This window comes from Triturus cristatus, chromosome 4_2, assembly GCF_964204655.1.
Source record: "Triturus cristatus chromosome 4_2, aTriCri1.1, whole genome shotgun sequence".
NCBI classification, from domain to species: domain Eukaryota; kingdom Metazoa; phylum Chordata; class Amphibia; order Caudata; family Salamandridae; genus Triturus; species Triturus cristatus.
In genome coordinates this window covers 947316464-947460642 of record NC_140586.1, presented here as the reverse complement: position 1 = coordinate 947460642, position 144179 = coordinate 947316464, and the positions used below count along the sequence as shown (strand labels likewise).

Below are 144179 nucleotides of genomic sequence, written 5' to 3'. Positions count from 1 at the left end.
AAAGCACTTTTTTCACACATTTTTGTGTGGAAAGTTGTGGCATCACCGGGCTGATACAAATTTCCTACCACCCAGCGTTCCCCCGGGTCTCCCGATAAAAATTGTGCCTCACTCGTGTGGGGAAAAAAACCCAAAAATTAACAGGAGTACAGCCCGTTAACTAAGGGTGGGCGGAATTTGCAGAAGTGCCTTTCGCAAAATATCGAGAAACAGCAAAAAATCTCCGCGATCACGCTAAATTTCGCGTCATCGCGGAGATTTTTGTGTGCTGATTAATGCGTTACTGAATTTGACCTTCAACTCAGGCACCTGCTTTATTTATATCTGTAAGACTTACAGATATAAATAAAGCAGGTGCCCGAGTTGAAGGTCAAATACTATAAGTGCTTCCTGTTGGGGTTTAATTTTTGTGACAGGAGCATCGTGCCAGAATGAATCCTGCCCTGCATATTTATTCAAGAAGATGCTACCGTTTTCTGCAATACCTCTACTCAACTGTAAGGGTGGGCGACAATTTCCATTCCCTCACGGAAGTTTCGACATCTTCGCGTTCCGCGCGGAACGCGAAAATGACGAATTTTCGCAATTTCCACGAGCGGAACGGAAATTGTCGCCCACCCTTACCGTTAACCCAAGTGAGACCGGGCGAAGTATGCAACAAAAAACAATGTCTCAACTGGATAGTTTTTTAGAGAGGACAATTTACAGGCAGTGAATTCAATCACGTGTGGGGAGGGGAACAAAGGAGGGGAGACCAAAGCATTGGGGTGAGGAAAAGAAAGTCAAATGTATATAATATGTAAGTAGTTGAGAAGCACTACAGTACATATATTTATACAATAACCATAACACACAAGGTGGGCACTGGGCGTGCTAGTGAGAAGTGGACGGCGCAGTGACACAAGGGTGCAAAAAACAGCGTGAACGGCGAATTAGAAGAAAATTTAAAGTGGTCAAAAGAACAATGCAGGTATATATATGTAACGCCCTGAACGTCTCAGGATCGTCTAACAGACACGATAATGAGAACGCAACCACTTGTGAAGGTTTAGTTATTTTAATGAAGGCAAAAATAATACAAGGAATAAACAAAGGTTATAGTCACTGGAATCCTCCAGGCTAAGTACGTTACCAGCCCACAGCACGGATGGTCCTAACCGTCCTCTGCATATACGCCGATCCCGGCGTATGCCAACAGAGGGCAGAAATGAAATGGCCGACAATGCCAATCGGTAGGCTGTGAGGGGCACGAAGAGTGTTGGGGAGAATCGAGGAGTCAGGGAAACACCCAGCCGGGGTCTCTACCTGAAGGGAGCAGCCGCTCAACCTCTTCCTCAGACTGCACCGGGACGCGGAGTCACCTCCTGGTGATGCGTCACCGATACCCCAATCACAAGCAAAGAAGACTGAACCGAGAGCAGCCGCTCAATCGATCCCGTGGACTTCCGAGTCTGTAACGCGGCAAACACCTCCTGGTGTGCGTTACAGCTGGCAGTCCCTGTATCTCTGGTCGGGCTGGGAGTTACGACTCCAACCAGCAAAAGCGCCACTGCGCTTTGACTCAGCCGAGTCAAAAAGCGAAGCTCAATGGTTATCCGGTAGAGCTTCCGGGTCCTTCACAGGTGACGATGGGGCAAGACACGGCCCAGGGAGTAACGACTCGACCTACCTCCGTTCTTGCCTTACTGGAGCACCACTCCGGAACACTGCTCTTCACTAAGCAGGTACGTCGGTGTAAACACAATATCCGACAGCGTTGTACCTCCCGGTTCCTCCCTTTATAGGGCGTGTTTTCCTTGAGTTATGTAACAGCTCTCCTGTTTACATAAGGGCGTGTTTTCCTTGAGTTATGTAACAGCTCTCCTGTTTACATAAGGGCGTGTTTTCTTTGAGTTATGTAACAGCTCTCCTGTTTACATAACCTCTCAACCGCTAAGCATCCTGGGAGATGTAGTCCGTTTTCGCTGGTTACCGTTTTCCTCCCCTCGCATGACAGGAATTCTTGACAATATACAAATTGTCTGTACAAGAATATTCAAGTAATTGAATTGACCACAAAAGCACCTGAGTTCTAGGCTGTGTAGTCGACGGCATTTCAACCTGGATGATTTCAGGTCATCATCAGGACAATAGGTCATTAATTTGAGGTAGTGCTTCTATGGAGAAAAGGGGAGAAGGGGTCGGTCAGAAAAAGAGAAAGAGAGGGGTCCCGGGGGACAAGTACAGTAAAAAATTAATTATTGAGAAAGAAGTTACCTAATAGAGAAACAATTGGTAGGGCATCATGTATGGTTGTAGCTCTTAATTGCGTAGAAGGCGCTGTAAGAATCTGTGGGTGAAGAGGAATGTGAGAGGAAGAAGAGGAGTAGTAATTTTGGCAATGGGTAATTGGAGTGGAGGAATAATTACACAGTGAAGAATCCGAGAGGTCGTGCGCGTTGGCGGAAGACCAGTAGCACGGGAATAATTTGGGGGCGTCAGTCCGGTGGGCCGGGAACTGGGCGTGTGGGGGACGAGAAATAATTCTGAAAAGACAATGAACAATGATAGTAAATATCACCGCAGCGCATGAGGGGATGACATCCAAGGGTCGGCGAGGGCAGGGAGTGAGAGGCACTTACTATGAAAAGGCGTCCCAGGAGGAAGAAGTGAATCAGTTAATCGGCTTGTGGAGAGTAAATCAATCCGCCGGGAAGGAACAAAACCTCTGTGTGAGCCAGGCGATCAGGGAGGCGTCCGATGCAGCCGCTTACGAGACGCATGGGAAGAAAACCCGGAAGTGGGGCATGTGACGACGGTCACGAGGGAGGGAAAGAACTAGACAGGGGAAAGAATAGTATGAGTTAGGTACCCCGGGGGGCCCGCAGGTAAAAGCGGTAGAGTGCATTCAGAGTTCGAGGATGCATTCAGGGGGTAAGAAATGGAGAGAAAAGAAGGGAGGGGTAGAGGGGGTAGATCGCAAGTGTGTGAACCACAAGTGAAAGATTAAAACATAACATTGAATTACAAATTGAGGCAGTCAATTTAGAAGGTAGTGGAAGAAAACAAATACAGTGGGTATCTTACTCGATTTGCGGTGGATATTAGAAAATGTCAGTATATACATTCCTGAGTACAATAATGGATATAAATAACTGGCAGCAATAAAGCGGTATGCAAAACAGAATTCCTTTGAATCAGACCCGTTTAGCATGAAGTCATACGAGGGGGGAAAGGAAGGGTACATAGGGAATGAAGTGAAATTTAAGGCGATAAATGCAAAACATGGATAACAAAGGGTACATACAAGTAAGTAACACATCAATTATTGGCAATAGTATTGCATGCAACAAAGGCAAAACAATGCAATTATGCAGGGTTAAACAATGTTTAAAAAGGACAATTAGGCATCTAGGGTAGTCGGTGGAGAGAAGTAGGGGGGAGGGAGAAAGGAAAATCGTGATAGGGCTAGCTCAAGGAAGTTACAGCAATAGGGGAAAAATAACTCATGTAGCTGTAATGACTGTATTCCATTCAGCAAGAGTGTTGAGCCCTTTTTCCACAGAATTGCAGCGTGCAATCCATCTGCATTCGCATTTATTAAGTAGCAGCTGTAGATTCCCACCCCTGAGTGGCAATTTGGGGGAGTCAATCACCTGCCAGATAAGATCTGTTTCTGCGTGATTTTTTTCTTTGTAGTGACTGACCAAGGGTGCTGTGTCTACATTACACCTAATGCGACTTTGGTGTTGGAGAATGTGTGTCTTTACCATCTGTGTAGTTTGGCCAATTTATAGTAAATCAGTTTGTAAGTATGTCCATCGTTAACAAATTCCTTTGTGTTGTGTGTAAAATTACACGCTATACAAGACTGGCATTTGTAGTGACCAACAATTGGTGGTAGTCCCCAGAGTGAGGTTACTGTTTGATTTCTCTTGTCAGTTTGTGGCCACAAAAACATTTTGTGATTGGCAATTTTGATGTTGCCTCAATAAGTTTTGGGCCCTTGCCTGTCGCGGGTACTTGGGCCTCCCACATGAGTGAGGCACCGTTTTTATCGGGAGACCCGGGGGAACGCTAGGTGGTAGGAAATTTGTGTCAGCCCGGTGATGCCACAACTTTCCCACACAAAAATGTGTGAACAAAATGATTTGTTCAGCTAAAATGGATTTTTGCAGGGGATTCTCAATAAGGAAATGTTGGGGGATCCACGCAAGCCATACCTCCCTGACAGCCCCCGGGTGTCTAGTTTTCAGAAATGTGTGGGTTTGGTAGGTTTCCCTAGGTACCGGCAGAGCTAGGGTTAAAAAACTACAGCTAGGCACTTTGCCAAAAAAGGGTAATTTTTCACTGCGAAATTGAGGTGTGTCCACATTGCGTAATGCGCCATTTCCTTTCGCGGGCACTAGGCCAACCCACACAAGTGAGGTACTATTTTTCTCAGAAGACTTTGGGGAACACGGGGTGGGTGGGAATTTGTGGATCCATGCAGTTTTCAAAAATGTATAGGTTTGCTAGGTTTCCCTAGGTGCCAGCAGAGCTATGGTTCAAAAACTACAGCTAGGCACTTTGCCAAAAAAGGGTCATTTTTCACTGCGAAATTGAAGTGTGTCCACGTTGCGTTTTGCGCCGTTTCCTGTCTCGGGCACTAGGCCGACCCACACAAGTGAGGTACCATTTTTGTCAGAAGACTTTGGGGAACGCGGGGTGTGTGGAAATTTGTGGATCCACCCGGATTCCAGAACTTTCCACCACAGAAATGTGAGACTTAGGGTAATTCAGATTTATAAAAGCAACTGTTATTACCTATTGACTTTCTATGCATTTCTGCCTTCCAAATGAAAGACATTGTGCAAAAAAGAAATCATTTTGAAAAATGACCGATAATTCTCAAGCTAGTATGATTATTTCCAATTTCTAAACTCTATGTTGTGTTCCCATTTCAGAAATACATAAGTGTGTTTCATACCGATTTTTCCATGTATACATTTTCCCACAATAATTGCTATATACCCGGTACATAATAAAAAGCCATTGCAAAATTGCTGCTCAGTTTTTGACTCTGGGTTTGTCGGGTTCTTGGTGAACCTACAAGTCCTATATATCCCCACAACCAGAAAGGTCCAGTGGATGTAACGGTATATTGTTTTCAAAGAGCTGTCATAATTAGAAGAAGAAGTAGAACCGAGGCACAAGAAACCTAAGAAAAAAACGCAAAAAGGGGGCAGGGTAGAAACACAGTGGCCCCCTAGGCCTACTCAGGGGGTCCCACAAGGACCTGCAGGGCCCAAAAAAGATTTTTATTTTTTTTAATGGGCGAGATTCGTGCAGTCAGCGTGAATTTCGGCCGAATTTTTTTTTTTAAAGCGTGGGCTCCCGCGCTTTGTTGTTAATTAGCCCCCGGGGGGGGGGGCTTAAAAATTATGTGCGGGGGCGCTCACAGCCCCATCCAGCCCCGGGGACCGCCACCCCCCGGGGCTTCAATATACGTGGTTTGGGAGCTCAAAGGCCCCCCCAAGCCCCGGGGACTGCCACCCCCGGGGCTTCTTTAAAGTATGTGCGGGGGGCTCTCAGGCCCCCCCTGCCCCGGGGACCACCACCCGCCGGGGCTTTGTAGAGTGTGGGAGGGGGGCCGCGCGGACCCCCTACTGGAGCCTTGTTGTGGCCCTGGGGACCGCCACCCCCCAGGCCCGTCTCCTGCAGTGTCCCGGGGTGCCCACCGCACTGTAGTTTGCTATGGCAGGGCGGGAGCCTCGCGGCTCCCGCCCTGCCATAGCAAACTTGGTTTGCATTTTGAAAGAGAGAGCAGGGAAACCTGCTCTCTCTTTCAAAATGCAAACCAAATTGCTTTTCCACACGGGAAGCTGCATCTTAGCAGCTCCCCATGTGAAAAAGCAATGCCGGCTCCCGCAGGAGGGGGGAGCCGGCTGGGACGGTGGGGGGATTGGGGACCCCCCCACGGTCCCCAACGAGAGGCCAGGCCCCGGGGGATGGGGTCCCTGAGGCCATAAGTAGCCCGGGAGGGTGGGCAACGCAGCCCCCTCCAAAATATAAAAAAATAAAAATAAAGGCCATGCCCCGGGGGATGGGGTCCCCTGGGCCGATTAAGGCCTTGGGAGGGGGACCACACGGTCCCCTTCCAAATTATTTTTGTAAAAAAAAGGGGTCAGGTCCTGGGGGATGGGGTCCACAGGGCCAAAAAAATTAGAAAAGAAGGGGGGCCACACAGCCCCCCTTCTGAAAAAAAACAATGGAAAAAAAGGCATCCCGCGGAGGCCCCGCCCGCACGCTGCAGCACTATGCAAACGCATCCCCTGGCGCGTTTGAAGAGGGGGAACTAATTCCCCTTCAATACTGGGAGTCCCTGGGGGCCAACTAGCCCACCAGGAACCTCCAGTATGCGCCAGAGGGCTGCGTTGCAGAGAGGTGTTCTGTGGCCACGCCCCTTTTTACACCTCTCTGTAACGCAGCTCTGTGGCGCTTAACGGAGGTAGCTGGTGGGCTAGTTGCACCCCAGGGACCCTCAGGATTCAAGGGGAGTTAATCCCCCAACTTAAAACGCGCCACGGGGCTAGTTTGCACAGTGGTGAAAGGAGGGGGGCGGGGCCTGATGTGATGTGTGCAAACACGCCCTGTGGCGCGTTTCAAGTTCAGGAATTAACCCCTCTTCAATCCGGAGGGTCCCTGGGGGCCAACTAGCCCACCAGGTACCTCCAGTAAGCGCCACGGAGCTGCGTTGCAGAGTGTTGTAAAAAGGGGCATGGCCTCTGAACACCTCTCTGCAACGCAGCTCTCTGGGGCATACTGGAGGTACCTGGTGGGCTAGTGGGCCCCCAGGGGCCCTCAGGATTGAGGAGGAATTAATTTTCCAACTTAAAACGCGCCACAGGGCGTGTTCGCAGACATGTCACCTCAGGCCCGCCCCCTTCCTTCACCATTGTGCTAACGCGCCCTTGGTGCGTTTTAAGTTGAGGAATTAATTCCTCTTCAATCTTGAGGTCCCTGGGGGCCAACTAGCCCACCAGGTACCTCCAGTATGCGCCAGGGAGCTGCGTTGTAGAGAGGTGTTCAGAGGCCACGCCGCTTTTCACACCTCTCTGCAATGCAGCTCTGTGGTGCTTTCTGGAGGTACCTAGTGGAATAGTTTGACCCTAGGGACCCTCAGGAGTCAAGGGGACTTAATCTCTTAACTTAGAACGTCCACAGGGCGTATTTACACAGTGGTGAAGGGACGGGACGGGGCCTGAGGTGACGTGTGCAAACACGCCCTGCGGCGCCTTTTAAGTAGGGGAAATAATTCCCCTTCAATCCTAAGGGACCTTGGGGGCCAACTAGCCCACCAGGTGCTTCCAGTAAGCGCCACTGTGCTGTGTTGCAGAGAGGTGGCCCATATACACCTCTCTGCAACGCAGCTCTGTGGCGCTTACTGGAGGTACCTAGTGGGCTACTTGGACCCTAGGGACACTCAGGATTCAAGGGGACTTATCTCCCAAATTAAAACTGACACAGGTCACGTTTACACAGTGGTGAAGGAAGGAGATGGTGTAGGAAAGTGGCTCTATATATACTGGACCAAAGTAAAATCAGCCGAACTACGAATTCTGATTTACTCACCTGTTATCAGGAGAGACCTCAGTGCTGCATCTTTGAGCACAGTACTGATCCTGAAAAGTAATTCTAACCGTAGTTACCAGTAACGTGAATTTCCTTCCATAGGCTAACATTGACTGGTTTCACTTGGAAATTCTTCTAAGTGTGGAGTTTTGGAACTTTATTAATCTAAAATCAGCCGAATTACGAATTCCGATTTACTCACCTGTTATCAGGAGAGACCTCAGTGCTGCATCTTTGAGCCCAGTACTGATCCTGAAAAGTATTTCTAACCGTACTTACCTGTAACTTGAATTTCCTTCCATACGGTATCATTGCCTGCTTTTTGCTGAAAAAGTTTCTAAGTATCAATTTTTGAAACTTACATATATTCCTCTAAAATCAGCCGAACTACGAATTCCGATTTACTCACCTGTTATCAGGAGAGACCTCAGTGCTGCATCTTTGAGCCCAGTACTGACACTGAAAAGTAATTCTAACCATACTTACCAGTAACTTGAATTTCCTACCATAGGATATCATTGCCTGATTTTTGCTGAAAAAGTTTCTAAGTGTCGATCTTTGAAACTTACAAATATTCCTCTAAAATCAGCTGAACTGCAAATTCCGATTTACTCACCTGTTATCAGGAGAGAACTCAGTGCTTCATCTTTGAGCCCAGTACTGATCCTGAAAAGTAATTCTAACCATACTTTTTTTTTTTAATTCTTTTTTATTGGTATTTGTATAAACATTACATACAGAGGCACATTTGGATTTACTATTGATGCTGAACTACACAAGGCAGGAACGCCCAGCCGTATCCCGGGCGGACCCCCGGGCTCGGGGACCCGCAGGGATGCGCGCCATTACTCTTTTTAAGCTGCAGACAGACGCCCAGGGTCTGCGTCTGGGCTTGCCCCACCAATGCGCACGGTGGTCACTGCGCCGCATAAGAGCCATGTAGTGTGTCCATTCCCCTGTGAGGTGTATCATCAAGCTATGGGGTTGCAGCCATAAGCTAACCTTCAACCAACTGGGGATATAGAAACTGGGGGGGGGGGGTTGCACCATGCCGCGGATAGTGATCAACAGTAGTCTTGTGCCTGAGAGCTGGACCATCGCAAAGTAATTCTAACCGTACTTACCAGTAACTTGAATTTCCTTCCATAGGCTAATATTGACTGGTTTCACTTGGAACTTCTTCTAAGTGTGGAGTTTTGGAACTTTAAAATATTCCTCTAAAATTAGCCGTACTACGAATTCTGATTTACTCACCTGTTATCAGGAGAGACCTCAGTGCTGCATCTTTGAGCCCAGTACTGATCCTGAAAAGTAATTCTAACACTTATAAATTCACCCAGGCACTCTCCTTCCAGTACTCTAATCATTCAGTCAGTATCCAAGTACTCATGCAGCGAGCCAGGCATTAGCACATGGAATGACTCAAACGCCTATCCACTATGCATGCAGTCCTCTAAACACCTACACACTTGTCTTTTACACCTTCAATTCCCCAGTCAGTATCCATACACTTCCAGCAAACACCCTGTCACTCTCCTTGCACTCCTCTAGTGACACATTCAGCACCATGTACTAATCCATTCACTGCGCCAAAACCCAACCACTTATAAATTCACCCAGGCACTCTCTTTGCAGTACTCTACTCATCCAGTCAGTACCCAAGTACTCATGCACTGAGCCAGGCCTTAGCACATGGACTGCTTCAAACCCCTATCCACTATGCATGCAGTCTCCTAACTAACCAACACACTTATAGTTCTGCACTTATAAATTCAACAAAAAAAACAATATTTCAGTTTCAATATTTAAAAAAACATTTTTATTTCCATTTATATTAAAAATATATAATGTAATTTAAAAAATAAAATATGTATAAAAAAATGTAGAAAATCAGTATAAAAAATACATATATATATATATGTCGCGCTGCCGTGGAGGTGCGGAGAGTTCGTTTTGCCATATATATATATTTATTCAATCGATGAAAAATATGATCATTCACATTTCAAATACAGTACATTATCATTAAGAACAGTAATAAAATGTGCACCAATATAAAAACCGTTAAAAATGTTTACAATACAGTAAAATAAGCTACTAGATTTTTGTTTTTTTAAATCAATGTACATGCGTCTGAGAAATACCACTTAACCTAATTAAAGTTATGGCACAAGAACATGTTTGCTCTTTTTTAGCCTTTTCCACCATGCGAACATTAAAAACCTCGAGACAGCAAATACTAGCTAGCTTGTAGTATCTGATTTAAATATACGTATTGCTTCCAGTGGACAATTAAAAGATAAAATACGACATGCAGGGGCCAGCCAAGTTTTCCTAAGTTCAGCATAAAAGGAACAACAGAAAAAAAAAGTGCTCAATGGTTTCGGGGGAAATATGGCATAGAGGACACAAAGGATTTACAGACGTTTCCCCAAGAGCTCGTCAATGCATTCAAAGGAAGAGTTCGAGATCTGAACTGAACATACAGGGCTCGTGCCTGGGGGGGTTCAATATCATCCAAAAACCCTTCAAAAGCAAATACTCCTTTAACATTCAAGAACACCGCAGTCAAAGTGCCATGTGCAAACTGGTCAACCCTTTCTGAGATCATTAGATTCCAAAACCTTTTTTTAACAAGGCGACCGTGAGTTTGGTCATAGATCCTGGATCCTCCCAGAGTTGCACCATCCCAATTTTTGAAAACCAGAGCTTGATCTTACTAAACCACTTGATGCGGCCTGTTTGATTATGCAAGGCAATCAGCTCTACCATTGCCTCCCTCAGGGGCACCCGAGTTTTACTTATCCACACCCTGATCCAAAATAAGATTGACCTCAAAGTGGCATAATGATCTATAGGTTTTAAGCCAAGATCAAGTCTAAGTGGCAAGAGTGGTGTATTCACTGGGAGGTTCAAAATGGCACAAATTAAGTCTGTCAGGTTTTCAAGCCCCCACAGTTCGGCCCCGTACAGGGCCGCACCTAGGCCCTTAGCCCTATGGATTTCAATAATGGGGGATATTGGCCGAAAGGGGGAAGCTCTAGCCCTTTGAACTATAGCACAGTCAACATGCTGGAGAGTCGCGATGCTCTTTTCTATCTGCGGAGTCCATGCCAGCCTATCGTTAATACGGATACCCAGGTAGTCAAAAGAACTAACCCGCTCCAAATTGTGCATGCCCAGGGTAAGTTTTCTCTTATTTGATTTATACGGGTTAAAAATCATATATTTAGTTTCTAGACCATTTATTTTGAAACCCTTATCTTTACAAACTAAGGCAAATTTATTTAGGAGATTTTGAATACCACTGGGTGTTCTGGCAATAAGCAGTGTGTCATCTGCAAAAAGCAGGCAAGGCACTACCTTGCCAGCCAGTTTTGGAGGGTCGCCACGCAGTTAGAAAGTTCTCCTATTAAGCCATTGATATAAAGGATAAACAGTGTGGGAGCAAGAACGCATCCTTGACGAACGCCCTTCTGAACAGCTATGGCGTTTGTCAGAGTGCCTTCAGCATTCCACCTGACCCTGGCAAACGTGTCTTGATGTAGCCTGACAAGAATTCTGAGCAAATAAGGTGGTAATCCCAATGTGCTCAGCGCTTGCCAAAGTTGGAACCGATCAATGGAATCGAAGGCAGTCTTTAAGTCCACGAACACTACATATAGGTGACCTCCTCTGATTGTGACTTCTTTCCAAATTAACAGGAGGAACCTAAAAACGTGGTCCGTGGTACTGGTTGCAGCCCTAAATCCTGCCTGTAGGTTTGACAAAACACTGTTTTCCTCTATCCAGTTTTGGATTCTGGTTAGAATAATTTTGCAAACATTTTTTGCGATACATCGATAAGACTGATGGACCTATAATTCCCCGGCGATCTTTTATCACCCTTCTTATGAATGGGAATGATTTCGGCACCCCGCCAAGTCTCTGGAATAGCACCCCCTTCAGGATACTATTGTAAACCCTTTGAAGGAGCGGGCCACAAACAGTCGGTTCAGCCCTAAAGAGGTCTCCTGGAAGTTTGTCAAGACCCGGTGCTTTACCGCTATGCAGGAGCCGTAATTGTTTCCGCAAGAGTGATGTTTTCAGCATCAACTACTACCTGTTCACAAGGATTCATGCTTAAGGCTGGAGCGAACGACGGGCCTTGGTCTGCAAACAAAGCCCCAAAATATTCTTTCCATACGTGGGGCTGAATATAGAAATCAGTTTGTGCTACCAGTTTTGGTGATCCCTTTGCCAATAGATGCCAAAAATATTTGCTGTTCTTATGTTTAGCGGCATTTAAGACCAATTTCCAATTTTCACACTCCCAGTCCCTTTTTGCTTTGTTTTGGGCTAGTTTGTATTACCTCCTACTGTTCGCAATTTCTGCAGGGGATTTCGATTTTACCATCACCATTAGCTCGTTCCTAGCCCTTTTGCATGCATCGTTAACCCAGGGACTGTTTGCTGCTTGACTCTATTGCTTTGTCTATAAAAGACTGGTTTTAATTTTGCACTTAGTTCCTGGAAGATACTCATGACAGCCTCCAACCCAGTGGTAGGCATACTCAGCCATAGGTTTCACACATGTTATAGTTAGGAATTAGCATTTAAAAAACCTTAGAAATTCACAGAAAAAAACATAGGTTTCAGGGCTGTTATAGTTAGCTGGACATTACACTCATACAAAACCATTGAAATTCCTCTGTAATAGTTAGTTCTGCTAACTATAACTCGCGTGCCCGAAATCCACTACTGATGATGTCACATATTACATCATTCATGACATGGTCAGTGAGATCACTGATGACATCACTGATGACATCTCAAATTACATCACTGATGACATCATCCACGTGACAATCAGATACACCACATCATACAGTAGTATAACCTTTCATCACACTGTAAAATACAGAGTACCATATTTGAGTCCATTGACACACCAACACAAGTTTCTAAAAACTCACTCAGTGATTCCTAGATGTACACACACATCTAATCACTTACCTATAGATTCACTCATACATGCTGTCAATGATCAATAGAACACTATCAAATATACTTATACACCTATATCGACATTACACACCGGCACACATCCTATTCACTTATGCAGTCATCCTACTCACTTATGCAAACAATGGATTGGATCATACTTACATTTACTCAGCTACACACTTATACAAACACACTTCATTTATTCATATAGATCAGGGTTCTCCAACCTTTTCTGTAGTGAGAGCTACTTCTGGTCAATCAAATTCATCGTGAGCTACTAAAGGCCCAGCAACTCGTGCATTTTTCCAAGAGACCCCCCACGCCCAGCTGTAAGGATACTACAGTGTTTGAACTACAGTTGGCTGCGCAACTGCTGAGTGTAGTTTGTGTATTGATGAGGGCAGGAGGTTTATATTTGTACTGACATTAATATAATAATATCCGGCCTAGCCAAGTGACTTCATATCGGTTGTAACACTTTCAGACAGTTCTTCTGGCTTTTAGATAACATTTTGCATGGCGAAATTTAGAGCCCAAAATTCCAATCCTAAAAGCACATACACAAGGCCCACAATGCAATGTTCTATTGAGCAGAAAGCCAAGATTGGTTGAGAGTTGCATGTGATGTGTTCACTGGCATCTCTGGAATGGAAGATGGACATTTATTTTTATTAAGACCCATTTACACGTTGCTCTTCCAGCTTTCCTTTGTATTAGTCAGTGTGTTACTTAAATTACATTATTTGTGATTCAAAACTTTCCTAATTTTAAAAAAACAGTATCCCTCTTCAAAACTGCGTTTTGTGCTTTGTGCATTATCACACTTGGCCAGCTACCCTCACTGCAAAGAATGGGCACGTTTTTGTGAACTTGACAGGACAAACTGCCACCATGTGTAACCCACCTTGACAGTCATCTGTTTTGACAGCCGAGAACACTGTTTATCTGCTGTGTCAAGATGTTTTATTTGTAAGATAATAGTGGGGCAGAGTGCGCCTTTGGACCTCATGCTTACATTAAGGGTGTAGGACAGGTAATGCATATGATGTGCATTGTATACCCTGTCAGCACACACACTTGGTCATAATAGATGGAGAGAGAACACCCACCGGCATCAAGAACACTTGGTACATAATGGAGCATGATGCTACTTCCCTCCACGTGATGGACACTTTTTGACGTTCTGACAAGCATCGCATCACCAAATTATCTGCCATGGGACGGAATACCAACACGGCAGCAAGCATGCCTAATGTTTTATTTAAGTGAGCCTTAGAAAGTGACTCATATGAGAAACACTGTTTTATAACATTTCAGGTAAACCTGGTAATTTGAGCACGTATCCTCTTTTATGCAATTGAAGTATTTCTCTGCAAATTAAGAATTGTATGTATATGATTTTAATGGTTTGCACTTAACATTGTTAAGCTCTTGAAGCAGTTTCATTTCATTGCAGAGTGCAAACATAAAGCTTAATTGAAACACGAGACCCTGGTGGGTCACTGGGGGGACCTGCAGGTGGAACCGGAGCAACATTTAGTACTGCAGTATCTCCATGTTATGGGCCGAGGAGGACACCTGATCAAGTGGTTCGCTGGGGCCTTGTGGATTCACGCGGCGCCGAGTCTGGGGACACTGCGCGAGAAGTGGGAGGGGGACCTTGCCCGCCCTATGGTAGACAGGGAATGGGAGGGAGCGCTGAGGGGGCCGCGGAGGGTGCCCCGAAATATGAGATTCCGTCAAATACAGTTTTTTGTCCTACACAGGGCCTACCTCACACCGGGTGCCATCAATAAGTATTTTTGCAGAACAGACGCGGGCTGCCCCCGTTGCGCGGCGCTTGGCGCCGACCTGATCCACATGCTGTGGGGTTGCCCCACACTGCAGATATACTGGCAGGCGATACATGGGGAGCTCCGCAGGTGTACGGGCCGGGAGATTCCACCGGAGTGGCCCACATACCTGCTGCATCTCTTTCCCCGACCGCCACCGGCTAAGATGGCCTGTCGTTTCCTTGACCTGGGGATAATAGTGGCTAAGCGGCTCATCACGAAGCGCTGGAAGGCAGATACCGCACTGCATGTGCGAGCGTGGCGTAGCACTTTTATGGTGTGGGCAAAAGCAGAAGAGGTGGCGCTTCGGCGGGAAGAGACACTGGGCCATAGGACGACGCCCGTCGCTGCCCAGTGGGGGGAAATGAGGCAGCTCCTGTCACAACCGGAGGGGGTGGCCCCGGGGGAGGACACTGCTGCGCTGTGGGAGCCGCGTTAGGCGATGGAGCATTGTTCCTTGACTGGGACTCCGCGCTGGTGGGTGCGACTGGCTGGCTGGCGACGATAGTGCAAGGATATCAGTGCCTACCCCCCCCCCCTTTTTTTTGAGTGGTGGGGGCCAGGGAGGGTGGAGCCTGACGGGAGAGGGGTTAGCGAAGTGGGGGCCGGCTAGACTAGAAGACACAAGCTGCTGTTGTACATTGTTTTAGTTGTTAGATTGTTGGAAGGGCGGCTGCCCAGCTACAGAATGGGGAGTTTAGCACTGTTTGTATAATTATTCGGGGATGCACTGAGAATAGCGATTTACTTATGACCCGACAGGACACAGCCGGTTACGGCACACCTAATGTAACGCACCATGTTTGTATCAGTTATACATTGATGCCTGACTACAAGATTTATGTAACAATGCTATTTGATGAAGTATGATGTATTGTGTGGTTTTACCTGCAACGAAAACTCTAATAAACAGATTACTAAATAAAAATAAAGCTTAATTGAAACACGAGAAAGATCATGAGTCATAGATAGGATCTATATTACAAGGCAGCGTTTTAATCTGTTTTTTTATGGTTTCATGTGCCCTGGACTGCAAGGAGTATCCAAGGGGGCACGCATCTGCGCACCCCTCTGATGCACTGCTAGATCAGAAAATATCCTTAATCTTTTAACACATTCTTCTTTTCTTTATGCAATCATCCTTAAACATTCCTAAAATGCAAAAACGAATCCCATCCCTCCAGTTTAATCTCGCATGTGCTTAAAAGGAAACCCAAAACCTGTTCTCTCAGCTATTACTGCGTCCCGCTTTAAACCAGCTACTAAATCACTCTTTTGCAGATAACAGTCACTTTTCTTGCCTCCTAATCTCTGAACAAATGGATAAACACATAAATCACTTACAAAGCCGCAACCGGCAACTTCATCATCATGTGCACTTCCATTCCCTGCTGCCAGCATTACGCTTTGTTCAAACCACTACTGTGCGTTATTTTAAAGCACGTACACGCCATAAAAACAGGTGTAATTCTAACCCCGTGACCTGATCAGCTAGAAGTTTAAACATTTAAGAGACAGCTTTGAAAATGTTTTATGTGCAATACTTCAAGAAAGAGCTTCATAATCATTGCATGAAAACGAAAAATCTATCATCCCCAGTTTTCACCCATAATTCACGTAAGCACTAAGCGCACGCTCCTTTACCCATCTCAAAGACTATTTCCTCCCAAATCATACCATCCTACAAATGCGACCAAAAATGACATGAAAAAACAAAATAATGCTGCTTAAATTAAGTAAAATAAAAACAAAAAACTCTAAAACGTGCAAAAATTGAAACGTCCCTGGACTGCAATAAGCCACCTCGCCTATACAACTAACAGGCCAGGGTAGGGGCTCGCTACGGGTGTGTAGCTGATCAGGCCTTCGCAGGGCTCATGAAGCTTACCTGTTGCTCCGGTCGAGCTGGTGGCAGGCTGAACAAGGCAGGTGGCACAGGGCCCGGTAGAAGTTTAATACTGCTTGCGCCACCTGCACGCTTTCCAGCATCGGCCGCTCCGCTCTGCCATGCCATGCCTTCTGCTGTGCACTGGCACGCGACACACAGGCTGAAAAACGTGATACCAGGGTTTGAAAGGCAGGTGGCGGCGGCGCAGAGACTACTGGAGGAACAACGTAATCCCCTTTGTCCGGCCCCTCCCCATCGAAACTCAATTTGAGCAGCTGGTTTGGGTGAGGGCGGACAACGTCGCCATAAAAAAAGGCTGAAATATTATAACAATGTTAATGGGCTACTAAACTGTGACACTACCAACGCGAGCTACTTACGGGGACTTGGCGAGCTACCAGTAGCTCACGATCGACCGGTTGGAGACCGCTGATATGGATAGTAACTCATACTTAGTGTGCTATAAAATCACTATTACAAGTATAGTTATCCATACAGTCACTCATACAATCACTGAGTCTTATGTATACTTATTTATATACAACTGTCACATACACTGCCTTTTATTTTTCTAGTTTGTTGGACATGTATCACTGAGAGATATATTTGCTCATCACCACACCCATAAAGATATTCACTCATCCAAACAACTGTTATAACATGTAGTCTTAACCTCATATACCTACTGAATCAACTATTAACACATCTTTGGGCAGTCACACACCCCCCACCGAACCACACACACATTCACTCTCCCATACAAATACTCAGTTAACTAATCAATAACTAATATAGACTTTCACATAGCTAGTAACCAACTGGTGCAGCAGTTTACACAACAACTGACAAAGTGGTACAGATATTCACACAGTTTAGTCACTATCCAATATATTTAGTGAGACACTATAAATTAGTCAAGTAAACAGTCAATCACACTGCTACTAAATCCTACATCCAGATATTTATATTTATATATCCACTCATTCTTCAATGCAGATTGCTATATATATATATATATATATAATACATATTTAAATAACGAACCAAACCACATTCACTGGATGATGTCATCAGTGATGTCACTGACCATTTCATAAATGATGTAATATGTGACATCATTAGCAGTGGATTGCGGGCGCGCAAGTTATAGTTAGCAGAACTAACTATAACGGAGGAATTTCAATGGTTTTGTACGAGTGAAATGTCCAGCTAACTACAACAGCCCTGAAACCTATGGTTTATTCAGTGAATATATATAAATATATATATGTCCAAGCAATTTTGCGAGCTCTCCTGCCTCAGACGTCAGCGAGCTCACGGCGAGGTAGCGAACCGCCAATATCAACTCCTTAGTTTCTTTGTACAAAAAACAATTCCGAGCCCAAATTCCTTTAGGCGTGGATGTATTTTATTTTATACTGCGAAAACGCCAAACTCGTTTCGGAGCTGCCGCTCCTTGGTCACGGGTCACACATTGTTTGCTACCACCATTTACATATAGTGCACATAATTACCAACATTGAAGTAGGACTACAAAATCATCCACATCATAATGCAAACTGGCATCCATTTTGAAAGGGTCATTCTACCTTTAAAATATCAGGCAATATCATGTTGGTACTTAGTATCGAGTACATTTATCAACATTAGATCATTATTTATATACATAGTTCAAATATACAGCTCTTCAGCCTGATGTAAATTCAAATAATCTCAATATTATTAATTCAGCAGAATTAATATTTGGTCCATATATTCCAATTCTGCCCTAGTGGGCTAATGAATTATCAGCATTACACCATTAATTCTATGCACGTTTCAAATATACCACTTGTTCCGCCTATTTTTAATTCATGGACATGATTTCATCACAGTCACACCCAAGTGGGTTAATCTTTACATCAATAATTCTAACCAAATTGATATTCATGTCCAATGCGTCAGCTGTTTTCGCTGTATAAAATAAAAATACATCCACGCTTAAAGGAATTGGGCTCAGCATTGGTTTTTGAACAAAGAAACTACGGAGTGGATATTGGATGTTCACTACCTCGCCATGAGCCCGTCGCCGTCAGAGGCAGGAGAACTCGCAAAATTGCTTGGACACATGTTAATAAAGTATCCTGCCCGCCACTGCGACATTTGAAATAACACCAGGATTATAAAGGAACCATGAAGCGCTAACGGCTGTGAGGCGAGCGGCGGAGTCGGAGGACATCAGTCGATCAGCTGATTCACCGGAGCGGTAAGAGGAGTCCCTAGTCCGTGTTTTGCAAAAGTACGCAGAGAGGATGGTGGAATCAGCACGGCTGAATGAGTTCAGCTACAGCCGAATAAAGCGTGTTACGTGCTTGTGTATAGGAGCAGAGGGTTGTGTTTGGGATAACAAACCCCGAATTGGAAAATCATTTTGGCCTTGAATAGAGATGCAAAGAGATGATACGCGGCTGAGATGCTGTTTGTCCCCATGTCTAAGGATACAACCAAGGGTGAGAAGACAAGTGGCAGTGTTGGAAGTGAGTTCCAAACAAAACAAGCATTTACAATGCAATAGGTCTATCAATTACATTGTTTTGAGCTATTGGCATTGAAAATGTTATTGGTTTTTTTGCCCCCTCAGTGAAGTATCCAGTAATAGCGTTGTAAATGACAATTCCTTTTTATTTAGGTTTTAAAAACGAAAACAAAAATAAAAGGCATTGTTAGTTGCAATGTCAATAGCTCAAACTTGTTTAAATGCAAGACCTATTGCATTGTAAATGCTTGTTTCTTTGAGTAATTTACTCTTGCTCCAGAGACAAACGTCACTTACTCTGGGATTTTCGGATCAAGAAATACTTTTCAAAATAAATTTTAAAATTCAGAGCTAGTGTTAACTGAGTATTTTGGTGTAAACTGCCTTGTAAAGTCAGAGCTCAAGTAACAACTTCACTGAAACTGTTGTGTGGTAACAGAATTTAGTGGAAACGCTCACTGCCCCTTAATTCTGCAAATCTTTACAACACCTACACTAACTAACATCACAGCATTAAACATGGACAAAAATTGTCCTCACTCCATCTGACTATGAAATCAGATCACAAGGTCAGATCACTAATGCACTTCACAATATCAAGCCATCTGCTGTTACAGTCTAATGATTGTTACCTGTGCTGAAGGGAGGAAGGAAAAGAGAGCACAGCAACACTGGATTAAAGGTGGAGTGAGGGGGGCTTAATAACTACGCGATTGCCCTTGCACGCTGGTGGAGACGTTAAGCCTCTGGCACACCTTGACACAACAGACCACTCAGCCCACGTGCCATTCCAACCGAAGCAGCTTTGGACCCCCAGAAGGGAATCTCGGTGCATCGAACTGTGACGTCAGGCCAGTAGATAACAAACAGTGCAAGTTCACATGCACCTACTAATGTGGTTAGTAAGATCATACAGCATGTTCTCAATGCACCTGCGCCGTGGATGGCTGAAGAGAGAAATATATATATATATATCCAACACACAGCAGCCCTTGTACACATGTGTCACCCCAGGCCGAGCACTGTCCTATAAGAGGCCAGTCCCTTTAACACTGCCTAATGAAGTGGTACATGAAAACAGTTTGACGTGACGTCACAACTGGACTTTATCTCACTTGTCCTAGTTGGCCTTTTAAGTAAATGTGTTTTTTGTTGCCAGTTTTCTCTGAATTGTGTGTACAGACCAGCCCTTTTGGCTGTGTAAATGTGAACTACTGGCGCGCATGGGTGAGGGGGTAAACAGCCATTGGGGAGACCCTAAGGACCTTTTTTATTCATTGTATGCCTTGGGTGGTGGGGCAAGTAAGGGAAATGCAAGACGAGCTGGGAAGAGATAAGGTCAGCCACTTGGGAGGGACATATGGAAAGAGAGAGGAAGTGTTGCGATCTGGGCTGAACACAAACAAATCAAGCATTTGCAATGCAATAGGTCTCGCAATTGCGAGATTTTGAGCTATTGGCATTGTAAATGGCAATGCCTTTTATAATAGTAAAAGGCATTGTTATTTAGAATTTCAGTATGCGCAGAAGTTGGTAAATGAGTAAATCAGAGTAACAGACATTGGATAGGAGAACGGATTGGTAAAAAGGGAAGGATATATGGATGCGATATAGATGATACATCGATCGGACTAATCAAGACAGATATGCATAGGATTAGACCTATAGAAAACAGTCAGCTTTCTGAGCCCAGTGCGAAAACAAGTATTCATGTACATCTCTTAAGGGGTTCTCTTAAGCCTGCGGCAGTTTTGTCATGTTAACCAGGGAGGTTTGCACCTGAAAGAGTCAGATACCCGACGACCAGTGTTGTGCACACCAAGGGATGCATTGATATAGAGGGCAAAGGGCTGACTGTGGGAGAAAAAGAGGCCACAGGAATGCGTCTGGTAAATGTGCTGGGGGTGGCCCAGTTGGAGACTGGATCCCTCCCTGTGGAGAGAAGTTAATCTGTCCTTGAAGGAAAGTGCATGGCTGAAACATGGTGCATGGAGAGGGTCGGCGGCTGAATTACAAGGTATTGTTTGGGAAGGGCTGTCAAGCAGGCACAGGTGAGAGCTTCATGGATCTAAGTAAGCCACCCCCTCTGTCCACGGCCTGCCTGTCCCATCAAAATGGCCCCTCTACAGCAGCAGCGTTTCCGGAGGGGGGAGGGGGGCTTCTCTGAAATGGCCCTTTAACCTTAGCTTTGATCCACATTCATATTCGGAAAATCTAGCGTAATGTCCTCCATGTTGGTAACGCTAAAGCTGGGCCAATTCAAAGAAAGGGATTTTGCACTCTAACTAAAGGGAAGTCACCACATTTGCTTTTAGGGATGATGTGGCACCCCTGACAGAGCCCTAGTGCATCACAGCACAGCCTTGCCCTACAATACCAGGGGGGGGTGGTGTGGCCTAACCGGATAGAGCTGCAGAATTTGGAAATGGGGAACCAGATTCGAGCCCGGCATCAGCTCAACAATACTGTAACCCTGGGCATCTGACTTCACCCTCATCTCCCCGTACCTTTAAAAAATACAATCTAGCGTAAGGCATTCATACAGAATGCCTGGTTCTCGTATTTAGCGCTCTGCTGCCTCGGGCCAAGTTTGCGCTGTATAAACTACAATTATAAATACAAATAATGAAATGCCCCTACCAATAGTCTTGGCACCTGGAAGTTTCCATCTGCGTATAGTTTCCATCTGCCAAGCCGGGGACAGAAGCTGCAATACCGAGTTCTGAGACAGAACAACGAACCCTTAAGGTGCGGTACATGGCAGGCCAATAGCGCAGGCTTCCTCTGTGTATTTGGACATGACGTTCGGGATAGTGCGGGGTGTCCTTGAATGGCCTGAAACGCCACGGAAAATGGCACTAAAAGTAACTTTCTTAACTTTTCAGAAACTAGAAACAACGCTGGGCTCACTATCAATCATAAGCATTTTGGGGTTGTGCATTCTCTATACAACGGTTACAGGCGCGCAACACCCATTGGACTCACAGGGCTTCAGCCCCCCCCCCCCCCCCTGTCGGGTGTGGCAGCCCGGGATGAGACAGCTTCCCGGGCGCACACACAGCCGCACCCGAGCACTTCACAAGTCTTTAAAAGACCATTTGCATGTTAATGAGGCCTCGCTGTTGTTTCACCCCTTCTAAGAGCCCCTGCAGCTCCACTCTGCCTATGGCTTAAAAGATTCAGCCCCCCCGAAATTTTTTCTTAGCCCCCCCCCCCGAAATTTGGCTCTAGTTGCGCCTTCTGAACGGTTACCACTCACTCCATATGCCCCGTCGGTGTGAGGCGGCCTAGAGGCTGCATTAAGCGATTTTCAAGGAATTGACATGTTGTAACAGTGGAGTAGACTTTACACACTCCGGCCCTGGCCAGGCCAGGCCAGGCCCCCAGATCTCTATATTGCAAGAATATGGAATTCCCAAAATAAATCTCCAGAGTGTGCACCGGGAACGCTGCACAAAGAGCACGCTCTCAATCAGCCCTGGGACCTATCGTCGGGGAGCAGTAGGCGCTGTGAGCGGGTGTCTGGCACAGCTAATCGCAAGTGTAGGAGGGGTGATCTTTAGGTCTTTAGGTCTTCTATGAAGTTAGTCTCTTCCGCTTCCTGCCCGCCCATCCCTGGCTGGCTCGAATTCTGCAATAAGCGGATGCGCAAGAATTGCATGACGTAACGGAGAATGTTGTTAGGGTTCAAATGTTAGTTGACCTAAAACGGGTTTACCATTCGATAAACCGGGAACTTTTGCCACGGCCCTCTGGTGTCAGTTTCCAAGCACAATTTCGAAACATGGTTTCAGGTGACGCCACGTCTTAAGGGGCACCACTTCAAAGCCAGCGCTTCTTTTTTAACACCCTAATGTATTCTGTGAGTTGTAGTCTGTGTTAAGTTCAGGACCAGCACACAGCGTCACTGATGACGAGTCACCTGGTAATCTTTCACAGACATGCGCACGCGGACTTCAGCTCCAAGGGTAAACATACAGGCTTCAGCTCTAAGGGAGTAGAGGCACACACTTCAGCCCAAAGGGTGTGTACACACACACGCCCCCCTCGTGGCCAAGGTAGGAGCCTTTTTTTGGTTTTCTCGGAAATTAAGGGTGTATACACACACACACGCCCCCCCTCTTGGCCAAGGTAGGAGCCCTTTTTTTGCTTTTCTCAGAAATTAGCGATAGCCCACCGGGTCACTGCTTTACATCCTGTTGCATGGAGTCCTGCTAATTCAATGATAAAATCAGGACTACAGGTACCAGCGTCCAGAGCACACCCTGGACTGGATGAGCTTCCCTGGCTTTTTTACACAGAAAACACCAGTGCTCTGCAGGGGAGTTACCCCGTGCACCTCTGAGCTGCGTGCCTGCTTAGCTGGCCTGGCTGCTGCAGCTCTGTCGCTCCCTGTGCGCCCATGGGCTGTCCCTGCCTCGTGGCAATACATGGCAGGCAGAAATCAGAGGACCACAAAAGTAAAAGCGACCTGCGCGCAAATCATTAATTAAAAAATAAACAAGCTGAGACAGGAGGGCACCGACACGCACTGCCCCCTGTCCCCGGGAGTCCCCCTCGTATGGCACTGCCTCCCGGCTGCTGCAGCGGAGAGGAGAGACAGTAACGTTGGCGTGAAGGCTGCGTGATTGTAATAGAGGCCCAATCAGAGAGCCGACTGGCGCATGTAAACAGCGTGACTGATAAGAAATGTAGTCACATGCAGAGACACCGTAGACTCAGTGTCTCAAGGGCGTGTCCAAAAAAGCTATAGGGCAGTAACGAAAACCCCTGCACAGCAATAAGAAGCCAGGGTTTAACATAAATATTGACGTTGCCCAATAGAAAGCATGGGCGGGAGCAAAAGTCCTTCTCCTAAAATCCCTCGACCCCAATAAATCTACCGCTGCGCGAACAGTGCTACGCACTGCAACGCTAGGCGCAAGACCGAAAAACAATAATGGGATAAACTGTGGAAAGCAGCCAAATTGGAACAGGCAAAGTGGTGGGAAGCAACAGCTTTACAAAAGTATGCGGACTGTGAGAGAGTCCCAAGGGGTTTAAGGATCTTCAGCACCCCCAACCTTTAATAATCCTGATTTAATTGATGAATGGGCTACCAATAACCACAACTGTTCCACTGTTAAATTGAAATTATTGATAAAATATGCACTAAAGGACACACAGAGACAATCATTGGAGATTGAAAAAATAACGAATACGTTGAAAGAAAAATGAACGGCTAATGAATTAGACATGGAGATGAATAAATTAACTTCGAGATTAGACAAAGCAGATGATGAAATTGAAATGAAGAAAGAACTAAAATTTCATAGAGATCCAATTGACTATGAAAGGGGACAGATTTTCACGTTTGGAAGAAATTTTGATCATTTAAGCGAAGCAAGCCAGGACAAATCTGGAGGAAATCAACAGGTGGAGATAAACAAGGAGACCACAGGTGGATCCGATGCTGGAAATGAGGGAAACAAAGATCAAAGAGAAAGCATGGAAAGCGAAGCAAGTGAAAGTGAGACCTCTATGCAATCAGAAGAATCTGGAGTAAAATCCAAAATTTTTAAAGAATTCGACCTAATGGCAAAGGGAACACAAGGTGGAGTGGGGAATCAGGAACCCCAGGAACACAAAGGTCGAGAACGAGGCGCCAGAGGAGGCAACAAGCGAGGCGCATAAAAGCAAGGAAATTTAGATAGCTACATGGGAATGACCACAAGAGGCCAATCCGCAACAAAATGAAGGATACACTCACTGTGGTAAATGTATCTGATATTACACTTTCAGATTCTCAGATTGATGTTCTATCTTTGGGTTCCTTTTGTCCAACAAGTAGATTTGACTACACTGATAGTAGGATTTATTTATTTCAATTCACTAGAAAATTAAAATTGAAAAAATGGTATGTAAATAAAAAAGAGGGTGCACCGTCAATAAGCAGTTATACATGCATCCAATCTTACAATTTGTGATATAGAAATTTGACATACAATGAGAGAATTGGAAGGCTGTGAGGGATGGCTTGATGTTGAGTCTAGCAAGAGAGGATCTTGAGATAGATCGAGCCAGTGTAAGTGGTTTCAGACCTAAATCCATTTTTTTTCACCCAAATACACATTGATGCAATAGAAGCGTTTGAAAGAGGTGTAAAAAATGAATTTAAAAAACTGTTATTAAGGAACTACATGACAACAAATCAGTAGTAATTAAACAAATCTGAAAAGGGAGGGAATGTAGTTGTCTGGCCCTTAGAAATGTATTTGAGGGATGGCAAGAGACAATTAGATGATGTGAACAATTATGAAAAAACAGACAACGTGAGCTATAAAAGAAGCAATAAGAAATACAGAGCCAATCTAATGAAATGGAAATGTGATTGTTTTATAACAATGGATGAGTATGAATTCTGAAGCTGTGATTTCCCGAAACTATCTGCAATGTATGTTGCCTAAAATCCACAAGGATAAGGATAATCTTCTGGGAGACCAATAGTCTCGTCCATGGGTAGCCTAAATGAAAATATTTCAAAGAATATTGACTACTTTTTGAGACCCTTTGTGCAACTGCTTCCGTCCTATGTAAGAGATACAGGCAACTTCTTACGGTTGATCAACAATATACTTTGGGAAGAGAGCCTGTTGTTGATGGTATTGGATGTAAATAGCCTATACACATGCACGGTTTAGGCATGAATGTGTGTCGCCATTTGTTAAAAGCACGGTCCATGTCATACTTCCTGCATACTGAGATGTTGTTAGACATGATGTACACGTTTGACAAATAATTTCTTCATTTTATATCATGTAATATACAGACAAACCCAGGGAACGGCAATGGGGACCTAATTCGCCCCTAGCTATGCAGGGTTGTACCTAGGCTGGTGGGAGGAGCAGGTGGCCATAAACATCAAGGCCTTTGACCAACATTTCGTCCTCTGGGTAAGGTATATTGATGATATATTTTGTATTTGGAGAGGAACAGAAATGGATGCTAATCATTTTGTGGAAACCCTGAATAGGAATGAATTTAATCTTAGATTTTCTAGTGAAGTACATGCAAATGAAATTGAATTTCTAGATGTAAAAATACGGGTTGTTAACAACAAATTGGAAAACACATTATTTCACAAAACAGCTGGTAACAGTTTCCTGCATGCTGATGGCTGTGACCCCAGAATTTAATTAACAGCATACCATACGGAGAACTTCTTAGGGCAAGAAGGAACTGTTGCTCCAAGGAAGCCTTCTATGATGAAATGAATAAGATGAAAGTGAGATTCAGAGAAAGAGGCTACTCTCAGAAAGTGATAGTACAGGCCAGTAATAAAAGTAAGAACTGTGAAAAGGGATGACTTACTGTGGTTTTGACAAAATAAACTGAAACATGGTTTGCTAATAATCCTCGATTTAGATGCCAACTATTGGCTTGGATACAAGATATAAATATTCTTATTTGTCAAAATTGTACCAGAGTACCCCTAAAGCTACAACTTTAGTATTCAAACAAATGTATGTAACTTCACTTGTTGTCCATCTTTAGTGTTGATATGACCTGTGGGGTTTAAAAACAGATCAACTGATCACATCACATGATGCATATGAATAAAGCCTAGAGGAGGCTGAAACGCGTTATGCTGAACCTTCCAACGAATTAATAAAGGATTTTTAACGACTACACCAGCTGGTGGGCTCTATTTGCCTCTGGGAGCAGAGGCTGTCTCTTTTGGAATATATGATACAGATGACGCCCGTGTAAAGAGCCCTGGTCCGCCAGGCAGGGCATCCTCAGAGCATCACATGCATTTGGAAATATATATATATATATATATATATATATATATATATATATATATATATATATATATATATATATATATATATATATATATATATATATTGACTGAAAAAACCATAGGTTTCACACATGTTATAGTTAGCTGGACATTTCACTTGTAAAAAACCAATGAAATTCCCCCGTTATAGTTAGTGAAGGGAACTATAACTCACGCGACCGCAATCCAGTGCTGATGACGGCAGATATTACATCACTGTATTTAGACACTTATTTACCCATTTTTCCTTCCTTTAACCTTTAGCTATACATATATAACAAATATTTATTTTACAGAAAGACACACGTCATCAGTGATGTAATATCGGACGTCATCAGCACTGGATTGCGGTCGCGTGAGTTATAGTTCCCTTCACTAACTATAACGGGGGAATTTCATTGGTTTTTTTACGAGTGAAATGTCCAGCTAACTATAACATGTGTGAAACCTATGGTTTTTTAAGTGAATTTGCAAGGTTTTTTAAATGCTAATTCCTAACTATAACGTGTGTGAAACCTATGGTTTTTTCAGTGAATTTCAAAGGTTTTTTAACTGCTAAGTTATGTATTTATTAATATTTTTTTTTTTTTAGGTTGTTTTCCGTGCGCGCACCGTGCGCGCGCAGTGGGCGCGCAGTGGGCGCGCAGTGGGCGCACGGTGCGCTTCGCGCACCGCGCGCCCACGCTACGCCATTCGTACCGTGCGCGCACTGTGCGTGCACCCCGCGATTTTATTACAAAAATTAAAAACTTTTTGGGGCCCTTCGGGGTCCTACTGTGACCCCCTAACAAAGACTAGGGGGTCAGGAACTCCCTACCCTGCCCCCTGTTCACGTTCGCCACCTTTGTTTTTCACTGCCTCAGACTGCGAGAGACAAAATGGCGGACGACACTTCCTGATTTCGACCGATTCGAATGTTTACTGACATCTAACAACCAATCAGAATTTCGCTCGCGCACGGCACTGTGCGCGCACGGTGCGCGCGTATAGATATTTATATGGTTTTAAATGCTATTTTCTCAGGAAATATTGAACAGATTTACACCAGACCTGCAAAAGGCACTTCCCTGACCTGACGACTACCTCTTTGCCAAATTTCAAGTAATTCTGTTCAGCCATTCGGGCTGTACCTTCGACTAAAGGTCCTATGGAAAAATGCATTGGAAAACCACATTTTGGGACCCCCCTTTTTTCTCGGCCCCCACTTGACGAATCACCCCGAGACTTTCAGGGTAGGAGCTGAGCGGAGCGCCCTATCTGTTTTGAAAATTTTGCGAGGATTCGCCAACCGGCGCCAAAGTTATTCAAAATAGAATGTTGAGGTTTCCTATGGAAAAAAAATCCTAACTATAACTATCTACTGGCGACCGCCAGTAGATAATATATATCAGAACCAAGTTCCCCTCCAAAGGATAAGAACGAGCCACACCAGTCCAACAAGTCAAAAACGCGCTTTATTCAGCATTCCAGGCATGACGCGTTTCGTCTAATGACTTTTTCAAATGCCCAAAAGATTTAGAAATGCTTGAAATGTCCACCTTTTAAAATCAGCTGGCCTCCCTACGATTGGTGAAGCCTTCTGGCAGGTGCTAGGGAGCGTCGTGAAAACTTGGCACTCCAAGTTTCCAAATAGGCAGTCATACATTGTAGGTACTCCCCCAAGTGGGCGATGATTGCCTCCTCTCACCTTGCACCCAGATCTTTGTGGAATCAAGCGGCTGACTTGGAACATTCACCCTCCCGCAGGGCACAGCTCGATCCCCAGACCATCACCTCAGTGTGAGACGCTCCCTCGTGCAGTCACGGTCCAAACAAATAACAGGTCACAGCTGCGAGATGCGGTGGTTCGGCGGTCTCCCCAGTTCATGAGGTAAGCCCAAAAGATTGCCACTGCTGCTGCCGAACTGCTTGTGGGGTGGGGGCTCCTAGTGTGCTGTGGCCGCACACAAAATATCAGAACCAAGTTCCCCTCCAAAGGAAAAGAACGAGCCACACCAGTCCAACAAGTCAAAAACGCGCTTTATTCAGCATTCCTGGCATGACGCGTTTCGTCTAATGACTTTTTCAAATGCCCAAAAGATTTAGAAATGCTTGAAATGTCCACCTTTTAAAATCAGCTGGCCTCGCTACGATTGGGTGAAGCCTTCTGGCAGGTGCTAGGGAGCGTCGTGAAAACTTGGCACTCCAAGTTTCCAAATAGGCAGTCATACATTGTAGGTACTCCCCCAAGTGGGCGATGATTGACTCCTCTCACCTAGCACCCAGCTCTTTTTGGAAACAAGCGGCTTTATAAGTATATATATATACTCCAACAAGGTACACTTGATTTCTTAGTACCAAAAGGAAAGCACTCACGGGAGCAATTTTCAAAGTGTGAAATACTTTATTGGTGCAGACCGCCCGCTTACTGACAGACGCGTTTTTCGAAGAAAAAAATAATATATATATTTGTTGTTGGACCCGGCCTCGTGGCGTGGACCATCCAGACCCGTAGCGACACCAGACTAACCTCTACACCCCACACGACCCTGATTAACGTAGCCTACCTGACCCAGTCCACACCTGGTCCCCCACAGAACCCGGGGCTACCCACGTCCTTCCCTCCATCTTCCCGACACCGGGCACCCTTCCCCCTCCATCGGCCTCGCGGCCTCCAGTGACCCGGCCCCGCACCCCAGATGGCCGCCCTCAACCCAAGCGCAACCCCGGCCTAGTCGCGCCATGCCGGCTGTGGGGAGAGAGAGCTCCTGGTGAGCAGGAGAGGGAGGAGTAGTTCCACTCACACCTGGCCCCCTCTCAAGAGATAGTTTCGATCACCCCTCCGGCCACCCTGAGGGCTGGCTACACGCCTGCTGCGTGTCTGGGATCCCTCCCGACCCCGCTTTGAAAGGATCAAAGGGCCGCGTGGCAGGAACCCCCAACAAACGACCCCCAGGCGCTAAGACCCCTGCCCGTGAGGACTCCGGACATCAAAGAGGAGTTGACCTATAACCAGGTGCGCTCTGGGACCCTCTGCAGTTGAATCCTGGAACGAAACGAGCCCTGCTGACGTGGTCGCGGCTGAAAGAACCTCCTCCCAAAGTCCGACGGAACTCTTGGAACCTCGGTGAGTCCTGCAGACAGCGTCGCGGCTCCACCTGGCAGAGACGGACTTCTGCCTAAAAACATCCGAGCCCTGCTGATGTGGTCGCGGCTCCCCTTGCACCCTTGAGAACTCTGAGCCCTGCTGACCGACTCGCGGCTCCTTGAAGATTGTCCGACCTCCAACACCCTTACTCGAGCCCTGCAGACTTGGTCGCAACTCAAGAGACATTCTGGTCCGGCTGGACCCCAAAGATCGTATCGTACCCCCCGGCTTGAGGATTGAGAGCCGTGCGCCGGATACGCACCCGCATTGACCCAGATCCTAAGACTGTCCCGCTACCCCTACCCCAACCGAGACTTTGTGAGCCCTTGCTCTACTTGTACAGACGCCTCTGCGGATCATAAAGGTCCTGATATTTCTAGATAAAGAATACGTACTTCAGAATCTACGGTGTGGTGTCTCTGTGTTGCATGGTGCTGAATCAGCGTGCACGATCTTAGGAACGGGACCCAGCCCTGAGGGGGTCTCCTGCCAGTGCTCGGCTGCCTCTCCCGGGAAAGGTGGGTCGCAGGGTGGTCAGGTACATATTCTGTCCTTCCCTGAGGCCGGCCCTTCTAACATTTGTTTTTTCATAAAGTATCAAGTTTCATGAGAGGGGCAAGTCAGTAGAGCCGCAGATTTTGAAAAGAAGACACATGGGCTCCATTAGCATTGTGCCGCGCTGGGAGAAAAAAAGCGTACAATGTTTCAAAAATAAAGTTGGACGAGACACGCTCGACAAAAGAAAAGTCGAGCGGCCGCCATTATTAAAGTCCAAGCAGGGCATGCTGCATTACAAAAAAAAAAGTCATTACATTGCGGGTGAGCGTGTCGTGCCTACAACAACAGGTTGGGGGAAAAGTCTTTTAAGAAAATAGTGTTCCAGATTGTAAATAAAACATGCAGCGAAGCAACACATGTAAGGGGGCAGTCCCAAAGGGAGGTTACAACATGAGAAAAGGTGACGCTAAGGGAGTACTAAGCCTATTTATTAATAAATTTTATATAGCGTAAGCTAGACGCAAAGGTATCAGAGCGCTTTACATAAAAAGAACTAGCATAATGTAGCTTTCCATAGGATGCATAAAATGAGAAATAGAATAACATAGTTCTGCTTAGAATGCTATACACTTAGGTTAACGAGCAAGCATAAACAGAGATAAAGAGAATCAGGCAAAAAAAGGTGTGTTTATAGTGTGCGGACTAATTAGAACAGCATAAATTATAGAAGTGAATGACATAATAGAAAGCTGAAACAATCAAATAACTAACTATCCCAAACGGTCGAGTCATGGAGAGAGTGAGTTATTGGAGCCTAGTTCAGTTGGCGTGTGTGGTAAGGTACTTGTTGAGAAGGAGTTTCAGGTTTCCTTTGAAGCAGAAGGAGCGGTGGCATCGGTGGTCTCTAGGGAGTGCGTTCCATATACTGGGTACATTCTATTGACCAATGAAAAGCTACCATTTACAAATTACAGTAACAGGAGACAATTAAAAAGATGGGCAGAAAGTGGGTGGAACTTCACTCCCATATCCTGAATACACACATGTATTGTCCCAGAGCTACTCCACGAGTCCCTTTTAACTCAGTGTCGCAGCAAGTTTGCACCCTGTCTCGATGATGAGGCAAGTGCTCCGGGCATAATGGGTGCATTTGGATCCACTGTCATAAGGAACTTACTACGGGCCTCGGGTGGGGACTGTAAGCAACCAGATCCATGATGGTTCGGCGTGCTTCCAAGAACCTGAGACAGGCCTTGGGTGTTAAGCCCCGAGACCGGGTGGCGGTCAAAGGCCTACGAAGAGCATGTAAGGCTGCTCTAGCAACTCGCGAGTCAGCCCTGAAGATGGAGGCCTGGATCAATTTAGTGGAGGCTAGTACACTGCGTAATAGCTCAAAGTTCTGGGGGATTATTAACAGCCCATTTCTATCTGGAAATATTGCTAATCTACTGGATGCCCATTTCACGGAGGACAATTGAGTGCATGATTTCGAGGGTATCTTCCAGTCGGATACCCCGCCAACTGAAAGGGTGGAAGGCAAGTCGGAACTTATTTTCACCACGCAAGAGGTGAGAGCCGGTATTCTGTGTCGATCTAAAAACAAGGCCCCCGCGCCAGATGGGATCCCGCCATATCTCTAAATCACCCACATACAAACCTGGGTGCCTGTCCTCACAGCTGTTATCAATGCTGTAGTCCAGGATGGCCGCCCAGATTCTTGGGCTTTAACGATTATAGTCCCGGTATTTAAAAAGATAGATCGGTACAGTACCTATTGTTATAGGCTCATTTCTCTTCTGGACTCTGTGGTGAAGGTGGTGGGCCGCATGGTACTTGACACACTTATATCTTGGGTTGATGAAAACAACTTTTTATCCGATATCCAATACGGCTTTCGCCCAGGTCGTTCCACTGTGGAACAGTGTTTAAACCTTGACATGGTTCTGAACAAATACACTTTGGCTCGTTCCAGCCCCATATACCTAGCCTTCATGGACATGTCCTCAGCATTCCACTGGGTCAATAGGTCCAAGCTGTGGCAGTTGATGTCCTCCATTGGCAATGACAGTAACATCATTTTATTTCTGAAGGATCTTCAGTGATTCAACCGCGGTTGTCTGCTATTCAAAGGATCTGAAAGTGTCCAGTCAGCTTGACATCAAGAGAGGGGTGTGTCAGGGGTGCATTTTAGCATCCTTTCTTTTTAACCTATATATTAATTCCTTAGAGAAGGCCCTTTTGGCCCCAAATGCTGATTGTCCCCAGGTAGGCAAGCGTAGCCTGCCAGTCCTCCTATACGCAGACGACGCAGTCCTTGTGTGAGGACAGCTAGGGGCCTACAACTTCTTCTGAATTCTTTAGCCCTTTTTCTGATGGACTTGGACCTTTCGTTTTATCCTTCCAAGTCGTTCATTATGCAGGTGGGACCTCGTAAAGCTAAGCAGTTCACTTTTAAATTCGGACTTTCGTCAATACCGAAGACCAATGTTTTCTCCTTTTTGGGAGTTGTGTTTGACGATTCCTTGAGTTGGTGCCCTTTGCTTACTTGGAAGAAAGGGGGTCTAGTGAAAGCTTTTGTAGCTGTTTAGGTCTCGCGAGCCAAAGGCTCGAAGAGACATTTTATATGTGGGATTTTCAAAGTGCTACCCACAGTTTTGGCTGGCCTAAACCTTGAGTGCACGTTGGCGTGCACGTGCACAGCTGCTGCTCACACTCCCTCCTCCCTTCTCCCCTTCCCTTTTCGTCAGCTTTGATCAGGCTCCTCTGTTGCTGGCATTCCCCCCTCCCTTCTAGCCCAGCCCTTCTTGTCACCTCGGCTTGTTTAACACAGCTGCTGCTCGCACTCCCTCCTCCCTTCTCCCCCTCCCTTTTCTTCAGCTTTGATCAGGCTCTTTCTTTCCGTTTGTTTTCTTTCCTTTACCTTCTTGTTTGTTTTACTATTGCATGCATCCTTCTATTCACGTTAACTCTTTACTATTGCATGCGTTTTATTTTTTTTACTGTGCAACTGGCTTGCTTTCTGATTGCCTTGAACAAACTGAAAAAGCAATGGAGATTTTGGAGTTAGCGACATTCATTACCAAGACATATGAATTGAAATGGAGACTACATAGCTGTATCTGCAGAGCTATGGATGGCGCATACTTTGTAAAAGGCAAAGGCGTTGGTTGATTTTGGCGTGGTGTAAACGGCCATGGTCTGCCAATGTTAATTGTCGAGTTGAGCCTGTCGCGCTGACCCGCAAGATGCGCAGATATAACCGGCAAGAATAGTTTGGCGCTGTCGGTGCATTTCTGGAGATTTATATTTCAGTATTTTCAATGGGCTATGGTTCGCTGTGCAGTACATTTCTTATTCGTTCTTTGATGGCTTTGTGCTTGATCAAAAACAATTAGATTCAGGGCAGATAATCTGGAAATCTGGCTGCCTCTTTGATGTATTTTTCCCACATTTTCAGGTCGAGAAGTGATCATTTTCAGATAAAGGCTTGACTCTCGTAACCTTCCCGTGATTCATTCACCAAGTGTGGCTTATTACTCGGCGTGTGATTTCATAGAAATTATAAATGGCTTTCAGCTATGATGGACATTTGCGAATCGTTTCATTATATTCCAAATTCAACTCTGTGTTTGGTTGTCGAAGACTTAAATAGTAAGTAGCCCTGCTAATGGATTCGTGGCAGTACTTGCGTCATAAACAGGAGGAGCCCCGTCTCCTTTCTTAAATAATTTGCACATTGTGCTGAGGTACCCAGGTTCCTCCTGATAAGATAAGAGTCTCAATTTTTTTTAAAGATTCTGAAGCAACAGAACTGAGCAGGTTTCACTTCCCAAGCACAAGAGCAGCTTTTCAGTGCATATTTTAGTTTTATGATCATTTAAAAAAAAAAAAAGTTTTGTCATTCAATTTTTTGGGCTCGGATGCCCATTTAAGGTAGGCAGTCCCTTTTCCTCGATCACTAATTGTATCAGGTGGCTCATGGCAGAGACTGTAGACGATATGACTTGGATGATTGAATGCGCAAGCTCAAGTTTCAGACTTGTTTCACTGTATATTGACTGAGCACGTGGAAGAGACCGTAATAGAAGTAAATTCATACAGTATGCAGCAGATAAAACTGGGGATAGTTTGGAGACATAACTGCTGCAAGGAACCCAGTTTAGGTTTATCTTTTTATTTTTTAGCTGCATTAAGTCATTAGAAAACGTAGGCTGGAGAGAGCACTTGCTGTGTGATAAATGACACATTTTGGAATGACTCCATGAAAACCCATCTGTTCACTAGTAGTCGTCCCTGATTGATAGTAGCTTTACCCACACCACTTTGTGCTGTTGTCCTTGCCCCTACAAGAGCACATCTGTGTTCTATAGTAGATGCCTTTGAGGAATCTTTCTGTTCTATATGTTTTAACCTATATGAAACCATCTGTGTTTTATAGTAGAATCCTGTAAGAGCCTGTCTGTTCTATAGTAGGTGCCTTAGTTGAACCTGCCTCTATTAAATTATTGTTTGCACATGAACTTAAGTATTTTTTGTTTTTCAGTGTAATTGTGCTACAAGAACCCATCCGTTTTTTAGTGGTTGCCTTGTGATGTTTTGCCAAGAGCCAGAGTAGACGATTAGCCACACTCCAAATGAAGTCTTTGTTAGCGTTGAGTGTTTGTTAAAGAAGATCCCATATCCCATAGTTAAGTGGGATGTAAAGACTCAAGGTGGCTCTATGTAGTACTTTCTCCAATGAACGATGCTCTCTAAACAGCTTCAGTACATACAGACTAGCCACATCTGTGAAATGCTGTTCCCTTCAATGTGGCACACCTCTGGTCCCCATTCTCTTGAGCAGGAAGGCCTGGTTTTCTGGGGAAAGACTGCCTACAGGCTGAACTAAACTGTGCACCTGAAGTCATTATTGAAATTGTTGGATTTGTTATTAATGAGAGATGAAATGCTGAGCATTGTGTAGTAGCTGCCAACTTTGGCTGATGCCTTTGACTTGGCCCCTTGCCAGCTGCGAACCGTCATGGCTGACACCGATCGGCAGCCACCATCAGCACTCGGGCTTTGACCTGTTAGAGCTCACCTGGGGCATCCGTAAACAGACTAGAGGAGGCTTGGGAAACAGCTTGAGGCGAGCAAGATCAATACGGAGTTCAGGTGGTTAGCATGCAGTTCTATGGAATTTCCAAATGTGCGGACCGTGGAGTTTTTGCACTTTTGTAACCTTCACCTGTAATACTAGCCAATGGCGTGCTGATGATGAGGGTTTTGTTGATGAATTGTTTTCAGAGCTTGATGAACACACACTTCGAAGACTTAGTTAAAGATTGAAAAACAAGCATTTGCAATGCAATAGGTCTCGCATTTACGCGAGTTTGAGCTATTGACATTGCAAACGACAATGCCTTTTATTTTTGATTTTTGAACATAAATAAAAGGCATTGCTATTTACATTGCCAATTGCTTAAACTTGTGTAAATGCAAGACCTATTGCATTGCAAATGCTTGTTTTAACTTTGCCAGCAGAGTGGGAGGAAAGCCAATAAGGGTTCTTTTAAAGATATATGAAGCCAAATATATCTCAAAGGTTAGTTATGGGAGTGAGATATGGGGCCACATTGGGGTAGGGGCAGTGCAAAGTGCTGAAAACTCTTTCCTGCAATGGGCCCTTTCTGTCCCACAAAGCACCCCGTTTTATGTCGTGCACAAAGAGTTGGGGATGCCTTTCCTCTCAGATGTACTGGCTTTCCGTCCCCTGGATTTGTGGCTTAATATTTGGGCTAATTAAGAAAATACACTTAGCAAAGATGCCCTATGGGAATGCCTTTCACTTGACCATGTCTCAAGCATCCAATGGCTCCAGTATATAAGACTTGGCCTCTCCAGGGTAGGTAGGAACTATTTGCTAACCCAGAGCGCATATGTAAGAGGGACCTTTCTCTGGTCAAAGAGTGTTTTTTAAGAATGAGCTGCTGTGATAGAGAGGGAAATGAGCTGTGTAAGCCCAATGTGTGTAAGTACATTGTGTCAAAAACTGTACCAACCAACGAACCTTATCTTCTAGGGCTTAGAAGCACCCATGATCGTTTTCTATTGACCCGGTTTCGCTCAACCTCTTTCATTACCTCTTGGTACACACTTGCTTCCACAGAGTCCAGTGCCTCATGCCCTGTGGCTGCAACGGTGTTTTGTAGTTTTTATGCTGTCCCTAGAAAGTTATTTATTATTCCCATTCTCAAACAAGCATTTGCAATGCAATAGGTCTCGCATTTACGCGAGTTTTAGCTATTGACATTGCAAATAACAATGCCTTTTATTTTTAAAACATAAATAAAAGGCATTGTCATTTACAATGCCAATAGCTTAAGCTTGCATAAACTCGAGACCTATTGCATTGCAAATGCTCGTTTGTTTTACATAGCACGAACTCAACTAGACGATATTGGAGCCCTTTACATGAGCACAAGTTTTGTTGGTAAACATGGAGAGATTAAGTGATTTGCCCAGAATCACAGGATGCTGAGCGACGCCGAGACTCGAACCTGCTTCCCCAGCTACAAAGTGGGGAGCTCGGGTCATAATGCCACACCCTCTTTCTCACCTTCTTGCAAAGTTTTGTCAGAGGTCGGATTTCCGTCCATGCTCAAGTCACTTTTTAATGACGAAAAAGTGTAATTGATATTTTTTGGATGCCAGAATAAATAATTAACACAGGCTGTTCCTTCTTGTGCCGCCCAATCAACCCTGTGTGACCTCTGTACCTGTTGCTGCTGGCCTTCCAGAGCTCCTGAGGCCTGGAGGTGAAAACCCGCCGTGATTTGCACGAGTAGATAAACCCCAGGTTCTGTACTGTGCCCGGATGTGCGCGCTCGGCTCTGCACTAATTTGCAAATGTGCCAGCGGAGGATAATCCTGGCAGGCTGTGTACAGATCGCTGTTTGCTCTGCTTTGCATTCGCCTCTGTGTGGACCTTGAAGCTTGGCACTCCTTAAGATAGCTCCGAGGCTGCGCGCCTGCTACGGAGATGTGCGTCTTCGCGTCTGCCTTAAACCACTGAGTTACACGGGCGTAACACAAACTCCTGCATCCCCTGTGGCGCGAAGGAAGCCATCCCTCCAGAACCCCCACATGCATCTTAAGGCCTACCTAAACTATGAGACAGGAGTCCAATAGGTTCCTCTCCACGTCCTGTGTATGGGGGGGGTCACTTTGCATTCACAGCGTGCTTGAACAATCATCCTTCCAAAGTCGATGGATTATTGTACAATAATAACAACTTTAGTGTGCTGTGGGATACATTTATCTGCAAAATATATATTGTAGTGGAGTTGTGCGAAACCAGGTTATTAATTTTAAAATCTATATTTAACTCTGTGCAACTAGGGTTCTACTCTATATGCAGATTTACGGACGTTCCCTGACCAAATAAATGTGGGAGTATTCAGGCTTTGAAACTGCGAATTAGCATGAGGAATGAATACTCAGCTTCTCACAGTGATGACGTCAGTGTAAATGACATCATGTCAGTCAGGAAGAAGACACCCCCGCCCTACACACATGAGGGGCTGTCACTGACAACAGATGCTCTGCCCACACTGTTCTAACCAGTGTGTGTTTGCAATGCTAGAAGAGAAATGAAAGAGCACCGCACTAAGCTAAATTATGATAACGTGTTTTCAAAGTTAAGAAAAAATTAGGTGGGCAAGCCACCTCATGCAGATGAAAATAAAGACGGGGCCGCCGTTCTTACAGATTAGGCGCAGCATCGTGATGTGCCGAGTCGGAAGTGCTTGAGACGCAGCAATCCACGGAATGTACTAGCCGAGACCTTCCGTTATTAAATGCACCCTCTTTTGCCATGAAAATAATAGTTCATGCCATCATTTATCTCTGTAATTATCCCGTTTGCTTGTATCTGTGGTTTCTTTTCTTCACGGAAAGGACTTGTGCGCGCGCTTGGCGGGGGAGCGCATTCCAAGCGGGGGAGCGGACCCTTTGAAGTACGATGCCAAACGGATTGCATGGCGGCACGATGCACGTGATTGTGCGCATGCTCGCCATGCAATCCGCTTTTGGGAGCACTTTTGGGAGCCCCTTACTAGAGTCTTGCATAGCGATTGCTATTGCAATAGCTAGGCGAGACCTAAAAAGCGGGTTTTAGGAGGGAGCTCTTATCTTTTTATAACTCCTCTCTAATGACACTGTTTTGCATACGTTTAACTTTTTACGGTCGCTGTTAGACTTCGGTCAAGGTGCGATTAACTTCTGTACTGTAATTCATGATTTTTTATCTTGTGTTCTGATTAACTTGGACATATTATATTTGTCAATCTGTAACTTGGAAGATGTTTTATCATTTTATGTATGACTTTTATGGTTTTCTGTTATAAAACCGAATTAAGTTTGTTGAGAATAATCACTAGGGGATTCATTTACAGGGTAGCATGGTATCCCTCACAATAACTCCAGGAGTCACAGTCCACACAATGTACATGCTTTGTTTCCCCTACTTCCAACCTTACATATACCCCTAATCACCAGCCCAAACCTCTCCCTGCTGATGCCAATGTGGTCCTCCGTCATTCCACAGACCATATTTTTGGCTCCTTTGAAAGTGCCCATACAATAAAAATGCTGTAGTTGTAAATACATATCAACTACCATTTGTTGTGTTTGAAACATTTTATTGAATAATAAAACCTAATAAACATAAGCTGATTATTAAAGCAAAACAAAACATCAGTTGCCATACACATAAGAGACAAACGTAGTATATAAAAATCAACATATTTAACACAGCAAAGTTATGTAGAGCACAATTCCTAATTTCTGGCAATCTTTAAAGTTCAACAACAAACGTTCATAAAGAACAGGAAAGGAAACAAAGAAGGTGGGATACAGTGATTTCATTAATGTAATGCTTCCTACATATAGAAAAACAAATACTAATTATTTTCCTTAAGCAATAAAGTCCGCACAATAAAATACTAAGAGAAATGTATTGAACAATGAACATTTCATGTGTAATTAAAATTCAATTTGAATATTTTAACCTCCTCAGCATTATTTGACTCATGATTACAACCTGAATGCTTTCTGGAAAGGAACCACCTCATGGGGTTCAAAATCACATATTTTCCGACAATAGGATTCAAACGATAAACTTGAATTTCAATACAATTTATTGATTTAGGCCATTTTGGAGATCAACAATTTTAAATATATACAAAATCCATACACTTTTGTAAAATTGTCGCCTAAACTTGAATTCAATCCACTTTTTGATTAAACACTTCTCATTCCAGCAAGCATCACAAGACCACTTATTGTTATCTTCCTAATTAATGATAATGTTTCGGTTGGCACCAACAATAAATATGTTTAGAATTTTACCTCCGAAAGCAAAAACATGCCATTTCTGAATTATGGTGCACAATAAAATGTAGGAGCAGAAGGGCATCTTTTGGTGTAGCATTAAGGGCATCTTTTGGTGTAGCATTCATTAAGGTTTGACCAGGCTTGAAACTAGAATCCTGAACTTTTGGACATTATAAAATGTCATATTTTAAAAGAGTTCAAACAGACCCAGCACAAGCTCCGAGAAAAATAGAAGATGACTGAGTTGTTCTTAGAGAAAATGTGCTGATAAGTAATCTATTGATGTAAAATACAGTGGTCAGGCAATGCTTGTGGATCTAATCTATTCAGATTTTAACTCCATAGTTTGTTCAATATATTGACTGAGCATAATACTTGGACGATCCTTAGTCTAAATCTAGATTATTGTCTGCAATAGAAACCAGTACAAACAGATTAAATCTAAAAGTACTGAATATGTTTATTATAGTGGTTTAGAGTAAACCCAGAAGACACACATTGTTCCTGAAACTCAGAAAATGTATCTAAAGATTATGATTACATCCTATTTTATGTCCAGAGACTGCTTTAGTTGCTTTCCTGTTTAAGTGACAACATTTGCAAATATATTTAACAAAACATTAAAGCTGGATGGAAGAAATTCTGTCTTTTAGTATTGTGTAAGAGTTATGTGTGATGGTTTTTATTTGTTCTGAAGCAACACTAACACTAAATAGGAACGTGCACCCGTGATCATTCAACTAACATTATTAGCAAACTTAATTTGGAGGGAATTGACAAAAATGGCCTCATGTACCAAGGGTTTTATTGTTAAAAAGAATCCACTGGTTCGGTAATACACAGAGTTTGCAAATGCTAAACCCCTTTTTGAAATGTACTAAGTCCATTTAACAATTCAGAATTTGGAAGGGGAATGTTAATAGTTTTCCTTCTGAATATTTAATACATCCTTAAGGTATGTATTATGTTTTGAAACCATATGTGGGCTGAAAAACAGTAACAGGAGGTAGTAACCCAAGGGGACATTTGTGAATCTGAAAGTAAAATGGGGTGCATTAAAAATAGCCTTTATTTAAAAGCAATCACAGACTCAGTAGTGTGCTGACTCTACAAGCAACCACTTTTTACCAAATGGATTATTAGTACATGAACCTCAGATTTCCTATATTGCTGAAATTTAGTTTCTAATATTTTCGTCATGTGGTGTAAATATTTGTTCCTGTTATTTTATTTCCCATTTCATTATTGTCATGAAATGTACCTATTCTTTTTGTCAAACATATTGAAATATCTTTATCACAATTTTTGGGGCATTCTAAAAAGTGTTTTCACTCTCTAACTTGAAGCTTCCTAAGAAAAATACTGACGCCAGTTCCTGGTTTCTCCTAGATCATTTAGCTTTCTCACTAAAACAAGCACAGTATTGATTTGAGAGAGGTGGTTATTGTAGTCATACGCACTGGGGTTAGTTTAGAAAAGACCAATATAGAACTTCCTTTAAAATCTGCTAGAATTAACAGACTTCTCTTCTAGATAAATCCAGGTTTGAGAAGGTATTAAATGCTATTATCAACTTTGTTATTTTAACACATTTTCACAGTGCACAGAGTATTTTCCCTACATAGATCACAACATTTCATGCACTGGTCCGTGCTTGAACGTACAATGAAGGGGTAAAAATGTATTTCTACCACAATCAAGAAACCCTTGGGTCTCTGAGGAATATTGTTGCAAATGAAGACCTAGCTAAGATAAAATATCCCTTTAAAAGGACGATTTCCCTCATCCACCATAGTTGGCCTGCTTCCTTATTGAGAATCTCCTTGCACCGTGATACAGCCCCCTCACTGAGAGGGAGGAGTTCAGGCATGTTTTGTTATAGAGAAAGGTATACTAAATACCACAATAATGAGCTCAGGGTAGTGGGGGCAGTTCAGGTTGGAACAGACGAGGTGTTGGTTCTTTGCCTCAGAAAATGGTTGTTTCCCGCATGCTGCTTTAATGCGACATAAATCCCTTCAGTGGAAGAGGCTGCTGCATGCCTGCAGATTGGTGCAGCAGGTGCAGTGGCACCAGGTCCCAGATGCCTAAAAGGCCCACTGAACCCTGATAACTGCTGTTTGTCACAGTTCAAACAGAGGCCTGATGGGCCCACAGAACAATGATTATTGCTGCTTTCCACAGTCCAAACAGAGGGCAGGGGTCACATTTCCTTTGCCTTGGGGCTCAGGGCACACTGGCTAGGCCACCGGTTAAGGATGCAGTGGGGAAGAGTTGGCGATACAAGTGGAATATTTAAACAGCTCGACGAGGACTTCATGCCTAGTATTCATTGCAATCAAAGACTGAAGCAGGAATAGATCTCATAATATAGGAAGGCCAATGTACAAATGCTGCTCAATTAGCGGCTTCCTTTTAACTTCTCACTTATCACCTCTCCTAATTTACAGTTTTATTTTAGATGCAGACATAAATCGTGACCTATGAATATGTTTATCTATCTTTAGGTTCCAAATGTCCCACCTTTTCCATATGCAAGTATCAGACAGGTCGGGAACGCCGAATGGCTTTGAACTTGATAAAGCCTCATTAATCACAGGTCTTGAAATGCAAATGGCAGCATTAGGCACGCAGAGGTGTAATCTACGCAATCTCATTATGTTCAGGGTACGGGAGGGTGTTGAGGGCATAAAGCACTTTGACAAAAACATTTCCGCCACCTTAGAAATTCAATCTTCCTTGTCCTACCCTAGTATACAAGTAGTACCACATTCTTTGTATACCTGAATTAAATAGGCACGCAAAATAGTTCCGTATTTAAAGGTCCAGTTCAGAATTACAGGGAAGGTGCACTGTCCCAGACTACACAACGGTGCAGTCTTCAGTGGTTGCTGTCATCCCACACAGGGGGTGTACACCAGATTATGCTGGGAAAAACATGTGGAGCCCCAACGTAGGCGCAGTTGTAAACCACCAGTCACCTTACCAAGTAAAGCGTCTGGCAGCTATTATTAAATGAGGTGGCACGTTTCCCCTGCAGGTGGTTGGGGTCTGTCACCATCCTGTCAGGTGGGGAGTGGGGGGTATACAATCAGTGCGCCTCCTGACTGCTTGTTTGCCTTTTCGACCGTGTCAATAATACAGTGCAGTCCTTGGGGGAGTAGTCAATTTGTATTCATGAAAGACACTTGTGTTTTTCAGATGTGTAATCCCCAGATGATCCCTGCACTGTTCTCCAATGGGATATTTGTACATGGTATTGAATTGTATGGTCTTATGAGCACTGTTAATAATAAAAAAAGATTCCCCCCCCCAAAAAAAAATAATACAGTGCAGTCGCAAAACAAAAGGTTTTCCCACATTTGAATGTGGCAATGCCCAATACAAAGGAAAGCATGCTCGCTTAGAATCTCTCCTACGTGATCCACACTATATAAAGGGCTATGGAAGTGTCTGCAGCCTCTTCTGTAGAACAAAAGCCAAAATGCCCATGGGACGCAGAAAGAGGGTGCACCCCGATGCTTCATTATGTACGAGGGCCTTTGGCGTTCGTCTGTACTAAGCGAATGACAGTGTTAGTGGAGTGTTTATTGCCCTCTATGTCACTCTACTTCTAAGCACCTAATACAGCTTGTACAGTGGTTACTGTCATCTGTTCACCTACATTATGCTTAATATTAATAGTGCACAATTTAGGCGTTTGTCTGCCTACAACGTGGACCTGATACAAATAGCAGTACCTACAAGGCGGATGGTACAATTCAACAAGAGTCTAAGATACTCCAGCACAAGTGACTTTGCATCAACATTACGGGGCATCAGTCTTGCTGGCAAGCCAACTTAAAACTTATCACTATTGTATACATTATTATCAGAGACTATACTTGTCTCTTGGATACAACTTTAAAAAGGAATTTTTTTGATTTTCGTACAGTTGTGTGTGTATAATAGAACAACCTACCCACCATAATTGATCTACCTATTCATCTTTTTGGGTTCTGGAGTAGCATGCTACTCGCCGAAAAGTGCTTCAACACTTCATCAGGGGTAGCAAGTGCTATATAAATGCTAACCCTTCCCTCTTCTATCCCTCCACTATCTTTTTCAACCCAACTAACAGACCAACATGTCCAGCTCTCAAAATAATTTTATATTTCCCTATGCTAATTCATCCCTAACCATTTTTGGATCCTGGAGTAGCATGCTACTCGCCGAAAAAGCGCTTCAATGTTCGTCAGAGGTAGTAAGCGTTATATAAACGCAAATACATTACAATTACTGTTTACATCGGGCTGCACTAACACGAGGATAGAAGTAGAGTGGGGCTTAGAGTAGATCTGCCCAGAACGAAGCATATTACAGAAAGTCTGTGAACAGTCTATATGTTGTGCGCCTGGCAGAGAAAAATAAAGCAAACAATATCTATCGAAGAGTCTATTGGCTCAGTAAAGGCTTGTATTTTTAATACAATTCATGTTCGCAAGCACAAGGATAGGAAAAAAAGCTTTCTAAATATACAAAAGAAAATTGGATGATTTTGAAAAACGCTCCGGGCCACACACATATCCCATGTAGCAGGAAGGATACACTGTGAATGCGATATCCTTTGTGGAAATGTGCACCTCTACAGGAGTTACATTTGAATGATCAAAAACATACCTCCTACCAAAAAGAAAATATTACTGGGCCAACTGGAAAGTAAATGTAAAGGAATAAATAGACCCTGTATCAATACTGAAGGCATTTTGGATAAACCGGGGTTAAATGTTTCAGAAGGAAACAATTTGATGAACCAGGCTACAAAAGCACAGGAATGCGGTGGGAGCCTCCAGCTCTGGCTCGGATTCCTGGAATGATGCACGCGTCGCAGGGAACAGATGCAAGGGGTACGCAGCGTTCTCGTAAACTACCTTGACTTATACGGTGCAAAAATCTAGCCGCTTTCATTATTTGGTATGAAAACGCATAGATATAGAAGACAGACCCCACGCTCCGGATCTCAAAAGAATGGATGGCATTATGACAATTTTTGTGCAAGGAGGGATTTAAAATTAACTATGGTGCCTGCAAAACGTCAGAGGGCACGGCGTGCATGATTTGGTTCCCATAACTCCTTGCAAGAAGGAGCTCGTGAATTTGAGTCTCAACAGAGCTGCCGTGGGATCTCTGACGGGACAGTTCATCTCTCCAAACTATCACGCAATACATTTCTCCTTGGTTAATGCTCAGAAACCGGCAGACGAGGTCCATTTTTCATGGGTTTGTCGTACTCCAATCTGCCACAGCTTCCAGGCACAGGGTGATAAAAAAGAAACGCCTTATTAAAAGAACAAAGATCGGTCAGCAGGTTTCACAGCTTTTTGTTAAACATTGAAAAGGTCCCAAAGCAAGAGAGGGAAAGGCAGAAAAGGGGAAGGTGATAAAGAGAGACAGCAAGGATAAATAAGCACACGCACAAGTGTGTGTTCAGAGTTTAAAGCCATTACTATAAGCCTCGCAGTGGTGCGCATGCGCGCTGGCTCAGGCGAGACCTAAAAATGGTGTACGAACCAATATAAGTATAAAGAAGGGTTTTAAAACACAAAACCATCCAGTGATCATATTAATCTTCATAGAGTGGTGAATTCACTGGTGGTACCTAAAAGAATACATACATAGGAAATGTAAGAATGGTTTGAAAAAAATCTATGTCAGACATTTGAACACCTGTGCTAGCGTTACATTTCAAAGCTATTCAGTCCAGGACATACAAACCCGTCCGAACGGGACACAACCATATACTGTATAGTCAATGTCTATTATTCTTAGTATAGGTGAAAAATAAAATAATTTTTTAGACAATAAGATTCACTACAATAACAATATACTGTAGAAAGGTTAATCCGCTGACGTCGAGAAATGTGCCTCAACTCACCGTGGCATGCGGCTCAGGATGACTCTCCGCCCTAATAAAGAATTAAAGGAAGGTGAGCATGGTAAGAAAATAAGTCTTCTGGAAGACTGTAACAGTTCTAGGCATTTCAGAACAAGTGTTAAGATAAAGTGTGCCCATGTAGATTAAAAACCGTCCAAATACTCATAGGCGGTGTCTGCAATAGTGACTGAGGTATTTTCGTACGGCTGTGAAGTCCCTAATAGGTTCCCCAAGCATGTATTCAGATGTCACTAAGGTTTATCGAGACAAGCTGGCAGCATAATGGTGTTTAACACTAGGGGGAGACACGCCAAGACCGTGGAGGCAGTCGTGTATCTGCCTTGAAGTTTGTGTAGCAATGCTTTTGATGGCTCGTGCCTCATAACAGGCGTGTATTGCGGCAGGACAGGGGGAACAAAGGCAGAACCTAGTGCATTAACTTCCAAAGGAAACATGTGGTGTTATGGGGAAAAAAAGACTCTTAGAGCTAGTTGGCCTAACACACAAGTACAGAGTGCTTAGATTACAGAAGCAACTGCCCCATTAAAATATGCAGCGGTAAGGCACACGATAACACTGCCTAGTTTAAACATAGATGCAGCATTCTTCAAGTTGAAAACTGCAGACGTGTTTGATGTGCACTGCAATAACAAAGCTGCGATGCAATGGAGGACATGGGCTTAAAATAGTTGACCTCCGCATGGGTGCAGCGTGCTTTGTTTTCAAGACACAACACCTGCGAAATGTGCACTGAGAACTTTCCTACGACATGAGAGAGTGTGCTTTGAAACTTCCATATCTTTAACACAAATGCAGCATTCTTTACGTTTTCATAACAAGAAAAAAAAAGAAAAGACGCACTCAATGCACAAAAGATTCAAGTTAAACAAAAAGGTAGGTTCAGAGACCCATTCCTGTATACAAGGAACACGCTGCCTCGGTGCAGAAACCATTACAGATATAACAAACGTAGGGTCAGAGACCCTTACCTGTATACGGGGAGCCAGCAATCCGTAACACCACAGCAGATGGAGGACGGTGTCCAGAGTAATTGCTGTTGCTTAAATAGAGGATCCGGGGCTCGCTAAAGCCGAATTTGGTGTGTGGCTACTCACTCAGGTTGTATAATCGCATCACTCTGATGCAGTCACGTGACCACGAGTACTGGGGAAATGTAGTCCCATGCCGGCAGCATGAATCTGAATGAACGCGCGCTAAATGCTGAAGGCTTTCTTGCCTCTGTCATACACAGCCGCTTCTTCACATGGAATAGAATCACTAAAGACGGGCCTCCATCGAAGTTAAATGCAAATACCACGATGTACTGGCATGTGTTTTTAAAGGGTCAGCGCTGTATACTCAAGGGCGGAAAACCCATTAGGAAAATCAGCACACCCGAAAACCAGATTGCCCATAGTATAAATGAGTGATGGGTGTCCCTTGTACTACGCAAGTATCCTGTTGCAAGTGGTCAGCCCCATATGTCTAAGGGTATAGAGAGGTCAGTGCACCAGAATCAGAGTGTCCAATCTTGTATGGATAACTGTAGGATGTTTTGACCATGTCCAACGGACAATCTGTTACAGGTATCTGGTGGCGGTAATCTTCTTCTGAGCTTATGAGAGTACAATAAAAAAAAAAGAGATACATATGAAAATATAGAAAAGAACAGGCAGTGTTCCTCGCACATATTCTAAGGCACCTGGTTATCAGGAGCCATAGTTCTATATGGTTAGCCGTACCAATTCTCTTGTATGTTAGGTGACCGATGGCACTTCACCACACACCCTGAAAAATCACTCACGTGGAAAAGGTCAAGTCTAATGGGGCCCCCTCCGTCTGAGAAGGGACAACTCCCTTGTTCCTATTGCGACCAATGGAGATTTGGAACTATCCTACATGGACAAGGGAAAATGGTGTTTAGGCCCCGTCCTATCCCAATCACTGCTTTTGTTCCCATGGTTTGTCTGTGCCAATTGGGATTTCTGATATATTTGTCTATCAACGATATTTTGGTCATCTGGCGAGGCGAAGATCAATCTATCACTACCTTTGGGAAATCGATTTGCAAGAACTAAGAGTGTGGCATGCCAATGACTGCTTCCACAACAACTTCAAGAAAATATTGTACTACCTTATAGTCCCTGTTAACGGCCACAAACGGAATTTTCATAAAGTAAACAATTGGTTTAATTAGGAACTCAGGGCCATATGTATGAACACATTTCCATACATTTCCCCATAGGCACAGAATGGGCAAAACACTTTAATACATCTGGCCCTTAGACTTTCATGTAGACATCCTTCACAAAGGACATCTCAGAAATCGGTCTGGGTGGAGAGAGGTACAAAGGGACAGAGGCTCGGGCTAATAAAGATTGAGAGGAAGAAAGATGGCAGGAACTCAAATTGGCTTGCTCTCTTAAGAACTCCACCAGGTTTTGGGCACTTTTAAAGTGGAGGGGAGAGAGGTCTCTGCTTCACCTCTGCAAAATAACATTTCTCCCCAGACCTGGGTTGATCATTTCTCCAATCTTTATTCAGTAACTCCTTTTAATGAGCCGGACACTGTGCTGGGGACTGTGTAAACAGCCCACTCTATAGCTGTACCTGGCCCTTTCCTTGACCTGGCCGACATCCTCGGCTCTGGATGCAATAACCAGAGGTAGAGCTTCAGGATTAGACAGCATTTCAGCTTATATCCTTCTGCTAGAAAGAGATAAATTGTCTTGGTATAACCTTTTCTTAACTAATGCCATTATCAGTGGTGCCCCAGTACCTGACTCTTGGAAGGGAGCGGATGTCATCCCGATATATAAAAAGGGGGATAGATTCCATCCAGCTAATTACAGGCTGATCAGCTTGATCAACTGTGCGAAGAAAATTTCTGCCCAATTGGCAGTGAGCAAGATTGAGGAATGGACTGCAGCTAAAGCCATTGTATCCCCCTTTCAGACAGGCTCTAGGAAGAAGATATCCACGATTCATCAGGTTTCCGCTTCCTTTTACTCTATTGGAAGATCGTTGTGGTTGGCAGGGCAACTTGTATGTTGGCTTCGTCGACCTTAAATCTGCTTTTGACCTGGTTCCACAAAGCAGGCTATGGCAGGTTTTGGGCGATATGGGCCATCCCAGGAGGCTCTTGAGCCTATTGATCAGTCTACATGAGGGTTATTATGCCCAGGTTCGCTGGAGAACCCAGGGCCAGGTGACTGAACGATTAACTATCAATTAAGGGGTTCACCAGTGCTGTGCACTGGCACCCACCCAGTTTTCTTTCTATATTAATGTTGTTCATTATCAGCCCTCTTTCTCAATTGATGCACCATCCCTGGTAGGCACAAAACGAACAAGTTACTTACCTTCGGTAATAAGGACAAGTAAGACATATATTAGTTATAGATTCCTTAGCTTAGAATTGCCCAAAGGCATCAGACTGGATCCGAAGACATTTTTACTTATCAGTACCCCTGCGTGTCGGTAGGTGGCATCGGTCGACTCCGCGTCCGTCATCGGCGTAGTGGTCGCCGGGATGACGCAGCGGGTGTCTACTTAGACTCCGCTCCTGCGCGCTAACGTCAGTTCTGATACGACGTTCCATGCCAGAAGCGCAGAGCCATACAAGACACTGACCCCTGGTGCACAAAACGAGGGCCCTGTAAGGAAGTCCCTATCCTAGAAGTCAGTGTGCAGAATGGGGAGGATGGGTGGGGAGGTAAGGAATCTATAACTAATATATGTCTCTTACAGATACATTGTTACCGAAGGTAAGTAACTTGTTCATCTGAAAGAGACTATTAGTTATAGATTCCTTCCCTTAGAATAGATAGCCCAGCAATACCAACCCCGGAGGAAATCCTGGGGGACAGAACAGCCGAAAAAGCCATCTCTCCGGACTTGGCTGTCCAGGCAGTAATGGTTAGTTAACGTGTGCAGGAATGCCCACCGGCTGTGTGACAGATGTCAACCAGCGGAACTCCACGCTCCCAAAGCAGTAGTGGGTGCCGTCGCCCTGGTAGAGTGGGTGCACAGTTCTACTGGAGGTTCCTTTTTAGCCAAAGAATAACAGATCTTAATGCATAGGACAACCCATCGAGAGATGGTACTTTTGTGCACTGCCCGACCTTTCTTGGTGCCCACATAATCCGCAAAGAGTTGATCGTTCATTTGGAAGTCTTTAGTGCGGTCAAGGTAGAAAGACAGCGCACGTTTTTGGTGCAGACAGTGGAATCTACCCTTCTCTTTGGAAGGGTGCAAAGGCGGGAAGAAGGTGGGCAATGTGATGGTCTGACCTATGTGGAAAGAGGTAATCATTTTGGGCAGAAAAGAGGGCTTAGTACGGAGGACTAATTGTCCGGATGGACAGCAAGAAAGGTCTGGAAGATAAGCCTGAAGCTCACTTACCCTGTGAGCAGAGGTGATGGCAAGCAAAAAAGCAGCCTTCAAAGGAGGTGAAGAGGACAATTATGTAAGTGGCTCAAAGGAAGCACACATAAGATAAGTGAGGACAAGATTCAACTCCCACTGGGGCATTATGAAAGGAGAAGGAGGAAAGAGATGAGTAATGCACTTCAGAAATCTGTTAACAATAGGATTGATGGCCATGCTCAGGAGCTCGGGGTACCAGACTCTTCGTGCCCAGTCCGGAGCCACAAGAATGACTTGTGACCGGTCGCGTTTGATCTTCTTTAGCAATTTTGGCAGAAGTGGTACAGACGGAAAGGCGTACAGGAGGCCGCAACTCCACTCGTGACGAAAAGCGTTGCGGAGCGAGAGCCGCCTTGGAAACTCCAACACGCAGAACTGTTGACATTGCGCGTTCTCTTCGTTGGTGAATAGATCTAACCAAGGCTCTCCCCACTGCTGAAAGAGACCTTGCGCCACCTTCGAGTGAAGACGCCATTCGTGATCCATCATGCACCGGAAGCGGAGTTTGTCCGCCCTGGCGTTCAGGGAAACTGCTAGGGGTTTAACCACCAGAGGTATGCCCTGATGTTCGAGCCATGTCCAAAGGAGACGAGCCTTTTGACATAGGGTCCACGACCCGACCCTGCCCTGTTCATTGCAGTACCACATGGCGGTGGTGTTGTCCGTGAACACCTGCACCACTCTTCCTTTGACAGAAGGAAGGTTGCCTTCAGTGCAAGACTAATCGCCCGGAGCTCCAAAATGTTGATGTGGTGCCTGGACTCCGCCGAAGACCAGAGGCCTCTGATCTCCACCTTTCCCATATGGCCGCCCCATCCCAGGAGTGAGGCATCCGTCACTACTGTGAACTCAGGTTGGGGAAGGGAGAGGGATCTGCCGTTGACCCAATCCTGGTTTGTGAACCACCACTGCAACTGACTTGCAGTCCCCTATGAAATCTGAACATCATCGGAAAGATTCCCCTGGTGCTGCACCCACTGGAACTTCAGGTCCCACTGCAGAGCAAGTATATGCCATCTGGCATGATCCACCAGCAGGATGCAGGAGGCCATTAGGCCCAGCAGCCTCAGGGTCATTCTCACCGAAAACCGGGATGGAGGCCGAAACATCGGTATCATAGCCCGAATATCCTGGACTTGCTGCTAGGGAGGATAGACCCAAAACTGCGCTGTGTCAGAACCGCTCCGATGAAAAGGAGCTTATGGGAGGGAGTCAGGTGCGACTTCAGCACGTTAACTGTGAACCTCAGCGAATGCAGCAAGTCCGTCGTAGTCTGGAGGTGGGAGACGACAGCCTGGGCGAGCCCGCCTTCAACAGCCAGTCGTCGAGATAGGGGAAGACTGAAACCCTGATCTGCGCAGATGAGCTGCGACCACCGCCATCACTTTCGTGAACACTGGGGGGGCTGGTAAGGCCAAAGGGGAGCGTGGTAAACTGAAAATGCGTGTGGCCTACCGTGAACCGTAGGTAATGCCGGTGGGCAGGCAAGACGGGGCATGTGAAAGTAAGTGTCCTGCAAGTCCAACGCTACCATCAAATCTCTAGGGTCGAGGGCAGACAAGACCTGAGCCAAGGTTAACATCTTGAACTTCTCCTTCCGGAGGAAGCGGTTGATGTCCCTGAGGTCTAAGATAGGACGCAGGCCTTTTTCCTTCTTGGGTACCAAGAAGTAGTGGGAGTAGCAACCACAACCTACTTCTGGCACAGGGACGTTCAATAGCTCCCTTGGCAAAGAGATCTGTAACTTCCAGGCAGAGAAGGGCGAAATGATCCTCCAACATGGGATGGAGTGTTGGTGGCATGGTGGGAGGAGTATTCTCGAAGGGGATGGAGTAGCCCTTTCAGACTAACTGCAAAACCCGCCTGTCCGACGTAATGTTGAGCCAGTGGGGGAGGTGATGGCAGATCCTGCCACCCACTGGCAACTGGTGGCCCTGGAAGGTCGGACTAGGAAGGTTTGGAGGCTGCAACGGGGGGGCTTTGGTTGACTGGCACGCCCGCTGGTCCTCAGATCCATGACGCCGGGTCCCACGTCCCCGACCATGCAGAGGCTGGGTAGCTTGCACAACCCTGTGGCTCTGGGTGGAACGCGGTAGGGCACCCCTTCTGTAGCCACGAAAGGCAGACTGCATGGGGTTTGAAGTTGTCGCGAGGCCCAAGGATCGGGCCGTAGCCCTAGAGTTCTTGAAAGACTTGAGCGCCTTGACACTAAACAGGCGACGGCCATCAAAGGGCATGTCCAAAAGGTTAGATTGGACATCCCCAGAGAAGCTAGAGGATCTCAGCCAGGCGTAGCGCCTCAGGGCTACCGACGTGGAAACCGCTCTACCCAGCGAGGCGGCGGTATCCAGCCAACACCGGATGGTGAACTTTGCTGCGTCTCGACCCTCAGCAACAGCGTGGGTGAGCACAGCCCGGGCCTCCTCCATGCACTGTGGCAGCACCTGAGCAACCGCATCCCACACCGTGTGTGTAACGGCCCAAGAGACATGTGGTGTTCACCGACCGCAGTCTTAAGCTGGCGGAAGAAAACATCTTCTTCACAAGATGGTCCAGCTCCTTGAATTCCCTATCTGGCAGAGCAGTAGGGAATGCGCCGTTTGAGGATGAGGCTTTGACCACCAAGCTCTCAGGGGTAGGGTAGTGGGAGAGGAATAATGGGTCGGCCAGGGCGGGTGGTGGCGTCAGGTAATCATCCTGTCCACAGAAGCTGCTGGGCTTGGACCAAGTGCCCAGAAGGATGTCAGTGAGGGCCTCATTAAAAGGCAGCAGGGGATCCAAAGAGGCTGCTGCCGGCTGAACCACCTCAGTCAGAAGGCCAGTCCTGACAGCCACCATAGGAAGCTCGAGGCCCAAGTGTAAGAACATAGCTCTGTATATACTGGACCAAAGTAAGGTACAGTGTGCACACAGTCCACAGTCCCCAGAGGTTTGGCAGAGGCTAAAGTTAGATATAACCTTACTCTCTAAAGTGGTAGCTTGGTCGAGCAGTAAGGCAGTATCAGAGGACAGTGTAAAGCATTTGTTGTACGCACTCAGTCAGCAAATTGTCTCACACACAAGAACTGAACTCTAGGCCAATTGTTTTGTATCTAAAGATATAGTTGTTTTATTTTAGAACCAACAAGGTATCAAAATATACTTTTCTCAATGTGAGTAACTTTAGGTAATTACTTTGCAAATAGGCAATAGACTTTGTAAGTACAATAGCTACAGTGGTTGCAATGGGCAACACAATTTCAAACACAATATAACTGTGGAAATATGGATTTTTCTGGTCAGTTATGTCCCCTATCTTGGACCCCAACGGTTTCATGTATAAATCACAAGTACATGTATGTTCCCTCCAGTTCCAGTTATGAAGACGCAAACACATGTGTGTCCACCGCCAACATGTCCTCTTTCAGATCCGCCATGAATGGGCTGGATATTCCATTCCTAAGTATGAAAGGCCACCGGCTTTATATGGTTCACTTATGACATTTTACAGTCCAGGCAAGTAGGCCCTGATTCTGCCATCAAGCTTTTCCTGCCTTCTGCCTCTGAAAGCTTCAGTCTGAGCTCGCATCTGTATCCATGAACTTTGTCCTCATTCTCTGCGCAGCTAACGGTGCCTGACATCAGCCTGTTGCCTGCCAAAAACTGTATTTCACCTTCGAAATTATCTGCTCCGCTCCCTACCCAATGCATTCCTGTCTAGTAGTTTAAGTAAACATTCTTCCAGCTACCGAGCAAAAGGCCCGGCTTCTCTGTCTTTATGCAAGTAATTCATAGCCCTGTTACTATGGAAGATTTCTGCCCTCGCATCTAGTGTAGACACTTAGACGCCTGTACACGCACTAACAGTCAGTATAGTCAGTATAGAATAAAATTCTACTCTAAGAGACCTCTCTTTTGGATAACATAGTTCTCTAAACATAGGATGTTAGATATGATTTGGGATTAGGTTGACTTGACCCTCCAGACTTCTGTCGCCACATGTAGAGCTAAATGTCAAGTCCCCTTCACCCCCTAGTTGCACGTCAATCACACGTCATGCTGCTGCGCGCGCATTTCTGCCAAGTATTTCTGCTGACATTGCGAAATTCTTTCATGGAACCACCCTATTATGACATCATACCTGATGACGTTCTTTATTTACGCCCAGTTACACCCACTTTTGCTACGCATGTATGTTTTATCTTTACTATCAATTGTTACGCCTCCTGCATTTGCTTCACTGTAATGCCTATTGTATAAAAATGATTACTTATCAATAAAGTAACGTTCTTCACTTCCTGAACCTTCGTGGTGATGGAATATGGAGCTCCTCAATTTAAATTGATTCTGGAATAAAGCCCGTTCCGAACCTCTAATACCACGGATTCTGCCTCTTATTTTACTGAGCTATTGTTATAGATTTTCCGCATCAAATTAAGTCCCGGTAATTAAATTATTTACCACATAAATGGCGCCCGAACAGGGACACTTTCTCATCTCACGCGCCGGCGGTGCGTTGCAGGCCCGGTCTCCTGTCACAGCTGGACGGACAACAACGCGTACCCACAGGATTTCCTGTATCTCCCTCCTGCCGAGCGGGGGTAACTGAGGCTGCGATCAACACCCAGACGAGGCGGTGAGAAGTGCGAAGTATCCCGACCAGAGCCTAGCTGAGAGAGCAAGATCCGAGGTATACAGAGGCCCACCAGTTTCCGAAGTTTCCGAAGTTCCGAGTCGAGTCCAGTCCGGTTCAAGTTCAGTTCAGTTCCGAGGCCTTCCGTTCCGAGCTACCCGGTGAGTACCATTATCAGGGAGGCGTTCTGACGTGCACATAGGTTGTGCCGGTCAAGACGGGTTTGGGTACACAAATCCGGTCTGCACTGTTTCAGCAGTGTATCTGTACTGTTTAGCAGTATATCAAGTATGTCTAGTATATAATTCAGATTTACCTAGTTAGTATCGAGTATTATGCTTAGTGACTAGTTCCCTAAATGGCCATCATTGTCTATTTTATTTAAATGTTAAATGTTAAAATGTTTTAAAATACGTTCTGTATACTGTGGTGTGAATGACTGTTCATTATTGTGTTTTATGGTATTAAACGTGTTCAAAATTAGGTATCAGATCAGTTCCCAATATGCCGCTCTTTTCGAAATTAAGACAGGTCAAAACCAGAAAGGGGGTACTCGAAGAAGCTGTTCCCATTCCTCCTAGGGACACTCCAGGGTACTTCATGTATCATAAACATGGCCTAGACGCCATATTATTTCTTGATCTATGGGTAGACTACACCAAGGAATTACCAGAAAGTCAGAGGTGGCCCGCAGCTGGGACCTGGGATGCAGATTGCATTATGAAAGTAGAAGAAGAATTATGGAAAAGGAAAGCTAGACAGTCACAGAAAGATGCCATTGAATTATGGCGTAAAGAATCATATAGACGTACAGAAAAAGCGCTCAGACAGGAAGAGAAAAGTAAGGAGAATTCAAATAAAGTTCGAGAAAGTGTATTAATTGAAGAAGGTACTCGAGTAAAGTCAGAACAAACAGACAGACAAAGAAATGCCCTTGTGAATGGTATGTATCCTCTTCTGGCCGAAGGACTACCTAAGGCTACCCCGGAGATACCAAGAGACTTGCCACCCCCATTGTTTCCGATAAAAGCACATCCCAAAGGGCATCCCAGAACCGCAGAAGATGTTTTTCTTTCCTCTTATTTAGACGACGCAGCTCCCGAGTATGCTAATGCTGCGCCACATAGACCGTCTGCCGAGGGGGTTCAACGCCAAGACCCTCCTTCGTCTGTACCTCTACAACAGCAAACCCCGACACAAGTTCCGGCAAGCACATCTGTTTCTACATCCGCATCCACACCTATGGTTGCTATATCTCGTTCAACGAATCCTTTCACATCCAGCACCCCAGGTGGTGCTACCGGAGGTACATCAAGCATTTTTTCTACGCCACCCAGAACAAATAAACTTTCCTTTCAAGAATTAGCCCACCAACGTACGCCCAAACTAGTAACTCCCAACACGCTCAAGGAACTTCTAATAGACTGTAGATATGACCCTGTGCCCGGAAAAGGGGACGAAATGATGCTGGCATCATTACGTATCCGACGAGCTGCAATATATTTAGGGAAGCTACCAGGAATGACTGCACATTTAGAAAATATATATCATTTTGTTCAATCAGGGCGAGATCCTGAGAGTATTAACAGAGCCATGGAGTACCAAAAGGTGGAAATACAGGGGGAACTGTTACGTTTCCTCATAAACTGTGTGATCAGAAATCAAGATCAACCAGGGGTAAATCCGGAAGAAATGCAGATTCTTACCACATGGGGTAAGAATATATCAGAGGGGAGACACGATAAACGATCATGTATAGTAGCTATGAGCCGAAAGATCCGCAAAGAAATAGAACGAATACACGAGGAAAGATTAGCAGTAGACGAACCAGAACAAACCGAGGATGAGGAAGAATTAGAACTGCCCACAGGACAGTTAGAAACAATGGCCTATGTAGGTAGAGGAAGATCTTGCAATAATACTAGATGCTTTACTGATCCGATATGTCCGATACGTCCAGATAATAACAGAAAATTCCAAACTCCTATAATAAATATAAGGTCCCCCGAACATTCATTCCAAGCCGCTGACAAATTACTCCGAGAACGAAGGGGTTATCATATACTCGATTCTATGGACGAACAAGAATTAGCCAGGTCAGCCGTTCACTGGGTTGATAGTCCTGGAAAATATGGTGATGATACACTAGTACATACGTTTTTAAACCTCGCCCCAGATGAACAGCGTTTAGCTGGTATCTATATGATTCAACAACTCCTTATATTATATAAAAGCCAACACTCCGATCCTGGTCCCTTACCTGATATATTGACTGAATTACTCACGAATAAATGGAGAGGTTCCGGTACTAAGTTAATTAGAGAAATACTAGAATCCAGAAAGCAGTACATCCTTTTTGTATGTCCTGAACATGTCTCACTGCCCATCAAGGAAAGAACGACGCATTACATGGATAGACAGAATCCCTTACGCGAAGTGCACCCGATAAAGGGTGATGACAATGAGTTTAAACGTGTGTTTGTATACACACCCATATCTAAAATAGAACTATTAGAAATGAAGAAAGTGGTACCCAGTCATGATAAAGACCCAGCAGGTTTCCATCGTGAAATTAAAGATATGTTACTCATGGGAGAATATACCTACCCCGACATTATGACAATATTGAAGGTATTAATGCCTGCGGGCATTTACGAAAAACTCAAGGAAAAGGATTGGGAGGTGGGAGACCAGAAGATAGATTGGACGGCATTAGAAAACGAAGAAAAAGCTCGAGGTCCAGGTTCAGGGCTCGGGGACAAGATCAAAGCACTACCAGGTCTACTAGTACAGGTACTGCCACGTTTATTAACTACGAAAAAGGAAGACTGGGGTGCAATCTCAGCCTGTAAACAAAAATCAGATGAAGACACTAGTGATTTCTATTCCCGATTTGAGAAATGTTTTGGTATAAATAGTGGAATAAAAGCAAGTAGCGAGTCGTATCCACATCTGTTTGTGACAAAGTTAGTTGAAAATGCCTTGCCCCAAGTTAAGAATAGAGTATTGAAGTTCGAGAGTACCTGGCAAGGTAACACTCCGTCACAAATGTTACAAATGCTACAGTACCATCACAATAGAATTAGAGAAGAACAAGAACATGAACATAGACGCATGAAAGACACGAAAATGAAAATGCTAGTTTCCCAGACAGTGCCAGTTGACGGTCATAAGAAGGGTATAACACAGTCCAGTGTTTCAACAGGTCCTGTTAAAGGGACGTGCAACTATTGTAAACAGCCAGGTCATTATGTACACGATTGTCCTGTTTTAAAACATAATATCGCCATAGGTAACACAAAAGAAAGACCAAGACCACTTAGACAGGATCAGAATCAACAAGGAACTCCGCAGCATGCACAGTCTATGCCAGCTCCACCACCGCAGCCTATTGCTGCCACACAAACAACGACCCGACAGATGTATCAGACCGCACAGTATGACTATCCTGATTATCAACGATACTCATGAAACAGCCTAGAGAGGGAAGTTGGCTTACCCCTTATTGAGGTCCCTGTAGATCAAGAAGGACCTTATGTACACAGTGAACTGTTAGGTCAAGATAGAAAATTCTTACTCGATACAGGGGCAAGCCGAACAACAATAAAACGTAGTGAAGTTCCAGGGGCACCCCTCTCAGGCTCACAGAATATTTCCCTTGGTTTTTCAGGAAAACCTATCATTAACGAAGTAACACAGCCTCTTCCACTTACGATTGGTCCCTTGACACGAACTACAGATTTATTACTTACTAAATCATGTCCAGAAAACTTGTTAGGCATAAAAACTTTGAAAGCTCTAGGAGCTATTATATGTTGTTCTCCGGAAGGAGTAAGATTGTTTTTACGTGATTTCAAAGGGCACTACGTGTCCCGAGACATGGATCACCGACTACAGACTTTACCGACACATTTATGGGCGCAAGGCCCTACAGATGTTGGTTGCATGAACATTACACCATATCGAGTCACACTAAAGGCAGGAGTGGTACTTCCACGAATGCGACAATACAAGTTACCCCCAGATGCTGTAGTGGCTTTACTACAAATCATTGACGAGCTTATTACCCAAGGAGTGGTTGTGGAAACTGACTCCAATGTATGTAATTCACCGATAATTCCGATTCTTAAACGAACCGATCCAACAGCCCCGCCAGTATATCGATTGGTTATTGATCTGCGCGAATTAAATAAATGCATAGTACCACAATACCCCGTAGTCCCAGACATTTCTACATTACTGACAGCCATTGATTCCGAAGCAACATTCTTTACTGTAATTGATCTCAAGAATGCCTTCTTCAGCGTCCCAATAGATCCGGAAAGCCAATACTTGTTCGGATTTAGTTTAAATGGACGAAGCTTTAAATTCACACGCGCACCTCAAGGATTTACAGAAAGCCCCAGCATTTATAGCCAAGCACTGAAACGAGAACTCGACAGTATCCACATGCCAGTCAACACTGCCCTGCTTCAATATGTCGATGATCTGCTGATCACCGCTAGAAGCGAACGTGAATGTGAGAAAGCCTCACTGACGGTATTACAATTTTTGGCCGAAAAGGGGCACAAGGTGTCCCCTTCTAAGCTGCAATTCTGTGTCCAGCGAGTTGTTTACCTTGGTCACTCGCTGTCCAAGGAGGGAAGGCAGCTTACACCAGATCGCATCCAGCTAATTGCAAATATGCCGATACCCAAGACACAAAAGGAGGTGCGGGCTTTCATAGGCCTCACTTCATATTGTAGGCAGTGGATCCCTCAGTATGCATTTCTAGCAAAACGCCTCATTCAATTGACAACACAGGAGGCAGCCACATCGACTGTTCTCCCTTGGACTCAGGAACATACACAAGCTTTTGAAAGCCTAAAGAAAGCCTTATGCCAAGCACCTGTTTTAGCAACACCATGTTACAATAAACAGTTTACACTCTTCGTTACAGAACGCGAAGGTACTGCCTTGTCAGTACTCACACAGGAACAAGCAGGATCACACAAACCATGTGCTTATTTTTCTAGTACATTAGATCCCGTAGCTCAGGCTTTGCCTGCGTGCCTGAAATCAGTGGCAGCAACAGCTTTAGCAATCAGACAAAGCGATGCCATAGTATTAGGACATCCATTAACAGTACAAGTACCACATGCAGTAGAGGTTCTCTTGAACCGCACACAAACACAACACTTGACTATAGCACGACTTACTGGTTACGAATTAACATTGTTTCAGCCACATATAGAAATCAGACGTTGTAGTACATTGAATCCTGCCACACTGTTACCTATAAATGGAACAGACCCACTTGCACATGATTGTATTGAAGTTATCACTATCACGACGAAACCCAGACAAGATTTAACAGACGTCCCATTGTTAGACCCAGACCTGACGTTGTATGTAGATGGTTCATGTATGAGAACAGGTACAGGAGAGCTAGTGGCCGCTTACGCAGTCACAACAGACACTGAAATCATTGAAACAAATTGCATAAATACCTTGTCCGCTCAAGCAGCAGAGCTCATCGCTCTGACACAAGCCTGTATTCAAGCCACAAATAAAAAAGTCAACATATACACTGATTCACGTTATGCATTCGGAGTTGTACATGATTTCGGCGTGCTGTGGCGAGAGAGAGGTTATTTAACTTCTCACGGTGCCCACATTCAGCACGGACCCCTTATTCATGCCTTATTAGATGCAATACATCTACCCACTGCAATATCAATTATGAAATGTAAAGCTCATACGAAAGTTACTGATATCATTTCTCAAGGCAATGATCTAGCTGACAGAACAGCTAAACAGACTGCTCAAACTCAAACATCCGACATGACAAAGACAATAGTCCCGACACCAACATATTGCATGACGGTTAAGGATCCCGCTCTTGACGTAATCGACATACAGACACATGCTACACCAGACGAAATAAAGAAATGGACTGAATTAGGAGGGATCCAAACGGATCAAGGATGGATGACGAAGGAAAAATCTGTGTGGTTCCTTCCTGATTCAATGGTCCAAGTCGTTATTAACACTGTACATAGTCCAGCACATCTAGGAGAAAAAGCTATGCTAGACAGCATCCAACACATTTGGTTCAACAAACATTTACGAGCAGCAGCTAAACAAAAAGTCCGTACCTGTATGATCTGTTGTCAGTTCAACCCAGGTAAAAGCATTCCCGTAGAACAGGGTGGATTTCAGCCTCCTGATCACCCTTTTGAAGTCCTCCAGATGGATTATATCCAGATGGAACGATGTCGAGGATTCAAATATGTTCTCGTAGTTGTCTGTGCTCTTTCCCGTTGGACAGAGGCATACCCGGTTTCAGATTACACTGCCCCGACTACTGCCAAACAGTTAGTTCGAGAATTCTTCCCACGGTACGGTTTACCACGTGTTGTCTACTCAGATAACGGCCAGCCGTTCGCATCCGAATTAATGAAACACGTTTCACTTTTGTTAGGCTATCAGTGGAAATTTCACTGTGTCCGACACCCCGAGGCAGCAGGTCTCGTGGAACGACATAACCAGACCCTGAAAATTAGATTGTCCAAAATATGCAGAGAGAAAGGTGTCGACTGGGTAGTAGCCTTACCCGTTGCACTCTTTTACATGAGAATGGTAGCACACTCTCGAACAGGGCTATCCCCTTATGAGGTGATCTTCGGTAGACCACCAAATATGTGGGGGACGCCTATACCACGCAAAATAACTGATGTTGACTGTAATATGCTGACAGATTACTTGGCTTCCTTGATGTCTGCACTACAATCTTGTCGTTCACAGGTAGCTGCAGCCTTTCCCGACCACACCGAGGTGAAACCCCATGACGTAATTCCAGGGGATTTAGTTCTAGTGAGGAACTTTGATCGGAAGTCTCAGCTGGATCCTAGGTGGAAGTCGCCTCAACTCGTATTGCTAACGACGAGGACAGCCGTAAAGATCGAAGGACGAAAAGGCTGGATACATTCAAGTCATATCAAGAAATTTCATGGACTACCGTCAGACGTAAACGACACACCTTGCGTGTCTTCCCCGAGTGACTCTAAACTTCCTTTGGTTGAACTGAATAGCCATGAACAATACAAACTAAAACTTAGGTCTAACCAGTCAGGCCATTTGATTGTTTAAGTCCTCTCCAAGGTGAAGCGGTCGAATTTGTCTCTGACATGTACCCCTTAGACCTGTATAGAGAAAGAAACAGAAGGATAAAGTTGAAACGACATGCGTACTGTAAATCACTGCGTAGTCATTGCACAGTGACGTTATTAATTTTGTTTTTCCTAAGTCTTTTAATAATTACTGCAAGTATATTGTTGCACACATATTATCCTATTTTTAGACATGTTTACAATATTACTGCTGAACATTCTTTTAGTGAATTACCTCCGCATGAATTGTCCTATAGATTTGCGCTGCGCAATAACACTTTTATTAGTATGTTACATCATTCCCATCAGGTTAGCAATGCTACAAATTGTTGGATATGTGGTCGACTCCCTCCCTATCAGAACTATAAAGGAATTCTACCTCTCTTTCCATACCCGTTCACACACAACGGCTCCTGTGGAGCATGGTTTAGTTTAATTAATTCCCTAGATTCGAATTCTGCAGTTTACCAGAATAACTGGGTATGGGGAAATTTGAACTTAGTTTTACTCAAAGTCTGTCACCCTAACAAGGAGGGACTTCCCAAAAGAACAGGAACTGATCTAGAAAATGAAGTGTATGGATTAGGTAATTTTACGCTCAATCTCATGATCTTGAATGTCGAATCCGAAGCTACTCCAATTTTGCCCGCCATGTCAGTATTTCCAGTTAAAGGTGAATTATGTGTACGAAAGAATGGTTCCATACGAATGGGCCATAGTAGATGCACCACTGTAATAGAATTTAGTGACCAAGGCAAGTCTACATTTAGAGCTTCCCGCCATTCCTACTTCATATGTGGTCAGACGGCATACATACGTTTGCCACTAGATTGGGATGGTACCTGCTACATCGGATTCCTTTTGCCACCTGTTTTCCTAGCTCCTCCTGATTATCACAGAAATACTCATTTAGTACACAATAGAGAAAGGAGAGATCTCCTAATAGTCGATTACACTGAGACAGCATGGGAAAAATACACAGATTTCAATAAAGGTCTCTTTCCCTATATAGGTACAGTTACCAATAGTAAGCTGATACGTAGATTAACCAGAACCCTTGAAGCAGTAGTGAACGAAACTATTTCCGCCTTAGGCAATTTAACAGAAGAGCAGTCTGCTATGCGGATTGTTGTGCTTCAAAATCGTCTTGTCCTTGACGTCATCCTGGCCGATAGGGGCGGAGCTTGTAGGGTCATCGGATCAAGTTGTTGCATTTTCATACCAGAAAATTCGCCATCTGTATATAAAGCCATAACTCGCCTTCATAAGATTGTAAGCCAGATACACCAGAATCCAGGCACCTGGACTTGGTCCGGTTGGTTTTGGAGTGTATTATCTACCTTTGGATGGAAGGTCCTATCCTTCCTAGGTATTGGCTTCCTCATATTATTCAGTTGCTGTCTATGCCTACAATGTGGACCAGCGATCTGTGGTCTGTGTGCCACATCGTGTATTCCACCACCAAGATTTCATTCATCACGGAAGAAGAAAGAAGAACAAATGATGCTATATGAACAAATCGATGGATTAATGAAGATTGATATCTCTTGACGGGCAAGTAGGGGACAAGGAGGGAATGTGGAAATATGGATTTTTCTGGTCAGTTATGTCCCCTATCTTGGACCCCAACGGTTTCATGTATAAATCACAAGTACATGTATGTTCCCTCCAGTTCCAGTTATGAAGACGCAAACACATGTGTGTCCACCGCCAACATGTCCTCTTTCAGATCCGCCATGAATGGGCTGGATATTCCATTCCTAAGTATGAAAGGCCACCGGCTTTATATGGTTCACTTATGACATTTTACAGTCCAGGCAAGTAGGCCCTGATTCTGCCATCAAGCTTTTCCTGCCTTCTGCCTCTGAAAGCTTCAGTCTGAGCTCGCATCTGTATCCATGAACTTTGTCCTCATTCTCTGCGCAGCTAACGGTGCCTGACATCAGCCTGTTGCCTGCCAAAAACTGTATTTCACCTTCGAAATTATCTGCTCCGCTCCCTACCCAATGCATTCCTGTCTAGTAGTTTAAGTAAACATTCTTCCAGCTACCGAGCAAAAGGCCCGGCTTCTCTGTCTTTATGCAAGTAATTCATAGCCCTGTTACTATGGAAGATTTCTGCCCTCGCATCTAGTGTAGACACTTAGACGCCTGTACACGCACTAACAGTCAGTATAGTCAGTATAGAATAAGATTCTACTCTAAGAGACCTCTCTTTTGGATAACATAGTTCTCTAAACATAGGATGTTAGATATGATTTGGGATTAGGTTGACTTGACCCTCCAGACTTCTGTCGCCACATGTAGAGCTAAATGTCAAGTCCCCTTCACCCCCTAGTTGCACGTCAATCACACGTCATTCTGCTGCGCGCGCATTTCTGCCAAGTATTTCTGCTGACATTGCGAAATTCTTTCATGGAACCACCCTATTATGACATCATACCTGATGACGTTCTTTATTTACGCCCAGTTACACCCACTTTTGCTACGCATGTATGTTTTATCTTTACTATCAATTGTTACGCCTCCTGCATTTGCTTCACTGTAATGCCTATTGTATAAAAATGATTACTTGTCAATAAAGTAACGTTCTTCACTTCCTGAACCTTCGTGGTGATGGAATATGGAGCTCCTCAATTTAAATTGATTCTGGAATAAAGCCCGTTCCGAACCTCTAATACCACGGATTCTGCCTCTTATTTTACTGAGCTATTGTTATAGATTTTCCGCATCAAATTAAGTCCCGGTAATTAAATTATTTACCACATAACATTGAGCTCAATGGGTTTTTCTAGTTAAATGCAATTGATTACTTTATAGATTACTTTTTTAACCACAGGACTGGATCCTAGATACAGTCCCGGGACATATGCTGTAAACACTTAAGTAAAAGTAAAAATAAAAGTAAAACCAAGCAATGTTATCCTATGAGAGGAAATTCAAGTTACTGGTAAGTACAGTTATAATTACTTTTTCGGTTCAGTACTAGGCTGAAAAGTACAGCACTGGCTTCTCTCCTGATCACAGGTGAGTAAAATCGGAATTCATTATTTGGCTGATTTTAAATGAATATTTTAAAGTTTCAAAACTCCACACTTAGAAGAATTGCCAAGTGAAACCAGTCAATGTTAACCTATGGAAGGAAAATGAGTTATCGGCCTTTAGGTAAGTACTCGACTGGTAGAGTTACGGTTCTGGGCATAGACTCAGGGGTCTCCCAGGTTCGGAAAGGTACAGTTGTTGCACCCTCAGCGGCACTGGGGCAGCCGGGTATAGAGGGAGTAGGCCCAATGCAATCCTATGGAGGGTAGGGGGCCTTCGGTTGGTGGCTGCCAGCAAGCAGGCCACGCGGCTGTGGGAGCCGAGCTCCTGGTCACTTACACAGGGCAAGAGGGTAAGTAAAGTAGTGTAGTTGCTGCACTTCCAGCGGCACTCGGGCAGCTGGGTGCAGGGTGCTTTTGAGCTGTCGGGCACTCAATGTTAATGAATGGGAGAGTTAAAAAGTGAACAAAAGCTGCAGACTCGGGGACGGAGATTCTTCAGGTGCGACCACCACTTCGAGAGGTAAGTTGGGATCTTGGAGAAGAGGTAGATACCCCAAAGGAAGGCACAGGGGGCTGCAGGGCGCCGGGTGCAGGGGTATCTTTTGGTGTCGGGAAATCTTGCCCTCAGCTGGTTGCGGTTGGAGGGGTCCCCTGGTTCTGAGGCTGCAGACGTCTGGTTCGTCAAGGAGGGTCATTGGGCACTGGACTCCGGGTCACAGTCGCCGGGGCGACGTCCTCGTGGTCTTGGTTCACTCAGGCACAGGCTGGGCGGGTGCAGAGCGGGCTGGATTCGCTGTTCCTGGCTGGCACCAGGGTTGTTGCTGTTTGAGCAGAACAACTGCTCGTGGGAGTCCCAGTCTTTTTAGAGGTTCAAGGCAGGCAGGTCCTCTGGGGTTTTCGAGGTTGCTGTCCGCAGGAGACGCCGGGGTTTCGCAGGAGCAGGTTTAAGGATCAACAGGCCTGTAGGGTTCTGGGGCCAAGTCAGTTGGTGTCGTCCTCTTGTTAGCAGCTGCACAGCAGGTATTCTTGTTTCTTGTTCTTCTTGCAATCGGGATCAGAGAAGGAAGGTTGAGGGTGCCCCTAAATACAAATTTTAAGTGCGTTATAGGTAGGGCAAGGGCAGGGACCAATGGGTCCCTGTCCTGGGGTGAGTACACCCCCTAGCCTGCCCCTCTCCTGTGGGAGGGGGGCAGAAGCCTATCTCAGATTGGGCAGGGCTCCCCATTTTCAAGATGGCCGGAGCCAGGAGTTGTGCTTCACCTCGCCTCTCCCACCTGAGGGGTGGTGTTGGCATAGGCTGGCACACCCCCTTTCCTCACTTAGGGTTTCCCTTCGCTCTTCCCGCCAGAGTGGGGGTCAGAACCGGTGGGGGCTAGTTGCTGAGTACAGCAAGTGGCCTAGAGAAGCTCACAAAGGCAGTATGCCGTTGAAGCTTCCCCTGCCCGTCCTGGGGGAGGAGGCTTGCCACCTCGTCCCAGGATTTGCATTGTTTCAGGCCCTTGAGAGTGGCACGCTCTCGACCCAGGGGTCCAGAAACATGTCTGGTGATGGCAGCTTCGGTAGCCACGCAGTCAGGACACTGGAAGTTGGTTAGGTTTCAGGGGGCATCTCTAAGATGCCCTCTGTCGTGCATTTTACATTAAATCCCACACTGGCATCAGTGCGTGTTTAATGTGCTGAGAAGTTTGATATCAAACTTCTCAGTCTTCAGTGAAGCCATCATGGTGCTGTTGAGTTTTTGATGACAACCTCCCAGCACCATATACTCTTAATGGCAGCACTCCACTTACAGTGTCCAGGAATGGCCCTGGGTACTGTAGAGACTCATTTGTTTAGTTCTGCACCAAGACACTCAGCTTGCAAAGGCAGTGTGTGTGTGTCAGGGTACAGGGCCCCTAAGGGTGGCACAATAAGTGCTGCAGCCCTTAGGGGTCTTCTCTGGTCACACCTAGGGTACCATTTACCAGGGGCTGACATGTGGCCAGAGATGCCAATTGGGTTTTAGTTTCAACACAGTTTTAGGAAAGAAACACAGGCCCTGGGCACCTGATTGGCAGGAGCCCAGGGCACACTCAGTCAAAACACATCAGCAATTCAGCAAAAAGTGGGGGCATACCATGCAAGAAAGATGGCACTTTCTCACACCAAGGCCTCAGCCGCCCTACGCAACACCACCGCGTAGGAGGCTCCCTCCCCATAGCCACGGTAGAGGGAGAAAGAATACCAAGGTCTGGGGAGGTATCCAGACCACTGGCATCACCCAACTCCTCATTCCAGTCCGGCTCCTCAAGTTGGTCTGCTAGAGGGTCAATAGACCCCTCCCAGTCCTCCACAGGCTGCCACTCAGGGCGGTAGGGAACGCCAGGGATGAACAGCGGTACAAAAGTCCGTCACCGTGTCCATGTCGGGGTGAGGTTGGGGTTGACGCCAGTTGGGGGCACAACCAGCGTCTGGGGCGCCACCACTAGAATCGGCGCCGGGAAAGATACTGTGAGGCGACCGGCACCAATCCGGATCCAGGCCTGGATCTTTCAGTACCCTGCAGCGCCGGAGCCGCCGGCATCGAAGGCTTACAAGCCCCCAGTCGAGTCTGTGGAGCTCGAAGGCACGCCTGCGGAGTCGGGCTGCCCAAAGGTGCTGTGCAGTGCTTCGTTAAATTGACGAAGCTGGACAGCTGGACAGGGGACGCTCTGGGAAAGGTAGGGAAGCGTGGAGCCGCTCCGAGGAAGGAGCCAGAGAGCGATGAAGCTCCGGGTCCCGCGTCGCGTTGGTCGACGGACAGAGAGAAGGCAAAGAGCGACAATGCTTCTTTGCCTTCTTTTTGTGCATCAACTTACTTGAGGAGTGTGAAGACTTTGAAGAGGAATGGTGATGACTCAGTGACCGGTCCCGCGACCTTCAACTCGATGGGGACTTTGAGCTGCGCGGAGTGGACTGCCCAGCTCCAAATGCTTTCGGGACCGCTCCAGCAAAGACCTCAGATTCATGGCTGGGCAGTCGGAGCACGACTTCTCTTCGTGGTCGTGCTCCAGGCACCAAAGGCACACGAGATGCTGAGCGGTGACCGACATCAACTTGTGACAGGAGTCACAGGGCTTGAAGCCGGTTCTCTGGATCCAGTCTGAAGCCTGGGGGTAATTCTAAGGTAAGGAATCTATAACTAATAGTCTCTTTCAGATACAAGCATCCTGGGACCGGTTTTGGGGTAAAACCCCTCATCGGGCAGGCTAGATTGAATTCAGAGGCAAAGTAAGCAAGGGACCCATGTCTGGGCGTACCCTGCCAACATTGGGCAAACAAAGCAAACACAAGGAGATGATGGACAGACGGCTGAAACTTTTCAGACACTCACCCCCAGTCACAGATCTGGGTTGAATCCATCATCGTTCTTAAGCTCACTTCTCCACCCCAGTTCAGGCACAGCCATATAAAAATCAGTCTTGACCCTCTGCCTCATGGGAACAGTCCAGACCGAACTGCCAAGTCAGGTCTCAACTGGACCGGAAATAAGCATCCTGGGATTCAAGCTAGCCTGGCTGATGAGGGGTGTTAATCCGAAACCGGTCCCAGGATGCTGGTTTCCGTTCCATGTCTTGTGTTTGCTGGTAAAACTTATTTCAAAAAGCAACCAAGTCTGCTCTAAAGTACGTGCAACTAAAAAAAAAAAAAGCAACAGAAATGAAATCACAATGGAAAACTTTACATTCTTTCAAATGAGGTTGCATGAACACAGAGAAATGAAAAAAGGGCAAGATCAACCACCTGCAAGGAAAGGGAAAACAAAAATGTTTGAAGCAAATTTGTACAAACCGAGTTTAAATATAGGTGCATAGAAGTCCATTGCAGTCAGGAAAAAAAAACAGAATAAGATCAGGTGACAAGGGGAAGATGAATTTCAAATACAAAGTCTGCCTTATGGTAACCGAACGTGATTAGGAAAAAGTCAGAATAAAAGTGCGTAAGAAAAGTCCGAATTCATACCAAAATCACCCTCAGCAAAAAAGTGAAATAAATACTGAAACCTATGCACTATGCAACACTGGTAGTGCCAAAGAATGGAAAAAATTGAACAGTTTGCAAAAAATCCACAAAGGAGGGTGAAAACATATCAACCTCGTCAATTCACGTTCTTAGAAAAGGTTTTTAAAAACACCAAAAAAAGGAATACAGTGTAAACAGGAATACAGTGGACGCATAAGAACTAAAGATTTAAAAAGGATGAAACATGAATGTATGGGCTCAAAATCACAACAGATCCCTCCCCCCAAAACAACAAAAAATGTAATATTTGGCATTGCTTTTGGCAGAATTTGATCAAATGTAAAGCAGGTGTCTCCAACAAGTCGATCGCGAGCTACCAGTAGCTCCCAGACACCACTGGATTATCTCACAGCTTTGATTTAATTTTTAAATAAGAACAAGGTCATATTTTCCCTGTGGCTGTGATTATTTTATATTATTATCATCAGGCTGCAGCTAGCAGAGTCTAATAATGTAAATGTAAATTTTTTTAACAAGCGCACGATTACCAAAAAGGCATCTTGGCACTAGTGTCATTTTAAACCTGACAGTACGGGATATAAAATACCTAAACATTTGCTAAGCAGTTAGATGTGAACATTAAACTATGGGCTGAAAAGAAAAGTCTTAAGTTCCTTCCTGAACTTCAATAGTTTAGGCTGACCGCAAATGATTGGCTAGAGTTCGACCATTTGGAGATGGAGTAGGAGAAACGTCTTCCTCTCCAATGGACACTTTCTATTCTGGGTACACATACCTAGTATTGCTGGACCATAGAGTACGAGAAGGGGCATATCATTTGAACATCTTGTATGAAGCGAGGGCCAACCTGATGCAGTGCCTTAGGGGCACAGCATAAGGCTTTGAATTGACTTCCTTCCCTAATAGGCAGCCAATTGGAGCTCTTAAATGGCTTCAAAGGCTGAGCAGAATTTGGGGAGGTTCTTCAGTACTCTTGCTGCCACATTTTGGACTGTTTGCAACTTTTTGAGAAGACAACTGGGAGCCCATATAAAGATCAATAAAATAATCCATTTTAGGTACGACAAGAGCCAGGATAACACTTTTCCTAAGATCCATGGGAAGGAAGGGCAAGATTTTCTTTGAATGTTTTAACATAAGGAAACAGGAAGAGGTTAGCTGATTGGAGTGGTCAATAAAAGTGAGTTTTGAGTCAAAGACGACTACCCAAATTTCTAGCCTTCTGGACTGGGAGTGGAAGGGGCTTGAGACTGTGTGGCCACCAAAAGGTGTTCCAGAAGGAGGAATCCTTACCAAATAGCACTAACCCTGTTTTTTCTGCATCCAATTTTAAGAAATTCTTCTGCATCCAATTAGCGATGCTAGTCATACTCTTTCTAAAATCTTTTCCCACTTTTTCAGGTTCTGCAGTAACCGATACCACTATTTGGGTATCATTGGCATAAAAGAATGCAGAGAAACAGCAGGATCGAACTAGTTCAATTAACAGAGTGATGTATGCATTAGGCAAAGTCAGAGTTATTGAAGATCCCCAAAACCCCACAAGGAAGTGAAAATGGGGCAGATGTAAAATCTTCCAAAGACACTCTCTGTTTGACAAAAACAACCTGGTCAGTTTGAGAGCAGTACCGTTGATGCTTATACTTACTAAACGGCTTACCAAAGAGAAATGGTTAACCATATCAAATGTGGCCAAAAGATCCAATAGCATCAAGGCTGCATTAACCTCCTCTATCCACAATGGATCTGATCTCTTCAGTTACTGCAGATAAGGTCGACTCTGTACAGTAGTAGGGTCTAAATCCATGTTGAGCAGGATCCAGACAGTCCGTATTTTCAAAGAAGGTGGTGATCTCCTGATTCATGGCCTTTTCTAAAATTTTAGCAGGAAGATGAAGGACCAATTTGGATCTGTAGTTCTTTACATCTGAGGGATCGAGGGAAGAAGTCTTTAGAAATTGCAAAGTAGATACCTTTTTCCAAGCATCTGGAAAAAAGCCGGACTTGAGCACCATTGTTATAACAAAGTGAGATGAGCAGAAATGGTAGCTGAAACAGGATGGAGGGCAAGAATCTGCAGGGTTCCAAATTTCATAGTGTTGATAAGATTAGAGACTTTCTCTTCAGAAAGTGGGGTGAATGTACTCATTACCAGGAAATGGTAAGTTGGTTTATTCATCGTATGTTCCTCCACTGTATCTGTCCCTAAAGATTATCAGGTGTAATATTAAAATTCTGGAATATTTTATTTACTTTAGCAAAAAGAATTCGGCTAGTTCATCACAGCTTTTTGGCTGGGAGTTGCTACATTTTTATTACCAATGGATAACAGTGATTAAACTGTGTTGAACTATAGGCTGTAACTCTTCCTTCAAAATGATTATTGGTGCCTAAATTTTCTTTTACATTTCTTGAGTTCATAGGAGTGCCATGGCGCGTAAGGCGTAGACAGATGGTTAGTCTTCAATCTAAAAGGCCCTACTTGACAAACTGTCTGGTAACAATGCGCAAGATGTTTAGCCTCAAGTAGCTCAAGATTTTCACTGATCAGAAGTAGCTCTCACTACAGAAAAGGTCGAAGACCCCTGTTGTATATATTTAATATCCCCAAAATCAAATATTTTGAAAAAAACAGAACTGTGCTACAAAACAAAGAGTTTCCGTTGGGCCAGGCCTGTGAAAGGGGGCCCGTTTTTACACTTGCAATAATTGTCTAGGATAGATAGGACAGGCATGATGCAAATTGTGAAAGGGAGATAGGCACACATGTTACCTTCACCTTTTTCAAGTGGGAGTTCATAAATATGGATCCAGCCCACAAGGTTTTGAGTTTCCCAGAAGTGTACTGAGCCTCAGACCGACCGGAGCCTTGAAGCAGCAAGAGTATTTTGTAGTTACCAGACAGCACAAGAGCTCTAGAACAAGCAGAATCTACCCTGCAAGACTCTACACAAGAACAAAAAGGAGTTAGAATAGCCTAGCCCTTTTCCATGCCACCCTACCCCACAGCACTGCCACCAACCCCACCACACTAACCTTGAAAACCATAGGCCCTTTCCCCAAAACACTGCCATCATCCGTTCCCACAAAACACTGGCCCTTTCTGCTTGCCCTAAAGCTACACCCCACACTGACACCTACCCTCAAAACACTACTCGGCTACACTGTCTGCTTCTGCCATAACACTGCCCTCTATCCTGCCACCCCCACCCAAACTGACCCATACCCTACCCTTTTTTCCTAAGGCCAAACACTGGCCTCTACACTCACCATTGTATCCTGAAAACACTGGACCCCACCACCAAAACACTAGTGAGATAAAGCTGCATGAGAAGAGGTGAGTGGGAGCCACCAAAGAAAGGCCAGAGGGCTCAACCAGTTTCAAGCAGTGGACGGGGCACTGGCGCGTTTGGTGGGCCACATTAGAAAAATATTGGTCCACTGGTCCCGTTGTTCCACTGCATTAAAATCTTGCCTTGTCCCCGGTCCCACGACATCCCCCATGGGAGATGCAACCCTGCAGTAATATACTGCCCCCTGTCAGGTGCCACCACGCTGGTTTACCCATGTCCCCTTCCATTTCCTTGCCTAGGGCACCCACAGCCCTGGGCGAGGATAAGGAAGAACAGGCAAGCGGTAGGAGTAGAGGAGACAGATGCACACTGCTGCAGCATGCCAGTATAACCTACCTGATCTTCTTTTTGGTACCCCCATCTCCGACATACAGTCTGTTCTCTCCTCTGGCTGCAGAAGAGTCCAGGCTGCAGCTAGGAAGGTCCTCCGGTCCAGCGGCAGGTGGTGGAGTCCGAAGCCCTTCAGATGAATGCAAAACAGCAGGCAGGCCGGTGAGGAGTAAATAAACAAAGAACACATCACTTTCCTGCTGCTGAGACTCCTCCTTTTATTGGCCCATTGGCGAGCGCTGGATCAATGCAAGGACGAGGTAGCATTCACTGGCATTTTTATGAAAAGTGCAGGCTTGTTACAAAACTGGCGATTTGTTTTGCACATCGCTAAATCCTGGAGGGTCTGAATGACACAATGCTCCCAAATATAATCATGCCCTGTGGGAAACAGTGGCCTAAACTCTGCCGGCGAACACAAGCTGTTCAGGATAGATGTGTTGCAGCAAAGTTTGTAATATGTTGTGACTTGGACACAGCCAATTGCTTTGGTCAGGCGATTGGTACGAGTGTGGACATTCGGTGCATTGCCTGGATTAGGTCTATACGCTTCTCTAAAGATACCCAAGCATCGTTAATGGACAAGCTATTCAATGGCTCTCACCTTTTAAGCAAGAAAGCGGACTAGGCCCCAGACAGATTCCTTGGGTCTGTCTGCCTCCGCCACGCAATTTCATCACAAATCTCGTCCCCTTTTGGCTACAGTAGGGTTTTTCAACACTGCCAGCGCCAGACCCTGCTGCAAACACAGCAGGTCTCCCAGTTCTTTCATGGCCATGGCACACAAAGGCAAAGTCCAGGACATCAAGCCATTGAGTCACCTGTTGCTACAACTGGTGCAGCTGCAAAACCTCTTTGTGTCCTTCCAGACACTGACTCACCCTATTGTAGGCAGTATCCAACATTTTCTCCAGTGAATTAGATTATGCCAGTGGCAGACCCCTCTCCCTATTCCACCCAGACCTAACAGTGGTGACGGATGTATCACTTCTGGGATGGGAAGGCCATATGGGAGACAGAGATTAGGGAACCCTCGTCACCCGCAGAGACCCAACTCCACATCAAGCTGTTGGAGTGGGAGCATTTCACTTGGCGGTGAAGGTCTTCCTTCCCACCATCACAGGAGGACTGGTGCAGCTTCTCACAGACAAGGCAGTCAATGACGATGGTCTCATCAGGAAGTGTCACACAAACGTGTTTGACAGCGAGCCGAGGATTCACGAACGAGTGCTGGAACTGCTTAGTTGAATTTTACTTCCTCCCAGGTACGCTGCCCCGAGATACAGAAGAATCCTTACTGGGTTGTATTGAATATAGTTGAGACGCATATTGGAGAGGCTGCGATCTACCGTCCTGATGAGACCATGGTAATTAACTGGAACGGTTGAAACATTGACTATACAGGGGCTATTTCATATAAATTATGTCTTCTAAGAATCGCCTTTGCTTAACTTGTATTGTACAAAAGTAATTTACAGCCCTGTTTTTGTGTACAAAATGTGGATCGGACTGTTTTATCATCATATTACTTTCATCTTGAGCACTGCGCAGTCCTCACTCAACGATTTATATTGACACTTGCTGCTGAGAATACAATTAGAGTTTTTGGGAATGAAAAGGCCTCATCTGAATTCTAATCATGATAAAAATGGTGAATTAATATCTGCCCAGGGCCTGCATATGTGATACAGACCTGGGAGATAATGAACTCATAGACCTCTGTAGTTGTTCACAGTGCGCATGGGAAGTGCTTCTATGCGTCTACGCTTGTCACTTCTGGAGCAGAATGACGTCGACACTGAGCTGCATGATGTCTCCTACTGCGTGCAGCAGGACTGCTTTAAAGTTTGAGGATCCAGTCTGGCATGTGGGGAATATTCACAAGGTGAGGAATCTGCAGGCAAGAAAGAGCACCAGGAAGAGCGTTACCGAAGGCAAGTAATTGGTTTGTTATATTTTCCTGCTGTTGTATATTATCTCATTCTGGGTGGTGAACTCTGCTTGCGGAGTTTTCCGTACTCCGCGGAGCTCCCATAGTTCCTAAAAACTCCGCTACATGGAGCGTAGCTAGGTCTTTTTCTACGCTCGCGCTCTTCAACGTCATGTGCCGGAGCGGGGAAAATCCACCTCCTGATGAGATTTTTCCTTGTTCACGCTCGCCATGGTCTAGCTGGCGAGCAAAATCAATCTATTTCTCTACAGACCTAGGTCTTTTAGAAGGAATCTTGGTCAAACACAATGTGGTTCAAAACCCTATCAATTAGGTTATTCTATGCTCCCCATATTATCAAAGCTTGGGGTAGTCACCAAAAGGTTCGCCACCTTCAATTTCAATTTGAACAAACTTTACTTAAAGCAGTCCCCCCAATGAGCCTCGTGGTGTAAAAGCTTGTGTAAAGTACACCGAAAGTTTCTCTAATCATTTGGTTAATGCAAGAAACAAAGAAAAAATGTGAAGAGAGACGAGATGGCACCTCACGTGCGCAACACCAATTGAGCCTGCTGACTGGTACTCATCAGCTTTGCCCACTCTTCTCATCATTGGTAGCCATCACGCTCCAAAATAAAAATAAATATAAACACTTTAAACCCAAAAGAAACTGTTGCAGGTAAGTGGTGCGACTAAGTAGTGCAAATTAAAAAATGGAAAAAATGCACCCTCTATAGGTTCCAACTTTATTCTTCCTTAGAAGTGCACCCAATCCAAAGCTTAAAACAGGTAGCTATTCATGCATACCATTATCATGTGCCAACATGTTTCATCGCCATGAGTATTTGTGGCGATTTCATCAGGGCAACAATAGTCGCTAGGCACACGTCAAGGACACTTCTTAGAGTTTCATCAGGGGACTGCCAAAGTAAAAGACAAAGAGACACACAACTTAACCATTACACCAAATCGTTCTATATGGAGAAATAAATATCTCTCGTTTATTTACATTAGTTACCCTTATGGAGCCTAGGTCTCTCGTACCGGCTCATACATGGGGGTCACCCAAAGGCTCCTTATGTGAGTCCTCGTGATGATTGAACATTCAGCCGTAATGCCAATCTAAGGGTAATGTGAATTCGATACATTAAAACCTTAAAGCAAAATCAATCACCTGGCGCAATTTCTCAAAGTGGGTCGTCGGATTTCTCAATGCGAGTGGTCGCGGCAGGTCACAACCACTCACGTTGAGAAACCTTCCTTCGCATTAACAAAGCTGCAGCTCGAGTGGAAACAGCTGCACCCACTTGCGCTGCACATGGTGCCATTTGCGATTATTTTTACAGGGCGGGACAAACACCAGGAGATCAAAATCACCACGACCGGCATGACCCTTATGCACTCCGTTGCTCGCGGAACTCCGCGTAGACCACCAGAGTTTTTTTGTCACTTCGCGGAGTTCTTCATTGAGGAACTCCGCATAGGCTTAATATTATCATGAAAATATAGATATCAGTCATATGTTAAGAAACAAGGGTGAGTAGAAACCTTTTGGGTGGAGTAAAATTTAAGACATTAATATTGTGATTTTTTGGGCAATTAGTTGATTTTTGCAAGCACTAACACTTCTCTTTGTAAAGTAAAGACCTTGAGAGTTTTGATACTCAAATTGTGGATTCTGTTGCAATTAAAAAAAAATCCAGGCCTAAAATTTCTTTGGAAGTTGCATGAGGGCAGCCCAAGTTATCCTGCAAGAGTTTCTTGATGAATCCTATTGCAACTACAATATGTGCTCTCTCATGTAAAGGCAGGTTGTTAGAAGCTTTTCTGCAACTCCAGATATGCCTTAATTTTCACCTCGTGTGGATGCATTTCTCATGTTTAGTGAGATCTCCTTCCTGAGTTAAACGTTTCTGGCTTTCCCCTCCTGTATAAGGCTTTAGTCCAGTGTGAATTCTCTCATGTGAAATTACATTGTTTTCAAGACTAAACCTTATCTGACATTCAAAACACACATAAGGCTTATTTCCCCCGTGTGTGTGTTCGCTCATGTCAAGTGAGAAATAATTTGTAACCAAAACTTTGCTTGCATTTCGAGCACTCATAAGGTTTTTCCCCAGAGTGGGATCTCTCATGAAGCATAACACTGTCTTTCAGATTCAAGCTTTTATGGCATCAGGATTTTCTCCAGTGTGGAGTTTCTCATGGTGAGATAGCGTTTTTCTCAGCAGCTTTTCTGGCATTCAGAGCACTCATAAGGTTTTTCATCAGTATGGAGTCGCTTATGGTTAGTGAGGCTGGGCCTATCAAATTAGAATTTCTGGCATTCATAACATTGGTAATGTTTTTCCCCTGTGTGCGTTTGCTCATGTAGAGTGAGATTGAGTTTAAAATTGATGCTTTTCTGGTATTCGGAGCACTGAATTATTTTGATGGCATGTTTCCTTATGGAGCTTGTAACCAACTCTACTGCTGAATCTTTTCTGACATTCAGAGCACTGATATTTTTTTTCTCCAGTGTGGATTATCACATGTTGAGCGAGATGAGATTTTTGGCTGAAACATTTTTGGCATTCGGAGCACTGATAAGGTTTTTCCCCAGTGTGGATTCTTATATGATGAGTGAGATTGTGTTTTCCAATGAAACATTTGTGGCATTCAGAGCACTGATAAGGTTTTTCCCCAGTGTGGGTTCTTATATGCTGAGTGAGACTGCTTTTTTCACTGAAACATTTCTGGCATTCAGAGCACTGATAAGGTTTTTCCCCAGTGTGGGTTCTTAAATGATGAGTGAGACTGTTTTTTCCAATGAAACATTTGTGGCATTCAGAGCACTGATAAGGTTGTTCCCCAGTGTGGGTTTTTATATGCTGAGTGAGACTTCTTTTTTCACTGAAACGTATCTGGCATTCAGAGCACTGATAAGGTTTTTCCCCAGTGTGGATTCTTATATGATGAATGAGACTGATATTTTGACTGAAACATTTTTGGCATTCAGAGCACTGATAAGGTTTTTCCCCAGTGTGGGTTCTTAAATGCTGAATGAGACTGCTTTTTTCACTGAAACATTTGTCGCATTCAGAGCACGGATATCGTTTTACCCAAGTGTGGGTCCTTGTATGTTTAGTGAGTCTCATTTTGTCACTGAAACATCTCTGGCATTCAGAGCACTGATAAGGTTTTTCCCCAGTGTGGGATCTCACATGTGCAGTTAGAAGTGATTTAAGTTTGAAATCTTTTAGGCATTCAGAGCACTGATAAGGTTTTTCCCCAGTGTGGTTTATTGTATGTTGAGAAAGACTTCTTTTGTCTCGGAAATATTTCTGGCATTCAGAGCACTGATAAGGTTTTTCCCCAGTGTGGGATTGTATATGCAGCGTGAGATGCCTTTTTTCACTGAAACATTTCTGGCATTCAGAGCACTGATAAGGTTTTTCCCCAGTATGGAATCTCACATGTGCAGTTAGACGTGATTTACGTTGGAAATGTTTTGGGCATTCAGAGCACTGATAAGGGGTTTCCCCAGAGTGGATTCTTGTATGTTCAGTGAGTGTGCTTTTGCAACTGAAACATTTCTGGCATTCAGAGCACTGAAAAGGTTTATCCCCAGTGTGGGTTCTTCTATGCTGATTGAGACTGTATTTGTCAAAGAAACATTTCTGGCAATCCGTGCACTGATAAGGTTTATCCCCAGTGTGGGTTCTTCTATGCTTAGTGAGACTGTTTTTGTAACTGAAACATTTCTGGCATTCAGAGCACTGATAAGGGTTTTCCCCAGAATGGATTCTCATATGTACAGTGAGATGAGATTTAATGCCGAATTTTTGTGGGCATTCAGAGCACTGGAAAGGTTTTTCCAAAGAGTGGGTTAATGCATGTCGATATAGGCTCGGTTTGACACTAAAACTTTTCTGGCATTCAGAGCACTGATAAGGTTTTTCCCCAGTGTGGATTCTCATATGCTCAGTGAGATAAGATTTACGGCGGAAACTTTTTTGGCATACTAAGCACTGGGAGTGGTTTTTCCCAGTGTGCATTCTGTCAAATTCTGTGAGATAAGATTTATGGCTTTATCTTTTTTGGCACAGGTAACTTTTTTCCCCAACTTCGGTTATTTTGCCTCGATTGGGGCGGGTTTGAACACTGAATATGTTCTCACAGTCCGTGTTTTTATAAGGTGTATTCCTAGAGTTAATATCTCTGTTTAGTTTTCTCTTGCTTATATGCCACGGTAAGAGTGAACCTGATTTTAGAGTCAGGCTTGTTTAGATAATGTTCAGCATTTATCTCTAAAAGAAATTGTGTGTAATCTTCTTAACACTTGAATTGAACAAAATATGTCTAGAAGCAGCCCTGTAACACCTATCGAAATGTTTCAACCAGATAATAGTCTTTAGGTAATAGCCTCTCCGGCAGCAACTTATTTTGTGACTGAAGTTTTTCTCAAATCTATTTGTATAGGTTCTTAGCAATGCAGTGATAAGGTGTTAGTCTGATATTTAATGATTAAACTGATAAGTACCTTTTTGCACTGACGTAATGGCAGTAACTGAGGACATTAGAACGTGCAGAGTACTATTGTGGATCATCAGTCACAGAACATCTGTTCCTTTTACCCTTTCTATGTTTGGTGTAAGGTTAAGGTTTGTAGTTCTGAGGATGAGGGTTTATGTACAGTAGCTATAGCGCAACGGTGCTCCTTTAATCCGTTTTTATATTGAACAGTTTTACATATCACTCCTGCACAACAGATAATGTTGAGGCGATTTACATAGAATTACAGAACAGTACACAATAAAAAGGAAACGATCTGAGATATCATGAACACAATAAAGTGGTGAATTTTTGAGGTTTTCGCAAGAGTGAGCAGAGTGGGTCGTGCTGTTCTATCCAGAGGCAGATAGTCTCAAACTTGCGTAACTGGTTAAAAACGGTTGTTGAACAAGGGTGATTTTCCAATCTTTTGGTTGTTAACGTGTCAGCTTCGGAGTCTTCTTTCAGCGTCTTTTCTTTGATGGTTTGCAGAAGAAACCTTTTGCTATATCTTTCTTTTATGCAGTGTGTGCTTCCTCTCTGGAATTACATGATGCTTTAGATGAACGTTATTCTGTCATGCGGAGGCAATTTGTCTTTCTGATAATATTTCAGATGAGGATACTGTGATTGCTCTTTCTGGCATTATTTTCTGATGCTGTGTGCACAGATATGGCTTTGCTCTGGGCTAATGAAATGCAAAATTAGAGACTTCACTTACAGGTATAGTACTTTCCTCGCCACACCTAGATTTTTGGAAATTGTTTAAACGTAGAATGCTGGATGTCCTTCAGTTTTTCAAAATAATCCTTATGGCACCGACATTCAGTTGCCTAGTGCTAAATCTTGCTTTCTTCGGCCGTAATTTCAATCACCTATAGTATTAAAATTAAATAGTTAATACATGTAAATTTTCCAAAATATAATTTACAAGCCAAATCAATGCAGAATTTTGAAAATGTTGAGCTGTTCTTCAGACAGAGCAAAGTGTAGAGTGGTAGCATGAGAGTACTTGGATGTAGGAGTGAGGATTTGTCGAATTTTCAACATTTTATGAAGCTCACAAAGGATACATGTACCCTATGGAGTTGCAACATAGAATCCCAAAGGCAGAAATTAAAGTCATATGGACTGGCATGAAACAGATATTAAAAAAAATATACTATTAGTATTTTTTATTATAGTATTATGAGGTCAGGAAAGGAGCGGCCACCTTTCCCTCCTATCAAAAGGAAAAGAAAAATACAACAAACACTAATATTGGATACGTTTAAAATAAAACAGGCAGGTGACATACAGTCCTTTAAATCATCTAAGGTCCATACATTTGGGAAACTGGGAAAGTCGCCGTCTAAGTTTGATTTTATGAAAGATCCAACTGGTGCTATGCTAACATTGCTAACTAACCCATATGATCTTCAACTCTAATTAAACCACTGAGTAGAACAAATATTATTTCCCCTAAGCAAGGAATAAGTGAACAAGGCCATCCTGAGTCTGAAGCTGAAGTCGAACGAATGTCAAATTCAACTAAGGACCAAGTCAACCATTGGGGTCAAATAACGGACCTAGAGATGTTAACTATTCCACTTAGTGGTTGTTCACAACAAGAGGACCCAAAATGCACAAATCTAACAATGGGAGATACTCAGCAACTACTACCAACTAGGCAACCAATGCCAATAGAAGTGCAAGTAAAAATCAGAAAAGCTAACGGTATAGGGGAACCATCTAATATGGGCCAAATAAATCAACCAGAGCAAGAAGCTCCAAATGAACTAAATGGTGGGGTGAAAATTATAAGGGAAGCCAATACCCCACTGACATCGGATCTTAATCTGTCTAAAATAAATTCCGTTCAAAAACTGGACCAGCCGAAAAGTAATCAAAATAATGGATCTCAAATTAATAGGGACAAATACAACAGCAACCCAGAAACTCTGCTGCGTTGGAGTACTCCGTATCAAAAAGACGTTTTGAATATGAATCCACAATTCATTAATTCTTGTGACGAGGGACATGATTTTCAAGTACCATAAAAAGAGGAGTATAAGGACCTATCATTCATAAATGGGCAACACCATAGACCAGGTACCAGGAAGTGGGAACGCCGGAGCAATTTGGGATTTATTCTTCAAAACCTCGCAATTAACTCTGGAAGCTTTAACATATCAGTCCAACAAAATGGAGGTCCAAATAGATCTCTTGAGTGCTATGGCATCCTCTGTTGCCGGAATTGAGCAGAAAAAAAAGGCTAAATAATCTAATAGTAAGGGCACAATCTCAGCCAATATCTACGTATGCAGAGTGTAGTTGTGCCCCAGCCCCACTAATTAACAAACTGGCTCCCATTCCGGATATTTTAAAAACAATAATTGACAATGTAAAAGGGAATTTTCCTAATGTGGGAATTCAACCCATCAAGACCGACTGCCCCTCTAAAGATACAATAAAATGTAAAAACAATACTGTTGTTGTTGTTAAAGAAAAAATAGATGATAAAACAAAAGAACAAGAAGTGCTAAACCTATGCTCGACACAATCAACAATGACAGACCAGCTCTGGAAGTTCATCTATCAAAAAGACAGAGGAAACAACAAAGGAAAGCAAGAAATAAAGCTTCTAAAAGTATAAAAAGTACAAATGCATCAGATATAGTGAGATTGAACACTGGAAACAACCATGACCAAGTATCATATTGTGAAGGTGAGGGTAAACAAATGTCTCCAATAAAACCCTTTACCCTCTATTTAACAAGGATCTATCGGAGGTACAAGTACTTTTGAAAAATAAATGCTTAAACAAGCAAGCTGATAGTATAAAAATGATAGAGAATGGGAAAATTCAGTCCTTAGAAATAATGCAAGTGGAGGAAAGTAATAAACAGACGGAAAATAAGCCATCACAATTGGAAACAAATAGAGCAAAGAGTGAGAGTATCAGATGGGATGAAACAAATAGAGATTTGTTAAAAACCTGTTAGTAATCATAATGGAAGGTTAATTAAGCATGCTCAAGGTGAAAATAGCCTGCAACAAATTAAATTAAATAACCCAGATCAAAAAGGAGTGGTGCAGATAATTTTTACGCCGGAATATAAATCTAGGGGTAATAATGATATCTTGAATCGCGGGAACATATTAAAATTGTGTAATGCAGTACCCTCATTAAAGAAAATTAAATGTACCGACATAGAATCAATTGAATTCCTCACAATCAAGAATAATAATCGAGAATCGACATTAGTAACTTGGACATCATCTACTCCCTGCAACCTTCCTATCCTAGCCCTTTTGTTTCATCAAAATTACAAAATCATAACCAAATGAGAACAGGGAATAATAAGAAATACTCAATATTAAAAAACCCCATAGGTATGACCAACAGGCATCTTTTAAAATCATTAGAGGAAATAAAAGGAGACCTATTATTTGACACTGTCAAATTAGGTTGGCTAACAGCAGCCCTCCATAATGTCAGGCGGGATTGACATCTACAATCTGATGTTGTTTTAAGGGGGCCAACAATTATGAATGAAAGAGTCAGATTATGTTCGAGGAATATAAATGGGGTTCAAGCAAAGATTCAGAATAACCAACTAGCTACTTTGTGCTGTTTTCAAATCATTTGTTTACAAGAGACTTGGGCTTTAGTTCCTTTTAGAGTGGAAGGGTATAAGGGCTATGTCATGCCCCGGAGCCCCGGAGCCCTGCCTGACGATTGCATGAGTGTATAAAAGGAGCGTAAACGCTCCCGAACGCGCTTAGCGTTCTAGTTCTTGGCCCCATTTCCGTCCGCATGATCGCGCCTGACTTCCGGTTTTTCTTGCTTCCTGTTTCCTCAGTGTGTTCGCTTCGCCGGCGTTCTCTTCGCCGGAGGGCGAATCAGTTTCCTTAGAGTTGTTAAACTCTGGTAACGTGTGCCTCCGTTTGTTTCCCTGTTTTCCCCGGGTGTGCCCTCCGTTCCTCTAGAGTCTGATAGAGTCGGAGGGCTGCCGGGGAAGGCTGTGGTATTCTCTCCGGATTCCTGACGCTCCTGCGGAACCTCCTGGTATTCATAACAGAACGCTAAGCCGACGTGCTGTGTTCCGCCCGAGCGTCATGGATCTGGGAGCGGTCTCCCTGGCGGATGTTGCAGGGATGATTGGGAATCTGCAGGCTAAGACACAGGCTTTGGCTAATAGAGTAGACGCACTCCAGAGACAGCAAGGGGTAGCGGCAGTGGGAGGTAGTTCAGATGTTCCCACTCCTGTGATACACGTTACCACCCCACCCTCTATTCCTCTAGCCCCACCAGAGAGGTTCTCAGGGGAAGCTGCTAGGTGTGCGGCGTTTCTGATGGATACATCTGCCAGTGGATTCCTCACCTTGTGAATATCCCCTGCGCCAGCAACATTCGGAAACTTTTGTAGCAGTCCACGCCGATGGGGTCGAAGACGACGTCACAGAGACACGGCTCCGCTCGCGACTCCGCTGACGTCACCGGCTCCATAAGAAGACCTCGTCGGCGTGATGACGACGCCAACGGATTTCGGGAATCGTTACTAGTAGCTTCACTTGTTACTTTGTGTATTTTCTGAATTTCTCTGTTCTTCTTTGAAAAATGTCGACGAGAAAGTCTGGTTTCAAGCCTTGTCGTGAATGTGGCAAGCACATGTCTATCACCGACCCGCACGACGATTGTGTTTGGTGTTTTTCTTCAGACCACGATGTGGAAGGCTGCTCGAGTTGTCGTAAAATGAGTTCGAAGGCGCTTAAAGAAAGAGGCGAAGCTCTTCATCGCCAGAATGAAGAAGAAGGAAAAAAGAGGAAGAAGGAGGTCTGGATCCAGGTCGAGGTCGAGGTCGGCGTCCAAGTCGACTTCGGGGCATGCTTCAAAGAGTAAGAAGCATAAGAAGAAGAGGAGGTATTCTTCGCATCATCATTCCGATAAAGGTTCGGCTCCGAAGTCGAAGTCGCCTGCTCGACGTCGGAGAGAGTCCGATTCTCCTTCTCCGGTCCCGGCTTCACCTCCAGCTCCTTCTTCTCCAGTGGCTTCGCCGGCTCCGGCTGAATCTCCGGTGCCGTTGTCATCTCTGACGCCGGTTCCATCTCCGGCTCCAGCAAGTCCTCCGGCTCCGTCTCCGGTCCCGGATGATGATCGTCAGGCTCCGGGTGAGACTGTGACGCCGCTTGTTCCACCGTCGGCGCCGGCAGGCCCGAGTCCGGTGTTACCTGACCAGTATCCTGCTTTTCCTGGTCCAGGTCAGGACCCTACGCATTATCTGAATGCAATGTACGGGGTGTTTTCAAGGGCCATGTATACCCCTGGTGCACCTATAGGTCCGATGGGTCCAATGGCTTTCAATTTGGGAGTGCCGCAGGTCTACCCTCAAGCTCCATTCTTTCCAGCGACGCCGTCTTGGCAGCTACCGGCGCCGAGGACATCGACGCCGCTTCCCTCTTCACCGGCGCCGACTCGACTTCGTTCGACGCCGGCTGCTCCGCGTTCGACGCCGCTGCCGGCGCCGTCGGATTTGATCACGGCGCCGCCGACGCCGCAGGTTCGAATTCGTTCAAGAAGGGAAGCACAGAGAGTGGTGGATGAAAGACGCTTTCTGTTTTCTGTTGGAAGAGGCTGAAGAGGGAGAGTTGGTTGAATCTGACGATGTGTTTGATGAATTAAAGGAGGCGAGTGGACTGGAATTGTCTCCAGAGTGGGAGATCACTCCACCATCAGATGAGCCCTCTAAAGAAGCCGCACCGTATCATGCGGTGATTAGAAAAGCTGCGGAATTGTTGGATCTCCAATTACCAACAACGGAATTTAAATCTAACATTCTTACTGAGGTATTGCATTCACCTACTGCGGTCTCAGAGCCTTTGTTACCTTTTAACAAAGCTATTATGGAACCTGTGCTAGAGGTATGGCGCAAACCTTTTTCAGCTCCTGCAGTCTCCAGGGCAGTCGCAAGGAGATATAGAGTGGCTCCAGGGGATCCTGAATTTTTAACTTCGCACCCTTCGCCTGAAAGCTTGGTAGTTCAGGCGGCTTGTTCGGGGCGATCAAAAGGGGCTTTTCCTCAGGTTCCAGGAGACAGGGAGGCCAAGAATGTGGACCAATCGGCCAAAAAGGTCTTTTCATCGGCCAGTATGGCTCTAAAGTCATCAAATGCAACGTGTTTGTTGGGGTGCTATATACATATACATACATATATACATGCGCTTATGGACTCGGCAAAGAAGTTGGCACCAAAGCTGTCAGAAGAGGATAGGGCCGGCTTCAATGAAGTATTGTCTGATGCCCAGGCGGCTGCTCGCGAAGTTATCCAAAGTGGTCCGGACACAGCAGACTCAGTTGCCAGAGTCATGGGGTCTTCGGTCTTCTGATGTGCAGTCGACTTTATTAGACATGCCTTTTGATGGATCTGGTTTGTTCGGGAAGAAGGCAGATGCTGCTCTCGAACGCTTTAAAGGAAAGTAAGGCTACGGCTAGGTCGTTGGGCCTTCAATCTCAGCCGAGAGGAACTTTCAAAAGGTATAGAGGCTTTGGAAGGGCGACTTTTCGCACTTATAGGCCGACCCAGCAGCAACAGCAAGGCTCTTCGTCCAAGGGTTACAGAGGAAGGATCAGGGGTCGCTCACGTGGCCGTCAACTCTCCTCCTCCTCTTCCTCAGCCCCTCCCACCACCGCAAAGCAGCCCTAGATCCGACATTCCGGATCATGTTGGTCCTGTGGGGGGCCGGCTTACCCATTTTCTACAAGATTGGGAGTCTGTAACTACAGATCTCTGGGTTTTAGATCTTGTAGAAAATGGGTACGCCCTTCCCTTTCGGGAATTCCCTCCAAATTACCCTCCTTGCCAAGGAACTTGCTCGGAGGACCACCGTCTTCTCCTCCAGGTGGAAGTCCTAAAGCTGTTTCAAAAAGGTGCGATAGAGGTGGTTCCAGAGCAGGAGAGGGGTCAGGGATGCTACTCCCGGTATTTTCTGATTCCGAAAAAGGACGGCAGATTGCGTCCGATATTGGACCTCAGAATCCTGAACTTCTACCTGAAACAGGAGAAGTTCAAGATGCTCACTCTTGCGCAGGTTCTTCAGGCGCTGAATCAGGAAGATTGGATGGTGTCTCTCGACTTGCAGGATGCATATTTCCACATCCCAATCCTGAAGTCGCACAGGAAGTACCTCCGGTTTACGGTAGGGTCGCAACATTATCAGTTTGCGGTCCTCCCGTTTGGTCTTACTTCGGCACCTCGAGTCTTTACAAAGGTGATGGCGGTGGTAGCAGCCCATCTCAGAAGGTCGGGGATTGCAGTTTTCCCTTATTTAGACGACTGGCTGATCAAGGCGGAGTCGTCGGAGAATGTGCTGCGTCATCTGCAGGATACAACTCAGCTGTTGTTCAGATTTCTCGATAAACGTGCCCGGTTCCCTCTCAGCGCAACCTGTTCATAGGTGCGGTACTGGACACTACTGTGTGTCGAGCATTCCCTCCTCCTCAAAGGATTCTCGACATACAGGAAATGATTCCTTTGTTTTACAACGGAGCGGTTGTTCCAGTTCTGAAGGTCCTTCGCCTGCTCGGTCTGTTCGCTTCCTGCATTCTGTTGGTCAACCATGCACGCTGGCACATGAGGGCGCTCCAGTGGTGCCTCCGCAAGCAGTGGTATCAGCACAAGGGAGATCTCAGGGAGTCTGTCAGGATCTCCAGAGAAGCTGCAGCGGATCTATCTTGGTGGAGCATGGAGGGCAATCTGTCTCAAGGGAAGCCCTTTCATCTTCCTCCATCGGTGGCCACAGTGATAACGGATGCATCCACTTTAGGGTGGGGTGCTCATCTGGGGGATCTGGAGATCAAGGGTCTTTGGTCTCCAGAGGAAAGGTTGCTTCACATCAACCTTCTGGAGTTACGGGCGATACGTTTGGCGCTCAAGGCCTTCCTCCCTTCCCGGTCTGTCTGTTCAAGCTCTGACGGACAACACAACCGCGATGTGGTATATCAACAAACAGGGAGGAGTGGGGTCTCTTTGTCTCTGCAGAGAGGCCCTGCGTCTGTGGTCCTGGGCTCAGGACCATCGGACTTGTCTGATGGCAAATCATCTGGCCGGGGTGCTGAACGTGAGTGCGGACAGTCTCAGTCGGCAGTTCTCCGCCGATCACGAGTGGAGGCTCCATCCGGAGGTGGTTCGTTATGTCTTTCGGACGTGGGGAACCCCTCGGGTGATCTGTTCGCCACCCGCGAGAACGCGCACTGTCCGTCGTTCTGCAGTCTCCAGTATCCGATGCAGGGAGCGTTGAGGGACGCGTTTCAGTTGAGTTGGGGCTCACGACTCCTTTACGCGTTTCCTCCCATACCCTTGATTCCTCGGGTTCTGAGGAAGATTCGCCAAGACCGGGCCCAAGTTATATTGGTCGCCCCGGATTGGCCAAGAAGGGTATGGTACACGGATCTTCTCCACCTCTCCTCGTGCCCTCCGCTCCGTCTCCCTCTGAGGGCAGACCTCCTCTCGCAGTCGGAGGGGCAGGTTCTACACCCCCCATCTCCAGAGCTTACACCTTCATGCCTGGAGATTGAACGGGGCAACCTGAATTCTTTCTCTCTCCCGCCAGATGTGGTGGATGTTATTTTATCGGCCAGGCGACACTCCACCAAATCTATTTATTCATATAGGTGGTCTAAATTTGTTCTCTGGTGTGGAGAGAGGTCCATTGATCCCTTGAAGGCTCGTCTGTCTAACATTCTACAGTTTGCCCTTTCTCTTGCTCAGCAAGGCTTTGCTGTGGCTACTGTGAAAGGATATTTGTCGGCTCTGTCGGCTTTCCTTTGTTTGCCGGATCAGCCGTCGCTGTTCAAGTCGCCTATTGTTCTGCGTTTTATAGAGGGCCTTACAAACAAGTTTCCTCCTACTCCCTTTATTGTGCCTCAATGGGACTTAAACCTTGTTTTAACCTATCTTATGGGTTCTCCTTTCGAGCCCTTGCACAAGTGTCCCTTGAGGCTGTTGTCTTTTAAGACGGTATTCCTCGTTGCAATCACCTCGGCAAGGAGGGTAAGTGAGCTTCAAGCTCTAAGTTCAAAACCCCCATTCTTGACCATTCATGCTGAACGAATGGTACTCAGGACCAGGGCTGCGTTTTTGCCTAAGGTGGTAACTCCCTTCCATCTGGGGCAGTCCATTACCCTTCCTTCCTTTTATCCTCCCCCTCACCCTTCCAAGGAGGACGAGCGGCTTCAACGCTTGGACCCTAAGAGGGCGGTGAGCTTCTACCTGGACAGGACAAAGGACTACAGGATTGATGACCAGCTCTTTGTGGGCTTTGCTGGCTGCAGGAAGGGTCGTGCGGTGCACAAGCGCACCCTTTCCAGATGGATTGTACTATGCATCAAGATCTGCTACTCCCTAGCTGGTAAGGAGCCTCCGGAGGGTTTGAGGGCTCATTCTACCAGGGCAAAGTCTTCTACATCTGCGTTATCTAGGGGTGTTCCTGTGGAGGACATTTGTAGGGCAGGGACTTGGGCTTCCCTCCACACCTTCGCAAAACATTATTTCTTAGACACCGAGGTGAGGAGGGACGGACACTTTGCTCGTTCCGTCCTTCAGGATTTTCTGGTATAGAAGGGTGGACACCCTCCTCCGGGAGTGGGGACTGCTGTGGAATCTATTCCCAAGGTGAGGAATCCACTGGCAGATGTATCTATCAGAAGAACAAGTTACTTACCTTCGGTAATGCTTTTTCTGGTGGATACAGTCTCTGCCTGTGGATTCCTCACTGACCCACCCGCCTCCCTGTTGTCCATCCTTCTATACCGGTATTTCTATGCCTGTAATTCTTTTGATGGGTTTCAAATGTGTTTATCACGGTCAAAGGCATTATGTTATTTCTTGTGCTTTGTTATCTATTTATTTTCCACACTGGGTGTGTTGATGTGCATATTGTGTACTGTGTATACTGTGTATATATATTGCTGTCAGTCCGTCCGTGTGCCTCGAAGGCACGGAAAAAAGGGGCGGAACTGACGTCATCACGCCGACGAGGTCTTCTTATGGAGCCGGTGACGTCAGCGGAGTCGCGAGCGGAGCCGTGTCTCTGTGACGTCGTCTTCGACCCCATCGGCGTGGACTGCTACAAAAGTTTCCGAATGTTGCTGGCGCAGGGGATATTCACAAGGTGAGGAATCCACAGGCAGATACTGTATCCACCAGAAAAAGTGTTACCGAAGGTAAGTAACTTGCCAGTTGCATTTTTCGTGTAAAGCCACTTGTTTTCTGTCTGACCAGTCTAGGGTGGCCTTTATGATTTCGTATCAGTGGGTCGGCCGCAGATTGGGCTATACCCTTAGTAGATCGCGACGATCCCCTGTTATACAGTTATATTGCTTTCAAGCGTGAATTTCGAAAGTTATTCGACAGACATACATACACGCATTCAGCAGATACAGAGTTGTTAGCGCTGAAGCAGGGTAACCGTGACTTGGTGGAGTATATCACCTCCTTCCGCAGGCTAGTGGTAGAGGCAAATTGGCCTGAAGAGAAGCGTAGTACCCTTTTTTATAGGGGACTGCGGGATGAATTGAAAGACGCCCTCTCCCAAATAGTGGACCTACCAGAGTCTTGGACTGAACTGATTGACCTAGTGGTTAAGATAGAACATAGGTTAAAGGAGAGGAGACAAGAGAAGTGAAAATTTGAACCCCGGTATATATCCACCAGAGATAAAAAGACCGAGTCCCCTAAGAGCAGTGAGGAAGGTGAGCCTATGCAGATCGGAGTGGTGAGGGGTCCCTTATCACCCGAAGAACGGCAAAGAAGGCGAGCTAATAGACTATGTCTTTATTGTGGTAAGGCCGGACATTTCCTGCGCCTCTGTCCGATTAAGCCAACTCCGACCATGAAGTCGGGAAACTAGAAAGCCCGGGGTCCTGTGAGACAAGAATCCCGGGTAGCTCTGGATGCACCGTCTCCACCTCTGAGATCGACATCACACCCACCTCTCATTTGTATGTATCCGCATATCTATCCTTCCAACAACAGGGTATTCACGTAGCAGTTATGATTGATTCTGGGGCTTCCGGGAATTACATGGATTCAGATTGGGCTAGAGAGAACTTCATACCTACCATACGAAAACCCATTAGGAGCAAAGTCACCACTATAGACGGTAGTCCCCTTGTTTCAGGGCCCATAACACATAGTACGGTTATGCTTCATATGAGTATAGATCCAGATCATCACGAAGAAATCGCTTTTGACTTAATCCGGTCCCCACAAATTCCTGTGCTTTTGGGTATCCCATGGTTGAAGGTTCATAATCCGGTCATAGATTGGATGAATTCTACTCTGACATTTCGGGATACTATTGGTCAGAAATCTTTGATTGCAAGTGCACAGGTAAATCATGACTTAGAGCAAGAGGAGCCTCCAACAGAGCTACCCTCCTGCTATCAAGATTTGAAGACAGTTTTTGATCCCAAAGAAGCTGAGGTTCTTCCCCCGCATAGGGTATATGACTGCCGTATAGATTTAGAGACAGGAGCCAGAATCCCCTGTAGCCGGGTCTATGCGTTGACCGAAAAGGAGAATTTGTACTTGAGGGAGTACCTGGACATGATGTTGGACAAAGGTTTCATCCGTCCTTCACGCTCTCCTGCCTCTTCTGCGTTGTTTTTCATACCCAAGCGTGAAGGGGGTCTTCGCTGTTGCATAGACTACCGAAAACTCAACCTTGTTACCATTAAGAACCGGTACCCTTTACCCCTCATCGCCTCCCTCCTTGACAGAGTACGCGGCGCCCAGTACTTTACTAAGCTGGACTTGCGGGGCGCTTACCACCTGGTGCGTGTCAGGGAGGGAGACGAATGGAAAACAGCTTTTTGTACCAAGTATGGGTTTGTTCGAGTACCTTGTAATGCCCTTTGGGCTTTGTAATGCTCCTGCGGCGTTCCAATTTTTCATCAACGAGGTGCTCAGAGATATGCTGGATGAGTTTGTGATCGCCTATATTGACGATCTTCTAATCTTCTCCCCTTCCATGGCTGATCACTCCCGCCATGTCCGTAGAGTGTTGGAACGCCTCCGTGATAATCACTTATATTGTAAACTGGAAAAGTGTACCTTTCATTCCCAGGAAGTTCCCTTTTTAGGGTTTGTAGTGTCTCCCTGGGGTCTCGCTATGGACCCCATCAAGATCTCCGCAGTTCTTTCCTGGACGGCTCCTGTGACTGTAAAAGGCTTGCAGAGTTTTTTGGGTATTTGCCAATTTTTATAGGCGTTTTATACGCGGCTTTTCGGAATTGGCCAGTCCCCTCACCGCACTTCTGAAAAAGGGTGTTCCATATGTATGGTCTAAAGAGGCCGATGACTCCTTTGATCACATGAAACTGGCCTTCACGCAGGCCCCTGTCTTGCGTCATCCGGATCCCGCCTTGCCCTTTGTGGTGGAGGTGGACGCCTCTCAAGTGGCAGTGGGAGGTGTCTTGAGTCAAGTGGATCCCAGCACAGGTCACTGCCACCCGGTGGCCTATTATTCACATAAGTTCACACCTGCGGAATACAACTATGCGGTAGGGGACAAGGAGTTACTTGCAGTCAAAAAGGCCTTTGAAGAATGGAGGCAATATCTATTGGGAGCTCGTTATCCTGCTGTAGTTTACACCGACCATCGTAATCTCCAATACTTGAAGTCGGCCAAAGCTTTGTCTATGCGTCAACTGCGGTGGTCTCAATTCTTCAGTGAGTATGAGTTCACTATACAATACAGGCCTGGACGACGAAATGGCAAGGCTGATGCCTTATCCCGACTGGGTTTCTTACAACCGGACGAGCCTTCTGAGTCGCCCAATATAATCGCTAGAGAAGTCATCATAGGAGGAGTGCTCTCTGAAACAGGATTTCAGAATCTAATCAGACAGAGTCAGTCCTCGGTGAACATGAAGGAAATAGTAGGCTTGCAAGAATCAACGATTGAGAATGGATATGTTTGCGTTCAAGGCGGAGTGGTGTTACCAACCCTGGAATTACAAGACCAGGTTTTGAAGTGGTATCATGCACATCCCATGGCAGGCCATCCAGGGATCAAGAAGACTGCCAAGGCAATTCGGGAACGCTTTTGGTGGCCCAAAATGCTGGAAGATATAGAAACATATGTGAAAACCTGTCATGTATGCGCCCAAGCTAAGACATCCCGACAAAATCCGGTGGGTCTGCTTTTGCCGCTGCCCACTCCTCCTGGTCCCTGGCACACGGTGTCACTTGATTTTATTGTGGACTTACCGATCACTGTGAAAAGGAACAATACCTTGTTAGTGGTTGTAGATCTTTTTACAACAGCTCACTTTTTCCCATTGGGGGGGTTACCTACGGCTGCTGAGATGGCTTCAGTGTTTCTACGGCAAGTAGTTTGCCTCCATGGTTTCCCATCTGTCTTGATTTCGGACAGAGGGACCCAATTTGTGTCTCGATTCTGGAGAAATCTATGTGCCTTGCTACAGATAGACGTTCGGTTGTCTTCAAGTCACCATCCGCAGTCAGATGGTCAGACTGAGCGAGTCAACCAATGTTTTGAACAGTACATTCGAACTCAGGTCCTCCATTCCCCTACTGATTGGGATGAGTGGGTATGGATAGCAGAAATAGCATACAACAACAGTCCACATTCTTCTATCTCTCACACGCCTTTCTTCTGCGCTTCGGGCTTTCACCCCAAGCTCTTACCATCAGGAGTTCCCCTTACCAGTCCTACTCCAGCAGCTACAGATTTGGTTCAGCAATTACAGAACATACACAGAGAGGCTGGCGAGAACTTAGAACAGGCTAAAGTGAGGTATAAGGAGGGGGCGGACCTGCACAGAAGCTTAGAACCTATTTATACACCGGGGGATAAGGTGTGGCTTTCCACCAAATATACGACGCTGAGTGGTCCTCGCAAGTTTAACCCTAAATATATTGGTCCCTACAAAGTGCTGAAGGTGATCAATCCGGTGGCTCTTAAATTAGAACTTCCTGCCACCTTTAAGATTCACCCCGTGTTTCATGTGTCTTTGATCAAACCTGTTGTACCGGGTACCCGTTTGCCTCGCAAACCTGCTTCCATTACCGTTCAGGATTCGGAGGAATACGAGGTTGAGGCCATTATGGATTCCCGCATAGTAGGGAAATCCCTTCAGTACCTCATTCACTGGAAAGGGTATGGGGTGGAAGAACGCACGTGGGAACCAGCTGTTAATGTACACGCTCCTCGTCTGGTTCGCCAATTTCACTTGCGACACCCTGAGAAACCCAAACTTGTGGGGGACCGTTGTGGGGGGAGTATACTGTCATGCCCCGGAGCCCCGGAGCCCTGCCTGACGATTGCATGAGTGTATAAAAGGAGCGTAATCGCTCCCGAACGCGCTTAGCGTTCTAGTTCTTGGCCCCATTTACGTCCGCATGATCGCACCTGACTTCCGGTTTTTCTTGCTTCCTGTTTCCTCAGTGCGTTCGCTTCGCCGGCGTTCTCTTCGCCGGAGGGCGAATCAGTTTCCTTAGAGATGTTAAACTCTGGTATCGTGTGCCTCCGTAGAACAGCAAGTCCCCTTTGGTGTGGATATGTCTTCCAGCTTCCTTCCCTCTCCATAGGGACGATCTCAGATCTATCGTAGTTGGAGTTGCCTTTGCAGCTCCGCCCACAGCTTCGCAGTTTCACCCGGACTCTCGGCGCCACCACCTCGCCGAACAGAGCTTAGTTTACATGCTCTGCTTCTAAAAGGAAAAGAGGCATTTACTTCTTAGCCCCGCATCCATTCCCCTTTTTTGTTTTAATTCCTTATTGTACTCTTCCCTCTCTTGTTGGTCTGACCTCGGCCCCGCCGATACTTGTGGGGGTTCCTCCAAAGTGTCAGCATATATTAGTGTTGACTGTTACTGAACCACGGTAACAGCGCTTTGCGCTGCTTTTTGTTTCTACTATTATAAAGTCCATATCTATGTGTGATAGTTAGAGAACGTTTGTGAGGGCTATATGTGGTTCATTGACCTATGTGAATTACCCCTAAATTAGGTGCAATATTCCACCTGCAGCTGATATAAACTTTATACGATTCCAGTTCCACCAATACATAGTGGGGGTAAGTGAATCTTACACATACATGGGTTAAAAGTGAGGAGAAGTAACGCCAGTCTGAATACAGGTTTCTCTGTTGTACAGGATCCTCTTTGAAGCTCTTCTACGTATTTACTGGTTACCTGGAACTGGCAGTAGGATTCTGTAGTGTTCTTACAGAATGAGCAGTAGAATGGTATGTGAGACAAGGGGTTGACATTTAATATTGGAGAAGCCTCATGATTGCAAAGCTGCATTAACCCTTCTTTCCCCGCAGTAATATCAGCCTCACCTGTACCAGACGTGGAGCCCTTGTTCTTCCTGAAGTATTCCCGCCTTCCCTTGTTTTGTTTCCCTGTTTTCCCCGGGTGTGCCCTCCGTTCCTCTAGAGTCTGATAGAGTCGGAGGGCCGCCGGGGAAGGCTGTGGTATTCTCTCCGGATTCCTGACGCTCCTGCGGAACCTCCTGGTATTCATAACAGGCTATTACTCATTAGCTAAGAGAGCAAGTAACTATGGCAGACCTTGTGGGGGTTTGGCTATTTTTATATCAACTGAGCTAAAAATGGAAAGTGAAATGGATGCCCAAAGTCAAAAGGATTATCTAATTGTCAAAATACGATACAAGGAACAAAATATAATTAAACCTCTTGTAGTAATCAACGTATATATTCATCCCGATATTAAATCACAAAGAACAATGGCGACCAATTTGATAATTATGATATTGCAGCAACTGGACAATGACACCCAAACTGAGATTATTATTACCGGTGATTATAACATGAATATGCTATGGTCTTACGATAGAGATGTTGAAATACAACGGCAAAATTACTTATGGTCAATTCCAAGTTTTTCATCAACAATGGGTATGAGGGAACAAAAGAATGATAAAAAATCGACAAGACTCCTGTAAAAGAATTAGAAACCATAGGTCTAAGAGTGCTAAATGGGCAATTTCCTCAAGATTCGCCACCAGCATGGACTTTTCAAGTAGGGGATCATAGGTCTAGAATAGATAATACCATAGCATTGTTGAATCCATTTCATAAAATTTTGTCTTATCAGATAGAGGGAACAGATATAAGCGACCACGATCAACAAATAATTGAGTTAAACCTAAATGGCTTAAGATTTGAAAACTATACTACACTTCCGGGAGAAATAACGACAGTAAATCATAAGAAACTTTATTGGTCAGATAACACCAAAGTTTCTATTACAAACATTGCGCAGGCAATTGTTGATTTTCACTTCAAATGAGATTAATCAAATGCTGTCGGAAAATGGTCTCTCTACACAAAGAAATTATTTACCAGTCAATCTAAAAAATATGCTAATAAAGGTCAGTGGAGAAAAAACCCAGCATGTTCATCGGTGAAAATCTCATTTGAAAGCCATCAATTAAAAAAAGAACGTATCAGAATCCTGAGATTGGTAAAAAAGTTCCCAGTTAATTTAATTTACAGAGTAAAACTTAAAAAGATAAATACAGAAGTAAGGATAATGGTCTGGAAGGACAAAATGCAAGAAAAGCAACTGTTGTGGGAAAAAGCTCTATATGTTTGCAAAAGGAGTAATTCAAGGGGCTTCTGGATTCTAGTAAACAAACTGAGTAGATCTATTAGGAAATCTACTTCATCAACAGTAACTGAATCCGAATGGGTATCGTTCATTGATATGCATTTGAATCCTACTCCTAACATGGCTGTGATTGGGCTATAATGAAATAGGAGGAGAAAAGAATAATAAATCAGTAGAGATAACAGAAAACCAAGTATGTGAATTAATAAAGAATCAGAGATCCAATGGTGCCCCAGGCCCAAATGGGAATCCCGCTGTGTTGTATAAGGAGGAAGCATCTTATTGGTCGAGCTATCTAACACCAGTATTTAATCATGCTCTCCAATCAAGAACAGTCCCCGAGTCATGTAAGGGATCTATAATTTCTCCTACATATAAAAGTGGGGACTGGTCCCTCCCATCCAATTACAGATTAATTACGCTCCAAGATATTGAAGCTAAATTATTTGCATCGGTTCTACTTAAGGAGTTAATTGATTGGGCTAATGAAAACCATTTAATTCCACCGAACCAAAAGGGGTTTTGTACACGGTCAAGGTACAACAACAAATATGTTAATACTGGGAATATCAATGGAAAAATATAAAACAAAAAAACAGTCATTATATTTATGTTTCATTGATTTTAAAGCTGCCTTTTACTGCGTAAATAGGCAGATTTTATGGAGGAAACTGGATCGTTATGGCATTAGCTCCAGCCTTTTAAATGCAATACAATTGTTATATACCGATACTTGGACAAATGTCCGGCTAGGGAATAGCTCAAAGCCTTCGAGGAAAATTAAAACAACTCAAGGCCTAAAGCAAGGGTGTGTTTTAGCTCCATATTTATTTAATCTATTTTTATCAGACATTACCCTTGCAATGAACAATGAGTTAGCAGACTCACCAAAGCTGGCTGAGAAACAAATATCGAACTTATTATACGCTGAAGACGTTGTCCTGCTAAGCCCAAAAAGGATAGGACTGCCGCGATTAATAAACAAAACATCAATGTATGCAATTGAGAACAAAATACCTATAAACGAAACAAAAACAAAAGTAATGGAAGCCAGTACCAAGAAACGGAAGGGCAGTCAATACAAATGGTACCACCAAAAGCGGGAGCTAGAAAAAGTTAAATGTTATAAATATCTTGGGATACTGTTTGACGAGAAAGGATCTTTTTCATACCATAAAATAGAGATGAAGAAAAGAGCCAAAAGTCAACAAGGGGCTTTTCGCCTACTTTATAGCTCCCTGGGAGGCCCAACTTATACCCCATTAATAAAAGTAATAAAATCAAAATTGCTCCCGAGCCTTACGTGTGGAAGTGAAATACTCCGTGGTTTGGATTCTGCATTATTAAATAATGCTATTACAAATACATTTAAACATCTGTTTCGGCTTCCACTTAATGTATCACCTGCTCAGATAAGGCTGGAATTTGGCTTTTGTAATCAACAATATGCAAGAACGGGTCAGTACGCTAAGACCTGGAGACAAATCAAAACTATTATCAATCACCCAATGTGCACATTTTTGTGGAAAGAAATGCAACAAAATGAAAAATTGTCCTTCTATAAATATCTGCAAAAAGCTCTTGAATACTTGTCAGTTGCTCAGATATGGGAAATGTCTTTAACAGTACAACGTTTAAAAAAAATAATTAACAAATCAGTTAAATATTTGTCACTTTTAAAAGACAAAGAACTGTTTATTAAGAGATCCCACGCATGGATGCTGGTCCAGGAATATACAAGTCTTAAGGTCCAACCATATTTGAAAATACCATGGTCTCTACAAACCAAAAACACCTATATGAAAGCACGATTCGGCAACTTACCTGGCTTAAAACATGTAGTGCCCTGGTTGAGATCATCTAAGCCGACTATTTGCAGACTATGCAACCTATGGGACGAAAGTATTTTGCATTTTATTTGTATATGTGCAGTAATGATGGCAGAAAGAAAACGATATTTGAAAAACTGCTTCATTGACAGAGGTGTTCGTACCTGAAGACATGCCATGGCAGTTTGTTTTAGACCAACGGATATTAAAATGAACGCTAATTTTACTAAATTTATAATACTTGTTAAAATGGAAGTTGGATACTTGTGAGTTGCTCACAGGAAATTTGGAAGTCTAAGATAATTAAGAAGAAAATTTAGGACTATTTTTAAGATATCACACATAAATTACAAACATATGAATTGACACTATTTATATTAAGTCCTGGAAAGATGACGGTCTGATGTAATGTCTATAAATTGTGTTTATGTTATTTAAGAAAACTAATTTGGATTTTTAGAAATTTTAAAATTATCGGTCTTTATTTTAAATTGGTGTGTTGTCTTTAAGAATGTAGAAATTGTAAGATTTTTGTTAATCATGCAAATACAATTTACCTTACTCCCTCTGTTAGAAAATGCTTTCCCCTTCCCTCCCCTGCTTCACCTATCTCCCCCCAACCAACCGCAAGCATATATCTACCACCTGCTTAAAACAAGTGGTAAATAAAAGCAGAAAAATGCAATGAAATAGTGAATGGCATGTGGTTTGACAGGCAGAAGAATCTGTTCCTCGTGGCAACTTCCCAGTCCATGGCGTCAATCTTGTAACTGCACGTTACTGGGGTAAATCTACCACAAAACAAATACATGAGATTTTTCTGCCACCCCAGTATTGTGCAACTTCTAACAAGGGCTATGAGAGGTCTTGGACCGGTGCTGTGACCTGGAGGGTCACACCAAGTGTGCCCTTATTTAAGGCAGAGGACTGTCATGGGTTTAACAGCTAGAGCGGTGGTGGCAATGCACCCTGTTATAAGGATCAATAGCCTGATGAGATCTTTGCGTCATGGTCAGTGGAGTGGCGTCCTACTGACACACCCATGTGATGCTTCATTTCTATGCCTGTGCCCAGACTTTGCGCTAACATTAAGTGCATGTTTAGGGTGTTGGTGTGAGTAGCATAAATGCAATGTGAGAGTGCGACAGAGTAAACTGCTAGTCTGTAGAACACCTCTACCCTCCCCACCCCCAAGACTCTCCCAACAGTTCAAGGCAGAAAAGAATACTCTACGACAACGTGATTGTTGAGGCCCAGTTGGACGATTGTGTGCTGCCAACCGGCCCGTTCAAGGTTGCATTTGCCAAATTCCTAACACAACAGGGTCTGAATCTACTGGCTTCCTGGATAGCCTGTGTTGGGCTTTTAGCGTCTGAATTCCTGACTACTGTGTCAGAGGCCCATGAGGGACTACAACTACTCCAGTGTCGAACACCCTGTCTGAGCATACGCCTGTGGTCCAGCCGGCCACAGCGTGGGCTCAATTGCGGACGGTCGGGCCTCCAGAGGGGCTGCACTTACCGACAGGCCAGGTGTGACTGCTACCTTGGGACTGTTGATCTTCAGGCAACTGCAAAGAAAAGACAGAGTGGGTGCCCTACTGAATGCAGCACTACATCCAGGACAAAAGCGCTCCACAAAAGCCTGCTGGTGGGTCACTGCTCTCTCGAGTGTTCGGGCGTGCCATTCAAGTGTCGGGAAACAGGAAAAAGACCCAGACAAGATTGACTCATCCTCTGAAAGAGTACGACGCTTACGACAGAGCATATATACACATTGGGGTGACTGGAGTGACAGAACTACACCTATACTATATTCATGATACTCCTAAATGCCCCTAGAGGGGAAGAGGGTATCAGAACCGGACGCACCTGTCTGCAGCACATGGTCGTCTGGCATGCCTGCACTATCTTTTCACCCAGACTGTCCATAAAGTTGATTTTAGAGCCGCTGCACACATAGCAGGGGGAATCTCAGACCATTCGCTGGTGGAGGTGCAACTCGATGGTCCGGTTGTGGACTTCATGCTACCCCCAAGGGTTGATCCGTGATATTTAAAAGACAAGACCTTCAAAGCTCGTATGAGAGATGGAGCCGACTTCTATTTTAAGGAGAACGGGCGGCCTGTTGAATCAGCTTGCGTGCTATAGAATGAATTCAAGGTAGTGATTTGAGGACAGACACAAGCCTTGATTGGGGGAATGCCGAAGGAACATAAATTGAAGTGCGAGGCTCAGGACAGGGAATGTGCTTACCTGGAGGCACGCTTGGCAAGTGGGGAATCAGTGTCTCTCCCATTACACCATCAACTGAAGCAGCACACATATCGCATTGCCCTTTGACTCCGGGTGGGGAAACCTGACGGCGAAGGTTGGGCATTTTGCATTTTCGTGTGTGGCGAACAGATCTATGTCTGGTTAGCCCCATTTTTGGAAAAAGGGTTGTAGAACTTGGGGATGTAGTTCCCATTCGTGGATCTGTTGTGTCTGTGGACTTAACAGATCGGCAATCTGATTGTGAACCCCTGGAAGGTGTTCTGCAAGTAGGTATATGTTCTGAGGAATGGCCCATCTCCAAATGTTCTGTGCGTGCTGGGACAGCTGCAGAGAATGTGTGCCTCCTTGTTTTTGTATGTAATACATGGCTGTCATGTTGTCCGTCCTAATGATGACAGCCTTGTTCTGTACATGTAGTTGGAAGGATTTTAGTGCTAGGAATACTTCTTGTAGTTCTAGGTAATTGATATGGAGCACTTTCTTTTGAGTGGTCCATTTGCCCTGAGTGGTGTGTCCGAGGAGATAGCCTCCCCATCCTGTGAGTGATGCGTATGTTGTCAGCACTATTTGTGGAAGAGGCTCTAGGAACGGCCGCCCTTTGGACAAGTTTGTTATGTTCCACCACTGTAGAGAGCGATGTGTGCGGCTGTCCACCAACACCAGATCTGTGAGTTGTCCGTGAGCCTGGTTCCACTGACGTGCTAGACATTCCTGTAAGGGACGCATTTGAAGCCTTGCATAAGGCACAATGAAGATGCAAGATGCCGTCATGCCTATGAGCTGCATGAACACTGGCTAGAAGAGAGTGTTGGTTTTGAAATTTTGTGATAAGAGCTTGTATACGGGCTATCCTGGCTGGACTGGGATATGCTAGCGCTGTGGAGGTGTTTATGGTAGCTCCTAGATATTGGTGTATATGAGAGGGTTGGAGATGAGGCTTGGGGTAGTTGATAGTGAACCCCAAGTTGTGTAATAGTTGGATGGTTTGGTGAGTGTGTTGAACACATTGTTCTAAGGAGTTGGCTTTTATTAGCTAGTCGTCTAGATACGGGAAGACATGAATTTGTTGTCTTCTGAGATGTGCTGCTACTATTGCAAGACATTTTGTGAATACTTTGGGCGCAGTTGTTACCCCGAATGGAAGGACTGTGAACTGGTAGTGTTGTCCGTCCACCACAAACCTTAGGTACTTCCTGTGAGCAGGATGTATTGCGATGTGGAAGTAGGCGTCCTTGAGATCTAATGTGGCAAGGAAATCGCCTTGTTGCAGCAGTGGGAGCACTTGTTGAAGAGTGATTATATGGAATGATCTGAGTGTATATACAGATTTAGGGGTATGAGGTCGAGTATTGGTCTCAGAGTCCCGTCCTTTTTGGGGATTAGGGAGTAAAGTGAGTATACCCCTGTGCCTTGATGCTGTAAGGGAACTGGCTCTATTGCGTGCTTTTGAAACCGTGAGAGAACCTCTTGTTTGAGGAGCGCAAGATGGTCTGGGGACATTGGACGCTGTTTGGGTGGTGTGTGGGGGGGGGGGGTAGCTGTACGTTCCAGGCAGCAACCATACTGGATAATTTGTCTTACCCACTTGTCTGTTGTTATGGAGTTCTAGACAGGTAGGAACTGTGTTAGTCTGCCCCTGACTGGAGTGGAATGGTCTGGGGGGAGCGGAGGAAAGTCACTGTTTTGTGGCAGGGGAGGTGCGAGTGTTGTTATTACCTCGACCTCTTCCCTTGTTGTTGTTCCCTCTGAATTCTCCTCTAAAATATCCTCTACTGTAGATGAGGTGTCTGCGCCCATATTTTTGGAGGCTCCTCTGTAGAAGGAGCGCCGGAAGAAGCCACGTGTTTGTGGAGACTGTAATGCTCCCATGGACTTAGCAGTCTCGGTGTCCTTTTTCATTTTTTCAAGGGCAGTGTCTACAGCCGGCCCAAATAGCTGTTCTTGGTTGAATGGCTGACTGAGTATGGTAGTTTGCACCTCTGGCTTACAGCCTGAAATGCGTAGCCAGGCAGGTCGTCTACGGAGCACACTGGTGTTAATTGATCTAGAGGCAGTGTCTGCTGCGTCAAGTACACATTTAATTGACTCATTTGAAATGAGCTTGCCCTCTTGGATAAGGTCATCTGCCTGGGTTTTATACTGGTCAGGCAGATGTTGTAAGAGATTTTCTAACTGGTCGTAGTGTGCCCTGTCATATCGTGCCAGTAGTGTTTGGGTGTTGGCAATACGCCAGTGATTAGCGGCTTGTGCTGCTACTCTTTTGCCAGATGCTTCTAGCAGTTTGTATTCTTTGTCCGGAGGTGGTGCATCTCCGGAGGTCTGGGAGTTGGCGCGTTTCCTAGCATTGGAAACGACCAGAGAATCCAAAGGCAACTGTCCTTTGATGTAAGTAGGATCTTCAGGGGCTGGCCTTTATTTCTTTTCTATTCTAGGGTTAAGAACCCTGGCACGGACTGGGTCTTTAAATACTTCGGGAGCATGCTTAATGACTCCTTTGACATAGGTAGCATTTGAACTGACTTTTGTGATTGTTCAAAAGTATCTAAAAGGAAATCTTCTTCTGGTGTGTCGGAGTGCATTGTAACGCCATGGTAAAGTGCCGCTCTATTTAATAATTGGCCAAACCCCAGGTGATCATCTGGGGGAGATGGTTTTGAGGGATATGGCTGTGAGTCTGGCAGGTCTGTTGGGATAGGGAATGCCCAATCATCAAGTGGTGAGGTATCCGGATCCGTGAACGGGTCATTAGGATCACCCCCACCCCCTAGGTCATCATCATCATCATCTGGAGGTGGTGTATGTGGTGGAGAAGTTACAGGTGAGTGTGGTGTAGGTAGTGGAGGTGGTTTAGAAGACAGTATAGGAGAAGAAGGTGGCATAGGTGATGTTGCAGAGTCCTTCTTGTGTATAGGAACTGGAGCAGATGGTGTGTCCAGTTTTCGTTTCTTACATGGCACAGCCGTGACATGTCCAGTTTTTGGGTTAATATAAATCTTTTTCTGCCTTGGATCGATGGGATCTGGGTGAAAAAGTTCTTGTTCCTTGGTAACGGTTTTCGGTTCCGATCGAGGTTGTGGTTGATCTGTGTATGTTTTGGCTTTAGGAGGTATATCAGAGTCCTTAGCCATTTGTTTCGGTGCTGACGATGTTAGCTTCGGAGCCGAAGCTGGATCTTTAGGCTTGGGAACCTTCGACGCCGGCTTATCTATTGGCCTTGGAGTTTTCGGGGCCGATTTGGAGGTGGAAGGCGTCGGAGCCGATGTCGGCGCCGAGTGTTCTTTTGGCTTCGGTGCCGAAGGTGCCGGTGGGACAATGACATGCGGTTTGCTCGGTCCCGAGCTACCGGAAGGCTTGTGTTGTTTCTTCGGAGCCGAGCCCGGAGGCGGGGCTTCTGAAGGATGTTTTTGGTCTCGACTGGGGCCAACAGGCGAAGTCTTGACCAGTGCCTTTGGTTTTGGAGGGGTTGGGGCAGGGGCAGTATCACACGTTGCCCAGGAGTGATAAGGTCGTCTGAGTCCTCTGCCTCGGAGATGATTTCGAGATCCTCGGAATTCTTCTTCTAGGACATCGGGGCCTTCATCAAAGATGTCCTTTGGTTCCAGAGCTGGTCTCTGTGCCATGATGTGTCTTCTAGCTCTTCGATCTCGAATGGTCTTTTTTTGATCGAAAGGATGCACAGGCTGGACAGCTGGACTCGTCGTGTTCAGGTGATAGGCACAGGTTGCAGACCTTGTGATGGTCACTGTGTGGAAATTTTGCTCCACACTGGGGGCATTTTTTGAAAGGCGTCCATTCCATGAGCCATAAGCCTTACGGCGAGGATAGGCCCAGCGGCCCGCGACAACGTCCGGAATCGAGCCGATGAAATTGATGTCGAAGATGAAGGTGATTCGATGGATTTTCTGTAATTTATGCGCTTCGAGAATCTTGGAATTGAGATTTCCAACCGGAGCGGAAAAGTTGCATCTGAACAAAATGGCGGAAAAAAACAATCTAACGATAGAGTTGATGCCCATGCGCACTCCCTTCACACGACGTGCGGTAGAAAATCTGAGCGCCTGAGCCTCTGAGGAGAAGGTTCCAGAGCGTGCTGTCGCCTGATTGCCTGAAGTTTGGACCATATCTAATGACTTGGACAAGTTATTAAAGTGACAAGTTTTTTTCTATTAACGTCTATGTTACAATACTTCCTATTGCTCTTTAAGCTATGCTTTCGCTATGCTATTGCTATATTGCTATTCTATGTACCGTGGGACTCCCACTTCGACGACGGGGAATGATTCAAGCATGTGAATCTATGAAAGATACTCCATTACTGGAGAACAGCAGATTTCTCACTAATGAAGCTCTTACCCAAGTTGCTTTAGCCTTAGTCATCTCTCACATTGACTACGCTAACTCTTTACTTTGGCATTCCGGCATGTCAATCTAAAAGACTGCAAGTAGTGCCAAACCAGGCTGCTAGATTAATCTATCGCCAGCCAAGAATGAAGAATGTCACCCCTCTTATGAAAAAGTTACATTGGCTTCTGGTAGTCGAATGCAGTGCATTCAAGTTGGGATGCCTCCTCTTTAAAGCGCTCCATGGCAACTGCCAAATGTATGTATCTACTCTGGTCCAGAGATATATCCACATTCAGGATCTTAGGTCTTCCCATTTGAAACCCCTAGCTACTCCGTCCTTTAAATACTAGAAATTGGGGGGGGAACTAAGATTTGCGGTCCTGGCCCCTCAATTTTGAAATTCTCTCCCTCAGGACATTAGATCGATGATATCATATCCTCAATTTTGGAAACTCTTAAAGACCTGGCTCTTTCGCCAGGCTTATGAATGAATCACTTAGCAGCAGGACTCCCTTGTACCCAGCGCCATGAAACCTTGTGGTGTACGCGCGCTTTATAAGTATTTTTAACATAACATAACATTTAACATCATCTAAATGGGACAACCTGGAAAGTCCATCTGCATTGGCAGTCCCAGGTCTGTGTTTCACTTCAAAGTCTATTCCCTGTGGGGGAGATGGACTACTTTAGCTGTTTGGGATTTTCACCTTATATTTGCATTTACCATCGGAGAGGTCTGTGGTCGGTTTGAACTAGAAAGTAAGAGCCAAACAGGTTTGACCTAAACTTCTCAAGGGACCAAACCACAGCAAAGGTGACCATCTAAATGGCACTTCAACGCTGTTCCCTGGGGATTAGCCTTCTACTGATGAAAGCCAGTGGCTGATCTTGACCTTGGTCATGTTTTTGGGATAGCACTGCTCCTATACCATGTTCAGAGGCATCAGTCTGCACAATGAATTGCTTGACATAATCTGCAGCTTTCAGAACAGGTGCAGAGCACATTGCTTCCTCCAGCGTGTCAAAAGCATTTAGACAGCTCACAGTCCAGTTCACTATTTTTGGGCATTCTTTTGGAAGTCAGTTCTGTGAGGGGTGCCACAATGGTGCCATAATCCCTCACAACCCTCCTATAGTACCAGGGAAGCCAAGGAAGGCCCTCATTTGAGTCTGGGTAGTTGGAGCCACCCAGTCCAGAATGGTCTAGATCTTTGGTTGTAAGGGTTGAACCTGGCCTCCACCAACAAGTTGACCCAAGTATGCAACCTTTCCCTGCCCTATCTGGCACTTGCATGCCTTGATAATGAGGCCTGCACTTCTCAGAGCCTCCGGTACTTTACTAAGGTGGATCAGGTGATCCTGCCAGGTGGAGCTAAAGACAGCAATATTGTGTAGATATGCTGCACTCAAGGATTCCAATCCAGCAAGGGCTTAGTTCACCCTCCTTTGAAAAGTGGCAGGTGCATTTTTCAAACCAAAGAGCATTACAGTGAACTGATAATACCCATCTGGGGTTGAAAATGCAGATATTTCTTTTGCTCCTGGAGTCAGACCTATCGGCCAGTACTCTGATGTGAGATCAAACATAATCAGATACTTGGCTGCTCCCAACCTGTCAATACGTTCATCTGCCTATGGAATTTGGTATGCATCGCTTTTGGTCACAGCATTCATGCCCCAATAGTCCACACAAAACCTCATTTCTTTCTTATCATCCTGGTCATGAGGCTTGGGGATTAAAACAACTGGGCAGGTCCAGGGGCTCTCAGAAGGCTTTAGAACTCCCAATTCCAGCATCATGCTTACTTCAGCTTTGATGCTATCTTTCACATGTTCAGTCTGCCTCTATATTTTATACTCGACAGGTAGTCTTTCATCAGCGTCTACATCATGGATACACCAGCTAGTCTGGAGAGAGGTCAAAAGAAGAGCTCAGCAAACTGAGTTAGGACTTGCCTGCAATCAATCTCCTGATGGGCAGGTAGGGTGTCTGACAAGACCACACCTTCCACTGACCCATCTTTTGGATTGTTGGACAGGTCAGGGACAGGTTCACTCTTTGCTTCCTGATCCTCACATCTGCCATGTCATAGTAGGGTGTAAGGCGGTTGACATGGATGACCCTCTTGGGGTTCCTGTCAGAGCCAGGGTCTACCAGGTAGGTGGCCGCCCCTTTTCTTTCTAGGATAGGGTAGGGTCCACTCCACTTACCTTGCAGAGCCCTAGGAGCCACAGGCCCCAAAACCCACACTACCTGCCCTGGCTGGAACTCAACCATAGCAGCCTTTTGGCATTACCAGAGCTTCTGGAGCTCTAGGCTGGCCTCAAGGTTTTGATTGCTTTTTCCATGTACTCATACATCCTGGAACAAAAGCCAAACCACATAGTCCACTATACCTTAGTAAGGTTCAACAAGAGGTTTCTCCAATCCCTCCTTCACAAGGCACAGTAGTCCCGACAGGAAACCCAAACAGATGCTAAAATAAGGAGGACCCCAGTCCCTTCTGTGGCCCTTCCCAATAGGCAAAACGCAGGCATGGAAGTAAGACATCCCATCCTCTTTTGAGTTTTTCAGGAAGTCCACCAATCATGCCCTTCATGGTTTTGTTAAATCTTTCAACAAGGCCATTATACATAGCTGAGTGGCTTTGGATACACTGACCAGGACTTATGCAGCGGGGGATTGGAGGTCCCACATTTGGACCCCTAATATTATGCTGTTCAATTGCAACACGCAGCTGGATGACTCAACACAGTCCCTAGTGGGTAAATGCAGCTCTTGGCGGGAATGGTGGACGCTGGTTGTCTTCCAGAGCTGTTAATGGAGGAATCAGGTACACCGAGAGATACTCCATATATTGTTCGATAGACGGCCAGAGTATGGCAATGGTTTGTTGTGAGAGTACTTAAGCGCGCACCATTCCATAGGGAGCTCCCAATCTGGATATTAAAACCAATCAGGCAGATGGCACTCAGTATGTCCTTCCAGGCATGGAGGGAGGGGGATGCGAGCAATACGGTAAATTGTACCCAGATGAGACTTATCGCCTTTAAACATGCCCGCAAAGAGTTTGGTCTATGCCAGGGGCAATTTTTACAACATTGTTACAACAATTTTTAGCCTCTGGTATTCCTTACAAGCAGGGTAACAATGCATGTCAATATTTACTCGAACTGGTTGGCAGCAGAGTTGACCTCTGATTTTGAATATTTGCAGGATTTAAGGTACAGGGGTCACTACTGACTGGAGTTACTTAGCAGGATAATAGGTCACAGGGGGGCAATACTGACTGAAGCTGGTTAGTATGATCACTAGTCCCAAGGTGCTAGTAATGACTCAAGTTGGCTAGAATGATAACAGGTCCCAGGGGCCAGTACTAACAGGAGCTGGCTAGTAGGCTTACATACAGGTCCAAGGGGCCACTACTGACTAGAGCAGGCTCAAAGAATAACAGGCCCTAGGGTGGTGGGGGTGCGAGTGGCACCAGTGACCAGAGTTGGCTAGAAGCATTGACAACCTTTGGTACTGATTATATGCAGGATTCCAGGTCACAAGAAGCACTGCTGAATACGGCTGGATAGCAGCAGTGGTGGCCTCTAGGAAGAAGGAATTGAGAAAGCATAACTGGATATACTGGTTTCTTTAATGCCGATAATTAGTTACACATGAATGTCATAACGTGCATTGATATATTACATTACCAAATTACAATATTCTTATATTAATTTGATGCGTCTGTTCGCCTTAATATGCCTGCAAAGTTACATGTTTCCATTAGGGCTCAGAACCATTTTATTTAGTGATGTCCATCTGCACACTTTCCTGCATCTTGTAGTAAATTGAATATTGGCAAACAGAAGTGTTATTTCCAGAAACAGTGAATTCTGCAGCTTGTCTGTGTATCTTGTATCTGCACCTCACGGACTCCTCACATTCTTCTCGAGAGAAGATCCTGCCTCCTACTCGTTAGTGTCGTTTCAGTAACTGTTTCTATCACATGTTCATGTTTCATTGACTTGTATTAGGAGAAAAGTGTATAAAAATGCATTGTGTAGCATTAGCATTATTTACTCCAATTGGCTTGAGGGTGGATGCTCTCGTCCATTGTAAAGACAATTGTCACTTGTTAGTTTGCTTGGCCTTTTGCTATTATTGCATTAAATGTATGATAGATTTGTTGTCCTCCCGGTGTGTTTTATTTTATTTTACATATGACAAGAGATGACGAGGAAAATGACAGTCCAGTATACACATTCTTCATATAAATCAACTCACAGTATACTGTTCTGGAGGTTCAGTCTCACAGACATTATCTCTAACTGAACGCAGGCACCCTAGGAAGCATGTGCTTTTCAAACCAGTTGCCCTCTGATGCGGCATCCTCGCTATTAGATACGTCAAAATGTCCTGAATTTTAGGAGGGTTACCGTCTCTAGTGCACTCTTTTAGGCAGTGCTCACCTGTGTGGTAAGATGTTAATAGGCACCTTATCACCTATGCCCAGTGCAGGGCTTGAGTTACAGAGCTCCTTGCACTGTGGAGAAGATTAGGTCACATTTACCCGTTTTCCCAAATTTGGTCCTGATAAAATGCCAACAGATTGCTCCATGAATACACAAGGCATGGAAAAAGTTGACCTGAAGTATAGACCCCAGCCTACCAGCAGGTCCATAGGTGAGCGACACTTTCACACAGTGATAGGGGCCATTAGTTCCTCAATTTCTCTGCCACTGTTTTTAATCTCAACATGGACCAGGAAGATCACAATAACTATATTGCGGCAACTGGTCGATAGTTGATCTTATATTCAGACTTTCACCAATCTCACATCTTATGACTCAACATCCTCATGCTCATCCGGCGTACTTATTAAAAGATCTCCGACAAAGTGCCCTCTTGTGGTGCCCGCCAGGCATTGTAGCGCCGGCCTGGTGCGGAGTATGGCCCAGTGATGAATCATGTCACCTTCAGGTGAGTGAACGCAACTTGTCTTAAGAGCACATGCTTCCTAGGGTGACTGCGTTCAGTTACAGATAATGTCTCTGGGACTGAACCTCCGGAACAGAATACTGTGATTTGATTGTGTTTTATTTTAACAAATGTACATCGCAGATATTGGCGCTTGCGTGTTTCACAAAAAGGATCGGATACCTGCCTCACAGCGCACTTCTTACAGACGAGTATCGGGTTATCATGTTGCTGCTACAAGGTCCTTACCTGTGCGAGTTATCGGGATCGATGCAGGGGGCAGACCCAAACCAGCCACACGTGGAGATCAATGACAAATACTGAAGAATTAACAGAGCTTCCAAGCTGGTGACCATTACTTAATTGACCTTGAAAATAAAAGACACGTTTTTAGTATTCTGGTGACTCATGACCATAAAAAACAAAGGTTATAAATTCAATATTGTGCCAAATACTTAAAAAATGGAACTGGATGTGCTGAATCGGATGTTGCCCAAGGTCCCGCGGGACACCTTCCACCACTATTTCTTATGGGACTTGTAGTTTTGTTTTTCTCATTAAAAGGATGGGATCTAAAGTCCCAGTGTTCTGAACGATGTTGGCCAAAATCAGAGGCCTGACGGAGGATTAAGCACGACACTGCCCAGCTTAGCAGTGAGATGAATGACAGTTCCCCAGCCCTTCCATTCTTTGACAGAGGCTCGTCGGCCATTCCTATTTTTTTTAAACGACAAAGAAACCTTTATTGCAGCTTGTGTCACTGAAGAGATAAAACCCCTAGGCGAGTTTAACTTCTGACAAACATGAACAATCAAGAACATGAGCTTCTGGTAAACCATCAAGCACCCAATCAGAATCAGCCGCCCTTCACACCCAGGAATTCTTGAGGCTTTGGAGAGGATGAATTGCACGTGGTATAAGAGGAACACTACATCGACTCAAAGCTCACTTCTCAGGGATGGACTGAAATGCCAGCCTCATGGCACACTTAGCCAGCTCTTCACCTCCTCCTCCTCAAACTGTTGACCAGCTATCAGGGCAAAAGAGCCAGCAGCAAAGCATCGCTGGCTTGGTTCCACACCGGAGTAGGCAAGGTGGTCCACGCCATACTCCTCCAAGTCAGCAAGCACTCTGGTCGAGCCACTCCTAGCCCCACATGAATGTTCCCCATCACAACTATTTTAATGGTACAAAGTTATGTTTGTGCAAAATGTATGGGTCATAAAGTGAAAGGGTTTACTTTGAAGTGCTGAAAGAGAAATCATGAAGTTTTTCAATATTTCTGAGTCTGCCCCAGTACACAGGAGCATTATTTCTCTACAGCAGCAAATCATGTATGTGCCCTGTAGAAAGCATGTTTGGATGAAACATGGAATGCATTGCAGCCAGCAATCTGTGCAACATCATAGCAGAGTGCAAGATAACTTGTGTTATTATTCCAGCAGAACGAAATGCCATTCCTAATGTGTACGTCATTTTAAAGACAGTGCCAGGAAAATGTATGGTCAGTGTTGTTCTTCTGCCAGATAAAAGACTATCACCATTAATGTGCCAGGAAATAAAATACTATGAGAAATCCTACTTGGTGGCAGGGTGCTGCCTGCCACTATATTGCAGGTTTCTTCCAACATAATCTGATTTATAAATACATACTCCAGGGTGCTGCCAGCTATGGGGTCTGCACACAGCAGTCTTGAGCCACTCCGGAAGGAGGTAAGCTCTTCATTTCATCTTAAGCCCTTAGGTTACAGTCACAGCCTGATAGATGCGGAGAACTTTATCCTCGCTCTAACTGCGCCGAACAGATAGATGTAGCCCATCATAGACTGTGGTGTGTGCTGGGTGATGCCTGGCATCTTATTATCGTTGGCGGGAGGATGAAGCTCTGATAGGAGCTACTACAAGAAGAGCAGAGAAACAGGACCACAGATCTCCACAGAGCGACAAGTGCCCAGACGCTGAAGACAGAACTCTCGAACAGCAAACCTCCTGCGCCCTGGCGATTCTCCAGGGTAAGCAAATGATGGCAATGAAATGCAAACTGCAGCATTAAGGTCACACACTACAACATCTTTCCTTTTAAACCAATGGTAACAGCCTATGATAAAAAACTAAACAAAAAGCTACAAAACTAGAAAATGCATTTCCAAATGCTGCAAAAGAGGAACAGTTAATACAAATGAAAAATATTAAACTTTGTTGGTACCTTAGTAATGTGCTTACTTCTTGGCTTCATTCCATCTGCAGCAATAAGGCTCTGAAAGGAGAAATTACTGCTGTGAGTCTCAGGGTCTTCAGTGTTACTGGTCTCAGTCATGAAGACTGCGGCGTCGGAATATAACTTTTTCTTATTTAGCTTTATAGTTCCACCAGTCGCGCCATCGCTTTTAGCAGACACGCTACTGTCAGCAGCATCATAACTTCAGGCAGACCAGCAATTAGGATATCACCACTCACATTGGGTGAATATTCAACAAGTACGGTCTCGGGTTACCAAGTAGAACAAAAGAATCGCGTCTCATAACCATACCCAGAGCCACAGTTAGATCTGCCGCCACTTGAGCACACCCAAACATCTCCACACTTAAGCACCAGTCCCAGGGGAGACCATCTGTGATGTCCTTGTTAACTTGCACCACTCCTGGGTCAGCACAAGCAGCATCATGGACAGCATCTAACACCGCTACCACAAACATTCATGAACATCCAAATCCTCGTCACCCAAACTACCCAAAAATGGCTTTCTAGATAAGCAGCCAGCCCTGTAGTTTCTGTCTCTGTGTACTAATTTGATGTCAAAGTTGTAATTTTAAAAACGGTCTTAGCAACATTACAGGGGCCTTTCTGACGCCATTAGCATTAAGGTTTCAAACCAAAGGGCTGTGGTTTGTGAACTTCACAAGATGCATGCCCCCAGACCTCTTCTGGACAATAAAAACTGGTGAAACCATTCAGAGGAATTGGTGACATCATAAATCATGTAAGAGGGCAGTAAGCTCACTCCGTACCCTCAGAAAAACAGAGCGAACTCTATGAATGAGAGGTATTGCCTGAGCTTTAAGTTTGATACAATGCTCAAACCATTCACTGCTCCCACTCGGTAAACATCAGGAGAATATAGTAAAGTTTTCTTAATGTCATTGGCATCAAAATCTACATTAGATACAGGCATGTCACTCAACACCGCTGGATTATCAGGACCAGGCCTCATAGCAAAGCCCAACTTAGTCGGATTCTGCACCCCATCCCATCCCTTCCATTGATAGTTACATACATTTTTGAGGGAAGCATTTTACCAAAGGATTCCAGCAGACTAACAAAGTAATCCAGTCTATATCGATATCCTGCTCACTGCTTTGGGATCTCTATTGGAGCTGGTCAGCTGTTTCTCACATCTCTCCTTTTCTCAAAGGCTACATCACACCAAATCTTGACGGGTAGTCCTGAATACGCCATTCCATTTAACAACCCCATACCAGCATGAACCATACACAAGGGACACTTTACCAGTCGCATGAAGGTGGAACGAACTATGGAATCAAGTTATTCCCTCTGGGGACATTCTTCCTCATGAACATAAATTGTGCCAACTTTTACAGTAGTGCATACACTCACGCTGCTTGAAAATGCCCCAACACTGCAACATTTCCTTGGTCCGGGCATTTCCCATTACTTCTCAAGTGTGCCTTAAACCCACAACTGTAGCAACAGCCATGATGAGCTTTCTGAGCCCAATTCCCATTTGTTCTGTCTCTGGCGTTCACAGAACAACCCAGAGCAGTCCCAAGAATGCGACTCACTGGTGATGTGCCCTCCTCAGAGGTCAGTGCCTTAGATGAAAGCGTGGAGCGCTCTATGCTTCTAGGAATATTCACCACTCGGGGAGAGTTGGGTTCCTGCAGCTCAGTAATCTCTCCTGCAACTTCTTAGAGAAAAAGTTAAACACAGGCTTGTCTCTGCTATATACATCAACTCTGTTCTCAAATTTGCTTGGGGTTGTCAAAATGCAGAGCTGCAATATATTCCGCCACACTTTCCTGACTACCTTGTTTTAAAAAGTTGTGACATTCAAGCGTGATGCTTGGGTCATCTCCAAACTGAATTTTTTTAGAGGCTCTGTTGCCGCACGATACACGTCCCATATTCCACTTTGTCTACAGGGTGCTTGAACCCCGGTAGGTTATCAACTGCCTATTTGCAAGAAATTGAATTATTATTTGTGGTGAAAGAGGAAAAATCACAACCCCTGTCAGAGTGAATTTTCAACACCATTAAAAGTAACCTGGAGTCAACCCCCTGGTACCTAAGGCACGGAACAGGTAGGCTTAACTTAGGGTAATATGTAAAATATGTATGCAGAAACCAAAACAGTAAAAGTAAAAATGCAAAACAATAATAAACCTAAACCGAAATAGAAAAATAAAGTAAAATGTAATGAACAAAATGACACTAAAATGACAAAACCCAATAAGCGGGATCGGAGATATAAACTTGTCGCATGGTCGCTGGAGAGGAGGAGGGGGCGGACCTCAGACATAACTCTCGTCACCGCCTTCCAAAAGTCACTGATGTATTTACATTCCCAAATGATATGAAAGAAGGAGCCAATTTCACCACATTCCCTAGCACAATATTTAGACATACCCTGCCCCAGTCGATGCAGTAGTGTTATAGAGGCATATGACCTGTGGAGTATACGTAGTTGAATCAAACGGAATCTGGCCCTTATGGCTACCTCCCGTGGGCTCTGTGCTGCCTCTTCCCAGTCGTTATCTCTAACAGGCCCACTTCTCCTATCCAGGCCACCCTCAAGGGGTCTACCGGGTTAGAAGAGATGCACATTATTTCCTTGTATGTCAATGAGGTGGTCTTTACCACCATTGGGTTCATCAATAGTCTATCTGTAATCAGGTAGGGTCTCCCCCTCTCTAAGATATTGGTGTAGGGCGTGACTTAGTTGCATATGTTTATATCCTTTAGTGTCAACCATTTCATATTCACTTTTTAGCTCTTCGAAAGTGAGCGGTTTCTGTCCTCTCCATAGGTCTTCCAACCTTTCGATTCCCAGCAATTCCCATTTTTTAAAGGTCCCTCTCAGGCCCCTCACCTCTACCAACTGATCGCTATCCCAAGGTGGAGATCTTCCTGTCCCAACCAGTGTGTTTTGACGCTTCCCTCCAAACTCGAACCACCGTCTCTGTATGTGGGGGAAGCCGTTTTTCCCTACTTCTGCAGTATCGCGGTGCTAAATATCCCCTTTCCCCCACAGCCCAGTGGTCTGCCCCGAAGGCCGGGTCTCCACGATCAGTAAATGCCCAGTCAGTCACCACTGTCAACTGTGAGGCCCAGTAGTATTTGCACTCCTTCATAAACTCTCCTTTGGAGCTTACAGAGAGCTATTCCAGAACTGCCTCCATCCCAGAGGATTTTTTGCAGCTCACTATATCTTGCAACAATTCTTGGGTATCTTGTATGGGGTATTGTGTAAAACATATAGTAACCTGGTCAGTGACATCATTTTGAAAATGACCGCCCTACCCATCGGACACCGGTAGTTTCTTCCAGTGTTCCATGTCGTTGCCCAGCAGCTGTTATTTGGGGATCTAAATTGTCTGATAGGAAATCTTCCTCTGTGGATATCTGAATACCCAAGTATGTGAACCTTGTTTTAACTATTAGTGGGGTGGTATCTACCAATCACCGAAGGACCGTACCTGCCAATTTGAAGATGAGGCACTTAGTCCAATTTATTGTGTATCTCGAATAACTACTGAATAATTGGAATATATGGAGCACCCTATGCACTGACCTATATGGGTGGACCATGTAGAGGAGTATGTCATCAGCGTATAAGGATATTCTGTCCTCCCACTCTCCCCCTCCTGGAACTCCTTGTATTACTGGGACGTTACGGACCCATGTGGCTAAGGGCTCCAATGTCAGGGCAAAGATCATCAACGAGAGCAGAAATCCCTGACATGTACCCTTACTAGCGGGAAGAAGCAAGACACCTCTCCGTTAACTCTCACCCTTGCCGGGGGGTCTTTTTAAAGGAGTTTCACAGAAGTTGGGTCCAAAGCCTAGCCTTTCCAGGGTGGCAAATATGAATTGCCATTCAATACTATTGAGCCGTGTGCCCCGATGAGGTATAAACCCTGACTGATCCGGATGGACCACTGTGGAATTGAATGCCCGTAGTCTGGTTGCTAGTATCTTCACCAGCACCTTTGCCTCTGTGTTTAGCAAGGATATCGGCCTATACGACCACACTCGACCGGCGATTTACCTTTTTTGGGGATCACCACTATCGTGGCTGTGCGTTGGTCCCGGGGGAGTTCCCCTTTTTCCCTTGACTCAAGGTACATATTTAAAAGATGGGGAGCAACTTTACTTGCTACACTCTTGTACAGTTCTCAAGTTTTTCAGCTTCTCTATTTTGTTCTTTTCTATGACTCCCTATTTGTGCCTGGGCGTATCCTCTGATCACGGTCTTGTAAGCCTCCCACAAAGTGGAGGCCGATTTCAGCGAGCCCTCATTGTCTTGAAAGTATTGTGTATTACGTATCTGTACCTTTTGCACGAACTGCTTCTTTCTGAAGTGCCATGGGTCTATTCTCGGTAGCAGTGTAGTGTTTCTCGTTGGTCCCTTTAACTGCACTGTGACTGGGGAGTGGTCGGATATAGCACGTGCTTTGTGTGTGGTCTCCTAAAACTGTCCCACCTGTGATGTGAATGTGAAGATGTAGTCTAGTCTGGAGTGGCTTTTATGTGCCGCGGCGGTATGTGTGTACTGCCGACTCGATGGATTATGAGCCCACCACTGGTCAATCATGCCATCGCTGCTATAAATCCCTGTAGTGGTTCACTTCAGAGTGTCCCCATTGCCTCTGTCAGTCTATCTAACTGCAGGTCCATGACTGCATTCATATCACCCCCAAGAATGGGCGTGCCTATGGGCAACTCAAGTATGGTGTTTCCCAGCAGTGTAAGGGTATCACTATGCAGCCTCGGAGGAATATATACCGAGCAAAGGTTCAGAGTTTTCCCTTCCCAAGTGCCTGTGATTGCTGCATACTGTCCTAGCTTGTCGAGCCAACACCTATTCACTATCAGTGAGACAGATGCCTTAATTAGAATCCCTGCTCCCCTTGAGCCTGAGGTATACCCTGCGTGCATGTGCAACTTGTACCCATATCTATCTATTGCTTTTCAGTGATTGCCTCTTAGGTGGGTCTCCTGGAGCAGCACCATGCCTGGGCCATGCCTATGAAGGTAGTGGTGCACCAGCGTTCGCTTCACCTTACTACCCAAACCATTGACATTCCACGTCAAAATTGTAAGTGCCATCATGGAGAGTTGATCATGTTATGGTGGGTGAGAACTCTCAACCTCTCGCGCCCCCAGCTGATTAAGTGCATCACCTCAGCGCCCTGTGTCCACCTCCATGGAATCGTTTCATGTGTCTGATAGCTCTCATCGATGTGCCCTCCTGTATTACTGTTTTTCTTCGCTCAGAGCATAAAAATAATAACTACTGTAACAATCACACCCACTTGATGGGTTTCTATCCCTCTAACTTGCACCCCCATACCTTGCTTCCCTGCTTGACCGGTCTAAAACTACCCTCCTCCTCAACCTGCAGAGAGCCTGTCGCCCCATAGAACTTGCTTAATGCTAGGGTAGGCTGGAGTCTCTCATCTGTTCCTTTTTAAATTAAATGTTTTAAGAGTTACCACTTTAATCCAAGCAAGATGGCTTCAGGTGTGCCATACGTTTATCATAAGTAGGACTGTTAGCGCTCTAGTTGTTCTTTGGAACACTCTGGGAAGCTGCAGTAGAACACAAAGGAATCAACTGACAGTCTCTGCCCTTGTTGGATGTACATGTTTTACTGAGAACGTCAGACTTCATTCTCACATGACTGAGAAAGATAATGTGAATTTACAGAAAATAAGCTCTCAGTTTAGCTTATAGATCACCTTCCAAACCTCTGTGGGAAAAGCATGAGAAAATAGTTTTCTCTCAATCATGATATCCCAGCAGAAGGCTTTTTCACATGGTGAAATCACCTTAGAACATACCACAATTCCTAAAATGAGTATGGTACCATCAACAAATGATTTATAATGTAACTAAAGTCTTAAAACCTTCTATTAACTGCAATGCTTTTTAATGAGGTGCTATCATGTATATTGGTCCCATGATGGCTGCCAACACTTCTTGGATGAAGTGCTGACAGCCAATCAGATCTCAGGATGAGATATATGTGGGCGGAGCCTAACCACACATATGATTTTACTTTTGATTTTCTCAGGAACTACTGAACAGATTGACACCAGACCTGCAAAAGGCACTTCCCTGAGCTGAGGACTACCTCTCTGCTAAATTTCAAGTAATTCTGTTCAGCCGTTCGGGCTGTACCTTGGACTAAAGGTCCCTATGGAAAATTGCATGGGGAAAACGCGTTTTGGGACTCCCCTTTTTTCTCAGCCCCCGCTTGACGAATCCCCCCCGAGACTTTCAGGGTAGGAGCGGAGCGGAGCGTCCCACCTATTTTGAAAATTTCGCGAAGATTCGTCAACCGGCGCCAAAGTTATTCCAAATAGAATGTTGCGGATTTCCTATGGAAACACGGTCCTAACTATAACTATCTACTGGCGACCGCCAGTAGATAATATATATATATATATATATTTATTCACTAAGAAACCAGAGACTTCAGGGACGTTGTAGAAAGAAATTAGCATTTAAAAAACCTTTGAAATTCACTGTAAAAACCATAGGTTTTAGGGACGTTATAGTTAGTTTGACATTTCACTCGTATAAAAGCAGAGCAATTTGGCCGATATAGTTAGTAGAGCTAACTATAACTCGCGCCCCCGCAATGCGCTGATCATGACGTCACATATTACATCACTTATAACATGCTCAGTGACATCACTGAGGGCCGCAGCAATGATGCCGGTCTTAATCAAAGTTGGCCCCTGGTAGGTGAGACTTCCTCCTCCGCATGGATGCCCTGGCTGCAGCTATAATGCCAGTCTTTATTCGCAGGCGGGTGCCGCCCATTGTCTCACGAAGGTCCCGGGCCGCAGCAGTGATGCCGGTCTTCACACTCCGTAGGCAGGCCCCTGGGAGAACACTCACCCGCCTTTCACCTTTGGTCAGTGGTCAGGGCCCGCATTGGTGATTTTAATCCACTGCCTCTCTTGTCACGATCACCCCCTGCCCAACCTTGTGCTCACGCCAGATGCCCTATGAGCACTCTCCTCAAGCTGCCCTGGGTTGCGGCGGCAACTCTGCTGATCTTCTTCTTTGGCAAACGTACGGCTTCATGTCTCCGCGGTGATAGTCACAAAATGGTACAGGCCATAGTTGTCCCCGCCTTTAATAGGGTTACATAACCAGGGGTGCATTTTCAAATCCTGCCAGAGGACCTGCATTGCGCTGCCTGTTGTGTGTGTGCGAGTGAAGCTTGCACTGCTGTGTGTGTGTGTGTGTGAACCTTGCACTGCTGTGTATGTGAAGCTTGCCCTGCTGTGTGTGTGTGTGTGTGAACCTTGCACTGCTGTGTGTGTGAAGCTTGCCCTGCTGCTACCTATACTGCATTCAGTCAGTGTCTCTGCGAGGGAACCCGCATTACGCTGCCTGTTGTGTGTGTGAGTGAAGCTTGCACTGCTGTGTGTTACTGTGTGTGTGTGTGTGTGTGAAGCTTGCACTGCTGGGTGTGCAGCTTGCACTGCTGTGTGTGAAGCTTGCACTGTTGCTGCCCATACTGCATTCAGTCAGTGCCTCTGCGAGGGAACCTGCATTGTGCTGCCTGTTGTGTGTGTGAGTGAATCTTGCACAGCTGTGTGTGTGTGTTTGTGAAGCTTGCACTGCTGGGTGTGCAGCTTACACTACTGTGGGTGTGTGTGTGTGAAGCGTGCATTGCTGCTGCCCATACTGCATTCAGTCAGTGTCTGCAAGGGAACCTGCATTGCGCTGCCTTTTGTGTGTGTGAGTGAAGCTTGCGCTGCTGTGTGTTACTGTGTGTGTGTGTGTGTGTGTGTGTGTGTAGCTTGCACTGCTGGGTGTGCAGCTTACACTACTGTGGGTGTGTGTGTGTGAAGCGTGCATTGCTGCTGCCCATACTGCATTCAGTCAGTGTCTGCGAGGGAACCTGCATAGCGCTGCCTATTGTATGTGTGTGTGTGAGTGAAGCTTGCATTGCTGTGTGTGTGAAGCTTGCACTGCTGGGTGTGCAGCTTGCACTGCTGGGTGTGCAGCTTGCACTGTTGGGTGTGCAGCTTGCACTGCTGCTGCCCATACTGCATTCAGTCAGTGTCTCTGCGTATATAGTATACAGTGCTAATGCACTTTTTAAAAAAGTGCATTAGCTCTGGCTGCTTCATGTGTCCATAAATGTTTCCTGAAGCAGGCATGTATTCCTGAATCACAATGCATGACCTAGTGTGCAGTAATTGTATCGCTCTTCAATCCGTGGCAGCACATCACCCAGGATAATGTGCTGCATGGCTAAAGGCTTAGAAGGTCCCAAAGGCGAGACCTATTGGCTATGCCAATGCTTGTTTAAATGGTGCAAATCCGTTCAGTAGCTACTGAGAAATGTAAAAAATTAGAAATATCGATATCTGAGCACCGAGGAGGATTCATGAACCCTCCCGGGTACGCGCTTCACTCTGATTGGCTGCCAACACTCCAAACCAGGCAGTGTTGGCAGCCATCTTGTGACTTGGTAACAGAGTCACAAGAAAAAGGGTGTAAAAAATAGGAAAAACAAGAAAAGGGGGCAGGGTAGAAACACCCTGACACCCTAGGCCTGCTCAGGGGTTCCCACAAAGACCCCCAAGCCCAAAAAAAGCATTACAAAAAATAAAAATAAAAATTTTAAAAATCCGAACAATTCATGCCAGGTGTGCGAATCCTGCCAAGAATTTTTTTTTAAACTAAGTGCAGGAGTTATCAGTAAGACCCCGGGTGGGCCAGGTCCCGGGGGTAATGCCCAGTTAATTAGCGGGGGCCCCCGCAGCCCTGGGGACCACCACCTCCCCAGGGCTATGCTAATTAAATGCGGGGAGCAAGCGCCTCCCACCCCCGCAGCCCAGGGGACAGCCACCTCCCCGGGACTTGTTTAATAAGATGTGGGGGGTCTCCCAGCCCCCCCCAGTCTCGGGGACTGCCACTTCCCCTGAGCTTTATTTAATTATGCCCGGGGCACGCAGTCCCCCCGCTGCCCCGGGGACCTCCACCTCCCCGGGGCTTGAAATAAATTAAAGTGGGGGGGCTCCTGGCCCTCCCCACACTGCCCCGGGTACCACCACCTCCCCGGGGCACACATTTTATTTAAGGGCGGAGGGGGGCCTCGCAGCCCCCCCCAAGCCCCGGGGACCGCCACCTGCCCGTGGCATCAATAATTAAAATTTGTGTGGGGGGGATCCTGCCCCTACCCACACTGCCCCGGGGACCGCCACCTCCCTGGAGCTTTGTACTCGTTGGGAGGGGGGCTGCGTGCCCTCCCCTTCTGGAGCCCTTGATGGCACTGGGGACCACCACCCCCCAGGGCCAGCTACAATGTCTCCCGCCCTGCCATAGCAAACTATGCTTTGCTTCTTGGAAGCGAGAGCAGGAAACCTGCTCTCGCTACCAAGAAGCAAAGCAGAACTGCTTTTGGGCAAGGGGAGCTGCATGTTAGCAGCTCCCTTTGCCCAAAAGCAATGCCGGCTCCCGCAGGAGGCGAGGAACCGGCAGGGACTGTGGGGGCATTGGGGATTCTCCCCACAGTCTACAACTTGAGGGCTGACCCCGGAGGATGGGGTCCATGGGGCCAGAAGTGGCACGGGAGGGGGGCCACGTGGCCCCCCTCCCTTTTAATTTATTTATTTATTTTAATGGAAGACCAGCCCCGGGGGATTGGGTCCCCGGGGCCATAATTGGCCATAGGAGAAGGGCCATGCGGCACCCCTCCACAAAAAATTCCAGGCTGGCCAGGTCCCAGGGGATGGGGTCCCCGGGGCCAGAGGTGGCCCAGGAGAGTGGCGCCACGCAACCCCCCACCTGGCAAAAAAATTTAAAACGAGGCCAGGCCCTGGGGATTGGATCCCAGGGGTCTGAAGTGGCCCAGGGGAGGGGTGCCACGCAGCCCCCCTCCCTACAAAAAAGAAAAACAAGGCCAGGCCCCGGGGGATGGGGTCCCCGGGACCAATAGTGGCCCTGGGAAGGGGGGCCACGCTCAGGCCCTGGGGGATGGGGTCCTCAGGGGATGGGGTCCCCAGGGCCCAAAAAATTTTAAGAGAAGGGGGCCACACAGCTCCCTAAAAAACGAAAAAGAAAACTGAAGCCTGTATCTCGCCGGAGGCCCTGCCCGCTCCCTACACCACTCTGAAAACGCACCTCCTGGTGCGTTTTGGGCTGGGGGATGAAGTCCCCTAGCATCTTATGGGCCCTTAGGGGCCAACTAGCCCACTAGGTACCTCCAGTAAGCCCCACACAGTGGGACTGCTGAGAGGTGGCAGAGGACACACCCTTTTTTACACCGCTCTGCAAACGCGCCTCTTGGCGCGTTGCTGATGGGGCAATGAGGTCCTGTTGTGTCCTGAGGAACTCAGGACTAGAGTGGACTTCATCCCCCGAGCAGCAGTGCGCCAGGAGTCGCTTTTGCAGAATGGTGTAAAAAGGTGGCGTGGCCTTTGAACACTCTCAGCAATCCAGCTGTATGGTGCTTACTGGAGGTAACAGGAGGGCTAGTTGGCTCCCAGGGACCCACAGGAGGAAATGGGACTTCATCCCCCAACCAAGAGCTCGCCAGGAGGCGCATTTGCAGAGTGGTGGAGAATGGGGGCGTGGCCTGTGTCCACCTCTCAGCAATCCCACTGTGTGGGGCTTACTGGAGGTAAGAGGTAGGCTAGTAGTGGGCAAAGGGGGCATGGCCTGCTATGAAAACTTAGCAATCCTGCTGTATGGGACTTACTGGAGGTAATAGGAGGGGGGTAATTGGCCATCCAAGGTTGTACTTGGGGGCCAACTGCCCCATCTATTACCTCCAGTAAGTCCCACACAGTGGGATTGCTAAAACGTCTTTGGAGGCCACGCCCCCCTTTCTCCACCACTCTGAAAATGCATCTCCTAGCAGACTATGGGGTGGGGGATGAAGTCTATTTTACTCCTGAGGGACTTTGGGGGCCAAGAACCTCTCATGGTACCTCAAGCAAGTCATACGTAGTGGAATTAGTGAGCCCTGGTCGGAGGCCCAGCACCCTTTCTCCACTACTCTACAAACACATCTACTAGTTAAAGAAGTGTTTGCAATGTAATAGGTTTTGCATTTGCGAGAGAGTTAGAGCTATTGGCGTTGTAAATGTAAACGTTTTTTACTAATGTTTTTTGGAGTGGAGTGGAGTGGATGTACATTGTGTGTAGTAGAATTAAGGGGATAAATTGTGCAGTGAAATTATGTGGATAGAAAGTATGTTGTATTTAGTGTGTAGAAATTATGTAGACTGGGATTATGTGTTATGGAGAGTAATTATGTGGTATGGTAGTCTTTGTTGTGAAGTGGTAACCTCAGGTTTAGTCTTCCGTTGAGCAGGGCCACTGGAATTATGCAACTGGCTGCACTGACTTTCGCACAAGTATACATTTTCCGCATTAGCCACATAATCCATCATCTGCTCCCTAATCTGCAGATTTGAACAAAAAAAGCCTTGTTTCTAGCTCAAACGTTACCAAAAATGCCGCGACATGTGTTTCAGTGCCCTTTGCAAACCTAGAACATATTGCTAAATGTGGGTGTTAAATTGGTACTAATGGTGTGCAATCCACTCTTGCTTCCTTCTGCGCCTTTCTTGCCTCTTTCTGCATTTCTGTTGCTTCTTTCTGCACCTCTGTTGCTTCTTTCTGCACCCCTCTTGCCTCTTTCTGTACCCCTCTTGCCTCTTTGTGCACCTCTCCTACCTCTTTCTGCACCTCTAACGGTTCTTTCTGCACCTTACTTGCTTCTTTCTGTACCCCTCTTGCGTCTTTCTACGCCCATCTTCCCTCTTTCTTCACCATTCTTGTCTCTTTCAGCACCTCTGTTGCTTCTTTCTGCACTTCTCTTACTTCTTTCTGCACCCCTCTTGCCTCTTTCTGTACCCCTCTTGCCTCTTTCTGTACCCCTCTTGCCTCTTTGTGCACCTCTCCTACCTCTTTCTGCACCTCTAACGGTTCTTTCTGCACTGCTATTGCTTCGTTCTGCATCTCTTTTGCAAATTTCTGCATCTCACGTGGTTCTTTCTGCACTGCTCTTGCTTCTTTCTGCACCTCTTTTGCAAATTTCTTTATCCCTCTTGCCTCTTTCTGTACCATTCCTGCCTGTTTCTGCACTTATCTTGCCTCTTTCTGCACCTAGTTGCTTCTTTCAGCAATTCTCTTGCCTCTTTCTGCACTTCTCTAGCTCGTTTCTGAACCTCTTGCGTGTTTCTGCACCTCTTGCCTCTTTCTGCACTTCTCTTGCCTCGTTCTACATTTAACTTGCCTCTTTCTATACCTCTTTCTGCATCCCACTTGCCACTTTCTGCTCTTCTCTTGCCTCTTTCTGTACCTTTCTTGCCTGTTTGTGCACCTCTCTTGCCTGTTTGTGCACCTCTCTTGCCTCTTTCGGCACCTCTGTTGCTTCTTTCTGCACTTCTCTTGTCTGTTTCTATACCCCTCTTGCCTGTTTAAGCACCTCTGTTGCTTCTTTCTGTACTTCTATTGCTTCTTTTTGCACCCCTCCTGCTTCTTTGTGCACATCTCCTGACTCTTTCTGCACTGCTCGTGCCTTTTTCTACAGTTTTCTTGCCTCTTGCTGCACCTCTTTTGCTTCTTTCTGCACTTTTCTTGCCTCTTTCTGTACCCCTCTTGCCTCTTTCTGCACCTCTGTTGGTTCTTTCTGCACTGCTCTTGCTTCGTTCTGCACCTCTTTTGCAAATTTCTGTATCTCTCTTGCCTCTTTCTGCATCTTCCCTGCCTGTTTCTGCACTTCTCTTGCCTCTTTCTGCACCTAGTTACTTCTTTCAGCAATTCTCTTGCCTCTTTCTGCACTTCTCTAGCCCGTTTCTGAACCTCTTGCGTGTTTCTGCACATCTGTTGCTTCTTTCTGTACATCTCTTGCCTCTTTCAGCACCCCTCTTGCCTCTTTCAGCACCTGTTGCTTCTTTCTGCACTTCTCTTTCCTCTTTCTGACCTAGTTAGTTCTTTCAGCAATTCTCTTGCCTCTTTCTGCACTTCTCTAGCTCGTTTCTGAACCTCTTGCGTGTTTCTGCACCTCTCTTGCCTCTTTCTATACCTCTCTTGCCTCTTTCTGCATCCCACTTGCCACTTTCTGCTCTTCTCTTGCCTCTTTCTGTACCTTTCTTGCCTGTTTGTGCACCTCTCTTGCCTGTTTGTGCACCTCTCTTGCCTCTTTCGGCACCTCCGTTGCTTCTTTCTGCACTTCTCTTGCTTCTTTCTGCACCCCTCCTGCTTCTTTGTGCACCTCTCCTGACTTTCTGCACTGCTCTTGTTTTTTTCTACAGTTTTCTTGCCTCTTTCTGCACCTCTTTTGCTTCTTTCTGCACTTTTCTTGCCTCTTTCTGCACCTCTGTTGGTTCTTTATGCACTGCTCTGGCTTCTTTTGCACCTGTTGCAAATTTCTGCATCCCTCTTGCCTCCTTCTGTACCCCTCTTTCTGCACCGCTCTTGCCTCTGTCTGCAAACCGGTTTCTTCTTTCTGCACCCCTTTTGCCTGTTTCTGCAACTCTCTTGCCTCTTTCTGCTGGTCTCTTGCCTCCTTCTGCACTGCACTTGCCTCTTTCTGCACCTCTTTAATTTCTATCTGCACTTCTCTCTCCTCTTTCTGCACCCATTGCTTCTTTCTGCACTTCTATTGCCTTTCACCACCTCTCTTGCTTCTTTCTGCACCCCTGTTGTCTCTTTCAGCATCCCTGTTGTCTCTTTCTGCACTCGTCGTCCCTCTTTCTGCACCTCTCTTGCTTTTCTTCACCCTTCTTCCCCTTTTTGCCTCTTTCTGCTGTTCTCTTGCCATTTTCTGCACCTCTCTTGCCCCTTTCTGCACTTCTCTCGCTTCTTTCCTCACCTGTTGCTTTTCTCTGCACTTCTCTTTCTTTCTGCACCCCTCCTGCCTTTCAGTACCTCTCTTGCCTCTTTGTGCACCTCTCCTACCCTTTTCTGCACCCCTCTTGCTTCTTTTTGTACCTCTGTTGGTTCTTTATGCACTAATCTTGCTTCTTTCTGTACCCCACTTGCCTCTTTCTGCACTTCTCCTGCTTCTTTCTCCACCTCTGTTGCTTCTTTCAGCAATTCTCTTGCCTCTTTCTATACTTCTCTTAATTTCTGTACCCCTCCTGACTCTTTCTGTAGCTCTCTTGCCTCTTTGTGCACCTCTCCTACCTCTTTCTGCACCCCTCTTGCTCGTTTCTGCACCTCATTTGCCTCTTCCTGCACTTCTCTTGCTTGTTTCTGCATCTCACTTGCCTCTTTCTGCGCTTCACTTGCTTGTTTCGCAATCTCTCTTGCTTTTTTCTGTACTTCTCTTGCCTCTTTCTGCACCTCTGACTTAAGAGGTAGTTTTAATACCGCTGCCCTATCATGTACTAGGGCCTTACAGGGGAGGTCATGGCAATCACAGGGGTATCCCAACCCATAGTGTACTCTAGTGTATGTAGGTGTTTTCACTGTATTCTAAGTGTCTTTCAACATAGCACTGGCTCCGGCCTGGTTAGTCAGAGTCTCTGGCTGCTGCCTGTGTCAATATCATACAGAATCCGCAGAGCATGTCATTTGTTGTTGCCCAGTCCTGCTTTCTCCAAGGCGCTTGTACCCAAGAACCATGTTCATACAACACAGCGTGAGTTCATGTAAGGAGGCCTTAAGGCATATTTACACCACTATTGTCCCGATGGAATTGGCACTAATCGGGAAGTTTTACGCAGCTGCTGAAATGCTCATACGAACAGCCAGAGAAGAGTCAGCTGAATAATCCATGTCCAAGCCCCTCCGATAATTGTACTTTGCACACTCCACACGCCAAATTTTGCATATGCTGCTACTAGATGGACTGTGTTTAATCATTGTATAGTACTTCTGCTTTTTACACATGTCCTTTTAATCAATCAGATCTTATGTTTTTAACTTGCACTTTTGTTGCTTCCTTTGTAAACGATTTAAATAATCATACCAAGGACCTCCGACAATGGTACTTTGCACACTCCATACGCCAAATTCTGCATATGCTGCTACTAAATGGACAGCGTTTAACCACTGTATAGTATTTCTGCTTTTTATACATGTCTTTTTAAACCAGATTTGATGCTTTTAACTTGCACTTTTGTTGCTTCTTTTGTAAAAGATTTTAAATAATCATACAATAAAGGTCTTCTTCAGTCAGCAAAACGTTGGGGGCACAGGAGGACTTCGCAACAATGCCTCTGTAGGAAGGTGAATATCTGACTATGGTTACCCCCAAACTTTTTGCCTAGTGTCTAGCTGGTTTTTCGACTTAGTTGGCCTGAGATCCAGCCATTCAGGGTCTCAGGCTGTCTGCTCTCTCTTTAAAATGGACTCCATGTACCCTAGGTACATACCCAATTGGTAAGGATCACCTTATTGGACCCTGTACAGTGTACCCTAGGTACCCAGTGCATAGGTGTACCCTAGGCCTCCCAGGGGCTGCAGCATGTATTATGCCACCCCTGGTCTGGCCTTCCAATCAGACACAACTGGCTGATCACTCAGCTGGGGCAAGGTCGTGTAATCACCCCTTGCTTAGATATAGTATACCTATATCTACCCTTATATATAGACACATGTGTACCTATCAGCCACTCCTATGGCAGGCCTTAACAATCCTGGAGGCAGAGTGCTTGGTAACATGTGAGATGGTGCTCTAGCATGAGCTGAGCCTGTCTGCAGCTTTCGGAAATATGTCCTTATAGCTGTTCTATGATATAGCCTACCATATACTCTTAAAGTACCTTATAATCTTAAACGGTTATGGTAACTATGGTTTGGCTTTATCAAAACATGTCGTGTAAGGTGTCTAACACTTTGGAATAATACCCCCATACCATTTCTGGCAATGAGGATATTATTCCTCCCTTCTAGAGGGAGAGACATGTTAAAATCCTACTTTGCTGTTTAACTCGCACCAAAGCCTCAGCATCACAAAATGGATGCTGCTGCCACAGAGACGAGTCTGACCTCCTGCTGCTGAGAGCCCTCCCAGCCAGGGAGGCCTGGACAATAGGTTTCCTGCTTGGGGAGGTGCTAGCACCTCCCAAGACAGACTTTAGTGTATTGGGGCAGGGAGGGCTGAAAGGAATGAGACATGCCTGGGGCACACAAGGTGCTCCATGCATAGTCCAGTTCAAACCGGTGCTGGGGCACTCCAGCCCCAGCTCTGTCGCGAAACTGGACAAAGGAAAGGGGGTGTAGCCACTCCCTTCCTGGTCCCACCCATAGGAGGGACCTTGCAGGTAGCCCAGCCCACTAGCCCAGTATCTTAGTAGCTAGTTGGGCCCTGCTAAATTAGATTATCCTGAAGCTGCAACTTGAACAGAATCTCTGGACCTTCGACATTCGACGAAAGAAGAAGACTGAAGAATCTCCCTTGTGGCCAAGGAGTGGCTACCCTGTGCAAACAGGCACCATCAAGAGACTTACCCTTTGCTTTGCTGAAGTTCTACGAGGGACCGACTGCAGAGCCTGACCAGAGCCTTGACTTCCAGACTTCTCCGACCCTGATCCACATCCACAGCCGAGCTGAGATCCGTGGAGGCGACGAGAGACGTGGGACCGGCTACCTGGGAAAAGTGGCGAGTATCTTCCAGCGCAGCTTCTGAGGCACCCTCGAAGTTGTGCACCGGGGATTGAGAATCCCCAACCCCAAGCATCACCTGCACCGAAGATCAGCCCCCACACTCCACCAGTCCTGCGTGGGGCCCTTCTGCATTTTCCTGCTTGCCGCGTCTGTCCAGTTGCTTGCCCGTTGGCTAGCGGCCTTTGCGACGACACACCTTTGATTTTCCACTGCTGGTTTGGCTCCTCCAGACTGGTTCCTGCTCTTCTGCAAAAGAGAAGCACCCCAGACCTTCCTGGTCTGCACCAGAAGCAAGTCCTCCATTCTTCGTGGGTTCCGCTTGCCAAGGCTTGGTGAGTCCTAGCTCGACTTCGACACCGCCGACAGCAAGAGCCTTCGTGGGACAGCTCGCCTCCTGGTCCTGATCGTCCTCGACATCTCCTGGTACCCGTGGCTGCTGCGACAAGCTTCACCTCTTCGCCTGCAATCTCCCGTCATCGCCTGGATCCTTCCTGGTTCCACGTGGTCACTGGCTAGTGACCCAGACTCTGTCCCTTCTGCTTGCAGGTATCCTTCCTTCTTGATCCCGGCCTTGGGATCCACCGGACACTCTGTACTGACTGCCTGTCAGCAACTTTCCTTCAGGCATCCATAGAAGTCCACGACTTCACGGGGGTGGGGGTTGAAATGGGGGAGGGGGGTTCGCCCCGATATGCCCCAAGGGGGGTAGAAAGACTGGAATTTCTCTGGGGTGGGGGTATTGGCATGCCCATTTTGGGCAGCCACCACTCATACACGAATAAAACAAAAAAAATCCCTGGTTTCTAGTGGGCTTTCTGCCCCCACCGGGGGGGGCAAATTGGGGGCTACAGCTCCCATCTGCCTCCCAGGGGGGCAGAAAGGCTGTAATGGTGGTGGGGGGTGGGAGCATTGGCGTGCCCGTTTCGGGCAGCCCCCACCCTAAAAGAAATTATGCAAATAAAAATCCCTGACATATAGTGGGCTTTCACCCCCCCCGGAGGGGCAGATTGGGGGCTACTGCTCCGAAAGGCTGTAATGTTTGCGGGGTGACATTTTAGGTACCATTTCTTAGCAAAATGTGTTGATGTATGCTAGTATTTCACAATTTGTTTTTAAAAAAATCAGTGTAACCAGTTGCAACAATCTTATAAGGAACATAAAAATAAGCAAGCTAATAGGTATGACTTTGGTGGTCAGCCTGGTTATGTCAATGCGTGCCTTATTTTTTGTAGAGTTTTTAGGTCTCGCCTACGTTGCGCGCATGCGCTACATAGGAGAGGACTTCATGTCATCGATCAGCTTTTCTCCCCAAAAACATGCACGCGTTGCATTGCTTTCTATTGCAACGCGTACACGTTTGGCTTTTTCGTTGCGGGAGCGAGCGGCTGGCGCCATATGTTATCAATTATCGCGGCGCCAGCCGCTTGCTCCTGCAAGTGAATCGAGCAGGACCCCTCCTCTCTCCCCTCCCCCTGCTGCCGCGCGCGCCTGGTTTAATATGCACGCCTCGCGTGCGTCTTGTTCAACAGTGTCCGAGTCTCTTCCTTCACTTGCCTCGGGCCTGGAAGGCAGAGGACGCAGGCCCTATGGGTGACATCACAATCTCTTCCGTCCTGCACGTAGTGTTGCATCAGTAGATGTTCCAAGACAGCACTTTACGACACAGGGTCTTCAAGTAACAAATGCATTCTGATGGCTTAGTACAAGAGCACATAACTAATTGGAAGTTCACACCTGCAAACAATGATTTGTAAAAAGAAGACCCAGAGGTGGCGCAATCAGTCCCTGGAGACAGGCAGCATCTTATTGCTTTAGTGCATTGCTGGTAATTGGAAGCTCACACCTGCAAACAATGATTTGTAAAAAGAAGACCCAGAGGTGGTGCAATCAGTCCCTGGAGACAGGCAGCATCTTATTGCTTTAGTGCATTGCTGGTAACGGCTGCAAGACACCTCTGTGCTGTAGAGATAGACGATGTATGCTCAATGACTGGATGAAAAGATTACTGGACACAGGTGTCTGGTCTGGGCAAACTCTGCCTCGTTTGCATGAGCAGTAAACGCCGAAATCACAACAGGGTGGGAGCTGGGAGTCCCTGCACCATGGAAGAGGTTCAACATCTTTATCGTTCGCTGTTTTCAAAGAAAGGGCCATCCTGCAACCAGACACAGCAGGTTGATCGATGTTTGTAGAGGACACCAACCTCACTGATAGTGAAAGTAGCATTATCGATTTATGGCCCTAGCCTCTTGGCTCAGAGCCTGCCTTGATGTTGTTTGTTTTTATTGTTCTGCGCAGGGTGCTTGTGCGCACGTGGCCTTTCTTCTGCATCTATTCAGCGCATCGCCATACACCTCACACTGGCACCAACACGCATTAGTATGGACGGTTATTTCCGACTCACGTCTTGCATCTCTCCTGCCTTGCGTAAACCCCGCAGTCACCCGCCTGTTCTGTATATGACGGAACATTCTTTTGCAAACCTCCATCGTATTGAGATGCAAGAAAGGCGGTGAATTATCTAAAAGCAAATGATACGGATGAGCTGGAGGCAGATGAGCAAACACATTTACAGGGAGAGCCGAGCCAAGGGTCTGGCCGAGCCCTGAAAACGTGTGCTATGTAAATCACGCAATTAAACATCATGTAAAATATGATAAAGTTGATCCATAACTTTATAGCACTGCACTGAGAAGTACTTATTAAAAGTGATAGTTTTTACACATAAACCATTAGTACACTAAGAGGAAAGACAGTTGTCATGTAAACCCTGTTTCTGGCCCAACTTATTATAGAGCAAAATTATAGACTATTAAATCAAGCACAATAGGTTTCTGTACAGTTGGTATTCTGAACTCACACATTTGAAACTGCTTTCATACACGATAGATGATGAAACACGTTTTGGTGAAACAAAATATTTGTCTAAGAACACACAATTTAAGCGAGGAAGCTGCAGTTGATCTAGGTTTCACTTCGTACAAATTAGTCAGGAAATGCATATATATTTGTCTTTCCTTATGTTAAGTCTTTGTTTTTAATACTTTGCGCATATTTTTGCATTTTTATATATCGTGAACTCGTCCTGAGGTCCTAATTGAAGCGCTTTACATGGGCACCAGCTACACATTACAAGGTCACACATTCACTGCGTACAGGCATGGGAAGATAAAGTGACTTGGCCAGATCACAGGATTTTGAGCCAAGGCCGAGACTCAAATCTGGTTCCCCAGTTCCAACGTTGGCATGCACTGGCAGTAACGCCACACAATACGTCAACCTTAGTATGAACAATCCACTAAATTCTACACCTTTGAGGTCATGCAATATTAGAACAAAAGACTAAACCAGTGTTGTGTTTCTGCATCTGAATTCCTCCGGAATACACATTCCTAGAACAGGCTTCTCCAACGAGTAGCTCATCAGCTACAGGTAGCCTTTCAGCAAGTAGGCTCCTGTGTGCAGCTCAGCCTACTAAATAGAAGCTTTTGCCTGGGTGATTTTATGTATACCAAAATTGAGAGAGTATATTTGAGATAAAAAATATACTTATTCTCAGAACTCATAAGCTGCCATATGGAGATATATGGCTGAATTTGCCAAAATATATTTAAATTGGATATTTAAGTAATAAGTCATATAGCACTGGTGAGACTTTTTACAAAGGTTATTACCTTGGTAACAGAGGCACTGCAGCTATGGCTGGTATATATTACCCATGTAGAGACAGTCCATATTGACAAAGCCCTTTTTAGGTCTCGCCTGAGCCAGCGCATGCGCGGCTCAGGCGAGACATTTAGTAAGTAGGTTTTCAAAGTGCTACCTACTGGATTTTGCTGACCTAAAGCTTGCGTTCACGCGAGCGTGAACGTGCACAGCTGCCAGCTTTCAGCGCCCGAGGCGCCATCTGTAGCGTGATTACTTTCACTTTTGGTGCTGCTGCCCGCACACCACTCGCGTGTTTGCCGGCGCGCGCGCACCCCTGCTTTCACTTTTGCCGTCTTGTTTCACATTCCATCCAATTCCACTCTTCCTGCCCTATCTTTCCCTGTATATTTACTCCCTCAGATTCCTGAACTAACCTTGTTCTATTTATCGCCAACAAAAGACACTTTCGACTGATGTCTGATCTGTTCGTTTCTCTTTGCAACTTTCGAAAGCAGGTGAATAATTTTATAACTCTTGCTTTTATGTTGTGAGTCGGTTTTCCTCCATGATTGACGGCATTTTCTACTACCCTTCCTTTTAACACGTGGCCCTACCTATTCTTTGCTCACAAATCTCTTACAAAAAAAGGGGGGGTCCGAGGGATAAATTTAAAGACCTAGACAGTTTATAATCCCCGAATCAACATATAATATACAAAAAGTACTGTTGGTCTAACGTTCCGATTATATGCTTCTAAAGCGCAATTTCTCTTTTCCAGAACACGCACACAATGTTCATATTTGATATGCTGATGGAAATTATTGTGTTTGAGGTTTGTTTCACGCTTGAATCAAATATACACTACAACTCCCAGAAGTCTCACACGTAAGACGTGACTACGTCACAGTCGTGCGCCTCCGTTTTTTTACACACAATCATGGATGTTACGCTCGACAAGTGGCGAACACTATGGGGCCTATTTATTAGCAGACTACCTCCCCGCCGGTTACCTCCCCTTCCAGCTCAGTTCCAGAGAGGGGTTCCGACGGACAGGTAAGCCAGGCCGCCACACCCCTATCCTAATCTTTTGCATGTTTGGGCCGACTATAGCCTTCATCGGCCAGGATTTACCTAGGTACGATTTACTGATTGATGCCTTCGTTTGCGTGCATATTAATTAAGTATAGGTTGATACAATAAGCGCCTTCACCTAAAACAATAGATTTTCTCTCCCGTTTGGAGATGGATTACACTCTGAGAAAACGCATAAAAATATATATGCTTGCATAGCATCTTGTGTCTACTCAATGACTTCATTTCAATATCGTTTAGAAAGTAAAGAAGGCCAATATATAGAGTTTTGTTATAGAGCCTGTTCCAAACTAAGGCTCATGACAAACTTCCATGGCTAACTGCTTTAAAAAGTGCTTTTAAATACCTGATCTGCCATGTTCTTATACTGTATTATTCGGAGTTAATGGAATGTTACATCACCTTAATCAGATGTAATATTTTCCTGGTTTCGGGTGTAAAAACAATTTATTGTACATTTCCATTTTGTAGAGCGGTGTCTCAAGTCCTGAGCGGATGCCAGGTGAGGCGAGGTACGCACCCGCAGAAAGCTGGGTATCTTTCAAATACCATTGTCTGTAGCTGTCCTCTTTGGATTTACAAGACTATCCAGGTTGTATCGTTACCAACCTTGATGTTGTTTAATGTTTTTACACATTAGCACTTGTTGTTTTTGCAGTAGCAATAATTTAAGGTCCTGACGAAAGCTTGGATTCCAACATCCATTAGCTGAAACATGTAGACCTGGACATCTAACAGTTATTTGTTAAAGCTGTATATGCACTGTTTTTAGAGAGACACCAAGACAGCGCTCGAATAAATATGTTTGTGTCTTGGTAGTCATTTTTAGTAGCACTTTTTTCACTCACTATCACCAGCACTGCAAACATCACCCTTTAAATAGTCACCATGCTTTTTATGAGATAAGAAGTATACTGGTACTCACTTCTGGGACAACTGTATAACCACCACCTTCATTTCTCTATAGGTGAGTGATGTAATGATAGCTCCCATTGTTCCCAGATGATGAAGCAAGCCACCTTTGGTGGGTGATTGGAAATTAGTTTCTTTTGTCTAGACTACAGTACTTTCTAGTTTTGCATTTCTGTTGCGTCAGAGCCCTACCTATTCCCTGACAGTGCTCCCACCTGTGCATATTTGTATTTACATTCATATAGCGCTTAGCGCTTACTATGAACCTTAGGCAAAGGGCACGTTGCATTTCAGTTCAGATGCCAACTAGGGTGCCACTAGCAGTGGGAGGCAGAAAAAGCGACATGGATTGCCCTTGTGGCCTTTGTGGGTGCTCACTGCAGTCCTGTTTTTAGGTATGTTGCTTTTATGTTATGATTTGTTATTTTGAGTTGCATCATGTGAAGTTACAGTGGTCATGTCACTGGATTTTCTGCAGATCTCATCACCGCCCAACCAAATATGCAACTAAGTGGCTACTGGAGTACTAGCAATCTAGCAGAAATCAGCCAGGCAACATATGGGTACTAAATGAGAAATTATGTATACTAGTGTATTATCCACCTCCAGACTCATCAGACAAAGCCTAAACCCACAAAATAAAGGCACATTCCTTGGCCCTATTAAGCTTGTGCTTGCAGCATAGTGATGCAAGGGAAGGCTTTAATAGCATGAGACCCCAAGCCTGTCCACCCATGCATTGTTTTTTTCAGTTTAACCCCTGGCTCTCCTGCCAGTGCCTACAAAAAGCGCTCCAAGACCACTTCAGGTCGAGTCTGCGCTATATAAAACTGCAAGAAAAGCTTTGTGTGTGTTTGAGGACCAGCCCCCAAGGAGCTCCAAGTCCTGGCAAAATCAAGCAAAAGCTTATTGCTCCAACTGGGTACGTCTGTGCCTTCCATGCAGTGTGGGGTTGACCGAACACAGAAGCGAATCTGCACATAGCAAACATCTGGTCCGATGCCTTCTAGCAGTTAATAATGGTATCAATACATTTCTGACAAAACAATCATTATTACTAATATGCTTGCATATTCATTTATTAGATGTTTTTTTACAGCATATGAATTGTCTCCCGCCATTGATTTACCCCAAACTTTAATATATTAAATGACTAATGTAATATATACTGTGCTGCCTGGCTAAAAAATTATAAGGTCCCCAAGGCGAGACCTATTGGCTATGCCAATGCTTGTTTATATAGCGCACACTAGACCCGAGACATCGGGTATCAGAGTGCTTTACATGAACACCAGTTTCGTTACATGAGGACACATTCATTTTTGTTAGGCACGGGGAGCTTAAGTGATTTGCCCAGAATCATAGGCGGTTGAGCGTAGTTGCTGAGACTCGAACCTGGTCCCCCAGCTTCGAGGTCAACCGCTCTAGCCCTAAAAAGGAAGCTTTGGAGATTCATGATTGCTATTACATCCTCAGTGCGAACAGAATGAAGAAATTTGGGAGCTAATAGGTAGTCTATATTGGCAAATCAGTCGGGTGGGGGGCATCAAAGGGCGAAAAAAATAGACGACGACTGAAGCAAATGAATTAGCCTCTTCTGCATGCATCAAAAAAAAAAAATAGACTGGATGCTAGAGCACGAGATAAAGACTTAAGACAGGTTTTCAAGTCAACAACTAAATACAGTGATAATATATTCAAAACTCCACGAGGAGCAATGACACATCGGGCATAACTGTATGCCCCAGAAACACAGGTTACGATAAAATCCGGGTCATCACATCTCCTAGGAAAACGATAACAGCTGTGTAATTATCCTGGTGGGTGTCCGCGGATGCTTAACCGCTTCGCTGCGGTGGACATTCCGCCGCAGGGCGGAAAGAAATGACGCGTGCGCAGTTTGGCCGGCCGTCCTCCGCACACGCCCACTGTGACGTTGGTGGAAAAGGTTAAGAGAAAACAAAATACTTGTTAGCAACTCCCCAAACCCACTTAGCTTCCTGTATTCCACAAAAGGTCTTGCACACAAGATAGTCAATGATCGTAAAATCTTAACTTATTAGCAGGTGATTATGTGGAGTTTTTGGAAAGTCTGGCCGTCAGAATGATACGGCCCCCTCTCCAAAAGGCTGAAGTGCATACCTTAGAGAGCATCTTGTACTTGTGCTCCGGAATAACAGGCTGCCTCCAGATGTTATTAGCGCGCGTCTGAAGGAGGAGGGGTCATCGGAGCAGTGTCATCCAGGGCATCATCGTAACTGAATGCCCGGTGCTGCATTCCTAGAGGCAGGGACATCTTGCCTAGAAGGAACCGTGTGCCGTGTTCAATGTCTGAGAACAGAAAGCCCCATGGTCACTAAAGCTCCAAGGTCAAGCAGAAGATAGGCAAAATGCACAAACAAGGTGGGAGGATAAGGCCACAGACATAGGAATGTGAAACAAGTAAAGGTTCAAAGCAGTGAACACCAGGGAGGATACAAAAAAAGGGGAACACCACAAGCAGAGAAACTAAAGGCAGCAAACCTATTAGTGTGGAGGGTAAAGGAAGCGTTGATAACCTTCACTGGTAAGTGAGGGACAGGTCAGGGAAGTATTTGAAAAATGAATAATACGCACACAAAAAACACGACTGCCAAGATCTCTCTCTTATACATCAGTTAAAGAAACTAATTAATGGCAGTATAGACTGAGACCACACGCCTTGCGCATAAATAAAACAGGACAAGACAGAGGCACAGTCACCTTGTTCCTATGACGTAGTCCTCTAAATCGAAACATACTCTCCAGTCAGTTGAAAGACCGCACCCCATTATGGCAAAGAAGATGGAGCAGGGCAGACTTATAACCTGATCATTTTCAAAGCCGAAAATACCCCAACTTTGGCTCTTTTTGAAGCATATAGGCACTTTGAAAACATACTTTAAAGATCAAGTACATGAAAACATCTCATGCCAGGTTGTTAGCACATAACTCAAACGACAGCGATTAGTGGTGTAACAATCTGAACGCATGCCAGGCTTACAATCAGATTAACGTCGACTGGCCATAAATTTGAGGTTATTTGTTTTTCTAGGGGAAAGAGGTGCTCTTTTTTCAAACGGGTTCTCTTTCTTTGAAGGCTATAACTGGGAAACAAGAAAGGGGGGAGGGGACTAGAGGCACAGGAACCACATCAAGCCGGAGATGGAAGAGTGGAATGGAACCTAGATAGGAGATCAAATAATTTACTAGGAATATCAGGCTGTGGTGATGTCTTGATATCGCAAAGATCTAGACCCTCTCCGGAATACGAACACGAGTTACCGCCACCCGGAAGAAAAGTTTTTTTTTTGATCAGCAGTAACATAGTTTAGCTAAAGCACATGAACATGTAAAAACAACCCAACCACACGCAAACCATTCAAGCAACGAGGCACGACAAGCAGATTTGACCATCCTGCCAAGCGAACTGCCAGCAACAAAATGTACTGCAGTTAACAATTAAGGACATGCACAACTAAAACCAAAGGCAAAAGAGATAAATAGGGCCACCATGTGGGAAAAAGCACAAAAATAAGGTTTCAAACAGGGACCAGACACGCACAGTGTTTGCCTTGCGGGAGCGAGCAGCGGCGCCATCTGTTTCGAAGGAGCAAGCAAGATAATTGAAAACAGATGGCGCCGCTGCTCGATCCCGCAAGGGAATCGCCAAACGTGCACGAGTGTCAATAGAGAACAGTGCAAAACATGCACGAGTTTAAACAAAAGTCCTGAGCGATTCCAAGAGGTCCCTCCTATGCAGCGCTTGAGTGCTGAGTAGGCTAGACTTAAAAATATTTGCAGCAAGCCCCAGGTCACAACCCAGATCAGCCAAATTAAAAGATGCTCATGTGGATACACTTGTATCAAACATCATTTATAGATGCGGTCAGCAAATTGGTAAAAGTCTGTGGTTGCAGTGGCCCAGGAGAAAGGTAAGAATATGCAACTTGAGATTCGCCGACTACGGCGGCATTCAGAATCATGCCTGAAGCCTCCAAAAGCAGCCCGCCGGAACCTGAGGAATTGAACAGTTCTTAGGTGCAAGCTGCAAGAGTCTTTAGTCTACAGACCTAAGGACGTGTGACTGGGAGCCCCAAGGCCACGACGAGTCTCCAACAGCCTGGTCGCAGGGCACTGGATTTATTTAGACAATTTTTTAATAGCACATACTTTACCCAGAGGTGTCAGAGCGCTTTACAATAGAGCGAAGTATATAGGATTAGATATTATGGCAAAATATTTACAGAGAATAAATCCGCTAAAAATTACACAATGCAAACTAAAGTTGGAGCGATTATGGTTCCAAAAAAACACATTCCACAGTTGAAGCGTAAGAAAAAACTAGTTCTCCAGTGAGGAACATGAAACAGTCAGAGCCAGGGAATTATTGGTAGCAGTGTCTTTGAAAGAGAAGAGTTTTAAGGTCCTTTTGGAAGATGTGGAAAGAGGTGGCAGTGCGAAGGTATGGAGGAAGTGAGTTCCAAATTCTGGTCGCACTGGCGGCGTGCATGAGAAGCATACGGCCGCCCGCTCACAACCTAACCAGTCTTGGGTGGTAAGAATGCCGCTGTGGTGCTGCCGCCAGCAAAAGCGCAGCTGGGCCCAGCCTGGCCGGACCCACATTCTATGCCCCCCTCCCATTCACAGACCCCACCCCAACCCACTGACCGACCCCCCGGCCACCACCCACTGACCCCGCCCTCACACCCACTGACCCCACCCCAACATTCAATGTCCCCCTCCCATTCACAGACCCCGCCCCTCCTAGTCACAGGCCCCGCCCCCACTGCAGTTCCCATACTTTGTTTAATGCACTTAGACCGCTGCCTCGAGGCTATTTCTTACCTTACCTCTCTTGTGCGTTCGCACTGTGAGAGGCGGCGAGGGAGGAGCGGCCTGGCCCTGAGGGGACCCACCGAGGGACTCCGGCTCTGAAGGCGCCGCAGGGACAACAAACAGCGCGCGGGACAAGAGCCACCTTGGTGATCTACAGCTGCGCATGCGCAGGACACGTGGTTTGTCACAAGTACGCGTAGCAAAACACATGAAACTAAGATTGTGTCACTGAGTATTGAGCAGCCTCGCAGGGAGAGCACTGCCTGTACATTGTCTAACCGAGAGAGGACACAGCCAGGACCGTCAACACTGTCTTCCATCAGACACAAGAAAGCCCCAGGACTGAACTACGAGCGCGGGTTAAAGAGGGATTGTTGATTAACAAATGCACATGCGCCGGGGACAGACACTGCCTCCAGCAGCGGCGCGCGAGTTAAGAAGGGCCTTGGATTAACAAATACGCATGCGTCGAGGACAGACACTGCCTGCGGCAGCAACTACGCATGCGTTCAAGACAGACACTGCCTCCCCCAGCGGAGCATGAGACTCCTCGCGCCACAGCTACGCAACAGCAATCAGTGTTCTGCCTCCTTACACTCAACAATAAGTGCTCAGCTCATATATAAAAACAAAACCTTTATTGCAGTCTAGTACTACTACTCTTATTCAGTGCTTAATTTGTAAAATATTAAGTGCAGGTGCTCTCATTTTTTTAGGAGGCCACACCCACTTCCCCCAGCTCCGCCCACTTCCTCCAGTGGCTCCACCCACTTCATTTATTAGCTCCATCCACACCCATAAGCCTCAACACATCAGAGCCGCTTCCTCACTTCTTCAGTTCGGCGAGAAGCTGAAGCCCTGGCTCTTCAAATAAGCACTTAGGGGCCTCACACCTACACACCTGTCCAAGCGCCTCAATACCCTCTTCAGTGATTAGTGCACTATACAAATCAATATAACATAATATTATATATGGGAACGAGGCTCCGGTGCGCCTGGTGCTCTGTATAATCGAAGGTCGAGTTGTGTGGGTAGATTGCTTGATGGATAAGTGACCACCGACCTACCGCCGAGGAGTCTTCAGCGGTGATGTAGGCTGGCGTGGCTGCCAGGATGTAAACACAAAACCTGGTGTGTATCTTTCTTGGAACACTCTAACCCTTAGCAAATATTAACGCCAAAATATGGCGACAACGCTTTCATTGATGAAATATTAACTTCTATGTTCATTTTGTAAAAATATATTGTTTAAAGTGCTGAGTTGCAGTCTGAGTGATTACAAAAAGCTTGTGATTATGATTTTGTGTGTCAAGCCCGGTGTGAAGTCACGCCTGAGTGTTTATTTATTGACGTGGCTAGGATGTCAACTTAGTTTTTGCCTAATATGTGCAAACTGTACTCTGTCCTTTCCACTTTCTTTTGCCAATGCAATGTGTATTTTTTACAGGAACACAGCTGGTAAGGTTTCAAAATAATCAACGTCTGTGAGTTTAACTTTCTTTCTCTTGCCATGATTGGTCATTCTTCTGTTCTTGCTTGTTTTGTAAAAGAACGTTGTTTATATAGCGCTAAAATCAGAATGTACGCTGTTCAATTTTCACATGTCTTTCAGTAATTAGCTGTTTTTGCATGTGCTGCACAAATGTCGGTGCAAAATGGGAACGGCAGGAGAGCAAAGTGTATGAATCCTGACCATGGCAAGCAGAAGCTGGACACTGAGGTTGAGTGGCTGGATCAGGGTAAGATCTTTTTAGAATGGGAAGCCAAGATTTGATTTTAGAACATTTTGTTCCAATAGCGTAGCCTGTGTGTCATGGGCCCTAGTGCAAAGCAGGAAATGCCCCACCCACACCCCACTCCTAGCTGCGTTTGGATGGTAAACAATAGCAGTAGTCCAACTGAATGAGCCTCGGTGCCACTGCACCTGCTGCAGCAGTGGAAACTACACTCCTGGTTAATTCAAAACCAAGAAAAGTAGTCATAAGATCCGCCCCTGCAAGTAAAATCCTAAATAAATACTTTGTTAGGTCCTTTGACAAAACTGAGACACATACATCCCTCCCTGTCCCCACAACATAATCACAACAACTCCGTGCCAGCTCCTCGCTGAGGAGTCACGGGACCTGGGAGTTAAGAGTGTGATTGACAGGGGGGGTGGAGTGGGCTGTGCCTGTGCGGAGCTTGTTCCAGAGTGTAACGCTGCTCTTTGTGGGATGCACGTTCCTGTGGTGGCCACGGTGGCATGAAAATGCTCATCATTGCAGCGTGAATGACTATCCCTGCACTCATGGCATTGTTCTGTGAAGCGCGGGTCCTGCACGGGCCCCTCGTGCACATAGTATAAGTGATAGTGAAAGGTACTCTGGAGTCCTCGGCATGCAACATTTGCCTCCGCTAGCACCAAGCACCATCTCTGACGGAGCGCGCACCACATGGGGCCTGAAGGAAAACTTCCCCTTCGGAGAATGACCGGAATGACCAGCTGGCGGTGGCAGTAAGAAACGCTGGGCTTGGACTGGCCTGTGTGCACCTTTTTCCTTTTAAAATATTAAATAGATCTTTAGGGAGAACACCAGGCTCTTGGAAGAGAATAATTCTGTTTTTGTAAAGATCTGGCAAGATGACTGTTTCTTTTCCTTTTACTCAAGTAAACACATTCCACTAGCTTCATTGCACTCTTCTCCATCACTGCCTCTTCTTTGCACCATATTTTCCTGATGCGTACACAACATATGGCATTTGTCTCTGTGCTAATCACGGTCGTTTATGTTGCTATCGTAAATAAGCCCCAGCACACAGTAAGCTGTGATAGAGATCAGGGTGTGTATAATATTCCCACTACCACAGATAGAGTAGTCTCACAGTTACACGCACATACATTCATCATACGCTAGGGCCCATTTCACTAACATACGCTCAAATACTCTACCAGCAGCAATAAAACCTGTGGAAGGAAAACTCCTAATCACCCTGCATCTATATCAGGTCGATAAGATCTGATTATTGAGACTGTCCATAAACTTAATCTATACAACCTATATGAATAATCAAAATATAATACACAATAATTGACAAGAAATGATATCCAACACCATGTTCAAATTATATTGCTTTATCTAATTAGTCAAATGGAAATCAAGCAGCATAAATCATTTTTCTCATAGTTACCTATTCTAGCTAAATGTCAGAACGGGTCAGGACAAGTCTCTCGGTAAATGTCTCTCAAGACGAAGTCCCTTCAGCATCGATCCTCAGCAACGCAAATTCGGTACGCGGCAAAGGCAAATGGCAAGTGGCAAAAAATCCTCTCTAGGCTAACATTTCTTATAGTGTCTAAAACAATGGAAAGATACATTGGAAACATAGAAAAAGTTGTAATGTCCGCCGGATCTGCTGAGCAGAGCGAGAAGGAAAGGATGTAACATCGCTACATTTGAAAATCTCCGCTCAGGAAAAGTTCACAAAATAAAGACTACGGAACAGGAACCAAGAAATAAAATGTATCTGGTTAGTTCTACTTCTCCTCGGCAATCGAGCCACAGTTCACAGTCTTTCTCTAAGGCTCCTTTGTTTCCCAAGGCTGCCAAGGACATTTTCATTTCACTTGGAGATCTCCCAAAACTGCTGCTGTCCTCATGGAAAGTTTTCAAACAAGCAAGCAAGGACCATGGTCAGTTAGCTTCAGGACCATTTCCAGCAGGGGTCTCCCTCGTCACAGTTTCCATATTATAAATCACAGCCAGGCTTACAAATCGGCCATCTTTCTAGGCCACCATAGGCCTCAATAGACCATCTTAATTAAAGAGACAAAAACAATCATTACTACAGCATAGTGATTAAACAGTGTTAACCCCCACTAATACCCTTATGTGTATGTATTTACCTAGCTTTTGCAACATAGAAAAGCATTAATTCGGAAAGCGTTTTGTGCTCAAAAATAAACAGCACATAGCAACGTTTAAACATGAAAACACGCACGTCATTTTTAAACAGCACATTTATGCACACCCACGTGTAACTCTCTCTTGTTAGGACAAACGGATTGATTAATATGAACGCACTTGCTCAAGACAAATAATTAATTGCTAGTAATTAATAAAATTAATATGACAAACAGACATGCCAGAGCTTCAAAACCCAGCGAATTTTCAAACAGAAAACTCTGCTCCAGCAATCCCCCCTTTGGTGATTTTATCACCAAATAAACCCAAAAAAAAAAAAATCATTCGTGAAAATTTAGTCCCATTTTAGGAGAAATCGGAAATGTCTTTTTTCCCCTTACACAACATTACACACCAGTCACTCTTTCATCATCCCTTTTAAAAAATTAGTGAAAATTTAGTCCCATTTTAGGAGAAATCGGAAATGTCTTTTTTCCCCTTACACAACATTACACACCAGTCACTCTTTCATCATCCCTTTTCGTCTCCAAGTAAACACTCTCCCTCAATTCTTCTAATTCAATTTCTTGAGGTTCTCTTTTCAACCTCTTGTTTTTCTTTTCTTTATTCAATTTCTTCCTCCCTCCCCTGTTTTTACAACACACACACACCAATCTTATTATCAATAAAGCAACAATTATACAAGTTAAAGGAAACAATATTCTACCTATAATAGTACTACCTATTTTTGCAATAAAATCCTTAACAGCTATCATTTTATTAGCTATTTTAGTCCATAAATTCTCAGCTTCAAGTGGTACTAATTCTTCATGCAAATCAGTAATATTTTTGATATAGACCTTCAGGTCTTTGCTTTCGTCTGGAATATAAGTGCAACAATGTTGAACTTTCAGCATTCCACAGACTCCACCCTCCTTGGCCAATAGAATATCAAGGGCAAGTCGATTTTGCATAGACATGGCACGTACGGCACTTAATTCCGTATTCACCAAAAGAAACCCTCCAGCGGTATTTGTCGACAAACGATCAACCACTGTGGACAGTTTCCGAATTCCATAAGCATTCAAAGAAATTCCCACTGCCGGAATCAAAACCCCAAAAATGTCACCCACTATTTCAGACCAAGTTTCTCTCTTAAAACGCATTAGTAAATTAATATGTTCTACATCTGTTATTTTATCTATATGAAAAATCTTTGGAAAAACCAGGCCCACATAACACGTGCCATACCAATGGTCAGGCAACTTGTAATAAGCCTTGTTCCCACAAACATAGTACACTACTGGAAAAATTGTATCTTCTCCACCTCTGAAACCCCAACCTGTCGCAATGAAGTATGTATCATGGCACTCACTAGTCCCAACAAAATATGTATCATATTGGGATTTCCTTCTTGTAATGCAAAGTTTACCCTTCTGTGGTGCATCTAGAGCTAAAGTTGGACTAGCCCCATTTTTCAACTCTTTTCCCATCTCAATGTCCCAAATTGTCTCACTCACTTTATATTTTCCCGCTTTTTCCTGCATGTTCAATCTCCTTTCCTCTACCATATCCAGGAAAGCTTTCTCTTCTCCTTTCAGACTGCAAGTTAAATTATTCTTAAAAATGTAATCTAATGTTAGTCCTTTTTCTTCAATAAAAATTTCACCGAAAGTGTTAGCTTCTTTAGCTGGATTCAGCTCTTTGTTCATTGGCAAATGCCCAAAAATACTATATTTGTTAGACATCTTGTAATCTACTTTCCCTAACAAATAAAATACACTACTTAAAATACTACAGGAAATACCATATGTAGCTGGTAAATGATGATAAGTAACACCCTCTGAAACGGATGCAGGTAATTGCATACAAACGTAGCAATCCCTCACTTCCATTGTTTTCACATATTCGTATAACAATTTTGAAAAAACATTACTAGAAAAATTATTAAT

The 144179-nt window shown here is 45.3% G+C and overlaps 1 protein-coding gene across 5 annotated transcripts; it reads right to left on the bottom strand.

The window, feature by feature from the left end:
• Nucleotides 1-75374: 75374 nt before the first annotated feature.
• Nucleotides 75375-138735, bottom strand: LOC146839052 (uncharacterized). Of its 5 annotated transcripts, none has more exons than XM_085603065.1 (5): nt 138356-138735; nt 135632-135820; nt 111206-111256; nt 109249-109367; nt 75375-79810 (listed from the first exon to the last, which is right to left on the bottom strand). In XM_085603065.1, the coding sequence occupies exon 5, from the start codon at nt 78437-78439 to the stop codon at nt 76790-76792; it is 1650 nt and encodes a 549-aa protein (XP_085459191.1). In that variant the 5' UTR covers nt 78440-79810; nt 109249-109367; nt 111206-111256; nt 135632-135820; nt 138356-138735; the 3' UTR covers nt 75375-76789. The 5 variants fall into 5 exon arrangements, with proteins under 5 accessions (XP_085459191.1, XP_085459192.1, XP_085459194.1 ...); XM_085603066.1 differs by lacking the exon at nt 135632-135820 and adding an exon at nt 97406-97470 and having other exon boundaries at nt 138356-138724; XM_085603068.1 differs by lacking the exon at nt 135632-135820 and adding an exon at nt 97406-97470 and having other exon boundaries at nt 138361-138724.
• Nucleotides 138736-144179: the final 5444 nt, after the last annotated feature.

Coding starts and splice junctions, on each gene's coding strand:
- LOC146839052 (XM_085603065.1), bottom strand. CDS start 78,439: ATGCACACTGGGAAAAACCACTCCCAGTGCTTAGTATGCCAAAAAAGT.